General features: G+C 46.8%; 1 long non-coding RNA gene across 1 annotated transcript; it reads left to right on the top strand.

Moving 5' to 3' along the window:
• Positions 1 to 50,832: 50,832 nt before the first annotated feature.
• On the top strand, positions 50,833 to 90,745 carry LOC146199928 (uncharacterized). The gene is made up of 2 exons (XR_014705145.1): positions 50,833 to 50,899; positions 90,419 to 90,745. It is a non-coding gene; the product is annotated as an uncharacterized LOC146199928 (long non-coding RNA).
• The last annotated feature ends 53,434 nt before the right edge of the window (positions 90,746 to 144,179 follow it).

The following is a 144,179-nucleotide window of genomic DNA, read 5'->3' as shown; positions in this document are numbered from 1 at the left end:
ACCTCAACAGATTGGAAATGAGTAAAAATGCTCAGCTATGAGCGGTAATGACTGGGCATGACTCACCGTCAAGAGAAGTGGTCGAAGTTTGTAAGCCCCGCAGCCTGTAAACCAGACGCAGTCGAATTCCAGAAGAGGAAGCACATAAAGTTTATAGATCATAACAAGGAGATATCTTCTCATCCGTATCCCTTGCAGCTGATGCGAGGCAGTAGTCCCAAGGCACGCTCCCCTTTGTGCTTAATATGTTCAATCTGAGGTCTCCAGCTCCTTGAAGAATCATAGAAATCGCCCATGTACTTAAGGGTTGAAAACCTGAACTATAGGCTCTTGATGTTACGATATAAAAATAGAAACAGGTTGATTGACCGGAAAGACTAGAATGAAGCATTCATTGACATTTAGAGAAAAGAAAAGATTATCTAGCCAGGACTCAGGAGCATTTAGATAATTCTGTAAGATATGATATAAGGTATGTGTATCTGGGGATGAAGAAATGAAGACAATATCATCTGCGTAGACGTACAGGTGAACATCGTCTCGCAAAGGTATTGAAGAATGGAAAATATTGAATAGCAGAGGGGACAGGACCGAACCCTGAAGAATGCCTTTCGATTGAAACATGTACGACATGAAAGGCCACCCTGATAACAGTTAAAAATCTCAATGATAAAAATTTTTGAATCTAGACGAGTGTGTACTGCGAAACGTGACAATTTATCAAATGAGAAAATAGTAGTCTGTGTCAACACTTTATAAGCTTCGAAATATCCAAAGTTAAAGCAGATATTTCACAAAACCGACTAGCCAAATGAATTCGGCTCTCGAGGTCAATGTCAGCAGACCATATTGAGCTATCTAGACGGAAGCCAATTTGTCTGGGAGAAATCATTTTGATTTGAAATGAGTTGAGACAAACACGAATAGATTATTCGCGCTATTCTTTTCACCAGAATAGAAGTTAACGAAATCGGCCCGATATTGATACTGGACAGAAGGCTAGAACAGGAAACCACAGCAGGTGATGAGCAAATGTTCACAGCACAGCACAGCAGAGCACAGCAAGTGTTCAGGCAAGTCCCAACGGTTTCTTCAGCTTTGTCGTCTCTCACTCTATTTTCTATGTCGTCCTCTTCGGTGGCATATACGTAACAGTACCCCGCCCCGAAAAGCACCGTCCCGGTGCGTACTACGTCGAGTAACTACAGCTGGAGTGGTAGGGCTTCATGCGAGCGACATGAACGATTTGTGAATGTGTCATATTGAACAGTTGGCTTGGGTGCACAGGGCTGACTTCGTATTTCACAGAAGTGACTGACCGAAAAACACGGTAGGGGACTGTGTACCGCGGCAAGAGCTTCTCACAGAGCCCAATTCTACGAGCGGGAGTCCAGAGCAAGACGAGCGAGTCCGGAGAGTAGTGCACATCGCGTTTTCAAGAATCATGGCGCCGTTTTTGGGAGTTCTGGGAAGAAGTCAGTCGGCGGCGAGCAACAACACGGGCGGCGTCCGCTCGGGATATGGCGTAACGAACATAGGAGCTTGCATCAGTGGTATGAGGCAGTACGCTCTCAAACGGAAGAGAAAGGTCACGGCCGAACAGAAGATAGAAGGGCAAGTAGCCCATTGTATCGTGACGGGAGGAATTATATGCAAACGTAACAAACGGTAAAGTAATATCTCAGTCACGGTGATCAGCCGATAGGTAAAGTAATATCTCAGTCACGGTGATCAGCCGATACATACATTGACAGCATGTCCGTGGTCCGTGAGTGTGTGACTGAGGCGTTCGGTGAGGCCGTTCGTTTGTTGATGGTAAGCGGTGGTGAAGTAGGGCTTAATGGAGCAGTACCGAAGCATTTCTTCGACTACTCGAGCAATAAAGCAACGGCCACGGTCAGTGAGCAGCTGGCGTGGAGCATCGTGAAGCAAGATAACGTCGTGGAGGAGAAACGCAGCCACGTCAGTTGCACAGCTGGTGGGTATCGCTCGTGTAACGGCATAGCGCATAGTATAGCCCGTAGACACCACAATCCATTTATTCCCCAAAGCAGACAGAGGAAAATGCCCGAGGAGATCAAGGCCAACTCGGTAAAATGGGTCTATTGGGATGTCGATCGGCTGTAGAGATCCAGCAGGCATAACCGAGGGCTTCTTCCGCCGCGGGCACCTTTCACAAGACGTCACGTAACGACGAACAGAGCGGTAGCAGCCTGGTTAAAAGAAGCGCCGGCGGACGCTGTCGTAAGTACGAGATACGCCAAGATGACCCGCAGTGGGCGCGTCATGCAGCTGCTGAAGAACGGTGGCACACAGGCGTTCGGGTACTACGAGCAGAAGCTCGGCGCCATCTGGTCGCATATTCCGCCGATATAAAGTGCCGTTGTGCAGCACAAAACAAGAGTGGCGTCAGGGTGATCAGTGCTGAGGCGGTTGATAGTGGCGCAAAGCTTGGGATCTAAACGCTGCTCATAACGAATGTTTAAAAGGTCAGAGATGGACAGCACCAACGTGTCATCGTCACACTCGCTTTCAGGCGGCGGATATACAGGGTTGCGGGACAGGCAATCGGCATCAGTGTGTAGCCGGCCAGACTTATGAACGACAGAAAAAGTGTATTCCTGAAGACGCAGCGTCCAACTCCCCAGACGACCAGTAGGGTCCTTAAGCGTAGAAAGCCAACATAAGGCGTGGTGGTCGGTGATGACGGAGAACGGGTGGCCAAACAAGTAAGGGCGAAATTTTGTGATGGCCCAGACGAGGGCTAAACACCCACGTTCTGTGATTGAATAATTCCGCTCAGCCGCTGAAAGGAGCCGACTGGCATAAGCAATGATGCCAGTGCGGCCCGTCTTGGTGGAGGTGAATCATCTTGGTGGAGGTGAATCAAGGTCCCTGTACGCACCGAGTAGCCATTTACGTTGCAAAAATCTGGATTTGCGCAGCGGCCGCCACCTACCGAGGATCCCAAAAACGCCACAAACAACCACGATGACCTCTGAAGCAGCCCCTACTACCACGGGAACATCGCCTCAGTCAGTTGTACTCACACAAATTCGCCACCCTCCCATCTTTAATGGCGACGACCACCTAGACGTTGACGACTGGCTGGATGAGTATGAGCGCTGCAGCTGCAACAACCATTGGGACGCAACTATCATGCTCGCTAATATCTTCTATTTGGCGGGAACAGCTCGAACATGGTTCCAAAACCACGGACAAGAGCTCGTTATCTGAGACATCTGCAAGCATAAGCTTCAGGACTTGTTCGGGAAGCCAATTAGGCAGGCTCTTGCTGCAAAAACGGAACTTAAGTCTCGACTTGAATCCCCCACAGAGTCCTACCCCGCACCTCCACCAAGATAGTACGGGGCAGAAGGCTAGCACAGGGAACCACAGCAGGTGATAAGCAAGTGTTCACAGCACAGCAGAGAAAAACACAGCAAATGTTCAGGCAAGTCCCAACGGTTTCTTCAGCTTCGTCGTCTCTCACTCTATTTTCTATCGTCGTCCTCTTCGGTGCCATATACGTAACAATATTGTCAAGGACATAGCCAAGGCATTGATGTTTTAGTAGTAGAATCCCCTTGGCACGCTTCCAGAAGCTAGGAATCCAGGAGTACTTTAGTGAGCAGTTAACAATATTTAATAATTCCTGTGAAGAAATCTGGAATAGGATCTTTAACATACTAGCAGTAATATCATCGGGGCCTGTAGCTTAAGCTGTTGTTTTTAAATTAGTTTCAAATTTTGACATAGTCACCTCGGAAAAATCTTTCGCAGCGACCGGGAATGTGAGCGGCCTTGGCATGGCGTCGAAAAGCGAATTTCTGAACCGCGACCAAAACTATCCAATAAATCAGCCGCCTCACTCGTGATCAGCAGCACAGAGGAAGATCATATACTTGCTGCAAAGATTTATCACGGCACAAAAAATGAAATGGTTAACTCCGGTGCTTATAATCAGATAAAAAGAATGCGAATCAGTCATGTTTTTGCTTGGCTGATGACACAGTACATTAAAACGGCAGCATGATACTTATATTGTAGCCAATTAAAGGGGGACTGATTATGATGCACTCTTTCATGCAGCTTTTCGGCAATAGTAAGCAGCAGTGCAGTCAGCATTCAACAAAGATGCATTTGTGGGCTTACTAGATGAGGCAACAGAAAATTCAGGCGGTTCAATCCCATCGTCCAACCATGACACCATAGCCGCTGCCTGTGAATGAGCATCAGAAGGGGAAAAATACGAAGGTTAAATTCGAAGAGCGGTTTCGTTTTTAACATAATTTGCAAAGCGCCTCTGGTGAGCCCTGTAGAAAGATTTTGAAATAAATAAATTGTGGGTATTAGGAAGATCATCACTGCTGGTTCCGATATCTATGGTGGCCCACGATGATATAAAAAGACCTGCAGTTGAAAAAGAAAGGTCCAGCTAGCTGAGAAGAACTGTGATGGTGATGTCCTCAGAAGATGGTGATGTCCTCAGAATTGTGGCAATGGAGGCCATTGTCCTGAATCCAGTCCCACAACTTAGGCCCAAAAAAATCAGCTTTCAGCCGCCAAGAAATATGATGAGAATTAAAATCACCTGCTAATATACGGTTTTGAGAGCAACAAGTTAACAAAGCATCCAGCTGCGAAGTACAACCAACGACATTTGGGAAGTAAGCATTGGCCTAAGTGAAAGGGGTACTACCGGCAACAACCGGCAACAAACCAAGTATTTCACAATCTTGACAAATGACTGCATATGAAACTGAAACTTATGACACAATTTTGATGAAACTAAAACCCCTATCTCACCGCCCCTGCCTGGGCTATCTCATCTAAACGCCCAAAAGTAAAGAAAGAATCTGTTTTGAGAGGAAAGCCAGGACTCTTGAAGTAAAAAATGTCAGGATGAATTTTCAGTACTAAGCAGAAGAGATCATCAAAACCAGAATTAATTGATTAGCAGTTCTATTAAAACTTCTAAAAAACCAATGTTCAATCAAAGATGCACTGTACAGCAGACATCAGCACATCATGTGTCTGCTGGGGCTCACTATCAGGATTTATCTTGCGTCAAGATTTGCAGGGCTGATTGTGCGCTACTGCATTCGCCAGCGATTCTGGAACTAGAAGCAGTGGAATGTAGTAAGCCTTAGGATTGATTACATGGGTTGTAGCAGAGGTTTCTTTTTTGGGAGGCCCATTCATGTTGGAGACCACGGGCACAGCAGGCAATACAGAGGCACTGGTTATCAGAGTTTGGAAAAACATCTCCAGCCTTGTCACAAGCAAATGAGAAAGGGTCTCCGCAAAAGAAACAAAGAAGCGCTCGATCACAGATGGCATAAACGTTTCAATGGCTGAGGTAACAGAAGAAGAAATAGTAGATTCTAAGGAATCTGAGTGACGCATATCAGCAGCAAAACCCGAGTTGCTATCCTCTATTATTGCCGCAGCCTCTCGACGTGAACAACGACATTTTTCTATGATTTCAAGGAGCGCAATCTCATTATGGCGAGCAGGGCAACTAGAATCAGAAGCAGTGTGTGAGGCAGAGCACAAGCAGCAACTCAACACATCAGATGCACATTCTGTTGCGGAATGGGGAGCACTACATGAGCCACAGCGAATTGTGGACCTGCAGGTATTTGCACGGTGGGCAAAATGCCACCAATTGTGGCACTGCAGCAGACGTGGGGCTAAGAACTCCATTAGAAAGAGGTATGGACACGCTTTGACTTCAGACGGGCAGGTGAAGCCGGCGAAAGGTAAAATGGCACTCTTCTGGGTTTGCGAGATTCACCTGCGTGATACTGCACCGGTAAACGGATACCACGCCAGTAGGCACAAGAGGAGGAGGAGGAGGAGGAAGATGAGGAGGAAAGGCAGGCAGGTTAACCGGTAAAGGAACTGGTTTGCTACCCTGCACTGGGGGAGAGGGGTAGGAGGGTATAAAAGTTGTGGGTGAGAGAGGGATGGGTGATGACAGTACAGTTACATCACAGACATGTCACATCACATCACTTCACACTCATATCACGTAACATAAAAAATCATAGCTTTTCGATCAGTCCTGTGCTTTTCATAAAGCGGAGCAGTGCCTGGGAAGACTTCACCGCAGACGATCGCATTGGCCATTGACCTATGATCTTAATTTCAGTTAGTGGGCGTCCATCCAGACGCTCCTGCGCACGGCATCGTAGGCACAAGAATTTTCTAAAGTGCTTGCGAGGAGAGGATTGCAGGACCGCCACGGGCAAAGCCTTTCATGCAAGCGAAGTGCAGGGGGGCTGAGTTGCCGAACCTAACACACGTCAGAACGTCACTCAGGCAATCAACGTTTGATGATCTGCATAGGATGCCTGTCTTGCTTAATCGCTGTACTTTTAAAACGTAAAACAAAATGTGGAGTAATAGAGTGAAGCTACTCCTGGATAACTTCAGTCTCGTTTAATCGAATGGCGCCATCATCAACTGGCACAAAAGCAACCGGGACAGTAGTAACCCCATTTCTGAGGAATCAATCCAAAGGTACCGACTCCGTCGGACGATTAGCCGACCAGGGCGAAGAACCTCGATCGGGCGAAGAAACCGCCATAGGCGGAAGGAAAGGGCCAAGCCTATTGAGCTACACTAATTAAATAGTAACAATTCCCACTCACAGATTTCAGACAGTCAGCGTCATGCAGCCAGGGCTCTCTTCCTCAAATCTTTCTTTTCATTGCCGCCAAAAAGATCACACCTGGAACCCTTTGTTCGATTATACGTCATTCATTTTCAGACATAGCTACCAGATTGTAAGAGACGTGGTTAAGGCTTACTATATTGCTAATAGTGGCACTTTTTGCGTCAGCCAACCGTTTTTTACTTGACAGGCGTGGAGTTCTTGTGCGCTTTTGCTTGTGCGCAAACGCAGGCAGTAATCTGTGATGACAATCTAGGTCTTTTTATCTTTGTCTTGGCAGGAGGTTATAAATATATGCAAGTGTGTGTTGAAAGTCAGCGCTCGTGTAGACTCTTTTTTGTTGTGTCCTTATTTTTTGCGCTTCTTTATTATGGATCTTAACCGACTTTCCCCGCTTTCTGTCCTTCTAATCCTTTAAGGTCATCCAGCGACAGCGATAAGAGCTTCCGACTGCGCCTACCTTTGCGGTTCCTCTTTCAGGATTATGCATATTTCTACTACTTATGCTAAATGTCTACAGCCTTATCATATGCTTTGTTTACCTTACAAATATTATTTATCGTAGAGCGATAACATACCTAGGTAGATAGACCTCTTTGTTGAATCCAAAGGCAGAGATGTCCGCTGAAAAGCTCAATATCTTGCCAGCTTCTCTGTAAGGAAGAAAGGAAGAGGAAAAGAATGAAGAACGGAATGAGCGATCATATGATCAGAAAAGTTACGATAATATACCACGCCACGGCACCTTGTGTTCCAAACACGAATCGTTTTCAGTGTCCTTTAAGGAAAGGCAAAGAGCTAGCACTGAATGTAACAATTTTCATTTGACCCAACAGGCGCCTATAGTAGCAAATCGTCCGAGAGAGGCTTCTTGCTGAAACGCCTCACGAAAGCGGATAGCATTAATCCTTTCAAACGCGCACAATGTGCACATGCCTAATATGTAAATGCTCCACAGTCTCCATAACGGCGCAATATAAACTGCTTAATCATGAGTAAGAACAGATTCTGGTGTGCTCGATTCCTACCTGAAAAGAGCTGCCGTGCTTGCAGCTTTTCCCCTCTTGTCTAATTTCATGTCGCCTTTTATCCCACCAATTAATAAGTGCCTGGTCATGTCACCTGTCATCTACCATCTGCGGCATCGTGGTCATGATGTTTCGCTCGGTGCCTTAAACGTGATGAGAAAGACGTCACCGGATTTCCTTAGAGGTAGTCTTTTAACGTTATCGCCTTCACATTTATGACTGCAAGCGAGCTTATAGTGTGGCAAGAACCTAAGCTAGAGGGTGGCCATGCTTTACTGAACAGACAATAAGCTCTACATGAACTGTAGATCTCACTGCACATGCACGCAATATTAGTCATTATGCACTCAATAAGTAGTTGAAATTCACACAAGATGCGGGGTTTGGAAGCTGTAAACTGGTCAACAGATCTAATGCAAACACAAAACTTAAGAACTGGTAATGAATTTCACTTTCAAAACACACACCCACAATCGAAATTTACTGTATTGTCGGAATGGGTGCTTCCATCGACGATGGGTTTTTTCTTTGTTACGGAGTCTAAAGTCGGGCTCTTCACACCAGTGGCGCGAGGCCTTCTAACGATAACTGGTATCGTCATTCCCTGTTATTATGCATTTCTTGCGCTTTCCTTCTAGAGAGCTCGAGAAAAGCAGAAATGCAAGAGCACCTACTGCGCCGAATGGCGAACAACAGCCTGAGCCTGCCTCGCACAGTTTCGCGTATTCCCCTAAATGCTTATTGATTCAGGTTGCTGTTTGGTAGACGCAAACTGAACAATGTTAAAGCGCGGTGTCCTATGAAAAAGCAGGGTGCAATGTCAAAATACTCACAATGAAAAATAAATGTTTGCTGAGGCTAAGATTTCGTGCATAAAAGTTTAAAAATATAGACGATAAAAATGTAAAAGAAAAATTTGTTTGTGTCTGTGAACGCTCTCCCCAGTACTAATCACAGCTTGCTTAGAGAAAGCATTCAGGGACTTTGAATGAGAGCAGATAGGGATAAGGGTAGACAGAGAATACCTCAGTAATCTGTGATTTGCTGATGACATTGCCTTGCTAAGTAACCCGGGGGATGAACAGCAAATAATTATTGATGACTTAGCCAGGAAACGTAGAAACGTAGGCTTGAAAATGAATTTGCAGAAGACCAAGGTAATGTTCAACAGCCTCGGGAAGCTACAGCAGTTTACGTTAGGTAGCAAAGCACTGGAAGTAGTAGGCGAATATGTCTAATTAGGACAGGTAGTAACCGCAGATCCGGACCGTAAAAAGGAAATAACAAAAAGAATAAGATTGGAATGGAGCGCATTTTGCAAGCACTCGCAGATTATGACTACCAGCTTACCGGCATCGCTGAAGAGGAAAGTACACAACAGTTGCATCTTACCTGTACTCACCTATGGGGCTGAAACGTGGAGGCTAACCAAGAGAGTTCTACTTAAGTTGAGGACAACGCAGCGGGCTATGGAACGAAAAATGGTATAGGGGTAACAATAAGGAATAGGAAGCGTGCAGAGTGGGTCAGAGAAATAACTCAACACTATAGCCAAACGGGCCATAACTCCAAGTTACTGACATTCTAGTGGAAACCAAGAAGCAGAAATGGGCATTGGCAGGACATGTAGTGCGAAGAGAGCATAATCGATGGTCGCTTAGGGTAACAAACTGGATTCCAAGGGAAGTAAAGCGTAGCAGGGGGCGGCAGAAAGTTTGGTGGGCGGATGAGATTAATAAGTTCGCAGGGGTCAAGTGGATGCAGCTAGCACAGAACCGGCTTAATTGGAGAAATATGGGAGAGGTCTTCGCCCTGCAGTGGGTATAGTCAGGCTGATGATGATGATGATTATAACTCTCGAATTTCTTCACGTTGCCTCGAACGTGCACAGCGCGTTCGGCTGAACGCGCACTGCGACGCATCAAGTTTCAAGAAGCGGAGCCTGAGCTCACCAGTGACGTCATCGTCCGGCAGGCTATAGGATAACAAAATATTTTCTATCACGTCATAACCTTACTGGCGGAGCTTACGTGTCCCCCTAATTTTTTTTTCAGCTAATTTTCTGGAACGTTTTGTATGTCCAACTCACGCAATACTCCTATGCACAAGGAGCATGTGAATTATTTGAATAAATAAATAAATACCTACAAAGTAGCTTAGGATTAACTCCCCGAAAACCGAAAGGGCGCTAGAAATAGTTTTGCATTGTTTTGCTTGGCGGTCTAGCTTTTTTTTAACTGGCACACCGATGGCAGTGCATGTAAAGGTCCTTAGGGAGGTAAACAATATACCGTAGCTCTACACTACGATACACGTTTCTTTCTTTCACTCCCACATTCTCTCTTCCCATATGATGCTGTTGAGGTGTGTACCAGAGAAGTGCAAAATTGAAATTGTTTTTTACTACAAAGAATGTGCGGTATTTGTCACAATTCTCCGTCGACGGCTGAACCTGAAAAACACGGGAGGAAGGTGGCAATAAAAACGGTGAGAGAGAAATTATTAGGAGGGTTTCTACTAATGCTTAAAGGATTAGACGTGCGAAAGAACAGTTTAATTCGGTTTAGCTGTTTCTCGATATTTTTTTTTTTGCTGTAAGCTTCGATTTGGTTAAACTCTAGGATATACACACACTCCTACGTGTTTACGTTTACAGCGTCTTCTCTCGCGTACACACGCAGCCCGCCGGATACGGCGCTACTACAGCCGAGGCAGTAAAAGGACCCGACTCACTTTGTGGCTTGCTTGGACGTGCCTTATACTGCTGTCACACGGCCAGTTTCAATGCGCATTGATCGAAGGAGATCGAACTAAGGGGGATCGGCCACTGCAATACGGCGGTTTTCAATGACGATTGAACACCTTCGGCAATTTTCTCAATGAGGTCCGCGAATGGCTTTTGAAATGCCAAGGAACATTAACGGCAGATCGGCATCCCTCCTACACTGTGAAAAATGGCTGTTGGAAACTACAGAAATTTTCTGGCAGCTGTCGTGCCACACATTTTCTGTTCTGCTGTTTTCTGTTTTTTAATTTTTCTGTGGTTTTACAGTTTTTTCTGTTTACAACTGATAGAAATTGTTTGTAAATTAACAAAAATTTCTGTTACACCGCGTTTTCTGTTTTTTATTTCTGTCGCTGTGAAAATAATAATGTAAATATATCTTTTTTAGTTGTCTTTCATTTCACGTTTTCTACCTCTACCAACATAAAATTGCATTAGGTGCCAATTCCTTTATTGAGCACTATTTTAAGGCGAAATCCTTGACAACTACATCTCACGAATATCTCTAGGCGATGGCAATACTCGATGGCACCCATAGGGTTGGCCTCGCAACAGCCGTTGTCTAGCCTCCGAAAAGAGGCAAGTGGAATAAGGCGTAACAGGTACCACTGTAGCAGGGAGCCAACCAAAATGGACCTCAATTTGGCGCCACTAGTTATCTGCTTTCGGATCCAAATTGTTACGCAGCCAATCATCGAACAGCGTCTTCAGGGTTGTCATGCCATTTCGCTTTCTATTCAGAATTCACCTAATATTCAAGTAAAAATAAATTTGCGGTAGAAAATAGAACAGACGGCAAATATATATCTAATTGTTTGCCTTCCAATCAAGGTTCCGAGTGGAAAACAGAAAATTAGTTTTTTTCGTGAACGTATTTCTCTCAATGAAATATAACAGGTATTCTCTGTACTAGCACAGAACTTTTCTTTAAAATACCTGTAATTTCGTACACATTTTTTACAGTGTAAGTTGAAATAACGTTTATCACATTTCAAGGTGAAACGCAATAAAAGGTGAAACACAATATATCTGCGACTCGTTTAGCTGAAAACCTAATAACCTTGATTCGCATGCTTTTCACGGGGAAAAAGCAGCATTCGAATATAGCTCAAATTACCGTAGTTGGCATAGGAGTAATTGACACTCACGTTCTTGACACAGTGAACGCTTATGAGGCGAACACGGCAGATTACGGCAGCGCTCTGTTGAACGTCCGTGCATCCGACGCGGCCTCACACGAACCCAATAGCTCAGACGCCGAGGGATCTGGAGGCGATGCTCTATGTCTGTGGTGCATCGTTACAGCACAGCACTTGCCGCAGCTCACAAATGCTGCACTGTAAAAAAAATGGTCAAAATGACGGAAACTTCTTGGCAGCTCTATTTCCAAGCATTATCCGTCATTTCAACTTATGGTGCTTTTAGTCATTTTGATGTTTACTTGTCAAACTGGAATACATTTAAACCGTCAATATGACAATTGACCATCATTTCCAAATGACTGTGCATTTCTTCATTTCGATAGAATGTACTGAAGTTGTAAATATGACAGTTGATCGTCATTCTCAGATGACGGTTCATTTCATTATTTGGTATAATACACTTATGCCGTCAGTATGATGGCTGACTGTCATTCCCACATGATGGTGTTAATCATTTTGACGTACTGTTTGTGAACCAGGAATACAACGGAGTCATCAATGCGCCATTTTACAATGTGCCGTCATATTGACGGTTGCTGTGTCAGTTTGAAATACATTTAAAGCGTCAATATGACAACTTGACACGTTTTCACTTCACGGTCCAATGACATTAAGCACTTTTTTGTACAGTACAGCATCAGTTCAACATTTTTTATCGTTCAACATAAAGCATATTTAAACCATCAATATAAACCTATAAGAATCCATAAATATCATTTCAGCAATTTGAATCTAAAACACACTTATTTAGAATTTCCTATAGCCTAGTTTGTAAGAAGCTGAGCAAAATTTAAGTTAAACTTTGTGCCGCTCTGAATTCGAGTCTCAAGAGCAGAGTTCAACTGCTTCTCTTTGTCATTTGGATCTGTTCCTTTTTATTTTTGATCAAGGACTTCCACTGCTGCTACTGTCAAGCTGCAGACTGACTCGCAGAATATCTTTAAAGAAGACACAAAAATTAGCACTTTCAAAACAACCTTTATGTTATCAATGCGCTAAAATGTAATGTAAAAGTACACTTTGAACTTGCAGCTTGCTGCTCGCAGATTCTTCCCAAAATCATGCATGGTGTATCTAGAAAACAGAATATGACGTATACTCATATTAGATACATGATCATATTAAGGGTATTTAAATAAAACAATTAGGGGCCATAAGAAAAGCATCCAACATATGCTGAAACTAATTTCGGATATAAAAAACACAAACATTCAACACGTGGGAAACTTCTGTTACCATCATTGCATTCCAGTAATTTCTATAAAATGAGACAACAGAAATCTGTCCAATTCGTATTTATAAACTTTGAGTCATTTTGTCCAGCCTCTTCCCTGATTCTGCGAGAGATTGTGATTTTGTCAAGCTAGCCCGACATTCCTGTTTCCAAGTCCACTTATCCCAGCTGTTATTTCCCAAAGCCTTAGAAAATAAACAATTTGAACAGAGATGAACCACAAAAGTTGAGATGACAGTCAAATTCTTTATAGTACCGTAGTTCAGGTAAACATTTTGCACTGTCGGAAGGAATGGCTTCATTTTCTCACTTCATTACCATTTCATCTCTAAGCCATTGAGATTATATTCATGCAATTACTTTTATGTTTCCCATGTGACGGCAACTATATTGGTCAATTTTCTTCCTTTACCTGATTCTTTCAGTTAAAGAACACAAACGCTTAAAATTCCTCAAGGTCAAACTTTCACTTATGGGGCACTTCATATGCTGCAATTTAAGCACAGTCTTAGTTGAATGCATCAGTACCATCTCACTCAACTGGCCAGCTCCGAGAAACAAATTGTCCCTCCCGCAAGGCACATTTGCAACCGCCACAAGACCGACAACAAACTTTTCAGATTCACTAGGGCTGCAGGAAGGTTAGAAAAATCAAATTTTGTACAAAAACATGACTTTACATAAACTTCCAATTGCCAACATGGTGGAGCACGAGATTGGCAATTTTGTTTCCGTTCTGATGCTTGACTGTCTCAGCACATTGTTTACATAGATGACAAGCAGTAATCGATGACAATGGCTGTAGTGGTTCTGCGAGCCTAGGGCAAACATGGGCTTAGGCGAAGTTTAGACTCAAAATAAACCTGCCACTGTGAGTTCACTTAAGGGTAGATGCTTGGGCTTGTTGGTTCATGGTATAAAAGGAAAGAAGCATAGCAGAAAAAGACATAGACACGCGGTCAAGACACACAGTGCGAACTTCCAACAAATGTTTATTCTAGTACAGAAAGGTTTTTATACCTTCATATTAAAGTGGGCCATCAGGCATGCACTAGCAAAGTATTTCTGACAGATACAAAAGTTCCCTTGACAAAGTGCGACCAAAGGGCTGCTTGCATAATTTTCTTTGAAGGGACAATCACTGGGCTTCAATTAATTTACGTGTTAACCTGTTTTTATGCACTTTTAAAACCACAGGCTTTCTGAGATGGTAAATGCATTCACACACATGGCAGTGAGTCGACAAACTTTTCCCGCACATGCTCTTCTACATCCAGCCCATGGTCCCGATGCTTATCATTCAGGCATCTGCCCATTTCTCCTACATATTGTTTGCCACATGGGAGAGGAATTTGGTAGGGAACATTCTCGGAGCAATAAACAAAATTTTCCCCAAGCTTCCTTGTGCAGCAGCCATCAGGCTGATTGACCTCTTAAAAAGTATTTGTGCACAGACGACTCAACTTGTTAGGAGCCGAAAAACCCGCTCTGCTGTTAGATCACTGCGCTATTTTCTTTTGAGCCCAGCAACACAGTGGCAGAGTTCTATTTTTCGGCTCCTTATAAGTTGAGTCATCTGTGCACGAAAACGTTTTCAAAACTCAATAAAGCAGTTAGCTGCACAATGAGGCTTGAAGAAAAATCCATTTATTGCACTGAAAATGTCTATCCAATTTATCTCTCCTATGGGCTGTGGCAAACAAGTGGGCAGATGCTTGAGTGATAAGCTTTGGGACCATGGGCTGGGCATTAAGAGCATGTGCGGGAAAGGTTTTTCGACCCAGTTCCATGTGTGTGAATGCATTCCAAAATAACGGCTTGAGGCTCGTATCTTTTCCTGTGTTTGTGTTTGTTTGCGCCACATATCTGAATACGAGAATGCATTCCCCATCTCAGAAAACGTGTGATTTTAAAAGTGCACAAAAACAGGTTAGCACGTGAAATAATTGAAGCCCAGTGGATCGTCCCTTTCGAAAAAAAATTATGCAAGCAACCCTTCGGTCGCACTGTTGTCAAGGGAACTTGTGTATCTGTCAGATACACTTTGCTAGTGCATGCCTGATGGTCCACTGTGATATGAAGGTATAAAAACATTTCTTTACTAAAATAAACATTTGTTGCACTGCATGTCTCTCCTACTTGTGTCCATGTCTTTTTGCGCTACATATTTTTTCTTTGAGCTCACTGAACGACCACATTTTGTGGGACACTTCCCTGCATAGTCTTGTAGTTCATGTGGCTAACCACTTTCAAAACATGGCAGTTATAGCTGTGAAAAGCCACCACTGCTACTGCATTGCACTGCAGAAATGTGTGCGAAGGCACTCACAATTCTGAATCATTTCTTGAACATTTCCAAGAATGTGTGCAAAAGCAGAACACTAGATTAAATGGAAAAAATGGTCCTTGGCACATGGTTTTGAATAATATTCAGAGCGTTCATTAGGCAAAAGTACTGTGATGCTGTATGTTCTTGGCAGTTCTTGTCAGTTTCATAGGGTTATTCAAAAATTCTAAGCATTTACCTCATCTCTTAATGATGAATTAATCAAGATTGTTGTATTTGGGAAGAAAGCAAGCACATATGAGTTCTGCGAACTTTGAGCAGTGCAAGCTTTGGCAGCGGATGATATCTCAGAACAGTAATGAACCCACTGATGATAATAGACTTGCTTTTATTAGACTCCTTTCTGGATTGAATTTTCTGTCTGATCCCATTTTCGGCCCCCTTGAATTCTGAATTATTGACTTTCCACTCTGCATATTATATAGTGGTTCGGCTCTTTGCAGCAGCACTGCAGCGAATATAAAAGGTTTGAAAAACTTAGAACATTGGTTCTATGACTACTGCTGTGGTTCCATGAAAATGTCGAAATAATCGAGAGTCGGAAAACTCACAGGTCAGAAATTTCGCCTTTGACTGCTACACAGTTGGTCGTTTTGGACATTGTCTGCTTCAAATCTCAGCAACTACAGATATTCATTTTTTTGGAAATGCAAGAAATAATCACACTAAAGGGTTTTTGCCATTTACTTTAACTACCACAGCAAATACCAGCTGCCGCCGAATATTTCCCCGCCTTATTCTCAGAAGAATTTATAATACAAATGAATTCTATCTTAATGCACTGCACAATTCGCAACTTAGCCTTTCATGTCTAATGGTGCATCAATCAAGTCGCACTGAGCAACACTTTCTTTAAAAAGCCTTTCATGTAGGAATGAGGTTCCTTGAACTAAGAGGAGTGAAGGAAATCCTAATGCATTGTGTAGATGTGCATTAACTCTAGACACTGCTATAATCTATCACAGTAGCACAAGCCACATAACAGTGAGAGTGATCAATTCAAAAGTCAACTCACCAGTGTAAAAACACCAGTAGCAGGCTCAACGACCTCCGTGAAATACCGCTGGCTGGCCCTTTTCCTCGGCCCTTGAAAATGTTTATTTTTCCAAAGTACCTGTAAAATATGAATAGTAAAATAAATTAAATTGATTTGGTGAGCGACGCTGCTAACAATGGTTCATTAAAAAGCAGAGGGGTGGGAGAAACAAGAAAGTAAAGATATGCATGAAGTAGTTCCAGCGTATACTCAAAAATTTGTCTAAAAATGGCAAGGCCAGTGATGGTATGAAGTAGCACCGAACGAGGATAAAGAGGGCACGCCTCAGTTCGCAAGTCGAGCCAATGTTTCAATAAGTAGACTTGTCTTCGTCTGGCATGGCATGGAAATATGACATGGGAATGAATTTTGAGTATGTCAAGAAAAATTTTCTCTGCCTCCTCTTTTCTAATTACTTTGCTTCGTTAGTGTCGCAAAAATGAAATAATTGTTAAACCTAGCTTGACATTATTTTGCAGTTATATCATGGGCACATCTTCCATATATTCTTGTAAACTGAGGCAAATTCCCATATTTTTTTTTTTTTACCTTTCCCACGACTTTTTAGTAGCCTGTATCTATGCGTAATCGAACAATAAACACTATGCTGCTCAACAAAAATATTGATTTATTTATACCACGCATTACTTTTGATTAGGATAGCACATGTTGCCTCAAATATCTCCATCACTGGCCTTGGTAGAATGAGAGACAGAAGAGGGTTTAGAAGGTATGATGGAGAACTGAACAAGGGTAAATGGGGTACGCCTCAGTTTGGTGGTAGAGCCAACGTTGCCACAAGTGGACTCGTCTTCATCTAAGAACAAGGGTAAAGGGGGCAGAACTTAGTTCGCAGGTAGAGCCAACGTTTCAAAAAGTGGACTTGTCTTCGTCTAAGCTCAGACGAAGACAAGTCCACTTTTCGAAACGTTGGCTCTACCTGCGAACTAAGTTCTGCCCCCTTTACCCTTGTTCTTAGATGAAGACGAGTCCACTTGTGGCAACGTTGGCTCTACCACCGAACTGAGGCGTACCCCATTTACCCTTGTTCAGTTCTCCATCATACCTTCTAAACCCTCTTCTGTCTCTCATTCTACCAAGGCCAGTGATGGAGATATTTGAGGTAACATGTGCTATCCTAATCAAAAGTAATGCGTGGTATAAATAAATCAATATTTTTGTTGAGCAGCATAGTGTTTAATGTTTGATTACCCATAGATACAGGCCAGTAAAAATTCGTGGGAAAGGTGGAAAACAATTATGGGAATTTGTTTCAGTTTATAACAATATATGGAAGATGTGCCCTTGATATACCTGCAAAATAATGGCAAGTAGGTTTAACAATTATTTTGTTTTTGCAACACTAATCAAGCAAGAGTAATTAGAAAGGAGGGGGCAAGGAAAATCATTCTTGATATACTCAAAATTCATTTCTATGTCATATATAATGTGACTCATATATTTTGGCATATAGTTGTCTAGAATGCCTTGAATGTTTATAGTGCATAATCTTCTTTGAGGCTGAGTATGCTGAAGTGGTGAAGAGAAACATGTTTGGGACGTCCTGATGGCAGATATGTTCACACTCTTAATGTGCTCAACTATACAGAATCATTTCCTACTATACATGCTTCAAGAGGAAAAGAGGGTAATCTTCAATAGTGGGAGGTTGCAGTTAGGGCAAAAGACTTAACTTACTTCCAGATGCAGCTAAATAAATCGAAGCAGCCTCTACATATGACGATGAGCGACAGCAATGAAAGAACATTTTCACATTATTACCGTGAAAGCCTTAAATATCAGCCCAAAACACAGGACGCGAACTCAACACCTTCAGGTAGTTACATGGACATCACCTAGAGTTCAGTAAAGGAGGCTATTAGATCTCGTTAACAAATTGGTTGCTTCCTATTCAACAAAGTAAATAGAATGTACTGTCATGCTCAATACGAGTTGCAACGCATCACGAGTGAATCAATTCTGGCATCCATGCAACAATAAATTAGTGAGCATTTAGGGAGAGCATGCAACTTGTAAAAATAATAAATGAACTCTGTTATCCATTTCTTCAACTGAATGAATAAATTGTGAGCAAGGCTATAGTCAGTGTGTGCCAGGAACATAGCTCCTACTGCATCTTGTGCGTTGTAGTGCATATTAAGTGCGACAGTACATATTCAAAAATTTTTATGAAAGTCAGAAATGTATTAAGCACATATTGCCATGCTAAATACCTGCTAAGTAATTTTTTTTACGCATGATAGTCAGGCACAACTAAAGAATGAATCAGCAGTTGCTCTACAAGTCCCTTCAGCAGTTGCCATCAAACAGTTTCATGATGGCATGGTTGATCCAAGTGTAGAGTGTTTATTCACCTTTCCTTGTCATCAAAATAAAAAATATCAATTGTGCAAGTTGTTCTATGGAACCCAATATATACAAAGCCTCAGCAATGATTAAATTGCTCAAAAACTAGAGATCAAATTCCATTTATTTTCTAGCAACTGAAGGGCTTTATCCTTATAGTAACATAAATATGTAACCAGTACAGAAATTACAACACCAGATGAAAAGATTTTTTTCCATCATTTGAAACTCATTTACCTCTGCAAAAGCACCATAGTAAGAGGGCGCCAGGTGGATAGGAGATATTGAACACGAAGAACGCTCCAAGTAGTAGTGCCATTGCTTTCTCCATGCTTGCAATGCTAAAGCACTCTTCTTCATCTACTGCCAGCACAACTCGATGGATGTCCCCCATGTCTGAGCCTGCATGTGAAAACCACATTACTTCACATAAAACTTCATCACAGGTACACAAAACACTTATGATTTGCAACATACTTTGCATAAGTGCACAGACAAATATGAAATGAATCTCAAGAATAATAACATACAGGACTATTGTTTCTATATTAATATAAACTGTCCAGTTGTAAGATGAGCAAAAACTCTCAGCATGGTGCAACCCGCCTTTCTTTATTTAAAACAAGTTTTTCTAGCAAGAGCACTGCTTCTACAAAATGAGGCTATCTATTAACAAGAAAATATAAATATATATGTACACAAAATAGCCTCGATTGGAAAATGACTACTGACAGACCATAAGGATTACAGCTACAACTTTGCCCATTTAAATAAAAAAAAATGTTTACAATATCTTCTAATTCTAGAAACAAAATTATTTAAAAGTAATAGCACTGCGAACTCGTACTATATTTGACTTTGTTTTGGCTGAAGAGAAGGTGCCCCTGCGGCCGAAGAAAGACAAAATCTTGTTATCAAACACCTTTCTCTGCGCATGCGACCATGATGGCGGGGCTGCCACGCAGACGGCTCACTGGGAAAATGCAGCAGCGGGCTGCTCTACTGTGATGTTGACTGGAGTCGTGTAACGCTTGGCACACGCGGTTTTTTCGGCGCGTACGTTCGCCTACTTAAGTACAGAGAAGAGCTGGCTGAGGCTTTCAGCGAACATCGTCCCAGCAAAAAGCAAAAAGAGACATAAGGTATTGTTATCAAACACCTTTCTCTGCGGACTGCAGGTGGTCACGCGGTAGACGAAAGACAAGCTGGGGCACCATGGCCGCACTGTGGCCCGCAGCGACGAGTTATATGATAGCTCCCAAGAGCAGCGCCGAAGGACGCAGGTGTTCAGGCGGGCGCTAGGCCCCGCCGCTTGAGCAAATCGACTATGAGCGCCAGCAAGACGCCATCTTCCAAATTTTTCGCGCACGCCACATACCCTGCCCTGGCGGCTAGGCGTCAAAGAGAGATAAAACGATCTTCAAACAGACGGCAGCTCGCCAGGCATCGGATGTTAATCCTTTCAATGTCTGCAGTCATCAAAAGTAGCAAAACACTCAAAATTGATCCGTGCATTTTGATATAAAGAAAACAGCACATAAAAAACACAGCCAGCGTTGTCCTGTGCTTTTAATGGACGAATGCACACGTTGAAAATATGAGCCTCGTGACATCCCTCCGGTCAAAACCACAATATTTCAACCCGCTGCTGGGTTTCGTGTTTTTGAACACGCGAGAGGCCTCTCTGACTGCTGCTCTTCAATCACCGAGAACAACGTACCATTTAACTTATGCACCTGTATCACGCCCAATGTGCGGCCCATGCACGCTTTAAAAATTACTTGCACAATGCGCCGTGAGCACCCTGGCCGTGAGCCGCGCCATTATCACATATATTCAGCAACCCCATCTCCACAGCAACTCCTTCCTAATCACCTCTTATACGTAACCTTTGAATTTGTGACGTTAAGCCGCACAAACCAAACCATGGACACACTTTGCACAAATACCCGTGAAAAAATCACGTTCTCTATACAAATATATCGCGCCTACAACTTTCCCTTAACGAATGCTAGCGGACAGCCTTCTGTCGTTATGTGGAGCACAATACGGGCGCACGCCGGTTGCCTTCAGATGCATGTTTCGCATAAGCTCGGCGCAGGCGCTTGTATCCTACACCATAAGCTCCACAAAGTCTTCAAGTAAATAAAAACACGCAGTACACTTACCGTAATCAGGCGGACTTGGTCGGAGACTGCAGCTTCGTGTGCGGGGCTGACTCCGAACCACGCCGTCCTTTTGCAAAGTGCAATACAAAATGGCGCAACAAACACAAAGGAAGAAGGAACACGAGAAGCCGACGAAAACGGTGCAGGAGACGTCGACCTCGCACGCAGTCAACGCAACGGAAGGCTGGGTCTCGCCCGACGCCGAACAAAACATTGCGATAGGCCAAATGCGGATCACGGGTTGTGTGACGTAACCCAAACGGCGGCGAACGATCTGCGCGCATTGTGTTTGTTTTTTAGGACTCCTGGTCTCTTTACTCTCTTCCGCTATTTGACTCCTCGGCGGCAGTTTATTCTGTTGGCGCCAGCGCTCCATCAAAACTGAGTAGAGGGAGGCCGTCAAAGTGACGAATATTTTTTACAGTCAGCAGATAGCCAAAAGCGCCGCCTGGAAGCCCTTCTGCGTCTGCGCTGTGTGCTTCAATGAATAAACTTTCCTCAGAGCGGCCGTGCATCGCCGTGTTCACCTCAAGAGTGGGCAACTTCACTGGTTTGCTTTGGGATCGTTTAAAGTCCAGAAGCGATTCAGGCTGTGAGAGACGCCGTAGTGGAGGACTCCGGAAATTTCGACCACCTGGGGTTGTTTAACGTGCACTGACATCACACAGCACACCAGCGCCTTTCTTTTCGCCTGCATCGAAAAGCAGCCGCCGAGGCCGCGATTCGATCCCGCATCGTTGGAAACAGTAGTCAACTGCTGTAACCACTGCGCCGCCCCGGCGGTGTCTATGATTTACTCTCCTTTTTAGACAGAAGGACACGTTTAAGAAGGATAACACAACTGTAGGCTCATAGCAGGCCATAAAACGATACGCCGTACAGATGTTCCCCGCACCATGTGATATTGCACACAAAATGCCGAAGAAAGTGCTTCTTTCTACTGTGTTTTTGCTGTTGAACCCTTTGTAAATTGCAGTTGTCGTCATAAATCTGTTCACTATAGGTATTCGCTAATATTTTGACGTTTCTTGCAGTGTCTTTATATTGCAATAGAGCCTGTGAAATGTGGGTTCGAGATGGAAGCACGGATATTGCGCACGAAGAATGCAAAGAGGCCTACTATAAAACGTGCGGGCCTTATAATTTTTTCTTATACAACAGTAGCATTTGTGAACATCTGAATGACGTACATCCAAGACTTCCAATCAACTAAATATATACTGCTAGCCTGTTATCACGTGGAGCAGTTGCAGTATTGTTGTTGTAGTTTAGGCAGAATAAAACATTTTTGATATGCGTCTGCCTCTCGCATTCTTTCCAAGAGAAAGACAGGGGAGCGTCAAAGGATATCTATTGGCATGGCACACGCGAAAAAGGAAAAAAATTTTTCTGATATCTTCGCACTTAGCATGATGAAGTAGAAAACATAGAACGAGGAAGAGCGAAGCTTTATAATTTGTCACGCTAATAACTGGGCTGCCGGGATAACTGTCGTTCCTTGTGTTCTCAACTACATCAGAAATTGTGACCTATATATTTACAAATCTAACGGGATAAATTTCTACACAGCCATCATCATCATCATCAGCCTGATTATACCCACTGCAGGGCGAAGGCCTCTCCCATATTTCTCCACTTAACCCTGTTAAACCCAGCCATAATCTATCATTACTATCCTGTATATTGTTACAATGAAATAGCAAAGGGGTGTTTATTTACAGTGATATGGCAGTGGGATAAGGTGAAGCCTACTAGCCCCCAGGCACCAACGCTTTCTCCTCTTCTTCTCCCAGACCATCACAATCCTTCATCGTCGTCAGTGGTGTGACCTTTCCCCCCAACATATGGTCCGTCATAGTGGGCCAAGAGTTTTTGATGTAGGCCACGGCGCCGAATTGGACGCCACAGCCAGACTAAATCACCTACAGAGTACGTTACCCGCCGGTGACTGGCATGGTATCGCACTTTAGAACGTTCTTGTGAAGCACCAGACCGTAATCGGGCGATTCTCCGAGCTTCTTCGGCGAGACAGAGGGTCGCAGCCAGGCAGGGTTCTTCACGGTTTGTGAAGGGCAGGCTAGTGTCCAGGGGGTAGCGTGGCGGTCTGGCATAGAGCAAGAAAAATGTACTGTACCCAGTCGTCTCATGCGTGGCGGTATTAAACGCATACGTGATGAAGGGTAGTATGGTGTCCCAGTACTTATGCCCTGCGTCCACATACATGGCTAGCATGTTGATAAGCGTTCTGTTGACGCGCTCAGTCAAGTCATTTGTCTGGGGATGGTATGGCGTCGAGTGTCGGAAAGTTACGGAGCATAAACGCATGAGCTCTTAAATAACGTCAGCAGTGAATTGTCGGCCCCGATCAGTAATGACAATTCGTGGCGGCCCGTGTCGTGAGATGACTGAGTGCAGCAAGAAAAGCGACACCTGATGCGCCTTAGCAGATGTAAGAGTGGTGGTTTCACAGTAACGTGTGAGATAGTCCACGCAGATTACAATCCAGCGATTTTCATCGACGGACTTCGGAAACGGACCTACGAGGTCAATGCCTACTTGATTAAACGGAGCTGTTGGGGTCTTCACAGCAGCAAGCCAGATGTAGTTGCAGTTGGACGTTTGTCGCGCTGACATTGCTTGCAACTGGCAACTTATTGTTCAGTCGTCGAGCGCATTCTGGGCCAGTAAAATCTTACTTGAGCGCGGTGGAGTGTTCGAACCGATCCCAAATGCCCAGAAACTGGATCATCATGCATAACAAGCAATACGTGCGTGCACAGCATCTTGGGAACAACGAAGGTACGCTGGCTTGGGCGGCTGCAAAGAGAGGCTGCAGACTGCTATCATTTTGCTGTTCCGTTTTGAAAACATTCGTGTCGGGGAACGCTGGCTCGAGGGTCGATATATAATTGTCGAAATCATCACTGTCAGGTCCAGTCGTGGCCATTAACATCCTAGAAAGACAAACTGCGTCTGCATGACACCTCCCACTTTTTTACACCACGGCAAATTCATATTCCTGTAACCGGAGGGCCCAGCGTGCGAGGCGACCACATGGGTCATGAAGGTTCCACAGCCAACAGAGTGAATGATGGTCAGTTACGATAGTAAACCACCGTCCGTACAAATATGAAGGGAAACGCTGCACAGCGAAAACTACAGCCAGGCATTCCTGTTCGATGACTGTGTAGTTTCGTTCCGGCTTGCTCAGGGTACGACTTGCGTACACGATAACATGCTCTCTGCTCTCATTCATCGTGGCGTTGGACAAGGACTGCCCCGAGACCGATTCCACTAGCGTCCGTGTGAACTTCTGTCACTGCAGCAGGATCAAAGTGATGTAGGATGGGTTTCGATATTAAAAGAAACATCAGTTGACAAAATGACGCGTCGCAGTCTGGTTTCCAGTCAAAAGTGGAGTTTTTGTTGAAAGGCACGTGAATGGGTAAGCAACGTCAGCAAAGCGATGTATAATGCGTCTAAAATACCAACACAACCCTAGAAAACTGCGCAACTCCTTCACTGTCTGCGGGGGTTTAAAAGACTCAACAGCGGCATTTTTCTGGGAATCCGGCATTACACCATCACCATTGACAAGGTGTCCTAGCACCAGCGTTTGGCGCTCTCCAAAGCGGCCCTTTTTCGAGTTTAGAATTAGGGCGGCGTTGTGCAGACAATTCAAGACGCGTACTAGGCGGTCATTGTGTTCTTGGAAGGATTTCCCAAATATGACGACATCGTCCAGATAGCAAAGACAAATGTCCCATTTTAAGCCGCACAAACCTGTGTCCATAAAGCGTTCAAATGTGGCTGGCGCATTACACAGCCCGAATGGCATAACAAACTCATAAAGGCCATCTCGGGTTACGAAGGCTGTTTTTTTCTTATCCGCAGGGTTCATTGGAATTTGCCAGTAGCCAGATCTGAGATCAAGACAAGAAACATAGGACGCACCAGAGAGCCAGTCGAGGGCATTGTCTATGCGAGGAAGAGGATAGACGTCCTTTTTCGTATCAGAATTTAGACGCCGATAATCGACGCAGAATAGCCACGAACCGTCTTTCATGCGTACAAGGATAACAGGGGCAGTCCAGGGGCTAGAGACTCCTGTATCATCTTCTTCCGTAGCATCTCCTCCACTTGCTCATGAATGACTTTGCGCTCAGATGGGGACACGCGATATGGCTTTTGACGAATGGGACGAGCCGAACCAGTGTCGATAGTATGATGGGTCCGATGTGCAAGGCAAGAGGTCGGTCCATCTGTTTGAGAAAAGTCAAAGAGGCGAAAATGGTAGAAGAATATCCACAAGCGTACGGCGTTGAGGTGAGCTGAGATCGGCGCTGATCATGCGGAAGATCAAGGTTTCATCAGCAGGCAGAGGTACGGTGGCACTCGTAGCATCTGTGACCAAAGCAACGACGTGGGGCGCATCGGGTCCACAGGAGGCAAGCTTCAATCCCATTGGTAAAACTGTGGGCTCGAACGATGGATTGATTGTCCATAACGAGGCACTACCGTGATGCACGAAGATCAAACAGTGAGGGATAATAAAATTTTTCTTCAAGCATGCTGAGTGAACAGGGTGCACCACGGCCTGAAATGAAACCTGGTCAAGAAGTGGAGCGGACACGGGGACGAACATGGCAGACAAAGGTGGAACTACTGTGTCTTCGGTAATACTAAAAACTGTTTCTTCATTGCGGCCACTTTCAAAAAGAGTCGGCAGATGCGAGCCGTCAAAATGAGCCTCTTGACTTCGGCAGTCCACAGTACCGCCACAAAACTTCCAGAAGTCCATTCCTAAAATGTTGTCATGCGTAGAGTGGGGTAAGACTACGAATTCGCCTTGAAAAATTGCACCACCCACAGACACTTGCGCACTACACACACCCAGTGGCCGCAACGCCTCTCCACTGACACCATTTTGCCATTTTATTCGTCCCCTCGAACTGAGAAGAAAAAAAAACATAAAAAAATTGAGGGGGAGCCCAGACCTCTGACACCACAAAACGTTGAAGCACGGTCATATTCAAACATCACTTTGCGTCCCAACAAGTGCCGAAACTGATTACTCACCACACACACAGTCGCACCCGTATCCACCAAAGCTAATGTACACAAACCGTCAATGAACACACGAATTTTGTATTTTGAGCATTATAGTTGGAGGGATGTTGGCACACAGCACATTGCCAGCGGCCTTACCCCCATTGGTTGCGCTGGTTAGTTTTCCTGCTGAGGATGCTGAGGAGACATGCAGCGCCGTCGCGGTGATGGAGAACGACGAGCACAGAAGGCGGGTGGTGGAGTAATACTTCTATCTGATGCAGGGGAGTGGTCGCAGGGATTCTGGTTATGGATGTTGCGGTAATACCCATGCTGAGTATTTGATTGTTGAAAAACGGGACTGTATTGCCGATTGTTGGGTACTGTGGGAAGCGCCGGACGGTTATAGCGAGGTGGGAACTGACTGCGGCAGTATCTGGCGATGTGACCTTCGACGCCGCAGCGGTAGCATATCGGCGGGGAAGGTAGAAAATGCTGTTGTGGATAAGAGCAGGGAACAGCTGGGCGCGTCGTAGGTCTGGCTGAATGCTCATACTGCTCAGGAATCCTGGTAGATTGCATGGAAGATCTATGTGCACTTGAGGCGACGTCATACCTTGGGGCGTCAGGCATCGACGCATTCCGGTTGGCGAAATGCATAGGAGGATAGTCAATAGAAGCTGCAACTTCAGGAGCTTCTGGGAAAGGCTGCACTGTAATCGCTTGTGGTGGTGAAGCCGGCCGCCTATAGATACCCTCTGGACAGAGACCTCAGCAGATTCGTGCAGGGGAAGTGGGTTGAGCCGCAGGAGCTCTTCCCGCACGATTTGCCGGATCGTCGACGGAAGATCTAGTTGGGCGTGGTCATCAAGGCTGGCCACGGTAGGCACGTTGGCCAGCCGCCCAAATTTTGGCGCAATACAACGCGTTTTGAGAGCTTGAAAAGCGTGGATGTGTATAATAACATCGGAGACGGTTTCAAGGGTGTCTTTGGCGATTAAAATTTGTATATGTCAGCCGCGATGCCCTTCAAAATGTGGCCGACTCTATCTTCTTCGGGCATGTTGGAATTCACACATTTGGACGATCTGAGGATCTCTTCTGTATATGTGGTACAAGTTTCATCCAGCAAATGAGCTCTTTGAGCAAGTGTTTGCTCAGCTCGCTTTTTGCTCGGTACGGAGTCACCAAAACGCTGTTTGATCTCGGTGACAAACCGTTCCCAAGTTGTCAAATTGTCCTCGTTATTCTCGAACCAGGTCATAGCCGTGTGAGTTAGAAAGAAAACATTTGTGAGCATGGTGATAGGGTCCCACCGGTTGTACCGACTAACAGTTATAATGAAGTAGCCACTTCTCAACGTCCTCACCTTCTTCTCCTGCAAACGGTCGTGGTTCCCGGTAAGGCTGGCAGGGAATAGAGCTGGAGGGGGCAGGCCTGTCACCAGCCTGGCTTGCAGCGTCGCCGCTGGCACGGTTAGATTCGGTGTGGTCCATGATGGTTGCAAGCGGTGGCGGTCCAGCAAGGCGGCGACTACGTCGAAACTCCAGTTGGTCTTGCTGCGCCGTACTTAGGGGTCGAACGGAGCACCTTCCACCAAGTTGTTACGATGAAATTGCAAAGGGGTGTTTATTTATAGTGATATGGCAGTGGGATAAGGTGAAGCCTACTAGCCCCCAGGCACCAACGCTTTCTCCTCTTCTCCCAAACCATCACAATCCTTCATCGTCGTCAGTGGTGTGACAATATTACAAATTTGTACAACGAATGGAACGAGTCTACAGCGACGCCGTCGCTAATTCCCAGATCTGAGCGTGTGGTAACGCTTCATTACTACAACGTTAAAAATGTTCTAATCAGATGTACTTTCCTCTGCGGCAAAATACGAAAACACGCGTCTCCTAATAAGCTGTTTTTTGTTCATTTTACCACGTTTGATAAGTGCCGTGAGTTGCTGAGAATTTCGGTACCTGATCTGCAGAGGTGAAAAAAATATATACATGTACGACTGTGTACAGACGAATTCTTTCGGAAGCATAGCAGCAAAAATTAGTCCAAGGCAATATACAGTGTCTTGCTGGTCAGTGTGCTTGTTGTTAGGCTTATTTACGCATTGTTACTGCAAGTTGCTTTGCGCCAGAACCCACTGTTTAGCGGTAGTTACGTGCGCGTAAACGTAACATGACCAAATATCCAGTGCTGTGAAAATTGCGGGCACAGTGAGACCTGATATGTTAAAATAATTCACATGCATACCGTATTGCGCATAGATATCCGGAACGTCAGTGTTGTCTGAAAAGACAACAACAGGATTTATGCTGCTGCAGTTGTTCTTTATAGCGGTAACTCTTTCCTGCAATTCAAATCATAAGCTCGTGATCCTGGAATATATAGGCCAACCTAAAATTTAGCTATATAGGTTGATGAACTCTAAACGACTCGTTGAAATCACGTCGAAGCCAATGTTCTGCCTAATATCGATTTCTGAGTCTTTTTCAGCATTTTAACGCCGGAAGTGAGGTGCTTTCCACCTGCTATTAAGGCCTCTTTGCATGTGGCATAAAATTGAAATTTTACTTTGACGTTCTCTGCGAGGCGAATTGTTCATGTGATTCCGCAACGGGACGTTCTTCTCATTCTTCTCAGTGCCGGCCTTTTGAAGCCAAAACTTCACTACGTGGGTCGGAGCCGAGCTTCACGTGTGCCGTATGCCATGTGCCGTATGCCATATGCCGTATGCCATGACGTCGCAGCCAAGGCCAGCTGCGCAGCCCCCTCGCCAAGCTCTGCCGGCGTCGCCTAGCAACACTTAAGAGGTGTGCGACTCCTTCTCATTGAAAAAAATTACTCTCCATTTGGGAATCGAACATCCATCTCCTGGATCCCCAGCCGAGCGATTTATCACTGTGCCGCGCTCCGCGTTTTTTTTTTCTTTATTGTCGGTCAACAAAGTACATACAGGTATAGAAATCACTAGCCTATTTTTGACTTGAGCGATGTCTTAAAATGTTTTCATTGTGATCAATGCGCCAATCACATTCATTCACTGAGGCTGCTCAGGCTGACTGCTGAGAACATCTCTGAGAAATGTGACACTTTCAATGAAGTTGTCCCTGACCGATCGTTCATTTTTTTTCGGCGCGCCTAAATGCCATCAGCGTTATCCAAATGCTTTGGAGGCCCAGCACCATAATCATGTCGTATATGACCTCGTCATTTTGTAAGGGTAGAAACCGGATGCCGTAAGGTATAATGGGTAGTTCTTTTTTTTAAGTTCTTTGTAATTTATCCCAGTGAAAATCGGGATCTCAGCCGTCTATAAAAACGTGATCGATGGTCCCTGGTTCTTTAGATATTGTGCAGTTGAGGGTCCAAGGTACAAAATATACATTTATCATTGGGCCACGTTTTTACGGCAAGGGGTACCAGAATGAAGCTTAAAAAAAAACGATTTGACGGTCGGTTTTATCGCCATCTTCCTAACTCTCTTTAGAACATCTTGTCTTCGGCCTCCACAATATATAGATCGGTAAGAGGTACGGGTTAAACAGGTATAGTAAGTCGTTATAAAATTTTTTCTTGGATACAGTACTAAGATACTCATCCGAAAAATGGGCACAAAAAATTTGTAAAGCTGAAACAACTTCTCTTAAAAATCCAGTGACAGCGCGATTTCTGGCCGTGTAACTAAACACAACAAATTCCGGTGTCACGTTACCTAAGCAGATCTGCATCATTGTGCGCACCAAAGGGTCTGTTTGATTGCGCAAAAAAAAAAAGAAATCATGATACAACTTTAATCAGAAAAAAGTTCGAAATACCAAGGCCACCCCTTTTCATGGGAAGAAACAAATTAGTGCGGCTAGTTCGCTCCCAATTTGAGCTCCAAATAAAAATTGCAAATAATCTATGCAGTTTATGCACATTCAAGCGGTACATGCATAACAATTGCAGCAAATACCAAATTTGATAGTTAAAACAAATTGCAGACACATGCACGCGCGAACACTGAGAGATCGCGCCCTTTACACCCATGCGCATTTTGCTTTGTTTTTTTTTTTTTTTTTTTGCATTGTGTCCTGCCACAACTCTCTGCTGCTCTTATATTGTTCTACTGGTACACCCAAGTACTTCGCTGGAACAGTCGTCTACCGCATATTAGCAAGCATTGCCGGCTTATTATCTCATTCAAGGTGCCAACAACCAATGCTCTTCTCCCAATTCATTTCACACCCTGTCGTTTTCCTGTAGTCACACGAAACTCGAACGACGTCTTTAACGCTTTCCCAATCTGCTCGAAAAACTGCGATATCGTCCGCATAAGCCAGTACTTTTACCTTCATAGACTGGAGAGTAAACCCATATACACTTTCATTACGTATCAATGATAACTGAAACGGCTCAACCTAAATAGCAAAAAGCCGAAGTGAAAGCGGACAACCTTGCCGTACTAAAAAACAGACAGGCACACATTCTTATAACTGCTTATTCGTAATGTTACGTGTGACACAGTTTTCATACGCCATCCGCACACCTTGTGTTATCACCGAGTCAACATTGACATGTTATAGGACTGCGAAAAAAATTTCGTACGACACTCTATCGAAAGCCTGCGTAGGATCAAGCTGCATCATAGCAACTCGTTCTACAAAGGCTTCACAGCTTCAATAACAGTTCTTGCAATGTGAACATTTGTTCGGATGGTGCGGCATTTAATACCGCACGTTTGATGTGGCTCTACGAGATTTTTATATCATTTTGTACTCTCCTGGCAAGGATCTTCGTAATATTTTATATTCAACATTTGTGAGGCTTATCGGACGATAAACCACAACCGACTGCAATTTAGCCTCGCCTCACTCTTAGGTATTAAAACTCAATGGGCTGTTCAAAATGACGGGGGCATTTTTTTGTGGCAATAATTTTTGTAAAGACGCAATGAAGAACCTCAGTGATTCCTTTTTTGAAACGAGTATAAAAGTCGCCCCTAATCCGTCAGGACCAGGAGATCTTCCAGCGCTCAACTCTTCGATAGCTTTTTCAATTTATGTCATGTTGATAGGCCTCTTCAGCTTTTTTTAGTTTCGTCTTCTAGCTTCGGCATGCAGGACACGAAGATATTTCTAAACTTTTCTTCTTGAATGTGTCGTCGTCCAAACAATTCCCTGTACTGCTCAACAAAAGCAAACTGAATTATATCAGTGCCATTCGTTACCTCGTATTTGTACTTTATTTGTTTGATTTCATTCTGAGTCGCGTACTTTTCATCACTCAGCGAACACTTAGTGGGTACTTCGTCGAGCCAGAAGCGCTCGATACGCGCCCGTACCATAGCAGCTCTGTACTTGTCTTTATGGATAATCTCAATAAGAGCCACGCGCGCGTCGAGGTACGCTATTCATGATTCCGCTTGTCTACCGTGAGGATGACTGCGGGATTCCGCTAGTGACAAATACTGCGATTGGCGCGCAATTTAAAAGTACCAATGACTAAGTTGAGTCGCTCAATTAGGGTGACATCAAGGATGGGACGTCACCCATCTGCCGTCATCTGTGAGGACCAAGCAGGAACGAGCGCGCTCTAACGCCGCCGGGCGGAGCTTCTTGCCTGCCACGACTGCGCGATGCTGCGCTTATCTTTTCCTGTAAACGAATTATAGAATGCCACTGAACTTAGACGCGCTCGAATTGGAAGCGAAGAATAGTTTAGCTGCTGGAGAACGGCGCACAAGACTGCAGAAATTAACTTCTGCCAATCCCGTGGTAGTCACTGTTTTTCGCTACATATATCCAGGCATAGCAGAGCTAAGCACTCTTTATTTTTTTTTTTTTGCCTCGATGGACCACTGCCAAAAATTACAAAAGGTTTCAAACGCTTTTCAGACATCACACTCAGCCAATGCTTGTGCTTGTTTTCTTTCTTCCATCAGTTTCTGAACCACTGAATGTAGGTACATCTTGCTTTGGTGTGTCATATACTTTCCTGCTTCTGGTTAGGTGAACCAAATTTCTAATGCAGATAGTGTCCACAAAGCAGACCCAAAGTACTCAAATACAGCTATTTCTAAATTGAAACATCGCTGCCAGTTGCATAGCGATAGGAGCGTCTACTATAGGTGCACATAACGCAAACAGCTGTACAACCAAAGGATATGTTAGCTGCGCATTTTCTTTGTAAATTTCACTGCTTTTAGTTCGCCAGATTAAAAAAGAAACTTGCAAAGGGAGTTAAACATGGGAATGAATAATTAAAAAAAGGTAAATAAACTCCTCATTTTCAAAATTAGTATTATTAGCTTGTTGCTTTCAAAAGTAGCTACACGGGGATACAATATAGCTAGATTGGCAATCGAGAAACGCATCATGCAGACACGTGTGGGACTACTAAATATCATCTAAATCATTCAAGTTCTGGAAAAATAACTCGTTACTGTCTTTTTGTTTGTTTGTTTGTTTGTTTCAAATAAAGTTTTTGCCACCAGCATCTCCGCTCACAAGATCCGGTTGTCACATAAGAAAACAAAAAATATTGAAAGGGCAGCTGGTTGCAGCTCGCACGTGATGCTGGCTCTTTCTACGCAATCGATCATTCTGGTCGGGCGCACGATTGCAACACCTCCCAGCGGGGATGAGGTTCACTAGGTTAGGGTGTTTGTATTTGCGAGCATGTCGGAGCGGAAAATAAGTTTTTCTTACAGTATTCTGTTTTTGTAGAAATCTCAGGCTCGACTTTTTCGCTTTTCTTTCTGGGCAGCGGGAATGGTAATTGTATATTGTTCCAGGATGTCAGGCACAGTGTACGGCCTACGCCGGTCTAGTGCCCTGTGCCGACTAAAGGCTGTTTCACATGATGCTATGCGCGCGAAAAATTTCGGTCCAGTCGCAGTATCGTTGCGGTGCAAATCGCAACAGCCTTTTCACATGCTTGCGGCACCAGCAAATTCTGTCGGTGCGGCACGAGCGGCGGTACCATCGTATTTTACAAACAGTAAAGGTAAGACACGAGTAAACTTAAATGTAGTATTTAATTTATGTTTTTTATTACAATAAAACATTTTATGCAAAATAGACATTTTAAATTTTTTGTTTTGTACGCAACTACGTAAACAGTCACATCAGGCTGAATTCCATAAGCTGGCGGCCGTCTCGTTCGCAACGATCGCTGCGACGAGAGCGGCGTGCGACAAACATGCTGGAAGTCTGTCGCAGCCGATCTGCGACGGGAGCGGCGTGCCATTTTGTCGCATTGCGGCTGAAATCGCACACTGCTGCGGCGAGAATCGCATCATGTGAAACGGCCTTAAGGAGAGGCGTGGAGGAACCGCGGGGAGCAAGCGCGACAGATAAGGAAAAGAATCGCCGCTCTCCGTCGTGCGTCTCCGGGTCTCTTCCGCCCTTGTCTGGATTTCTCTGGGCCTTACCAGCACACTATCCTCTAGCGCTCTTCTAGTAGGCGTGCAGTTTAACTGCCTACGTGTGCCCCAGTTTAGATTTACAAGCGTCAGTTCAAAATTCGCATCATCAATGTCCTCGCATTAGCTATCTGCCACGTTAACGAGCGGCTGCTGATCGCAGGAGTTGTACAAGCGGACAAACGTAATGTAATCGCGTAGGGCACGATAGCGTTCATTTTCCCCCATGTTGCAAATAATTCCTTTGTGTGCACTAGCCTGGAGAGCTAGTATTCGCTCAGAGGGCTCAGAAGCATGCGTCAAAGCAAAGAGAAGAGTTAGCCCACATCTATTCGGCTAAAACAGATTGGGAAGGGGGGATTGGCCCTCCATCTTCCCCTAAGGTTGTTCTCGTGCACCCGCCCTCAAGTACCGCATTCATCCACTTGCGTCATAACCTCTTCCTTTCACAGTAGCCACTCTCTACTCTTTCGTGGCAGCCATCTTCCGACCTGTCCATCCTCTCCACTGATACTGCAGAGGGCAATACCTTCTACTCATTTCATTTGCAGTTGAATTTTGCTTATTGCTTACTCATAGATTCAATTTGTATGATTTGTTCATTTATCCACCTTTTTGTGTACCTAGGGACTCAAGGCGGACTCCGTTCATTTCTGGACAGAACACACAAAAGATATCAGAATAAATGCTGACAACATTTACGGACGTTTCGCAAATTTTACAACGTCATAACTAGCGATTTTTCTTACTGAGATGGCCTTCGTGTCTTTTGCAGTGTTTTTGGTTTGGAAGAAGGCTTTCAAAAGGAATGAATAAGATACTGGAAAATCTTTGAAAAAAAAAAATGTCGGTTGCCCCGAATACTCCAAAAGAGTGCGAAACAATATTTTTTTCTAAAAATAGCCAACTAGACAAGATAGTTGCGAACCTAGTTTATATTTTCACAACATACCTGAGGTTATAACGTGAACGGCACTGGGAAACAAAATCAAGGCCGAAACCCAAAAATAAAATAATTCAGCTACCATACTTGTGCCTTGTTTCCACCCCGACATTTTCTCCTGCAATCACGCAGTAATCAAAACGGCTAATATCGTCCTTGTTCGTGATGTAATTTTCACCGTGTTGTTAACCAATACTGCGTCTTTAAAGCATTAATAAGCCTCGGCGAGACAGAATGAGTGCCAGCGGCGCTGCCAGGCAACATAACCTCGTCTGCCGAAGACTCCTGCAGGCCCCCAGTAGCAGTCGTCGACTCGTCAAAGTTTGGTTTGGTAACGTCCCAAAGCGACTCAGACGCCGTAGTGGAGGACTCCGGAAATTTCGACCATCTGGGGTTCTTTAACGTGAGCTGACATCGCACAGCACACGAACGCCTCTTCGTTTCGCCTCCATCGAAAAGTGGCTTGTGAACAAATTAAAGATAAATGCCGAACTTCCGAGTAAGAGAATTTACTACTGAGTATACTGCTATGATCAGAGAAAGCAGATACGTTGGGTGAGAAACGCTTGTACTGCGATGTGTCAATTCCCCGGATACAAAGCGTTCCCCAGCCTAGCACTCGCATACATCTGTGCTTCATTTGCGCTGATGTATGCGATCTGCGATGTATGCGATCTGCGCAGATTTGTCTCGAAAACAAATTATTTCAAACACAGTGTAAAACATACTACATTTATGTTTAAACTTAATTAGAACTTAGCTTGCATTTCATGCCAAACGACCCCACTCGAAGTTGCTGCCTGCATGTACAGCTATGTAAAAACAAGAGAGCGACTCGATCTGTTCCTATAGTAACCAGCGCATTCTAGGAGAATTCTGTCTTCGGTTGGTAAACACTAATTCAAGCATATTATTTTGGAGCAACAATTTAATGAATATGGGGAAAGTTTGCTAAAAAGGTAGCAGAATGAAGCTAACAGCCGATATCAAAATCAACAGCCGGAGGTTGCGGCGTGCTTAAGCGCAGAGCTAAGTGGATGACGTTTACACTGTAACAAAATCACACCAATAAATGTGAATTACCGCGTATGTATATCACGCCCTCCAGAAAAGGTACATTTAAGTACAGGCGAACCACTTTAATGAGGGCAGTCCTGTTCGGGGCGCCGAATAAAAGATTATATCAGCACTCTCTTATGGGGCTAAAACCTATGAAGGGTAAAAAGAAAAATGCTTCTAGAGTTGAGGACAGTCCACCGATCTATGTAAAGGAAGATGAAACGTGTAACATTTAGATAATCTAAGAGAGGGGAGTGGGCCTTTAATAATGGCATGCTAATCGAAATCAAGAATAGGGAACAGGCAGGTCAAGAATACAATGCCACGACAATACCGTGTTTCTAGGCGGAACTGACTAGTATACAAGAGCAGTTAGATTAGCGGAAATTGCATAAATGTGCGCGGATACGAGCAGAAGTTTGTGGTCATTATTACGATGCAGCCAGCACTGGGTTGGCTACATTTAGAGGAATACGGCAGAGGCAGAGGAATACTGTTTTGAGCATATGTAGTCAAGATGATGATGATGTCGACAACGAATCTTCTCTTTAACTCCTTCAACTCCGGAGTGCCAGTGGAATTTAAACAAAGAAAATATCTAGATCTTGCCAATGACTGATCAAAACGAATGAGGTCTATCATTGAGCTTTATTCCTTGTCATCTTAAAGCTTGGTTTTATTTATTCTTTCTCCGTTGTTGCCTGAACTCAGGGCAGCTAGAAGCCGGCCATGCTGCATTGAAGGTGTAAAGTTTAGCTTGGCTAATTGGCATCGTCTTCCTAAATTCATTATTACCTGCGGAGCAGCAGTCGGAGAGGGAACACAACATATTCTGCAGTTCCTCTGCCGTGTCCGGACTACCGTCCTATCACATCGGTAATTTCGAATTAAGGAAGCAACATTGAGATGTAGTAAATTCTAGGTCAGAAAATTGCATACATTTAAGCTTTGCCTTTAATATATGTCACCATAACCTCCTGAGGTCCTCTTTTATGCTTTCACCATGAGGATTCAGAAGACGCTCGGTAAATACCACGCAAGACGCATGAGAACGGGAACCTTGGCATCGCCGCATGGCGGTGTCATTACGCTTCGTCAATCGTCAATACGCTAATGACACGCGCATAAATATGTATTCCGCAATTATTTCCTTGGTTATACACATTATCATGAGCATACACTCGTGCAATACTACTTTCTATCAAAAAGCAAAATACATGCAAATAATCCCTGCTTCTTGCCTTGCACAATCTTGCATTCTGCACCTTACTTGATAAAATGTCTGGCTAAACACAAAGGGCGTTGGTTGGAACTTCGCCTGGTATTCTTGAGTTGTCTCTAACGTAATCTTTTGAACGAAATCAATTGAGTCATGCGAAAACATTTATTTCACTTCTCATGTTTTAGCCACTAAAGTTCATTCTCCTTGTGAAGGCACTTCAAGTTCAAGATAACTTCATAGTCCCCGAAGTAGCGGCCCCTCCGCTCCGCCAGGATGACCCTTTCGGGCGTCCAAGCAAGAGGGAGCCCCGCTGAAGGACGTCTTTCGCAAAGCGTCTTGTGCTAGGCGGATTACTCGAGCTTGCAGCTCCGGAACGCGGCCCTGGTGGAGGGCATGCAGGGTTTCTTTCTCTCTGATTCCATCAATATGCCAGCGAGAATAGGGGCATTCCCAAACGAGATGATCCTGATTTGCTATTATCCCGCATTTCGTGCAAACTTTGGTGGTTCCCCTCCCTCCCCGTATAGATCAAGTGGAAAGAATCGTTTTGTTCGTCATTTTTTTCCAGTCTCTGCAATTAGGTGTGGGGACCGATCAGGAGGTGGCCGGTCCAGGCTTCCATTCCTGTGTTCAGCTGTGTTTTCCTTATACGCGATGAGTGGGTCCTTCGACCCGGGTAAGGATGATTCTACGGCCGCTCTGGTGTAGGTATTTAGGGCGGTACTTTTAGCCTCCTTGCTTAGAATCCCCTCGTGAACCGGAACCCACATGACGGAGAGCTCTCTATTCAATATCGATCATCCTAGTATCTTAGGAGCTTCTTTGGAAATGATCCCCTTATTGAAAATTTTTTATGCTATCTTGCTCTCGCAAAGTACGACTGTGGCTTTGGTGCTCCTGCAAGCTAACGCCAGAGCAGCATCTTCGGCCATGAGTGAGTTTCTAGAGTTAAGGGTTCTGGTGATCACTATCTCGTAGTTGCATCGATTAATGCCATTACCGACGCCCCTTCTTGGCCGCAGGCCACATCGCAATACGCAACTTCAGTAGACTCTACCTCTCGTAGTACTTTTATTATAGTTTTGACTCTATGTGCCCCGCGTTCCTTTTTGTGTGTCTGGTGCATATTCTTCGGAGTTGGAGCGATCTTCAGCCTATTTCGAATGGGATGATTTATTTCTGATGCCACCTATGACAGCTCCCTCTTGTTTATCCTTGTGCGGGCCAGGAGGTTTCTTCCTGCCTTCGTGGAACTCAGTCTCCAGTATTGCGTATCCCTCACCGCTATAGCGATTTCAAGCCAGGTAATATGTACCCCCATTTTCAGCAGCCGTCCAGTTCAGACACTGGTGGGAATGCCTAGTGCTTTTATATGCCCTCCTGATCATAATACACAGGTTTCGTTCCTCGCTCTGGCTGAGACTCAGGAACTGGTTTGCATAAGCAATCCTGCTAATAACAAACGCGTGTTTTAGGCGCAAGAGGCAGTGTTCCCGCAAACCATTATCTGATTGAGATTCTACGAATTATCCCAGTTGCTTAAGACACATAAAAGGCTAACTTATTTATGAGTATTGTTTTTCCATTCGCTTGGAGAAGGAAGATCTAAGAACTTTGATTACTGATGCAGCGACTCGCGTGGCGTGCGTCTGGCACGTGCCGAAGAGAAGGAAGCAGCGCCGGCACGAGAGCTTAGGATTGCTCGCAACCTTCGCCTCGGCGGATGCTGTCGTCGTCACCTCTTCAGCTTCTCCTCAAATAAATGCGACCGCGTTCGCCCCTGCCTGGCGATCTCTACATTTGTGGTGATCCGGAGAACCGTGCCTACACCCCCGTGGCGTCATAGGATGGCATATTGGCAAGGACCGGCTCTCGACCCACCGCTTCCGAAGTTCCGGTCTGCAGGCGTCTGTGGGTAGTCGCTCAACTGGAGGCTGCGATGTACCAGAACTGCATCACCATCCAGCAGTTCAAGCCCGCAGTCCTCTCCAAAATCTTACCACCTGATATCCTCTGCCGGCTTGCCTGCCCTGCCTCGAGTTGCCGGCCATACGATAAGTTGAGTGCTGCCGTCCTGACGTACTTCAGCGAAAGCTACTGCCCGCTGCCGCTCTACGACGCGGTAGACACGCTTTCGCCGCCGCCAGCATCTGCAACCTCACCAGCATCACTCTCGTCTACGGCTGCATCCTCTGGGCACAGCACGCCGTAGCTGTCTCCGGCCAGCTCCCTGCCACTTCTGCCTAGCGCATCCGGCCCGGCTACTCTCCGACACGTATCTATCGTCAACGACACAGTAAGTGCAGCCTCAGCTGTTCCGTCCTCCTGTGCCATCACTTACACTCCTATTATACAAGTGGCAAGCTTTGCCGTCATTCAAGGGCTGTCATGCGAGTCGTGTGATGCAGCAGCACCGGACTTCAGCACGTGCCTCGATTTCTCGCACCAAGCGTCCTGCTCATTGTCTGCTATCTCCCTCCAATGCTATGCGCATCAGTGGGCTCCGCAGCCATCTAGCTCGAACACCAGGCGCTATGCGACGCAACATCTCTGGTTCGTGTCACAGAGCCTATGGCCACTCATTTTGCATTTGTTGTGCACCTCCCGCTTTTCCAAGCCCCTATCAGGCATCAACAACATCTCAGCTTATGCCTACCGCAAGTGACCCGTGCGCACGTACATTTCAGCCCACAGCCGCTGTCTTCATTACGGTTAATTTTGCCCTCTCGTGCTGCAGGCTTAGGACGGTACATAGCTCTCGTCACGTTCCCTCCCCAAAACCTACTCGGGGCAGTGCTTTGCAGCATCCATTCGGCCAGTTGGTTGTGAGCCAAAGCCTGCTTTAAGTGCCATCGTATGCACCACCGATACCCTGGTGTACTTACCACAACTAGCCCGGCCAAAATCCGTCTTTGTCAGCCGACCTTCGCAGCAGGTGGAAGCGACTCAGCGTACCAAACTTCCATGAGAGACACAGCCTGCTCAATTGCATCAGATTTTGGATACGCGCGCAGCATCCTAACGTTTCCAGTCACAACTTCAGTTCTGACAAGCGGAGGATTCAATGTGCTGCCGCACGCCCTTCAATAGTCCCCAATAGTCCCGCTTCCTCTACCGCTACGTTTTACTCAGCCGCGACCACCTGAACAGGCATTGATGAAACCTGCCTGCTCCTTGGACAACGACGTGGACACGAACTTAGCATGTACTTATGTGTATAGCCTTCTTGATACTTTTTTAGAGCAGTGCCTTTTGCTTATACTGCGAGTTTCTTTTCCTTTTTGTTTCTTTTTCGACTAATCGTCTAGGGGAGAGGCACTGTAGCGACTCGCGTGGCATATGCGTCCGGCACGTGCTGAAGAGAAGGAAGCAGCGCCGGCACGAGAGCCTAGGAACGCTCGCAACCTTCGCTTCGGCTGTACGCTGTCGTTGCCAACTCTTCAGCTTCTCCTCAAATAAAGATGGCCGCGGTCACTCCTGCCTGGCGACCTCTACACTGGCAACATAAGCACCCTGCTGCCCATCACCAGTACCTCCACCGATGGGCGGAGATTTGGAAAGCATCTTTCTTTCCTTTTTTTTCCTTTGATGAAAGTATAAAAATTTAAGACTTACTTGGAGAACAGAACATTCCTCTGGCGAGAAAGTATTCTTCTACCGTCTGTGGCGCTATGTGAAGTCTATACTAGATATCGGCATTGGAGCCTTCACTCGTGTAAATAGTGATATCGTCAGGGTATATGCTATGTTGAATTCCCTCTATTTGTCTTAGGATAGGGTGTTTCCTCACACTGAACTTGAATGTCATAGGGAGTAACCTGATAATTGTTGGATGTTTGAAATTCCCTCTCAAGGGCATGTGTTTGGGACTACAAGAGCGTGTAGACAGATCAGGGTCTTGCTTACGGCTAACTGCCGAAACAACGGGTTTTCTGCAACAAGGACTTTGCGATCATCACGCGTATGCACTTTGGCTGGCTATCCTTCCCGCAGACCATTTGGCCACACAAAAAAGAGCCCCTCGAGCACTTGGAGACACAAACCTTCTCAATACAATAAACCAAAATATTTTCCAATCGTATATATATGATAATACTGCTGAGACAGAGGAGCTACTTGACACACTTCGTGATTTGCTTTTTTATTTTTTCACAACACATTTTAATAATCTAACTGTATATATGTATTTGGTATTTTCTAAAACAATATTTTGTGCTTCAAGTCCTATTTCCTTCGATGCTACATTAAGTTTGAGGCAAGTGCGTATTATTTTAAGATATTCTCAGTAACAAATGATGGAAATAACGGAATCTTTCGACTCATGCCAACATCTTGTTTTAAAACTTTTCCTCCACTTAATGATGCATTCAATATTACCATAAAAAATCTGTGCCCTGCGACTTCGACAAAGAATAGCACACACACAAAAACATCCGAGGTTGAACTACGGATATGTGGATCGCTATGTTGCTGCCTTAAGATATAAAAATGGCGGCCCATTATGTGCTACTTGTAATTTATTCCACTATAAGAATGCATGTGTACTTGGTCATGTTCTTTTTTCAATAAACAAAGTGCAGATTATGAGAAAAGCTTTTCTTCAGGTGTGTGTAGATGTGCTGTCCCGCGGATCGATGAGAAGCGGCATGTGATAACTGAAATAGCACACATAGATCATAATTCTTTAATCGACGTCTCCTGCAAAGATAATAAATACAAGTTATACTTCAGGTAGTGGCTTCAAGTGGGTTAATAACACTTGTGACCCAAAGTAGTTCGCGTAGTAGTTCTTAGCGTCGACATTAAAGCCGCCGCGTATAATGAGGGGAGCATCTGTCTTCTTTCGTGGTTAGCGTTCTTTCTTGTCGGTTCCGAAAGCAGTCACACTCTGATCGAAAGCTTTCTCGGCAGCCGCACTCGTGAAACGTTCCGCCTATGATAACGCAATTATGTGATCTCGTAGCGTCGGAGCAGGGTAATGGAACTTTACAGCTGGGATGCGCAAAAGGCAAAATTATCGTTCGTACACCAGTAAAGGCTTCTTTTTGGACAAACGGTGCCATCACGTGGCACTACGCGATACAAACAAAACTGCGCTGAGCATTAACCGTGTCAGGTGGTACCACTAAGCCACCAGGGTAATTTTTTAACATAACACAATCCTGTACTGTCGCAATGGATTATTTGAGATAGTAATCCACTATTCGAGGTAGCAATTTGAAGACTTCACACTTTTACACTTATCCACCCGCTATTATTTTGAGGTAACGCTTTCTACAATAACACACGACAGTTTCTAAATGTGCTCTGATTGTAACCGGTCGATATTGCGAGGACGATCTGCCTTGGTAGACAGGAGAGAAAATGTATCCTCTGAATGCATTTCTGCATTTAAAGACTGCCCGTCGACAATGCGAGCTTCAAGACCAACACACTGTGAGTTGGTCCCCGACCCTTCCTGCCGCGTTGTCCCACCTATTCTCCGGCACCGCGTCCCTGCCCTGGCTGCCCGAGTACCTGAGAGCGTCATGGAGTGCCAACGACCGGCACAGCGCCATCTCGAGGGGCTGTGCTTCCCGTACATCGTGCTCGAGCCAGTTCCGGTGGATATCCTCATCGGTACCATCGAGGAGGTTTTTGAAGTTGGGGAGGGGGGAGGGGCTGCAGCACTGGCAACACATTGGTGGTCTTCGGTTTCTGGCCTCGGTGTCTTCCATAGCGCAGACGACTAAGGTGGTGGCGAGAAGCATACTGATTCTAGTCGGAAAGGAGGTATCGCTGGAGCATATGGAAGCGCCTGTGGTCCATTAAAGGGTTTACTTCATCCGCCTCTGGGTCAAACCCCATTCAAACCAACCTTCTAGTTACGAGCCGAAACGGCTACGTGACACTAACTACCTAGCTACCTACCTACCTACCTACCTACCTGCCTGCCTGCCTGCCTGCCTGCCTGCATGCCTACCTGCCTGCCTACCTACCTACCTACCTATTTACCTACCTACCTACCTACCTACCTACCTACCTACCTACCTACCTACCTACCTACCTACCTACCTACCTACCTACCTACCTACCTACCTACCTACCTACCTACCTACCTACCTACCTACCTACCTACCTACCTACCTACCTACCTACCTACCTACCTACCTACCTACCTACCTACCTACCTACCTACCTACCTACCTACCAACCAACCAACCAACCAACCAACCAACCAACCAACCAACCAACCAACCAACCAACCAACCAACCAACCAACCAACCTACCTACCTACCTACCTACCTACCTACCTACCTACCTACCTACCTGCCTGCCTGCCTGCCTGCCTGCCTGCCTGCCTGCCTGCCTGCCTGCCTGCCTGCCTGCCTGCCTGCCTGCCTGCCTGCCTGCCTGCCTGCCTGCCTGCCTGCCTGCCTGCCTGCCTGCCTGCCTGCCTGCCTGCCTGCCTGCCTGCCTGCCTGCCTGCCTGCCTGCCTGCCTGCCTGCCTGCCTGCCTGCCTGCCTGCCTGCCTGCCTGCCTGCCTGCCTGCCTGCCTGCCTGCCTGCCTGCCTGCCTGCCTGCCTGCCTGCCTGCCTGCCTGCCTGCCTGCCTGCCTGCCTGCCTGCCTGCCTGCCTGCCTGCCTGCCTGCCTGCCTGCCTGCCTGCCTGCCTGCCTGCCTGCCTGCCTGCCTGCCTGCCTGCCTGCCTGCCTGCCTGCCTGCCTGCCTGCCTGCCTGCCTGCCTGCCTGCCTGCCTGCCTGCCTGCCTGCCTGCCTGCCTGCCTGCCTGCCTGCCTGCCTGCCTGCCTGCCTGCCTGCCTGCCTGCCTGCCTGCCTGCCTGCCTGCCTGCCTGCCTGCCTGCCTGCCTGCCTGCCTGCCTGCCTGCCTGCCTGCCTGCCTGCCTGCCTGCCTGCCTGCCTGCCTGCCTGCCTGCCTGCCTGCCTGCCTGCCTGCCTGCCTGCCTGCCTGCCTGCCTGCCTGCCTGCCTGCCTGCCTGCCTGCCTGCCTGCCTGCCTGCCTGCCTGCCTGCCTGCCTGCCTGCCTGCCTGCCTGCCTGCCTGCCTGCCTGCCTGCCTGCCTGCCTGCCTGCCTGCCTGCCTGCCTGCCTGCCTGCCTGCCTGCCTGCCTGCCTGCCTGCCTGCCTGCCTGCCTGCCTGCCTGCCTGCCTGCCTGCCTGCCTGCCTGCCTGCCTGCCTGCCTGCCTGCCTGCCTGCCTGCCTGCCTGCCTGCCTGCCTGCCTGCCTGCCTGCCTGCCTGCCTGCCTGCCTGCCTGCCTGCCTGCCTGCCTGCCTGCCTGCCTGCCTGCCTGCCTGCCTGCCTGCCCGCCCGCCCGCCCGCCCGCCCGCCCGCCCGCCCGCCCGCCCGCCCGCCCGCCCGCCCGCCTAGTTACCCATCCACTTGACCTAGCTGCTCGACTGTTGACGTACCTGCGACCAAATTATTGCTGCAAGTATTAGCCGAGGTATTCTGAAGTATCTATAACAGCAGCCGTCGCTTGAGGGGGCGTAATTGCTTATACAGGCCAAATTTATTTTGCCTCTTCTTTCGCATCTGCTTCCTTCGTGGACTTTCTAATTTCGCCTGTCAGTTTTTGCGATCTCATTCAGAAAGTTGTTTATTCATGGCGTGGGCGAATGGAGGTGCAAAAGAGGTTATAATGAACGAATAAATTCATTCAGGGAAGAAATATCGCTCTGGTTGTTAACCATTAAGGCTAGAAAATGATGTGCACACCCTATACTCCTAACGGAAGTGATTTTTGTTTGTCTGATATCGGATAACTTGATTCCATACACATTTGCAGGCATAAAACGGTCAAACTAAATTTACGAAGCATGCGTGAAAGTCATCATAAGAAAGGGCGTTTTCTCTTCTTCATGAAAACTTTGAAAGTAATAAACGAAACATTTCATATCATTTTACGAAAACTCCATTCGCTTTCATCTCAGCTGCTCTCAGGAGAAAATGTTGATGATATATTTCGGAGTATTTGACTCTGATAAAATACTTTTACAAAGAAGCTAAGCCATTTCAAAGAAATTGTGTGTCCTGTGACAACAGACATTTAAACCTCTGTTTGATGTATAGGGGGCCTTCATTCATGACGCAAGAGTCACATGGTATTCCTCGGTGCCGACGTGTTTCCGCAAATGCTTTATATAGCGTCAATGGCTACGTTGGCACCTGTATATAGATTCTTTAGTAATACAGTACTACACGTGTAAAAGTTGTCGCCCTTAAAGCAGAAGGTAGTTGAAATACAGAAGAATTTCCAGGTTGCTACTTACTTCGGGGCCGCTTTAAAATAACAATCCTTGCTCTGTGACAAATACCTACAAGGACGGCCACCACTACACTCATCGCTCATCGTTGCGATGCAGAAAAATCACTGAACACAAAGGGCATCGTGTAGTAGAAGTGCTACGCTTTTCCACGTTGTGCTTTCAACTGCAGCTGCTCGCCCGAAGTTCAAATGTCGACGCGTCAAAGAAAGGAGCGGCGAATTCTTGTAGTTGTATTAATCAGCCAACACTTTTCCCACATTTTTTTTTTCAGCACTTTTTCCGCAGTACCAATTTATAAAGAGTGCTAAGCTTCCGAGCTGTTGTGCGCTATTCGGACTCCCATCATAAAGGTAAGCTTGGAACGACTGGCAGAATTGTCGGCATCACTAGCCTTCATTGTAATTCGAGTTTTATGAAAAACAGTTTTCAAAGTGTGCTCATTGCTATCAGTAAATAATATTCGGAATATTTAGCCCGCAGTGTGGTAGTTACCACCAGATAGAGTCCTCTCTTGCTCTTGGAACAGCGGTAAGACAGAGGGACTTGTATATAAAACATCCTATAGCCGCATCCGTGATGTATATTCGACATGTCCCACGATATTTTGTGGTCATTTTCTACAACCAGAGGTATTCATAACTGCCCAGCAATGAGCACACAGCTACGCTGAGGCGCTGTTCAGTTAACGGTATATAGAAACATCATTTACGCTCTTGGCGTAGCACAAGTGTTCGGAGTAAAACTGAAATAACCATAGCCTATCCGAGCTTCTTGAAGAAATCCGTCCTCATCTTATACCTGGCTGTACGCCTTGGTTGAGAGAGCTGCTTTAAAACGAGGTCTCAATAAAAATTTCTGTAAATACCAGCTACATTTGGTTTCTTTCAGAATAGTACCTTAGATGTTGACATACAATCCGTAATCTGTTGGCACCATTTCTTGTCCTTCTCAATTCTATTATATACTCTAATTTTCACTACAGAGATCTCACATCTCTGTTAAAACCCACACATCTCCCCCCTTTAAATAAAATTAGGCATACGATTCCCTCTTGCATAGGTCTAGCTTAGCTGAGGATTACATGGCAGCCTTTTTGTTAAATTCATCAATTCTCTCCCAGTGGCTGATTTTGGTGAGATCCAACTGCTGTTTACATGATACGGTTTTGCCGCTATTCGTAACATCAATATTCCTACTAACAAAACTAGATCAATTTTTTTGGGTTTTCTCTCGTGATCCGGTTCAGCGTTCAGAAACACACAGAGGACATGCTTTCAAGACGTTGTCTGTGGGTTTCTTCTGTGTCATTAATTGCATTGCTGCAGTTAGCAATAAGGGCGTACAGCGTCATCTATATGGGCGCTGTAGCGTCCATATAGATGACGCTGTACAGCCTCATTGCTAACTGCAGCAGTACAATTAATGACACAGAAGAAAGCAACAGATAATGTCTAGGAAGCATAGTCCTGTGTGTGTTTCTTCTGTGTCATTGTTTCCGCTGCTGCGGCTAGTACCGTTGTTTAACAACTATCTCTGCAATCTACCTTGTAAAATATATACTGTCAATAGCCTACTCGTTGTATTGCAAGTTCTTTCCATCTAATTTTTATACCTCACTGTGGTTCTTGTATGCCATTTTGTAGCATTCTTGTTGAAGTCTGGTTCTCAAATCGCTCTGAACCGATACGTCTCACTGGTCGAGGCACCCCACAGGGTTCGGTGTTGTCGCCCACATTGTTCAACGTGGCGATGGCAGGACTTCCTCCGCTGCTGTCAAAAATTCCTGATCTGCATCATGCGCTCTATGCTGACGACATCACGTTATGGATCACCAAAGGCTCTGACGGCCACATCCAAGACAGCCTTCAAGAAACAATTGAGATGACACAGCAGTACGCAACTGAGCGCGGGCTTACATCCGCGCCTGAGAAATCAGAACTGCTTGTGATTCGTGCACGAGCGAGGACCCAAGTAGTCGACTGGGAAATCGACTTGCATCTCGAAGGAATTCCCATCCCTAGAGTAGATCGACTAAGGGCACTGGGCCTGTATCTGCAGAGCAACGGCAGAGCGACCTACACTATACAGCTGCTGAAGAAGCAATTCGCGCAGGTGGCGCACTTGATCCGCCGTATTTCCAACAGACGTGGGGGGCTCAAGGAAAGGGATACCATGCGAATCGTGCAGGCGCTATTAATCATCCGTATGACGTTTCACGCCACTTATCACAAGTTCAATCGAACTGAATTCAATCATCTGAACATCTTTCTCAGATCGGCCGTAAAGACAGCCCTCGGACTTCCCCCGTACACCTCGACGCATCGCCTGCTTCAGCTTGGCCTCCACAACACCGCAGAAGAGCTGATAGAAGCCCAAAGGAATGGCCAACTCACGCGCCTTCGAGACACTAGAGTGGGCAGGACTGTTCTCCGTAGACTAGGCTACCCGGAGCCGACAACACCGCTGCAACAGAGGTACCATGCCATCTCGCCCAAACTCGCAGCTAAGATCAGGGTCGCGCCAGTCCCAAAGAATATGGACCCGCAACTCCACACTGGTCGTAGGACCGCTAGAGTCAAGGCACTCCTGCGCCAGTACAGAGGTGTCCAAACTGTTTTATATGTCGACGCGGCGAGATATCCATCGGGCACAGACGCTATGGCACTAGCTGTTACGGACGCCAACGGCTCAATTAAGATTACGGGCTCCTTTCGTGGCAGGAACTCGAGCACGACGGCTGCGGAGACTGCCATAGCGGTAGCACTCACCTTCATAAACCACATGGACACATGTTACAAACATCCCACCAGTTCGACATACTCAATAATCACAGATTCAGAAGCTGCGTGTCGCGCCTTCGCGAAGAATGCATTATCTTTCGAGGCTTCACGCGTGCTCTCACCTATAAACTATGATACCTTTCCCATTGTTAAAATTGTTTGGACTCCTGGTCACTCCTCCCTTCCTGGCAACGAGAGTGCGCACGCGCTCGCCTGAGCAGCAACCTTCCGGGCGCTGTCGACGGAAGCGGAGGGGGAAGTAGACACAGAGGACGCCAGCACAGTTCCACCGTCTTACACCCACATTACACTATATTACCGTAAACAAAGAAAAAGTCTGCGACCGCCGCACCCAACGCTCACCAAGGCCGAAGCTGTGGCATGGCGACAACTGCAGACTCACACGTATACAAATTTGTACCACAAACATTTGTTCTTCCCCACCCGCTACCCAGATAAATGCCCCACCTGCCAACAACACCGACCTACACTATATCATTCTGTTTGGGCCTGCCCAAAGCCACCCGGCGGCATTCCACCTGTACCTCACCCCACCCTCTCACCTTGGGAAGATGCCTTGTCCCGCACGGAGCTGGCCGAACAACGCCGGCTAATCGAGCAGGCCGAGAGGATTGCCGTGGTCCATGGGCTTATGGACTGATTTGTATTTATTCTTTCTGAGACCGTTTTATTCGCAACAACCCGCAAGACCAGCGACAGCTGTTTTGGCGGGCCAGCAGGATTTAGGCAGCACATGGACCCTGGACTGAGGGCTCCACCCAGGAAGAAAAGGAAGTTTATATAATAAATGTTTTTCCTCCTCCTCCTCAAATCCCTCAATCGGAAGCGTTGACTCCTTCCTCGGGTTATTTTCATTCTACTTCAGCTCAGTCATTTTGTGCGATGTTCAGCTCACAAGAACAATCCTACAATACATTCCTTCCTTATCTGATCCAACCAACACAAGTTTGCTCTAATACACTTTTCTCATTTTATGTCGAGTCGTCTTCACAGACGTTTTTATGTTCCAGATAGAAACACTACGTTTAACGGAAGCAGGCGTGAAGAATATATTATGTGGCTGAATACGCGTCTCCCAGTTTATCTTGTTTTCGGACTGCACCCTATTTTTTTCTGCTGAGTACATTTTCGTTAAAGCATGGATGGATACTTAATTGGAATACTACACAGCACAGGCTTTGTGCATTCAATGCACCAAGTACTGCCCTCAGAAGCCGGAAATAATACGTACTGCTTCCTTTTATCAAGACACCATGCGCACAATACCTGTCGTTGACAGAAACTATTGTTACAAAACTGGTTCTGGCTGCAGATTTGTCATTTTTACAACGGGAAGCCTTTCTTGGCTCATGAGTGGCGTGGACAGAGCCTATCATCAGAGCGCGTGCTCACGCAGTGACACGAGAAAAGTTCTGTCACCAACAGAATTCGAACCAATATCCCTCCGTTCCTCTGCCGAGCGCACACTGTATTCCCAGGGAACGAAAGCGCGGCATAGGGCGGCAGGAAACAAGGCGGGTGGATCAGGTCAACAAGCTTTCGGTGCCCAAGGCAACGTAGCTAGCAGAGGACCGGGGTTATTGAAGCATCAGCTGGACTATGCGCCCTGCAGGACGTATATTACGGCTGATGATGCTTATGGGTTTATTTCAAGCAACTTTTTAGCGCACTCGATAAGGCTAAGATTTTGGTTCTAGTCTCATAGAGCCTCAGCCATTTTCAAGTTAGCCAATAGCTTTAACTTTCCACTTCTTTTCACTCAGCCCTACAATACAGAAGGATTTAGACGAAGTGATTTTTTATACTTCACTGGCTGCCTGCCGCAGATATATGTGTACTTCCAAAACTGGGAAGACATCTCTAGAGAGGTTGAAATGTCGGTCTCGGAGGTGGTAACCGCTTTATGACTTCTGGGAGGGAGGCTGAGAAGGCATGAATGAGGCGGTTGCACTGAGCGACGACGTGGACCAAAGAAATGTATGAACAGAGGCAGCGCTAAGCAGCCTTTTGGTCATAGACGTGTTTCGGCAACGAGGCGGCCCATGATTTAGCCGAGATCTCTACTTCCGGGCAAACGCGGAGCCGCCCGACTGTCAGGAGATGGATGGACGTTTCCAAACCTATAAAAAAATTATCGAAAATTTATAAATTAGCAAGACGTCTGATGCCACCACGGGATCCTAGCTTAAATAATAAAGAGGCCATAGCCTGGCGGCGATTACAAGCCGGAAATTTCACAAACCCTGTCTGGTTGTTTCACACAAAAATAGATGAGAGAAAAAGGATAAATGTAAAGTCTGCGAAGCGAGGGGGCCCTCGACAATATACTTTGGGCATGCCCTAAGTTGCCGGGTGCTAGGGACAACATTAAACGTACGGAAGCCTGGGTCACCCTACTGAGAAGCGACGTCCCCGTTGACCAGCAAAGAGCCGTCCGCTTGGCGGCAGAGGCCGCGAATAACCAATGTATATTCGCAAGTCCTTAATCCCGGAGGTTTCAGCCCCCGTTCCTAAGGCCTGCGTGCCAGGAGCGAGGAGTAGGGGTCTCCTAAATCAGTGGAAAATAGAGTTTTAATCAATCTATCAATACATATATGAAGCTGACCAAGAAGGGCGTCCGATTCAGGCGTCCGTGCCGCGCCTTTCATTTGCCCCTTCCCCGAACGTCGCAGCACACAGCAAACAGAAGCAAACCCAGATGTCTAGGAGGCATTAGTATAGCATGTATCGCCGGACACATGTATAACGCCGTAAAGGAAGGGAGGAATGTGGGAGTGAAAGAATAGAGGTAGCTATCCGTAGTGGAGGGCTTCTATCCATAGCACTAAAATGGCTTTCGCCTCATTGCAATTTATTGATCCAAAGTGCCCTGTGTAACTTTTTTTGCATTGTTTACGAGCTTAGTTCTACTTATATATAAATGCTTCTAGATACTTTAATCAATCTTACTGGAGGCATACCAATGTGCAAGTCAAGAGCGCTTATTTATGGGTCAGAGAGATTCGTATCTGAGTAGTAACGTGTTCGGATCACTAATCAAAAAGCGTACAATAGCTGCAGACTTTAAAAGAATGGGGGGCTGGTGAAATTTCTGCTGTTGCCGGCGAGTGGCTAAGATAACTTCCACTCTCCAGTTATAACTCTTTTCGATGACATTTTTTGCAGCTCCCATTCCAGTTTTTTCAGGTTCTATATAGCTTTCAAAATGTACAGTTTGATCCTTCGCTGTTTTCAGTGGTGCATCGTGTCCCAATCCACCATACAGAACAGAGAACTACCCAGAATGCGTTGGACAAGTATGTGATTTTCTATTTTTTACTGTCATTAAATCGCATGATATGCTTAATGCATTCTAATCATTATTAACCGGCTTACCATGCGGTGAAACAAAAAAGCGTCTTCAAAATATAGCCAGATATGTGCGCATTCGTCGAACCCCTGACGTTATTCAATAATTTCGTCCACCCATTGTCCTTAGTAAGCTCGCGCTCGACTTTTTGAAAAGATCTGTTTGCAATCAATACATTTTGCCGAAGAAAGCCAGTCCAATATATTATCTTCGTATTAGGAGTCATATGCCAAAATTATTTTTGCTTCTTCGTTACCGCTACTTTATTATGAAAATCTATTTAACCAACGCTGCGCAGCAAACGTTTTCTAGTCTAGCAAGGCAGTAATTCATAAATAGGCCTCTACTATTGATAATTTAAAGGGACACTAAAGAGAAAACTGAAGTGGGCTTGCATCGACAGAATCCCAATTCCTGATTACAAAAAATCCACTTATATTGAAAACAGAGCTCTTATAAGGTAGTAAAAAGGAAGAGCAGAAAAACAGGTATCGCCGCCACAGCCGAAACTTGCAACTACAAATCACGTGACGCGCGCGCTAGGGATCCCAGAGGCTGACAAATGCGAATGACGCTGCCCGTTTGAATGCGGTCGTAGGTTTTGTCTCGAATATGATAGCACGCGTTTATCGTGCGTAAACGATGGCGAAAAGAACACGTAAACGTTGCAAGGCAATTAAAAAAAAATATACTTGGTGGCGCACAGGCACCCACTTCAGTTTCGGCTATGTTCCGGCTCAGGCGCTTAGTGCGTGATCGAATAGTTTCAAGTTTGGACCTGCAACGCCTGAATTAAGAGGTTGGAGAAGCAGATGCGCCTGGCTCGTTCACATTTGAGCATTCTGAGGCGCGACCGAGCGAAATCCGCTGCTCGGCAATTGCTGCTCGACAATTGTATAATTTTTCTCAGCTGCAGTCATGGTGCGGCTGGCGAAGGCAAGCACTTTTTCAAGGGAAGTTGCGCCGCGCTGTAGAAGTACAGCCCCGAAACCGCGACCACTGGCATCAGTGTGCAGGATGGTTGGAGCGGTGTCACTACAGTGGCCAAGAACAGGATCTGATGTCAGGGCGCGCTTGAAGTTCCTAAATGCGGGTTCGCACTGTGCAGTCCACACAAAAGCGCTGCGCCCTTTAGAAAGTTCATGAAGGGGAGCAGCAATAGTTTCAAAATGTCTAATAAAACGGCGGAAATAGGATGCCAGGCCGAGAAGACTGCGCAAATCTGCAGTCCGTTGAGGACGAGCAAAATTTAGGACCACCATAATGTTTTCAGAGTCTGGACGAATGCCACCATGACTCACCAGATGTACCTATATTTTAATTTCATTCTGTGCAAAGTGGCACTTCTTGTTGTTGTATTGAAGGCCTGCTGAATCGAGACATGTGAGAACTTCATTCAGGCGCGTAAGATAGCCGCTAAAGTTGATGAAAAGATAACAATGTCGTCCAAGTAACATAAACAGGTTCTCCATTTTAGTCCACGAAGTACTGTATCAATCGTTCTTTCAAATGTTGCTGGTTCGTTACAAAGGCCGCTGAGCATAACGTTAAATTCGTAAAGGTCATCGGGTGTTGCGAAGGCGGTTTTTTCTTTGTCGTCCTCGTGCATAGGTATTTGCCAATAACCTGAGCGGAGGTCCAAGGTCGAGAAATATTCGGAGCCTTGGAAGGAGTCAAGGGCGTCATCAATTCGCGGCATCGGATATACATCTTTGCGGGTAATTTTGTTGAGTGCGCGGTAATCAACACAAAAGCGTACCGAGCCGTCTTTTTTTTTAACTAGCACTACTGGGGATGACCATGGGCTTGTTAAGGGACGAATTATATTGCGATGGAGCATGTCATTTACATTTTCTTCAATTACTTTTCGTTCAGAGAGGGAAACCCGATAAGGCCGTCGGCGAACGATAGAGTTACAAAAATGGGTTGGTGATCTCGAAGCAATGTCAGCAGTTCTTGGCGTTGGTTAGGCGTGAGGTTCGGATTAATAGTCTTTGAAAGAACAGGAAGAGAAACGTCTGTCAAAATCAGCGTGAATAACAGAAATTCCAGCCCCTGTATAATCAAAGCTTCGACCAATAATCCTTCAGCGAAAACAGAAATCAAATTGTACGATCAGGAGGACTTTTAGTAAGTTCGCAGAGTGCAGTTTGACCTCCGGCAACAGCATTACTTAGTTTTTCGAATGGCGGACAGAAAGAGTTGTTGCGGGACGGAGAGGAGAAATTGAGCGGCGGTATGGGAATGGAGAGCGGCGTCGAGAGACATGGGCTTCACTAGGCTCAGGCGAGGACACTAGAGGCGGAGAGGACCGACGAGGCGGGCTGGGAATAGACCGGCGTTGGTAATATGAAGTTGAAAGCAGATCAGTTTCGAAGGTGTCGTAACCACGGCGCTCGTTCTGAATGCAGAGGCGACAGAAGCGGATTATGTGTCCTCTAATGCCACAGTAGTAGCAGACAGGTCGGGAGGGGCGCCAAGGTGCTTAATAGGGGGATGCAGGTTGAGCCGTCGCCATTGCAATGATGTGATTGTAGGATGGTGCCAGTCGGGGCGGCGGAACAAAAGGAGGGTGGGATGCTTCGACGTATGCGTAAGTCGGTGCTGGGCAGGGTTCAAGAGGGTCGGACGCCATTGGTCGGGTGATTGTTGCCAGCTCATTTTTAATGATGATGCCGAGACCGGCGTCATTAGAAGATACGGTAGAAGGATCGCACCCGTGTCGAAGACAGGCTTGAAGGTTTAGAGCTCCTCCCGGATGATGGCTCGAATCAGTGCCCGTAGATCGAAGTCAGCAGAGCTCGGGCCAGTAGCGATGCCCGGCTGCAAGTGGGAGGACTGCAGCTGGTCGATGCGTTGGCAGGTCGTAATAATGGCGTCAACAGTAGAAGAATTCTGGGCAATTAGGGTGTTATAAGCCACAGAATTAATTCCTTTCAAGACGTGGTGTACGCGTTCAGGTCCCGGCATCGTGAAACTAATATGCCGGCAAAGTGCAAGTTTGGCCTCTATGTAAGACGCATAAGACTCATCAGGACCTTGGAGGCTGGAAGCGAGCTTGTTTTTCGCGATCTTACTCCGAACTGTTGGGTCCGCGAAGTATTGGCGAAACTGCTGCTTGAATGTGTTCCAGTTAGTGTTGAAGGGTTCGCGGTTAATAAACCACGTTCTGGCGAGGTAGAAAGAAACATTCAGAAATTTTAGAGCATCGTCCCACCGGTTGTAGTTACTGCAGCGTTCATAGGTGTCCAGCCAGTCATCGACGTCTTAATCGCGACGCCGGTTCGTGGGTACTCTCGGTGGAGATAACGATGGTGGCAGGCGGTAAACAGCGACCGGAACATAGCTCCAGTGAGTGGCAGGGCACAAAACAGCAAAGGGATCGAGTCTCACCTCCAACACTTGTGGAAGAAGGCCAGGTCGAGACGGCAAGGTCGAGACGGCAAGGCAAGGGATGCCGTGTCTGGCCTTTATTCCGATGGACAACTGAGGTGCGTGCCACCGGTGACACCGCGGGATGATGAAGAAGATGAAGGAATGTACACGTAAAAGAGCATCTTTGGAAGGCTTAGACATTGTAAAAGATCAATTTAAAAATTTGATATACGATTGTTTTTTAGTCGTGGAGCTGGCTTCGAAGTTGAAGACCTTTCATATTGTAGGCGGTGCCTGTAGTCAAGACGAATCAGAAAACCCAAGACTGATGATGTCGGAAACCCTCACGACCTCGAACTCGCTTGATACGGAAGAAGCCATCTTCGCATGCAGCGGCTGTAGTCTACACTAGAGCCATCATCACTGGAGTGACTCTAAGCATGTGGTATATAATTATGAAAGGAAGAATCTGCGGCATTTCTCGTAGTATTCTCCTCAACCTTGACCCAACTCAATAATTAAGGGAAATCGATCTAATTGGATGCAAGCGTATGCAGAGAACTCAAGCAAAAAAGCAGACCACACATACCCTCTAGAAGAAGCCGCCTGAGCCGTGGACGCCGCTTTAGAGCTGGAACCCTTCCAAAAGCCTCTGACCACATACCACAATTACACCACACACTGCGGACTAGGAACGACATACGCGCCACCACAGTAGTCAATCTCAGAGAACAGGTGGTGTAGAAAAACTTCCAACTGATGCATTCCCCAAACCCTAAATAAGAAATTTGCCCTACTTGAAGCTCCTGTGTTCAAATCGCATAATTAAACGATATAATTAGCCGTTACAAGGACATAGTGTATGCACTGTTGATACTTTTTGCACTGCACTGCCTGATAATATCCAATTATTAATTATCAGAGATGTGTTTCAGTTACGCTTTCTCACTTTTAAGGCAAGAGCCTTTTGAGGCTCCTGGAACAAACTCCCTTCGGCGAGAGCTGTGTGCCAGATGTGCGCGGGATGTGTGCATTGGATCTATGCCCTGATGTGTCAACTTTCAATCATCCTGATCACGTCATCAGAAAATAAAAGTCCTGTCTCCACCGCTAATCGAACCTCCATCCCTCGCATCCCTAGCCGAGCGCTTTACCCAACTGCGCCACATCCGGGAAAGCGAAACGTTCATCATAATTCTCATTGTCTACCATGAGGTTGATATTAGCAATGACGCTGGCGCTGGAGTTAATGATAATAAAAATGGCAACAGTAGCAATAACAATGCTGGTACGTTTAGTTGGTAATGATAACCGTATTTCGATTTTCGGCAGCGAAGACTCCACAGTCCTCTCGGTACTTTTTTATTTTGCTGACGAAACGCTACGTCCTTCCATGCGCATCGAGTTGCAAGCTTTTCTTCATCACTGATCTAAAGCGGCATCTCAAGATCGTAACAGCTGCAGCAGTTGCGCCTACATTACAAATTACCGGATTGTTCCTAGACTGTGATTCACGGATCCAAAGAACTCGCATGGCAGCTATGTTATGCGGGGCGTCATGGCTTCGATGTGTTCGCCGAAACACGGGCTCCGTCATATATACAGAAAAGTTCTATAGACTTCAAATGGTTTCATGCTTTTCAGCGCCTGGCATAGCTCTGAAACGAGCATAGTCTTCCCGGTTTAAGACCAATACAAGGCCGGACCATCAGGATTGAGTTCCGACCCAGACATGACCTGTTAAATTTGAAGCCTCATCCGCAGAATGTCATCTTGTTTGAGCGCCGATATTTGTTAAGGTCACTCCGGGTCGAGCCCCATACGGGACTTGTAATCTGGATTAATCGCTACACCAGACACGTATAAATCGAAGGTTTGCACAGGACGTGCAAGTAATTTAAAGGATATATACAAAATCAGCATGTACAGAAAAAAAACGGGTTTAAAAATGTACCGAATGTTTAAAAAAAGAGCCAAATGAATTTTTATTTTTCATATCGATACCTGCTTTTCTTTATCTAATCACCCCCAAAATGAGTCAGCAACACCTAACTCAGTGTTTTATACAAAACCATAACCCCATGCTCCTCTCATGATACTTATATTTTTGGTGACCATAGGAAATTCAGTAGACTGATCAACTCCTGATAATGCGCTTATATTTTGCTGGGACTTCAATTATACAAGATTTGTATTTCCAATCACAGCATATAGCCAAGTATTAGGGACAACGCCGAAAGCAGCAAATGAAGAGAATAGCGTTGAAATAGGTTAACTCCTGAATGCACTGACCGGGGCCGGCAAAAGAACAATTCAATACTGCGGCGGCGATAAGAGCAAGTGCGCTCTTGGCGTTCGAACTACGAAGGCCCGTTGCAATGGTCGGCACTGAATTAAGTCGGGGAACAAAATCTAGATAAAGCCCCAAGACGTGAATAGAACAAACTTTAACTTTGTATAAACAGACGTGGGTGGCGGGGACCATTCGAGACCTTTATTAAAAATTGTATACCTATCTCTTATGATTTTGCAGCTGCTGGCGATTCAAAGTAACAAAGTAACCAATTACCTATGTGAGACCATTCGGTATGTATAAAATACATGGAGGAGGAGCTCTTTGAAGAGGGCTCATGTCATCCAGGCAGGTGAGGCTACGCCACGTGATGAGGATCCCAGGTGTTCATAAGTCCTCCATGAACGGGAACAGTGCCTATCTGGAGTGGATGCGTGCAAATCAGGCAACCATTCGAAGCTGAACTCCTGGGAATCAGAAGCAGGCATTCCTTGGTTTCACTATGGCATCTGCAAAAAAAAAAAACACAAGCATTACTGAACCACGTAGAAATCAGGATTATTGTTAAAATTCACAAGCAGAAAAGGGCCAGCATACATATCATTTCGAGCAATGAGTCCCATTGTGCAAACAATATAAAGCAGTCATAGATAATTTTAAAATGTGACAAGGTTCTTTTATAAAAAGCTGCTATGAGCTATTGCCACAACTTCGTGGTTCTTGCGCTGGATGGTATGCTGTGTTTAATGATTTCGATATGACGTTGTAGGCGGCTGGAAATTTGCTGTAGCGCCTTGACAACAAATAGACTAGAATGGTAGCGGTACTCAAATCCGAATGAAGGACATCTGTTCTTCCACTTTGATCTGTTTCCAGTTCTAAAATCTCCATAATTAATTACAGAAAAGTCATATTTATCTTCTCACACAAAACTATCGAAGGGTTGTGAAAAATGAGACAGCAGGAAGAAAATTGCAGCAATACATGCGAAATGCAAAAAAATAAAAGTGAACATTTCGTTTTATTTTTGGAATGTATGTCTAAGCTAAACAACAAAATAGACTGTTGCCTGGTACCTTTTCGCTACGAAGAGAAAGAACGAGAGAAGAGGGAGAATGTTCTGCCTGTTTTGAACAAATGCTTTCTGTAATTTCCAGCAAATACCCTCGCAAAGGCGCCTAAATCCGCGAAACACGTGAATTTCAATGCAGCTTTGTTTCCCACAGCATAATTTAAAGAAACACAAATTATGTCGCTTCTCATGTTGTAGCGCAGGAGAAGACATCATAAATTCAAAAATCACATGCGACAACCCCCTGACAAAGCAATTATGGGTTTCTTAGGGAAAGAAAACTTCGCCAGAATAAGCTGTAAGTGTGAAATGTACTCCTGGAGCGATTCCTGTGCGTCTAAAATTGGGCATGGAAAAAAACAGTACGTAATTATTACGCACTTAAATAAAGAGATTAAATGCAAATGAAAATGATCGCTCCTTCTGCCGCTACGTTGCAAAAAAAATGTATTCCGAGCGGTAGTGGTGACTCAAACAGGAAGAACGAAAAGGTTCCAACAAGTTTGAAATATGTGGCTTCAATACCACGGCTTATGACGAAATTGACTATCATTTGAATGTGGACTTGCATTATTGGTCTGCTGCATTGCAAGAGCAAGCGCTTCCGATCTCCGGTGGATGACCGACGTGCTCCCCGACGCAAGCGAATGCAGGCGACACAACAGAGATGGTCCGTATTCGGAGGATCAGTGTTACCAAAGACAAATTGCAATTCTCACTATTCGTTCAGGGCTGCTTTGCGCACATGTTAGGCTTGATGGTTCTCAATAAGTTATCAAGAACTCATTCCACCATTCTCATTCTCTATTCCGGCCTAAAAGAATTAAAAGTGTCCCATATACTATGGTATTTTCCGAATGATGACGAGATCAACAGACGGGGGTCTTCTAGACAGGGCTTTTGAGGTGCGCTGGTATTCCCGCAACGTGTCTGATGAGGCTTTTTGATTCCACAGTCTGCGAACAGCTCCAAATATTCTGAGTTGAATCGTTCGATGGCGAACCTTGTGTAGGGTGCAGTGACGACACGGAGGCGTGTTCATTACCACGAACAACAAAAGCTTTTTAACATATAACTTAAAAAGGGGCCGTCGGCCAGAGGCACTGCACGAACGTCTTTCCCATCCAAAAGGCAAGTGTAAATGAAGGATTCAGGTAGTCAAGAGCGAGCGCCTTTGTGTATAGATCGGATGGGACGAGAGAGAAAGGGAAATGTACTTATAAGTACATTTCCCTTTCTCTCTCGTCCTGCAGCCACTGACAAAGAAACCGGATCTTTGGTTTGTAGCAGCGACCACCGTCGAGTAGACACGCATCCCGACGCAACGGACAGCTTCCCGATAGCTCCCTGCCACACACACGTTTCAAGAATAACCATCAACGCAACAGGTGGGGAGAGGGGGAGAAGGCAAAAGGCGAAGCCAGACAAACCAGCACCGAGACCTCACAAAGCCCTACTCTCCCTCCCAACGCTAAGATAGACGGATGGTGACTGCAGCTGCGTTGTATAGTCAGGCGAGAGAGAAAGCAGGTTTGATGGGGTCAGCATGTAAAACCACAAAGAACAAATGGCGCCTCACGACGTAGAGGATAGAAAGCTATAGGGAAATTGGTCGACCGGGAAGGAAGTGTTGGAGATGGCATTTGAGTGATTGTTCAATCAGTGGCAAAACAGCCTGCGAGGAGTGCGCCCCCCCCACCCTTCTTCCGAGCCGAAAGCTCACTGGCTAAACACATCGGGTGCGCGGGTCGTGAGCTCATGTACTTTATTATAAACTTAACTATGCCTTTAAGCTGCCATTTCGCCCTACCACTGCTCTCTTTTATTTCCTCTTAGCGTCCACTCGTTGTCTAATTCATTCGGCCAGCCACGGATCCCATGCTCTTGCACAAATATTTTCCTTCATTTTTGTTTTGTTTATATTTATATAACCTCTTGCTCTTACTACTTTACAGCGAACCCAGTTACTTATTGCTCCTGCGGCATGCCATCCTCGTCTCGGCGGAGAAGAAGACAGTCTCAGCACGCGTGCTTGGCAGGCGTGCTGAGGCTGTCGTCTTCTTCGCCGAGACGACGATGGCATGCCACAAATTGTTGCCACGGAGGGGGAACCGGCGCCCATGATCTTATCTGCCAGCGCAGCGAGGGATTCTAGTGTCTGAGATGAAGACACGCTCAGGAGCATGGGCGCCTGTGGTGGTAGACGCTGCAGACGAGTCCCCGCAGGAGTGCGCTGTCGTGTGAAGCAGCGGAGTATCCAGCCAGAGCGGTCATGCGACGCAACAGCTTGGTAGGCTTGCGATCTCCGAGCTCTTCTAATGCAAGGAGCTGCTGCAGACGACGCAGCTCCGTTTCAGAAGTCCGCTGGACCAAACAATACCACTTTTACTAGCCAGAACAGGCTACAAAAGATGCGAAAGCCTGTTCCAGTCCAGATAGGTAAAAACTGTGCAAAAGTGGGGTTAATTACGCAGAAAACAAAAATTCGTTACACAACATCGGCAGCCAAGGCCTAATTACCTCGTCGAAGAACGCAGGAATATGCGTTGTTACATGGCGCGACATGTGCAATTTTATCGTGTGCACGCGGCGACTGCCATTTCGTGACGTATATGCGTGTCCCATAAATGGCTGCGGCGAAACTCCATGTGCAACTTGGGCAAACTAGAAGCGCTACCTTCAAGCGCTTTCAATTCCCTGTGTGTTGATATGTATAGCTTTAACAGTACGATGTTGCAAACGTCAATTCGTTTATTCGCTCTAGGAAATTCAGTTGCATATGGATCACCAGCCCCGTCAGCTTGCAGCCCATTTCATATTTCATGAAGTCTGAGGGAATAGGCTTCTATATACAAAAATTGCCATTCAACCTCACTGGCCAGCACTGTGCAAGAAACACACCTTAATCGTACCCTGTTTTTTTTTTTAACATTATTCCTTAGCTATTCGGCGTAACGACGACTCAAGCGCTGTGCTCAGCAACCCAAGTCTTTATAAACGTTTCATGTGATAACAGCTGTACAGCAAACGAGCGCGCAGGCAAAAGCAAAATGCGGCTTCTGCCCCGAGCTGTGAATGCGTTTAAATGCCATTTGACTAAATGCTTTCACTAGAAATTCCATGCAATGGCTTCTAGCATGCGTGCCATAATATTGTTCAATATTGTCTAATGCATGCAATAATAATGTCGTGCGACTATATAGAAATACGAAACCATGATTTCATTTTTAACTATAAATAACTTCTTTCTGCTACTACTTTCCAGCGAAAATCATGAAAATCAATCATCTCTTTCTCCAAAACATCTCGAAATATTCGGTTAATATATATTATAACGCCGTGCGCTGTGGCCGGCGGTTCATGGAATAAAAAAAGTGTATAGAATAAAACATACCCTAAAAATAGCTAAAATGTTTCCTCAGAAATTTCATTAAATTGCTTCTAGTATGCGTGTATTAAAATACACGAGTATCGATGCCTGTTTTGATTTCAATAGTAAAAGAAAATATTATTTTCAAATTAAATATAGCCAGGCCTCTGCATGGCGCACATTATCGGGATGTCGCGGGACAACGTGGTTCATTTTCGGCAGTATTTAAGAATGGCTTGGCAGATATAGAAATAAGAAGGGAGAAAGTAGTCAGTAATCAGATACTCGTAGACAGCTTTTAAAATCGGCGCCACCCCATAATAGGATAACTCAGTACAAACTAGTCCCATGTAGCCAACTCTTAGAGGTGACACGTCCGATATTGCGTGGACGGAAGCCAAAAGGGGCCAATGTAGCCAGTTTCTAAAGACGGTTGATCCAATATCGGGAAAATATGGGATAAGCAGGACCAACATCGACAACGTTTTGAACGGTAGCACCAACATTGGTGCAACACGTAAACACTGGTCCGTCATTGCACGAACTGGCTTAATTTATGTTGGGCAAACAACGACAAGTTCGGCCTCTGTGGGGCCACCATTTGCCAGTACATTACGAATATTGGACCACTGTCGTGTGCTGCCTGGGTATCTATCTATCTATCTATCTATCTATCTATCTATCTATCTATCTATCTATCTATCTATCTATCTATCTATCTATCTATCTATCTATCTATCTATCTATCTATCTATCTATCTATCTATCTATCTATCTATCTATCTATCTATCTATCTATCTATCTATCTATCTATCTATCTATCTATCTATCTATCTATCTATCTATCTATCTATCTATCTATCTATCTATCTATCTATCTATCTATCTATCTACCTATCTATCTATCTATCTATCTATCTATCTATCTATCTATCTATCTATCTATCTATCTATCTATCTATCTATCTATCTATCTATCTATCTATCTATCTATCTATCTATCTATCTATCTATCTATCTATCTATCTATCTATCTATCTATCTATCTATCTATCTATCTATCTATCTATCTATCTATCTATCTATCTATCTATCTATCTATCTATCTATCTATCTATCTATCTATCTATCTATCTATCTATCTATCTATCTATCTATCTATCTATCTATCTATCTATCTATCTGTCTGTCTGTCTGTCTGTCTGTCTGTCTGTCTGTCTGTCTGTCTGTCTGTCTGTCTGTCTGTCTGTCTGTCTGTCTGTCTGTCTGTCTGTCTGTCTGTCTGTCTGTCTGTCTGTCTGTCTGTCTGTCTGTCTGTCTGTCTCTCTGTCTGTCTGTCTCTCTGTCTGTCTGTCTGTCTGTCTGTCTGTCTGTCTGTCTGTCTGTCTGTCTGTCTGTCTGTCTGTCTGTCTGTCTGTCTGTCTGTCTGTCTGTCTGTCTGTCTGTCTGTCTGTCTGTCTGTCTGTCTGTCTGTCTGTCTGTCTGTCCAACTCATCACAGAAATCACTCAAATTTTACGAGATGAGATTGCGGCTGGAATCGGTTAATTATTTTCTGTAACGTTTACAATGCTGATTCTTCGTGTCACGGCTGGACATGCGTCTGTGGCTCCGGCTTTCGGAACATGTGTGCGTTCGGTCTAGGCGCTTTCTCGACTGTGTATCCGGACGACTGGGCATGCGTCTGTGGCTCCAACTTTCAGAACATATGCGCGTTTGGACAAGGTTCTTCCTCGATCGTATCTCCGACAATTTTCCCGGGCGCGTTGGTACGAATGTTGCTAGAGTAATCGCCATCTAAGGACCACTAGAGTTCATCTCAAAGCATGAGGTGGTTATAAGACCCTCACTTACCAATAGCTACCTCCTACCACGCGTAGCCGCTTGCCTCTATGAAATCTCTTTTGAGAGCTACTTGTGCCTCCCTCCTGCGCCTTATTTCATTGCCGTCCGTTAGGACGCGCGCTCGCATGACGCTGACAAATATTCAGAAGCATCTACGACTCCAAGTAGTCTGTTATGGGTTATTCATGAAGATTAGTGTACTCGTAATTTTTAAGGTTGTATATTTCATTCTTCGCTTTCGCGCTCGTGCTTACAGGAGTAATAGTAAGCCTCTGTTATCGGACTGCCGCTTTTAATTTCGCATTAAATGCAAGATAATCATAGAAGACGAAGCACAACTTTTTGAACCCCCAACCATTGCAGCGCGACCGGTGTCAGCTTGAAAACTGGGTCAGCCGCTTGACTGTTGTCGTTACTGCGACCAAATTATTGCTGCAAATATTATCCGAGGTATTCAGAAGTATATACAGGAGCAGCATTCGCTTGAGCGGACGTAATTGCTTATACAGGCCTATTTTATTCAGTCCCTTCTTTCGCATATACTTCCTTCATGGCCTTTCTAACTTCGCCTGCCAGTGTTTGCCACTTAATTCAGGAAATCACATCGCTACGGCGTGGATTAATGGAGTTACAAAAAAGTATATAACGTACGAATAAAGCAATTCTGGGAATAAATATCGCTCTGGTGGACGACCATTAAAATTAGAAAATAATGTTGGCACCATGTACTCTCAATTGAATTTGTTTTCATTTGTCTCATATCAGAGAACCTGATCGATACACATTTTCACTTATGAAACAGTCACACCAAATTTACGAAGCATGCATGGAAGCCATCGTAAGAAACTGCGTCTTCACTTCGTGTAGAAGATTTTAAAATCAATTGTCACAGACCCCCGCCTTTACGGTCATAGAGGTACGACGGGTAACTGTAACGGGGATCCCACGCCTCTGTTGACAGTAAAGAAGGGGGTTTGTGACCCCAATCTATAAAACATTACATACCACTTTAAGAACAATCATTTTACTTTGATCCCATCCTACTCATAGAATAAACCGGTGCTCATATTTTTCAGAGTATTTGACTCTGATAAAACATTTTTTCATTGAAGCTACGCTATCCTAAGAATATTTTGTGCCCTTCTGTTTGATACATGGTGCGCCTCAGTCATGACGCAAGGGTCACATGCTATTCCTCGGAGCCGACCTGTTGCTGCAAAGGCTTTATATAGCGTCAATTACGACGTTGGCGCCTGTATATGGAGTTTTTAGTAATACATTACCAAGCCTCTAAAGGATGTCGGCCTTAAATCCAGAAGGTACGCCAAATACAGGAGATTTTCCAAGTTGCAATTTATTTCGGGGCCGCTGTAAACAGCAATCCTTGCTCTCTGACAAATACGTACCAGAACAACCACCTTAACAAACATCGCTGTTGCTATGCAGAAGAATCACTGAACACAAAGGGCATCGTGTAGAAGAAATGCTGCGCTCTTCCACATCATGCTTTCAAATCTAGCTGCCTACCTGAAGTTCAAATGTCGCCGTCTCAAAGGAAGGAGTGGCGAATTCTTGCCGTTATAGTAATCAATCAACATTTTTCGACATTACCACGTCTATTTAGGGGGTATCAAGTACCATTTTATAGAGTGATGAACTTCCAAGCTGTTGTGAGCTATACGAACTCGCATCATAAAGGTAAGAATGCAGCCTTCTTTGTATTTGGTGTTATGTGAAAAAAAGCTTTCAAACTGTTTTCATTCCAATCAGTAAAATATATTCACAATACTTCGCCCACTGTGCTGTACTTACCATCTGATAAAGTCGTCTCCTGCTCTTGGAACAGTGGGAAGACAAAGGGACTTGTATATTTATCCAGCAATAACCGAACACTTCATGTATACTGTTACGGGGAGGATCATATTCATAAAAATATGTACTGGTATGGCGGGCCCACCCAGAGAAATCAACACAAGAGCGCAAGAGACCCAGAGAACAACAACCGACAGCGGTGATTTTTCTTCTTGATCGCTCGCTCCCCGTGATTTCTCCGCGATTCTTCATCGCTGACGCAGAGCACTAGACCGCAGCAGGCCGCGCGCTGTGCCTAAATTCCGGATGCAGGTTCGCGGTAGGCATCATCAAGCGGTGATGACGTTGAGGTCCTGTTTGATACCAAACCGTCCCGGTAAATCGCGGAGCTGCTTGTATGCGGCTCTTCCGCGTATGGCAATGCTGACTGTTTTGGCATGAGTTGAGACGGAGGATCCGGGGTACCGTTGAAGTCTTCTTTGCACTTCTTCGCGTGAGCACACCCCTGCGCATGGCTTGCGCTGTCGATAGACCGTGTTCTAGCACAACTGATCCCATACACAAAACTCCCACACAAAAGACAAAAAATCGCGGTCTTAGCAAACTCAAATCCCAATCTAGGTCACACGTCCAATGGCGTGGAGTTTGCGGCGAACAAGGACCAGCTCGCCGTGTAGAAAAGAGGGAACAGGTCGTGCCGCCGCACAGGACGCCTGCGGCCGCGCATGAGCTTGTCGGAGGTTGCGCCGAGCGTCCAGGCGAGCGAGATATAAGCTACGGGCAGATTCTGTTTAAGAGGTAGCAGGGCGGAACAGGCTGAACTGCGTGTCGAGGGGAACGACGGGCATTCGGCCGTAGACAACAGAGGACGGCATCAGCCCTGTTGTGTCGTGCGATTCGATGTTGACGACGACCGCGGAGGCAGGAACAAAGCAGTCCCAGTTGGTGTGGGAAGGAGCTGCGTAGGCCACCGGTATGTCAGTCACGCTAGGGTAGACCCGTTCCACGAGTCTGCTGCACTGTGTGTGGCTGACGGATATGGTCGAGTGCCGCATGCAGAGAGAGCGGAGAGCAGTCTCAAATTCTCTCGACATGAAGCAGGTCGGACTGTCCGTGATGAGGTGACCCGGAACGCCATTGTGGAAAACGAGCTGCCGCTGCACAAACAGGGCGGCGTGGCGGAAGGAGGAGTCGGGGACCGGCAGGGCTTAAACCCACTTAGAGAAGTACTCTTGAGCAACCACGACATGCAGCCAGGTCACTAGGCGAACCGAGGGGCGGGACGGCCTGCAGCGGCGCCCTTGGATTGACTATATGGGACTTCCGGTTTTGGCATGTCCGGCACGACGCTGTGTTGGCGGACGTCAGTACACATATTGGGCCCCCAAAAGCGATCCAAGACGCGTGCGAAAGTCTTGTCTAGAACAAGGTGGCCTGCCGTGGAAGCGTCGTACAGACCGCTCATGACATGCGGTTGCAGTGCAGCCAAGACCACAACCAACCACTGGACAGCCGATCACGGAGCCGCTTTACGCGGTACAGGATAATGTCTGTGTGTCGATAGGCGTTGCGCAGCTGGCGGGTGCACGTCCCGACACCGGCTCTGAGGGTGCGGATTATCACAGTCAGGTCAGGATAACGGTCGTGTGCGGTCCGCAGATCCATCAAAGACGCCACCGGTATAGAATGGCGAGAAAGGAAATCGGCGTCCTCATGGGCGGAGCCACCCCGACGCATGATGATGTAATACTATTCCTGCAGTTGGAGAGACAAGAGCGCGAGCTTCGTATTCAAATGGATGGATCAATTCAACTAAGTCAACGTGTTGTTGTCTGTGAGTACTGTGAAGTTGCGGCCGTATAGATATGGACGGAACTTCGCGACCGCCCAGACAATGGCGAGACATTCGAGGGTCCATGAGTGATGGCGTCGCTTAATATCCGAGAGTTACCGGCTCGCATAAGCCAAGACACGCTGGTCTCCGGACTCCTCTTCCTGCAAAAGGACCGCTCCCTGTCCGTCTGTCTTGGCTGGCGTCCATCTGCAAGATGGTCGGAGCACACCCATCATAACGGGCCAAAGTAGGAGGATCGCATGCTTGGTGTCTACAAACGCTAGTTGTTGGACCGGATTTCAAGTCCACGCTGCGTTCATTTTCAGCAGGGCGCCTGAAGGCATGCTCCGTTTAGCAAAGTCCTGAATAAAGCGGCGGAAGTAGGATGCAAACGCAAGAAACTTCCGTTTCTTGAGCTTGACTGGAGCTTCGTAAGCCACTAGGGTCTGTAGTTTATCTGGGTCGGAACAAATGCCATGCCGGTCGACGACTTGACCCAAGTACGTTATCTTAGAAAACCCGAAGCACTTTTTCAATTTCAAGCGAAGCCCCGTCGTGGTAAGAGCCTAAAGAATACGATGCAGGCGTCCCTGATGCCCTTGAAAGGTGGCACCATAGACAATGACGTCGATTAAATAGACAAGCGCATGGTCGACTTCATATGGCCCAACACGTGGTTCATAAGGCGCTGAAATGTAGCTGGGGCGATGGAGAGGCCAAAAGACATTCGATTAAACTGGTAGATACCGTCGAGGGTCGCAAAACGACCTTTTCCGCGTCTTCCGGATGCAGTGGTATCTGCCAGTAGCCAGAAAGATCCAAGGTGGTGAAGTATTGAGATCCTTTCAGTCGGTAGAAGGCATCAAGGCGAGGTACCGGATAGATGTCGACACGGGTGACAGCGGTAAGTTTGCGTTAATCAACGCAGAAGCGGATCGTCCCATTTTTCTTCCACACAAGGACAACAGGTGAGGACCACGGGCTACACAAAGGGTAGATGAGGCCCTGGTCGAGCATGAAGGTCACGCGCTGCTGAACCCGCCGTTCGGCTCGTGCGACACGAGGTATAGTGGTGGACGGACCCATGAAGTTCTTCGGCACGAAGAGCGAGACAACTGTGATGCTGCTGCAGTAAGGCTTCAGTGCAGTGAGCTCCGCAGGGTTGAGGTTGGGGCCAAAGTGGAAGGACGCCCATGGTAGGGCTCCAGATGTTGGTGGGGCCGGCGTCGAAGCTGTAGGATGTAGAGAGGCGACCGGTGTGCCTGGGCCTAAAATGAACGCCGCGAACAGGGTTGAACAGTGACGAAGCACAAGAGGTTGACCACAGTGGTTACGCACCAGCATGTCAGCCTTTCTAACCATCACCGACAGAAGGCTCCGAGGCGAGGTCAACTCGCGGTCTGGAGCTGCGCAGCGGATGTGTTTGAAGAGCAAGTCGGTGGTTACTGGTCGCTAAGCTAACGCCGTACACAAGTTGCCGCTCCTGGGGGTAGGATCACGGCAGAGCCGCTGAAACTGCGAAGACGTCGGACAGCGTCACGTGTCGTCGAAGCTGCGGGGCACGCCGCGCAAGAACGCAGAGACACATGTGGCAGCCATCACCACGAAGAGGCAGAGGTCGCTACTGAAGTGAAACAAAACTGACGAACCAGGCCCTGGCGACGGGGCGGTTGGTATGCTTGTTGTTGCTGTGTAGCGAATTCGAGAACAAGCCCCACTTGCTGGCACCAGCCGCACTTATGCACAACCGGCCAAATTTGGCTGTCAGCGACCACAAACTCCGCGAAGAATGTCGTGCCGAAAGCACGCACATCACCGATGATACGTCCGAGTTGGTTGACCAAGGCGCCGTTGAAAATTTAAAGCTGGGTTTCAGAGGCCCGACCAATAATCGTCGGCGAGGAGCCCCGCGATGCCGCCGTACCTGCCAAGATCCTCGCGGGGCACGTTCGAGAGGAGCTCAGCAGCGCTGCTCCGCAGCTTGGCGACGAGCATCACTACTTTCGTCCTGGCGTCCCATGCCTGCGCCTCCGCGTTGGTCTCTAGCTGCTGGGACAATATTACCAGGAAGCACTGAACTCTAGCGTCCAGCTGCTAGGAAGGGCCTAGCCCAACCGAGTGCCTAGGGCTAGCGGTGCCGGCCGCAGCACCTTCGGGTAAACGCCGGTCATTCACCCTATCGGGAACTTGGCTCTGGGAGCGGTGCGCGGCATTATCCCGCCGCTGCCACTAACATGTTAGCGGGTGGGATCAATATCAGGAGGCAGACGCAGTGACAGAGACAGTCACTCTCACACCACTGACTCCATCGTTCTCTTCTCCACGCTCTCTTCCATGCGCTTTCCCCGTGCTTCCACTTCGCGCCGTAACAATATTCACATGTCCAGATATTTTCTGGTCATTTTTCTCAAATAGAGGTATTCAACATCTGCACATCAATGAGCACGCAGTTATGTTAAGGCGCTGTTCAAATAATGGTATATGGAAAAATATTCCCGCTGTTCGCGTATCATACGCGTTTGGAGTAATACTGAAAGAACCATAGCGAACCGGAGCTTCTTGAAGAAATTTGTCCTCCTCTCCTCCAGGCTGTATACCTTGGTTAACAGAGGCTTTCAAACCAGGTCTCAATAAACACTGTCCTTTGCATGTTGCTTTCACTATACCGTCACATGGTGGTGGCAAGGTCGATGACATAAATGAAGTCTGGGAGCGCACTAAAAGAACTCTTTATTGGGCTGACTTGCACCCCCGAAAGAACTAAGCGATTCAGCGGCGACGAAAATAGCAAAGGTGTTCGGCGGCGAGGAAACATCTCGATAAAGCTGCAAACAGTGACTAGCACAACCTAGAACATTGCAGAAGCACACACATAAGGTAGGAATCTTCGAGACTCATCTCGGGGCATCATGCGAGACATAAAATCTGGTACCGCTGCAGGAACAAAAAATACAGAATTGACCTGGCGCATTCCGCCCCTCTTTAAAAAGGCGTCGCCTCGATGCTTACGAAATAGACATATATAGATAAACAAAATACGAGAAATTAAAATAACTAGGGCTTTTAGAGCACGTAATAAGGCTTTAGGCGCATAGCATGGACGTTATGTGGGTGCGTCCTGCGCCGCTGCGATGTGGTCTTGCCGTCGGGGATTAATTCAAATTAAGCAGTCTGATGAGCCGAAGGACTTTCTATGGGCCGAAGAATCGCCGCAAGAGCTTTCCACGGCGGCGTATCAGCGTCCAAACCAACAATTGGTCTCCCGTCCTGTATTCTGCGTCGCGTCGTCGCAAGTTGTACCATCGGGCGTCGGGGTGTTGCTGGTCTTTAACGCGCAATCGGGCGAGTCGTCAGACTTCCTCTGCACGCTGCAGGCAGGCGGCGACGTCGGGTTTGTCTTCTGTCACATCCGACAGCATCGCGGTGACCATCGTCGTGGGTTCACTGCCGTACACAAGCTTCAACGGCGTCGCTCTGGTTGTCTCCTAGATGGCCGTGTTATCGCGAAGACTACGTGCGGCAGGATGACGACCCAGGTCTTTTGTTCGGCGTCGACGTACATAACAAGCATGTCCGCAATAGTTTTATTCAGGCGGTCTGCAAGCCCGTTTGTCTGCGGGTGGTAGGCAGTCGTCCTCCGGTGGCTTGTCTGGCTGAACATCAGGGTGGCTTGGGTGAGCCCCACCATAAATTCTGTTCTCCTGTACGTGATGAGCACTTCTGGGACGCCATGTCCAAGGAAAATTTGGCCGACAAAATACTTGGAAAGTCCACTGCTGAACCGTTAGGCAGGGATTCTGCTTCCGCATAGCGGGTCAAGTAATCGGTGGTCACGATGATCCACTTGTTTCCCGTCGATGAAGTTGGGAAAAGTCCGAGGAGCTCCATCCCTATTTGTTGAAAGGGCTTCGTTGGGGTGATATCGAGTTCAATAGACCAACAGGTTTAGTCGGAGGTGTCTTGCATCGCTGGAACTCACGGCACGTTCTGACGTAATGAGCGATATCAGCAGCTAACCGTGGCCAATAATACTTCTCCCGAATGCGGTGCAACGTGCGTGCAAGGGCGAGATGTCCGGCCCTTGGCTCATCGTGACACGCCTGTAGAATCTCCTCTCCAAGGTTGATAGGCACATCAAGGAGGTGGGCGGTGTTGGATGCAACGTTTTTCACAAAGATGTCATTTTGTAACGCGAAGAACGCCAGCTGTCGCTTGAACACAGCGGCAGGGGAAGCGGTCTTTCCTTCTAAGTAATCGGCTAGCGCTTTCAGCTGAGGATCTGATCGCTGTTCTGCGAAACCGCTGGCGCTTACAGGTTGCCAAAAGGAATCTTCGTCGCCTTCTTTCAGCGGCGTACCAACGGGGGCTCGTGACAAGCAGTGTACATCGGAGTGCTTGCGGCCTAACTTGTAGACGACTGTGATTTCGAATACTTGAAGATTTAGCCTCCAACGGGCATGGCGGCCGAAAGGGTCTTTCAAATTTGCCTGCCAGCAGAGCGCGTAGTGACGCTTACCGTAAGTCCGGATGGAACTTTGAAATTGCCCAGATGATCGCGAGGCACTCTTTCTCGGTAGTCGAGGAATCCGCTTCGGCTTTCGTCCGTGAACGGTTGGCATACGCTATAACTTTTTATTGTCCCTAAGCTCTCTGAACGAGGGCTGCGCCTATGCCAAAGCTGCTTGCGTTTGTATGTATTCTGTTTCTGCGTTTTCGTTGTTCCCGAAGACAGGAGGGATCTGTAGGCGGCGCTTAATTTCCTTCAGCGCTTGCACCAATTTCGCGTCCGATTTGAAAGGCACATCATCCTTTGTAAGTTGCGTCAACCATTCGGCGATGCGCGAAAAGGTCCAGGTAAATCGGTTGTATTAAGCGTGCAGCCCAAGGAATATGCGCACGGCTTTCATGTCTGAAGGCTGCGGAAACTGTGCGATCGCAGCAGTTTTTTGTGGGTCTGGGCGAACGCCATCCTAGCTTACGATATAGGGAATAGCAGCTCCTCGTAAGCGAAGTGGCATTTTATAATTTCAGTGTCAGCCCTGATGACTTGACGGCATCCAGCATTGTCCGCCGCCTTTTCAGGTGTCTTCAAAGTTTGACGAGAACACAACGACATCATCCAAGAATACCAAACACGCCTGCCACTTTAAGCCAGCCAGGACAGTGTCCATTAGCCTCTGAAACGTGGCTTCAATGGAGCACAGGCGAAATGGCGTTACCTTGAATTCGAAGGGGCTGTAAGGCGTTATGAACGCATCTTTTTGCGGTCTATTTCGCAGACTTAATTTGCCAGTGCTAGGTCTTCAAGTGCATGGACGTGAAATACCTAGCGTTGCAGAGACGGTCTAGAGTATCGTCGATGCGTGGGATCGGTAGACATCCTTCTTTGTGACGTTGCTCCAACGGCTGCAATCAACGCAGGAGCGAAGTGCGCCGTTTTGCTTCTTCACCAGAACTACTGGTGCCGCCAGGGCCTTGTTAGTGGCTGATTGACGTTTCCGCGAAGCATTTACTCAACTTCTTCGCTGATGGCTTGGCATTCGCGTGGCAGTACACGGTAGGGGCTCTGACGAAGAGGCTGGGCGTGTTGGTCTGTGATAGTGAGGTGTTTTGTCAACAGAGTCTGTCACACCTTTGATGCTGAAGAAAAGCACTCGCTATAACTTTCAAGAAGACGGCAAATCCGGTTTTGCAATTTTCTCGGTAGTGCTGTGCTTATGTCAAGCGTGGGCTCCTTAGATAGGTTCAGCGTATCAGCTTCGGGTTGGCCGGGAAAGGCGCAGACGCCTTGGCCGTCTTCTATCTCGTCAAGGAAAGCGATGGCCATGACCTTGATAAGATGCCGGTACTCTTTGGGGAAGTTCGTCCCCAAAATCTGAATCTGTCATCCTTGTATATGGGTTGCACCTCTTGCTATGCCGAGCCCTCTTTTCAAATGCAACTTTGTGCTTCCTTCGACGACGCCTTAGCAGACGCCTCTATGTCTCCCTTGCCCACGCAGGCGACGACGCTTGATTGGGGTGGCACAGTTAAATCTTCATCGAGGGTGTTAAGAGCGAAATGATGTGTTGACGTCATTGTACAAGGTATGGCGTTGTACGTCGAGAACTTGAAGAGGTTTGAGCGAAGGTCGATTATTGGCCGATGCTCGTTCAGAAAATCCAGAATCGATCAGAAATTCCACAATCACGGCGTGGGAACACTGCTGCAGGACCGCAAAGCTATTAGGATATGTCCGCTCATTCAGCGTTATTCTTGCTGTGCATCATCCTGACCGCAGGTTTCCCCCAGTGGTGTGGATCAACGGGCTATCCCAAGCGGTCGTTAGTTTCCTGAGCTGAGAGGGAAACGCTTTACTGATGAATAAATAGTCAACTCCGGTGTCTACTAGGACAGTAACTCTGCGACCGTCGACAGCAACCTCAAGGTCGTTTGTTCGCGTTCTCGTATTGCACGTTGATTTCGGTCTTCGATCTCTGCTTCGTCTTGTGCTGAGGTCCTGGCCGGTGCACACGGTTGTCACTTCGCTGGACGGTGGTATAAACTTGATGTCTGGTCATGTTCTCGTCGGCATTGCCGTCGTGGGGAGAGGCGATTTAATGGCTGCGTCTTTGTTACTCATCGTCGGCGATGTAGTTTCTTCGTGTTTTCACGTCCAGCAACCTCACCTCCAAATTTTGCTCTATTTAGTTTCCCCTGCGCAGGGCTAGGGGACCTTCCTCGTAACTAGATGTGTCCCGGCGACGCAAAGCTGGACCAAAACGGCGATGGGGAGCGTAACAGATGGCATGGTGACGTGTGCTCTCTCCTCCTCTGGAAGTCGTCGATTTCCGGCGGTTTCTCGCCAGGATGGGGTCCTGGGGCATCAATAGCGAAGCAACGCAGGCCGATGCTTCCGTACGGGCAATGCCCAAGGATATGGACAACCTCATTGCAATGAAAGCATAGTGGGCGGTTGTTAGAAGTCCTGTAGGCGCCGCATTTCCTGAGGCTTTGGCGTTGGTCGTATGCATTGCGGGCAGGGGCCAAAATGCGGCGTTCGAAAACAGGATGGACGCTACTGGGGCTTGGCATCGCACGTGTGGAGGAGAGCTACATAGCGCGCTGGCGTAGTTCACGGCTCGTGGTTGCTCAGTAGCTGCCATCTTAGTTGGCGTACCAAGAGCCTGCTGTACATCTTCTCGGACGATGTCCTTGAGAGCTGCAACTTGGGGCTTTGTGGTGGTGGTAGCAGCTGGCGAAGCTCTTCCCGGATGACTTCGCGTATAAGTTCCAGAAGGCTGTCGCCGCTCGCGGATGCACTGCTGCATGGCTTGCGCAGGCCAGTTGTAGCGATCGATCATAGCGGCGCATTCGGCCATGCATCGTCGTCTCTATGGTGGACGCTTCCCGTCATTGGATGGTTTCTCACAAGTCCTGATAAAAGCAACACTTTTACGCCTCGCATAAAAAATCTCACCTTCTCCCCTTCTGTCACGTTAGGGTAGGTACGGCGAGAGGCGGTTCATGTCCTTAATGTAAGCCAGGACTAGCTCATTTCGGAGTTGAAGTCTTGAATAAAGTAGGGCCTGGGCTCGTTCTTTGCGGATTACACTTAGGCCACCAAAAACTCAGTCTTGAAAGTCTCCCAATCCTTCAAAGACGTCTCAAAATTTTCGAACCGAACTTTGGCAGATCCTTCAAGAGAAAAGTAGACTTGTTTTAGTTTCGCAGCGTCCTTCCAGCCTTGAACCCTGCCATGCGGTTGAAGAGATCCATTCAGTCTTCTGCATCTTCAGTGGCACTCCTTGGAAGATGGGGGCTCCCGGGCCTCTACGTAGATCATGGGTGGTTTCGGCTCGTTCGGAATGGTATTCCACGTTGAAGGAACACAGCACCTCCACCAGATGTCACATTTTGGCGACAAGGTCGGTGACACAAATGAACAGTCGGGGAGTGCACTGAAGAAACACTTTATTGGGCTGACTAGCCCCCGCAAAGAACTAAACGATTCGGCGGCGGCGATAAGAGAAAACGTGCTCGACAGCCGTCGAACAAAGAATGCCGTCACACCGTCCGTGTTGTCTTCTCGGCGCCTGATAAGCTTTCCAAGCTTTGCCGCAGAGTCAATGCCCCGGCTGTGCGAAAGCCAGCCTGCCCTGTTAGGCACCAGGCACCTTTCGTTCCCTGCCAAGCTGGTGTCGTCTATAAGATTGCCCTGAGCTGTGGCAAGGCCTACGTGGGGCAAACCGGGCGTTGCCTAAACGAACGACTAATGGAACACTCAAACAGTGTTTACAATACTACGAAGAGAAACCTTGGTGTTCACTGCCTAAAGTGTCCTCCTCAGCCCTGTGAGCCATCCCTTCATAATTGCACTGTCATTGCGAGAAATGCACATCAGTATACACGCGAAATCATAGAAGCCGCTCACATTCTAAACTTAGGTCAAAATTGTGTTAGCACACCCTCAATAGCCCTGACTAAACGCGAGTTAGAATATCTGAATCAGACTCACAGTAGTTTTAATGTTTAGATTCCGGGTACACTCCTCAGCCTCTAGCGGCCTGGCCTTGGTTGTTTTAGGTATTCTGTTTTTAATGCCCTTTTTGTCTTGTAATGCTCTTAATTGTCCTTTTGACTCTTTTATCGCTCTTGATGCCCCTTTTGTGTTTTTTATCGCTCTTAATGCCCCTATTGGTTTTTTATCGCTCTTAATGCCCCTTTTGGCCTTTTTTCGATTTTAGTTTATGTATCTTCGGATCGTGCCTTCTTTACTGTTTTTACCTACATGCCTCCCCGTTTTTCGCTTCTTTATTTTTTATAGCCCTGCCGTTCTGCCTTGCTTTGACCTATATTGTTATCGTGCGTCTTTTAACTTTGCGTTCGGTGTTTTACGCCACGTGCAAACTCAGCAGTTATCAATTATTTCACGCCCACTTTTCGTACATATATATATTGGGTCACTCTCTAATAAAAACCAGTTGAAGTCAGCGCTGTGTTGTCGTTCTCTCCCTGTGTCTTTGTTTTGAAGTGCGCTAGTTTGATTTCCAAGATTTCGTTTCTTTCAGAATCAAGACTGCGAAATTCACATGGCGTCTGTTGGCACTATTCTTTGTTCTTTTCAGTTCTGTTCACTACACTTAGTATCACTACAAACAGAGAACTCATGTCTGAGTCCTAACCCACAGATTTCCCTCCTTTAATTAAAATTAAGTATATGTTCTCCCTTGCATAGCTCATTCTTAGCTGATTATTACATGACAGATTTTGTTATTCTAAATACTTCTCTACCAGGGCTGATTTTAGAGATCCAACTGCTATTTACATTATACTGCTTTTCTTCTATTCATAGCATCGAAATTCCTTACAAAATTCGACCCTTTATTCTTAATTTTCTCTCAGTGTCCAGTCCAGCGTTATTTACATGGCCGCTATAGCTGTACAACCTCATTGCTAACTGCAGCAGTGTAATCAATTACCCAGAAGAAACACACTGATAAGGATTATGCTATAGTCCTTGTCTGTGTGTTTTTATGTGTCGTTATTTCTTGCTGCTGCCAGTAACATTGTTTAGCCAACTAGCTGTACCATCTACCTTGTTATAGCTGCAGACTCCTAGGACTGTCAATAACCCACACCTTGTCATGCAAGTTCCTTTCATCTCGTTCTGTTAAGCCTCACTCTATTAATGAGAAAGCATTACTTCGCTATGTTCACAGATTGTCCGCAGACCACGTCTGCAAAATCGTGTCCGAAGCAGTTGTGACTTATGAGCAACTGAAAAGTGCTAGAGGTTACCGAGTGGTGTCAATCAATATAGGGTGACATAAAGTTGTGCCCAAACAATAATTGGGCCGATACGTTAATTAGGTAATTATTAGAAGCAAAAAATGTAAAAGTTGCCCGGAGCAGTTGTGAGTAATTGAGAAGCGGCAGAGGTTAATTAGTGATGTAAATCGATAGAGGGTAATGTAATGTTGGGCCAAAAAAAATATAGGCAAATAATTTAATTAGATAATTAATTAGAGGCAAACTTAAAAAAGGGAATTGCGCTAAAAAAGACACGGAGTATGACCGACTAGCCCAACAAAGTGTTCTCCTAAATTAGAGGCAAAATATATAAACGTATTGCGTAGCGGTTGCATTTGAGAAGCGGTAGAGGTTAATGAGTGGTGTCAATCTATAGAAGATAACGTAATGTTGTGTCCGAGAAAATATCAGGTGATTGGTTGATTGGAAAATTAATTAGAGGCAAAAGATGTAAACGTATAGGCGAAATTGACATCATTAGCCAATGGCTTGGAGCCACATTTGAATGTATCAAATACTAAAATAGTTAATTAAGTCAGTCAATTAGCGTGACGTAAAAATGTTGCAAATTTTAAATAGTTAATTAAATAAGTCAATTAGGATGACGTCAATGATGTGACGTCACGCAACCGGATCTCGAGCCAAAAAAAGGCATAGTAAGGAATTGGCGCGCAATTTGAAAGCACCAATGTGTAAAATAGTTAATTAAGTCAGTCAGTTAGGGTGACCTCAAGGATGTGACGTCACGAAATTGGAAGTGAAAACGAAAAAGGGCATATGAAGGGTATGACGAGCAATTTTAAAGTACCAAAGGCCAAAATGGATAAAAAAGAAGTGAATAATTGTGACGTAGAGGATGTGACGTCACGCAGCCAGAAGAAGAGCCAAAAAAGAGCACACGAACGGATTGGCGCGCAATTAAAAGTACCAAAGACTAAAAATGGTAATCAAGAAGTGAATTAAGCAACTGGAAGCAACCAGAAGCAACCAACAGCAGCATCCGCCCTTTCGTGTTATTCTGATACAGATCTTTTGCCATGTTGAGTTTTTAGCATTCTCTTTGACGTCTGGTTCTCAAGGCCCTAATTATTTGGAAACCTCGACTCCTCCCTCGGGTTTTTTTCATTCTTCTTCAACTCAGTCATTTTAATGGACGTTTATCTGAAAAGAACAATCTCACAATAGATTGCTTCCTTATTTCGGTCACAATCCAAAGAGTTGACCTTCTGTAATCTCCCAACTGATTTTGCCTCAATGCCCTTTCCCTCATTGCATGTCATGTCGTATTACATATTTTTGTAAGTTCCAGATGAAAGCAGTACGTTTCACGAAAGCAGAATTCAAGAATATAAAATGCGGCTCCATAAGGGTCTTACGGTTTACTTTATTTTTGGACTGCACATTACTTTTCCCTAGTGTGTAATCTGCGGTCACGCATAGAGGGATACTTGACTGGAATACTATACATAATGGGCGTTTCTATATTCAACACATCAAGTACTGCCCTCAGAAGCTGTAAATAATACGTACTACTTGCTTTTATCAGACACCATGCGCACTAAAGCTGTCAATGATAGGAACTATTTTTAAAAAACTAGTTCCGGCTACAGATTTGTCATTTTTATAATACGAAGCCTTTCCTGGTTCATGAGCGACGTGGATAGAGCCGGTTATCAGGGCTCGTCCGGACGGAATGGCATTTGAGAAAAAAAAAGTATATCACCACCAAGATTCGAATCAACATCCCTCCGCTCCCAGCCATACGCTAATCGGTACTCAAAGCCGTCCGCATGAGAACGATTTTGCAGTTCTTTTTCTCCAACGTAAGGACATAGGCTGGCATTAGGGTAAGGATAACAGTGCCCATTAAAACGAAAAACGATTAAAATGAAGAAATTTTGAAACACCTATTCCGCAGTATAAGTTATGGAGAGCAACTAAACATTTTCGCAATTTGTGCTTGTAAAATTTAGTAAAATGTCTCCCATCAGACGTTACGTACAAAACACCACAGCTACGCAGCCTCGTGCGGCTCTAGCTATGCAGCCGTACCCTGAAGCATGAATTTACTTTTGATTGACTGCGCTAAGCTGGAGCCAGGAACGGCAAAGGTGCAAAGAAGCGATTATGTAGCCACATAATCCAATACAAAAAAGAATTTCTCTCGCATTACTTCTTCAAAGCACAATTAATGGCACCCTTGCCATTTTTACACTCTTTTTCCACGTCAGAGAGACGCTAGAAAGCGAATGATTGCATAGAATGTTTTCATTTAAACTTCTCGTACAAGCTACATCGGACATTATAAACCTTGGGCAATCTCCAATGAACCAGACCTCTGATATTCAGAGCGAACGAGTATATTCTTCTTTATTATGCCATAGTTCCTCCCTTTGAGGGCAACACAGAACGCTACCCAACAAAGAATGGTAGGTATAGCGTTCAAAGATAGGACGTGTGCAGTGTGTGTGCGAGTTATAGCTCTAATTGATGACATTATAGTGCATATGAAGAAAGAAGAGGCATGGGCTGGAGAGGTAGTGTGAAAAGAGGACAGCCGATGATCGCTCAGGACGACGAAATAGATTCCAAGGGAAGAAAAGCGCAGCAGAGGGCGGTAGAAACAAGGCGGGTAGATCAGGTTAAGAAATTTGCGGTGCCTAAGCCGGGTTAAGCCTCAATTGGAAAATACGCCCTGCTAGATTATACGCCCTGCAGGGTGTATAGTCTGGCTGATAATGCTGATGAGTTTCTTCCAAGCAACGTTTCCGTGCACTTGATTAGCTTAAGGTTTGTCGTCTAGTCTCGACAACCTCGGCCATTTTCGAGTAAGAAAGTAGCTTTTACCTTACCATTATTTTTTCACTCAGCCCGAGATAAAGAAGGGTTTAAACAAAGAAATTTTTTTTTACTTTTCAGGCTACCTGCTTCAGATTTTATACATGTACTTCCGAAATAAAGAAGACATTTTTAGAGAGGCTGAGATGGCGGTCACGGATGTCATAACCTCGCCAGCTGTTTCTGACTTCTGGAAGAAAGGCTGAGAAGGCATGAATGAGGAGGTTATACTGGGCGGTGACGAGGGCCTAGCAAATGTACGCAGAGAGGCTGAGATAAACAGCCTTGTGGTCATAGCCTAGAGAAAAGGTGTGCCTTGATTCCGAACCGATCCAACTTTAGGTTACAGAAGGAAGTATTTTAGAGCCGTATACTCCAGCGACCACAATAGATTTCGGTAGCAACCTTTTGTCACCTCTGTCAAATAGAAAAATGGAGCGGCAAACGCCCGCGCCCCCCCCCCCCCCACCCCCCCCCCCCGAAATAAAAAGAAATTGCAGGCCGGAGGTCAGACTTAGGCCAATCGCATGGCACTTGTCATATAAACGCGTATTCTCTACGGCATTGAGTATTTAACCTTAAAATTGTACCGCACAGCAAAACAGGCATTCGCGAACTTTCTCGCTCATGAGCGAAGTCACATTAAACTAAAGGATTTCTGAAGAGCTCTAATGAATATATTTCTTAGCCTACGAAATATACCAAGTGGGCAAAACTGCATCCATCTGAGCGTAAAAAAAAGACACATTTAAAGGTCCATCTCTACAGAAATTGCGGCACGGGAGCTGCAAATGTGAGTGACAAAATAAGAGCACAATTCAGCCTCGCCTTTAAACCCGCTTGGGTGCACGGAGATATAAGAAAGCCAGTTTTCACACTCTGCTAGTGAATATTGGAGGCATATAGGGTGTTGCACAATTAGAGGCGCGATGTAGAATGCTTCTCCCAGCTAAACCGCGGAATCCTTGCAGTTCAAATTTAGCACAGAAATCACATTTTGTCGCTAGTATTTTTTAATACTAAATTTGTTTGGGGTACTTGCCTGATTCGATCAAAAGAAATCAGATGTTCCCATCGCCTGCGGCGGCGGCGACGCCAGACGAACCGCTGCCCCAGCGATGGGACTGGTGGCGCCACCTCATGCTGCTTACAACAACTCAAACCTTCTGCCAGAAACGTTCGCCCCCTCTTTTCCTGCTACAGAGTTGTTGTAAGCAGCATGAGGTGGCGCCACCAGTCCTATCGCTGGGGCAGCGGTTCGTCTGGCGTCGCCGCCGCCGCAGGCGATGGGAACATCTGACTTCTTTTGATCGAATCAGGCAAGTACCCCAAACAAATTTAGTATTAAAAAATACTAGCGACTAAATGTGATTTCTGTGCGAAATTTGAACTGCAAGAATTCCGCGGTTTAGCTGGGAGAAGCATTCTAGATCGCGCCTCTAATTCTGCAACGCGCTGTAGATAGAGGTCCGCAAATAATGCCCTGTTGAGTCCCTAGCCACTCACTATTGATTACATAAAAATGAAGAATCCGAAGAGGCGGCAAAGTCTGCATCGGAACATTTGGGACCTATGGTTGGTTAGTTGGTTTGTGCGGTTTAACGTCCCAAAGCGACTCAGGCTATGAGAGACGCCGTAGTGGAGGACTCCGGAAATTACGACCACCTGGGGTTCTTTAACGTGCACTGACATCGCACAGCACACGGGCGCCTTGCTTTTCGCCTCCATCGAAAAGCTGCCACCGAGGCCGGGATTTGATCCCGCGCCTTTGGGAACAGTAGTCGAGCGCCGTAACCACTGTTCCACCCCGGCGATATATCCGGCTTTCTTTACCAACACTGCCGACTTTCCATGAAGCACGGAGTAGTGCAGATGTAGCAGATTGAATGGGAAAAAGAAAGCGACTACAACCTTGATGCTATCAAGTCGCATATAGCAGACTGGAAGACACAAGTGGAAAGCCGCTTCGTCGAAGTGGCGTTCACAATTTTGAGGATAGTCCGCACACACGAACGCACACGTATATAATCAAGTATACCCCTCGATCTGTTATGAATGCGGGCAGCATGACTCTGCATGCTGTGCATGCGCTCATAGAGTGCATCCACTGTTAGAAGATATTAAGGACTTTTTCTCCCAGAAGCGTACAAGCTCTTCCTTGCAGCTTCGTTCTTTAGGAGAGAACTTAACTTTTGAAAGAAAATTCATTTTCTACAATGCGGCTCCTTAAGGGATCTGATGATAGCCCGTGATTTTATGCTATCTGCACTATTCGGTATCATAAGGTTTACACAATACAGGCACATTATAGACAGGCCTAGGTAATAGCCAACTGGAATACGTGTACGTTAGGTTAAATGGTTCCTTGGCATAGACAAGAGAGCGCCGCAACCATGCATGGCGAGAATTAGTCCGCCCTCTCGCTTATAGTAACCCTACAGCTTTCTGCAAATTTCTGGACAATCACGTAGTTGTTTGTCTGTCCCATTCATATTTCCGCATATACTTTCACCGATTTTCCTTGGAATTCTTCCTTTTTACATGCGCATCATTAAATGAAATTTCGACATTTTTATGTGCTCTTAGGCCTTAGATATCTTTGCACTAATAAACATTACTGATCATCGTAATTATCAAAAGGATATGGCACTCCAGAATTAATGATTCCCTTGTACCGATTCCGGTCGCTTTTCTTCGCGCACGTACGTGCAGCTTGATATTAGCTTATTCAGTAATACTTTCATCTCTGCCTCTATTATCCCGCTTATCTCATAAGCATAGGGATGAGAGAGGCAAAAGTATCTAAATACCATCGAACATATATAAAGTCGCCATTTTGACTAGCAGCTTGAGTGTGTCTGCTCGGTTTAGAGGCAGCATTTTAACTATGGACCCAATAATCTTTAAGAGCTGCATGGCATTCTCACCATACCATCGCATTAGAGACGACCCTGTTGGTAGCGCCTGAAAAGCATAGTGGTGTCCTTGCGGCAGCCAATTCGACGACCACTCACTGCACGGCCATGTGAGTTGCCTGTTGCTACCTCCAGAGCAAAGTCCGCGATTTTTCGCTTACAACAGATTACGTGATGATCAGCGAATATAAAGCTGTCCCATTAAAATTCCAAATAATGTCATTGCTAGGTGTCTATTGGGTGGCTGATTACATTTACGAGCAAAACTTAGTCCGCGGTTTCTCCAACATCATGGGATCAGTTGACATGGCAAACACGGCACTAGTTTTCAACATGGGTAGCTGTTGGGAGACGAGAATTTGAACTTAGAATCAAAAGCACCGACACCCACGGAGCCCACATCATACATGCTCCATTTAGGCCATGCTGACACGTTTGTACGACTTCAATAAAGCGAGGCTTTATTTCTAAGTTGGTTGGTGTTTCACATAATGAGGCCACTTACAACTCGATAGTAATGTGTTTGTGTTAAATAATAAAGGCACGTTGGGAGATTAAGAGACTGAGCGAGGAGCAGAGTGCATGCGCATGAATGAGGATCGCCAACAGAACACGGAGATGGAAGCCGTCATCTGTATTGTCACATGCTTAAATATGAAAGTCTTATTATCTCTCACGTTTTCAGACGACTGGAGTGAATTGCAAGGGAACCAAACCTGCTGCACTCCAGGACTATCTTCGACGAAATGGGATCGTTAGCATGCGAACGTGCTGTCGTTTTGATGATGGCGTTTGAGGTGTACATATTTCAAATACTTTCTCCGTACATGCATCCGAGTCATTTATCTTAGTTTTCACCTAGCGTATGTCTGGTTTTGTGAAGCTGTAAAACCCTGGGAACAAAGTTATTTGCTCTGTAACTGACATATATGTTCCTTCGTTTTGTCTTGTCTTATTTGCCTAAGAGCGTACTTTATCCGGTATTAGCGCTCCTGGAATGCTCGCTTGAAGCTGCGCAGGGCATTGTGAAGCTCTAACAGTCCCTTGTTCCGCGAAAATGAGAAGGCGAGCTTTATAACAGGCAAATTTTATGCTGTCTCACCCCAAGTGTCTTAAGCAGTTTGTCTTAATTCCATCTCTCATGAGCAAAAGACACAGTCGAACGTTTCTGCGATTCATCTCTATTACTATGGGTTCTAAGAGCAGCCGCATCAAGTATCAAATTCCTGTTTACTACATTCACAGCACATAGACAAGCAGGAAAACAGGTCTAGTACTCCTTAAGTGCTCCAGCATATACCCTGTACTTCTGGGTAAAATTAAGCTTCACCAACGTTTGATCACTTTGGCGCATCCTCTAATAGAGGGAAATAAAATTTTGCTAATACTGGTGTCCACATTCATGTGTTTGCCATCGGTTGTGAGCATAGTTCTACTTATATATCACTTATTCTAAATACTCTGCTCTTGCTGGAAACAAGAATGACCATGTCAAGGGTGCTTATTTATGAGTCCAAGAGACTCGTATCCGAGTAGGAAGTTGTTCGGATCAATAATCGAAAAACAAACAATTGCAGCAGACTTTGAGAGAAATGAGAGGGCTAGTGAAATTTCTGTAATGATGCCGGCGAGTGCCTAAGACAGCGTCAACTTTTGAGTTATAACAGTGCTTCGATGGCGTTTTGTGCTGCTCCAATTACAGATTTTCTAAGTTCCACAGCTTCCAAAAAAACAGAATTCGATCATTTGTTGTTTGCAATGGGGCATCGTGTCCCGATCGACCATACAGAGCAAACTGCTACCCAGCATGCGTTGCGCAAGTACGTGATTTTCTTTATTTCGCACTGTCATTAAAGCGCATAATATTGTCACGTCTCGGTACAACGCCAAGGAGGGCCTAGCGATAGATATTTTGAATGATCCACCAGAACGAGTCTTGCGTTCAAGCTTATTTCTTTTTCCAGGCTCGCGCTTGTCGTCTCAGATGTCATCTTTTGCGTCGTCTTCTATATGCGTAATTTGCCCCCCCCCCCCTCCTCAGGAAGCATCGCCTCGATGAGGTCAGTCCGAGTTGTACGGCTTCATACGCACAACGTGAACGACGTCTGCTTGTTGCTGGCGTCGCTTTGATGTCGACCCCTCGTCTGGCACCACCTCATAAGTGACGTCGGTTAAACGTCGCTGAACAACATAGGGCCCGAAGTATCGCCGCAATAGTTCTTCGGAGAGTCCACGGCAGCGAAAAGGCGTCCAGACCCACACTTTGTCGCCAGGTTCGTACATGACATGTCGGTGTCTATGATTGTAGCGTCGTGCATCACCCTCTTGCTGATTTTTGATCCGCACACGCGCTAGTTGTCGAGCTTCCTCTTCACGCTGAGCGAATTCCTCGGTGTCCTGATCGACATCATCGGTGTCGGCATTCGGGAGCAACAATGCATCCAGCATAGTTGTTACTGGTCGCCCGTGAAGGAGGCTGAATGGTGTCATACGAGTGGTGTCTTGGCGTGCCGTATTGTAGGCGAACGTGACGTAGGGAAGAATTTTGTCCCAATTCTTGTGGTTCACGTCGACGTACATGCAAAGCATGTCTGCGATGGTCTTATTGAAGCGTTCCGTCAAACCATTGTTTTGGAGGTGATAGGCTGTAGTTTTACGATGACTGGTGCCACTAAGGCGGAGAACGGTCTCCAAAAGTTCGGCCGTAAATGCAGTTCCTCGGTCTGTTATAATGAGTGCCGGAGCGCCATGCCTGAGGACATGTTCTCAACGAAGAACCGAGCTGCTTCTGCGGTGGTACACCTTGGCAGAGCCTTGGTCTCTGCGTAGCGGGTTAGATAATCGGTGACGACCATTATCCATTTATTCCCGGCTGTGGACGTCGGAAATGGTCCCAGGAGGTCCATGCTGATTGTGTTAAAAGGTGTCGTTGACACTTGAAGAGAGTGGAGTAGGCCAGCTGGTTTTCCAGGGGGTGATTTACAGCGCTGGCAGTCTATGCACGTACGCACATAGTGTTTCACTTTTGCCGGCACTTTTGGCCAGTAATATCCATGCTGTACTCTAGCCAAAGTGCGGGTGGAGCCTAGGTGACCGGCGGTTGGCTCGTCGTGACACGCTTGCAAAACTTCACTGCGGAGAGCTGATGGGACGACGAGTAAATGACTGTTTCCCCCAGGGCGAAAGTTCTTGTAAAGTACGTTGTTGCGAATAAAGAATGAAGGCATTACTCGGGCGAAAATCTTAGGCACAACCGTAGTTCGCCTTTCCAAGAAATCAATAAGAGGAAGCAATTGCTGGTCCTCTCGCTGCTGTTGGGAAAACGTTCCATCATCTATGACACCTAAAAACGCAGTGCCTTCATCGGTCATAGTGGAAGGTTCGACCGGCGCTCTGGAAAGGCCAACAGCATCCGTGTGCTTCCTTCCAGATTTGTAAATAATGGCCATGTCAAATTCTTGTAATCTAAAGCTCCAACGCGCGAGTCTCCCTGAAGGGTCCTTTAGGTTCGTCAGCCAACAGAGTGATGGTCGCTAACGACTTCAAAGGGGCGAGCGTACAAATAAGGGCGGAACTTCATAACCACCCATACCACTGCAAGGAATTCTTTTTCGGTTGTCGAGTAGTTCGCTTCTGCTTTAGATAGGGTCCTGCTGGCGTGAGCAAATACTTTTTCCACACCATCCTGGCGCTGCACCAGCACAGCACCTAAGCCCACGTTGCTGGCATCCGTATGAAGCAGTGTAGGGGCGTCGTTTTCAAAGTGTGCCAGGACAGGTGGTGTCTGTAAACGCCTCCGCAGCTCATTAAAAGCTTGTTGCTGTTCTTCACCTCAGCTAAAGACAGCGTTGTTACGCGTCAATGAAGTTAATGGCCAGGCAATTCGTGAGAAGCCAGCAATAAACCGACGGTAATAGGCGCAAAGACCCAGGAAGCGCCGCAATGTCTTTTTGTCCTTAGGTGTTGGGAATTTGGCGATTGCGGAGAGCTTTTCAGGATCAGGCCGGACACCTTCTTGGCTAACGACGTGGCCTAAGAACTGCGACTCCTCGTAACCGAAGTGGCACTTCTCGGGTTTAAGGGCGAGGCCCGCAGATCGTATGGCCTGAAACACAGCTAACCGACGGCGTAGATGCTCTCCAAATGTGGCCGAAAACACAATCACGTCGTCAAGATACACTAGGCATGTTTGCCACTTACGTCCCGAGGGCACAGTGTCCATCAGCCGCTGAAGTGTTGCTGGTGCCGAGCTTAAACCGAGCGGAAGCACCTTAAACTCACGCAATCCGTCGGGAGTGACGAATGCTGTTTTTTCCCGATCCCTCTCATCTACTTCTATCTGCCAATATCCCCTTTTCAAGTCCATTGATGAGAAGTAACGTGCATTTCGCAGGCGATCAAGGGAATCGTCGATGCGAGGAAGAGGGTACACGTCTTTTTTAGTCACTTTGTTGAGCTTGCGGCAGTCTATGCAAAATCGTAAGCTGCCGTCCTTCTTTTTAACAAGCACCACGGGGGAAGCCCAGGGGCTCTGTGACGGCTGGATAACGTCGTCTCTAAGCATTTCGGCCACCTGGCGCTGAATGGCTTCACGTTCTTTTGGAGCCCCACGGTAAAGATTCTGTCGAATCGGGCGAATCGAGTCATCCGTAATGATTCGATGCGCAATCGATGCGAGTCAAGTCATCGATGCGCAATCGATGCGATGCGAGTCAAGGGCGTTTGGCCGACCCGCGATTCGGAAGCAAAGCAGTGTCGAAATTGGTCTATGAGATCCAAAAGGCGGTCCCGTTCTGAAGAAGACAAATTTGGACTCACATTGACGATGGTTACGGGCGTCTTGCATATTGGCCCTTCCTGTTGCAGTGAGAAGCAGTGCTGCACATTTGGGAGGCAATCGAAAAAGGCCACAGTTGTGCCTTTCGGAATTTGCTGACGCTCGTCGCTAAAGTTCGTCAGCAGCACTTCGGTCGGTCAATCGGTAAAGTTGACTAGCCCCCGAGCTACAGAAACACCTCGGCTTAGTACCAGGGTGACTGCCCTTTCGGCGATTCCATCGCCGGTATGCGCCACGTAGCACTTCACTTGAACAAGAGAGCATGATCGCGGAGGTGATGTCACCGTCTCCTTAGAATCAATGGTACTTCGGCATAACCAAGGTCTCCGTGATTCTTGGTGAAGGCAACGACGCTGTCTCGAATGCTGATAGCAGCCTCATGAAGGCGCAGAAAGTCCATGCCCAAGATGAGGTCTTTGCAACAGTCAGGGCGAATAACGAAACTGCCAACAAGCACCGCATTTCCTATTCCTATCCGGGCAGTGCACTTCCCTGTCAATGCCAGTAACTGACCACCAGCACTTCCAATTACTAGCCCAGTCCATTCGGTTCTTACTTTACGCAGCGTAATAGCCAGTTTCTGGCTATTAATTGAAAAATTCGCTCCGGTATCCACTAGAGCATGTACTTCCAGCCCGTCAATAGAAACGGCGAGGTCAGCACTAACAACTTCATCCAGGTTGCTCGTCTCTTTCGGTATTTGCGGCGGAAGTGCGGCGTTGTCGGCGTTGTCAGCTTCGTCGTCCGGGCTGCTCATCTGGTGCGGCATTTTTGGCTGAAATGTAGGCGGCATTTCAGCCGGTAGTGCGGCAATGTCAATGTTAATGTTAACAGCGGCGTCCGAAGCACAGGTTGTCGGCGCTTGCGGCGGTGGTGAGGGGTTTGGCACTTTTCGACTGGTTGCAACTTTCCCTCGCGAGGCTGTGGCTGTTAGTTTCCCCGGTGAGGGCTCGGGGACCGCTGTCCGCTAACGTCAGAAATGCTACAACGCATCGGCGAAAGATAACCTTTGGTGATGGGGAGGAGCGGCGGCGGAAGCCCGGAGATTTGGTTTCCCTGCTGACCGGAGGGTCGTCCTCGATTTGGGCAGAGTCGACGTTGAAGTGTTGGCGAGCAGAAGCCGGCGGAAAGGCTTGCCCCTCTTTGCGGTAGCGGCAGTACCGATACACGTGGCCAGGTTGTCCGCAGTAGAAACAGGGTGGTCGGCTATCATAACTGCGCCACCTGTGAGTTCGGCGTGGTTGAAAGCGCCTGGAAGGCGCCCACTGGGGTCCATGGAAGAATCGCGTCTCCTGACGGCTCGATGAGCTCGGTGGCGCGTAGTCTGGAGGCGGGCGATGAAGGGCTGCGGCATAGCTCTCGTGTTGCGACTCGTAGTAAGGTGCAGGAACGTCGGCCGTGAAGCTGACCGGTTGTGGAGCGTGGTATGGCTCCGAAATAACTGCCGCGTTGTCGACGGGGTGAGACTGGTTACATGGCGCAGACGGTGCAGACGGTGATAAGGCATACCGAATTTCATTCCTGACGGCTTCCACGAGGGCCTGTGATGACTGAGTCTTCGTAGCCGTAATTCGCTGGAGCTTCTCAAGAACAATTTCTCTTATAAGGTCTCGAAGGGTGGTCCTATCGGTTTCATTCAGCGCCGCCGCAGTCGTCGAAGCACAGTTAACAGGTCGGTTGTACTGGCGGCACCGGTCTTGTAGGGCTCGCTCTATAGCCGTAGCGTCCTTAACGAACTCTCTCACAGTTTTAGGTGGGTTTCGTGCCAAGCGGCAAACACCTGTTCTTTGACACCATGCATGAGATGCCGTAACTTCCTTGGCTCACTCATATCAGGGTCGGCACGGCGAAAAAGGCGAGCCATGTCCTCCGCAAACATAGCCACGCTCTCATTCGGGTTCTGGATGCGCACTCAAGCAGGCGCAGCGCATTCTCTCGTCGGTCAGTTCTCACGAAAGTGTCTACCAGCTGGCAGCGGAAGTCATCCCATGTGGATAAGCTGGCCTCGTGGTTTTTCAAACCACGTTCTAGCATTTTCCTGAAGGGCAAAATAAACTTTACAAAGCTTCTGGTCTGCGCTCCACTGGTTGATCTTTGCCACTCGCTCAAACTGGTCGAGCCAGTCCTCCACATCTTCAAACGCTTCCCCGCGAAAGCACTCTGGCACCTTGGTGTTCTGTAGAGTTACCGGCGCAGGGTTGTTATGTGCCATGGCGTGGAAGGTCTGAGGAACTTGGGCGTTTGAGGAGTCGTTCGGCAGATGGCTGGACTCCGGCGTTAGGCCTAGAAGGCGGCGGCTAGCACGATGGACAGGCGTGTCGATGTTTGGGATCCGCTGTGCACTGCCGGAAGGAGTCTTATGCATACCCCAGCGCGCTCCACCAGTGTCACGTCTCGGTACAACGCCAAGGAGGGCCTAGCGATAGATTGTTTGAATGGTAGACCAGAACGAGTCTTGCGTTCAAGCTTCTTTCTTTTTCCAGGCTCGCGCTTGTCATCTCAGATGTCATCTTTTGCGCCGTCTTCTATATGCGTCAATATGCTTAAAAAATTCGCATCATTATTAACCTGTTTACATGTAGTGAAATAAAAAACGCACTCAAAATATAGCCAGATATGTGCGCGGTCATCCAAACGCTGACGTTAATAAACCAATTCCTCGACCTGTACTCCCTAGTAATCTCGCGCTCAATTCCCTACAACATATCTATTTGCGATACATGTTGCCGAACAAAGCCAGTCTCATATATTATCCTCGTATTATGACTCATCCCAAAGTTTTTTTTTTTTATTCTCTGCTATCGCTACTGTATTACTGCAATATGTTAACCCTAATTTGCGCAGCCACCATATCCTTGTCTTGCAAAACAGGTATTCACACATAGACCCCTACTATTTGGAATATAAGAAGCGGACGGGTAGTACTCACTGACTGTAATGGCTTTTCAGAACGTGTTGTCGAACACAACAACTGGACACGTGAAAAAGCAAAGTTATGAAAAAAAAAAAACATGGTCCGACAAGACCTAACTTTCCTAGTAAGAATAAGCATTGCCTTAGCCAGAACTTGCACATCATAGTTTTTAAAAACTGCATCTTCAAAAACGACCACAAATGGTTAAAATCTTCTACAGATAAGATCTTCCTGCCAGGATAAGCTCTTCTTGCCATGGCGGCCTGAAGTGAGAGTATTGAGGAGAGGGTGAATGGCTTTTCTCCTAACGGACATTAGGCGCCCATAACACTCCTTTTAAAAGACAAGAAATAATTTTCTAAAAATGTAACGTAATTTATTCTGAGAAGGAAATTTACTGGAGTCATCGCCTAAATAATCCAGAGGCTTAGCGCTAGAGGCTACTCAAGATCGTCTATTACAAAAAAAAACTCATGCTGGCTGCATTTGTGCACCTATATGTAGTCCATTACGTGCCACGCCATGCGGTGCGATTTTACAATGTTGTCCTTTTTTTTTTTCATTTCCAGAGCTGCGGTCTAAGACCCTGCGAGAAACCCTGTACATGTTCCCAAGCACCGACATATTGCACTCGTTACTGCGTTCTCTCCGAGGGCGTGGAGGCAGAGCGACGCTAACTACTGGAGATGTCCTCGTCTCGAATATGCATGTTGTCTATGGGACCCTTACACAGCCAAGAATATTTTGAAATCAGAAAGAGTGCAAAGGATACCAGCGGATAAGGATAACTCCCTAGATTTCTTATCCCTTCAGGCAAGGCGCACTGAAGCTAGGTTGAAATTTTTGTACCTAATATACACCGCTCTGAATAAAATTAACTCCCTTGATTATATTAATCCCGTTTCGAGCAAATATGCGTTTTAATCATGGAAAAATGCTAGAGAATTGCGAGCATACTCCAGTAAAGTTAAGCATTCATTTTTTGTCAAAACAATTGCAGAGTGGAATGATCTGCTGATGTGTGCAGTGAACAGCCCGATTGCAGAAATATTTATTGATAACTTGAGAGCCTCTCGCATGTGAAGCCTTTGTTTTATGCATCATCTGTTTTTTTCTTACATGGGGCTCGTATAACTTTAGCGTACCCTTTTTTAAGTGTATCTTTGCTCACCCCTGCATGGAGTCAAACGACTCCGCAGTATTACTAAATAAATAAATAACAAAATATCAACTTTCTTTCGCCATCATAGCGTCGTGCCTTATATGCTTCACCAGATCTGCGCTATTAATGATTGTTGATACGGCCAGCTTGTAGCATTGTTCAAAGGATCACTGATAATATAGAGGAGGAATGGCGATGAATGAAGCTGTTTTCCAAAATTGGTCATGTATAATATCGCATCCGCGCTTTACACTATATCGTGCTCAGTATTGAAGATCTCGTGCTTCCGTCGTGAAAAGTATAAATCATGTTGGCGTTTTGTACGAACACTTTGTCACTTTACGTAGCCGAATGTCATCCAACCAAGCGTTCAAGCTACATCATTGCAAAAAGGAAGAGTAAACTAAACCGTCATCTTGCGATTCGCGAGCTGCCATTTAACAGTGTGATGTTTTCCGGAAATCAGTGCGTGGGCGGTAGCACCAAACCTATATCCTGGGCAGGCCTTCGCAGTATTTAGAGCAATGAATAGTATAAGGTGAGCATTCATGCACCAGGAGCTTCTAGGCGTTATATTATTTGCTCGTTATCAACGCTTGTGCCGCCATCGACGGTGTCAGTTTCCAGAGTGCTGCATGAGTGGAAAGCGGACAACCTCCTTCTATAATAATACAGGAGAAGATGGAGGAAGCATAGAAATCCAAGGCGATGAGAGGCCTGTAGCTTCAGCGTCCACATTAGATGCGGTCGACAGATGGTTTGTAGAAAACGAGTAGTAAAGAAGGCGCTCTCCATTCCATGCACAGTGTCTGTTTTTTTTTTGTTTTTTTAGTATGTGTGTTTGGAGAGGCGGAGCCGTTTTCCCGGAAAACCTTTCTTAGTGCAGCTAATTTGACAAACTTGGTTCGTCCAGCTTTTACGTGGGGAGGTTCCCGTTCATACGATCCGTACCTCTCGGCACCGGATATTTATTGACATTTATTTATCTTTTTCTTTCGCGGTATATTCATCAGTAGAGGTAAATAAATCGGGCCGTAAAATCTAGAGTTGCAGTGGAAACATTAATGAACTTAAAAGCATCGCGTGAAAATTGGACATCTGCGATTAGTGCACATTTCAAATGCGAAAGGGGCCGCTTTGGTTGTTTAGAATGCATCAGAAGAAATTATTGAAACTATGTTGAATTTTGCTACGTTCAGGACTCGTAGCAATTTATGTACTTTGTTGTCTGTGGTTTGTTATTTTTATCTATTTCTCAGTTTTACAGAGACAAGTAATTCCATTTCATTCATAACCCAACGCAGTGCCGCTATTTCATTGGCCAAAAAGAAGAGACAACGCGTTCATGAGCCCCCTGTATTCGCGTTGTAAAAAGAAGCTAATCACGCTGTATTTTACTAGCTTCGGATGCGCGGACACGCGCTGCCCGTGCGGTGGTATGCTAACTGGTGTCCACGTTCCATACTAGCTTCCTGCGCTCCTCAGTGGTGTCCAACGGAATAAGAAAGCGGTAAAACATTTTCGATACAAGGCCATGTTAAAGGTGTTAATCTATTTCTCGTTTTCTTCGGCTGCTGTTCATTAATATCACCACCATCAATGTAGTGCTCGATTCTAAAATTTGTGATGTGTGAAAGAAAGAATATGAAGTTTTCAATTCTTCAAATGGCAACTGTACACTTTTCTGATTACCATAACTAATTGCTGATGTCAGCAGCCAAACATCCTGATAAATATCGTTACATCTCCATGAAAAGCAAGCGGAAGCCCCTCTAAAAATTTTCCCTGTCCTCACTCAGTGGCCCCCACCGACAACCGTTGATCCCTGATGGTGTCAAAAACGGTGGTGGTGGTAAAACTTTAATCTCCAGCAGATACAGGATAGGCATCAACCTAACCGCCAAGACGGCGGCCTGGAGTCATTGGACCCGGGCGACGTATTCGGCCAGTCAGATTGCGCTTACCTAAGTTCACGGTGTGAGACAAACAGTTGAGTAACCCAAAATTGCTTTACCTCTTAATTTATATTTTTGATTTCTGGACATGAGCTAGCGTAGTCTATACATGGTGAATTATATATAAAGGTCGATAGAAGCTTAGAAAGGTATTTAGCAAAATATTAAAAGATACTAGTCTACAAGATCAATTTACAAGATTGTACGGTTTCTTCTGTAGTCGTGGAGATTGCTTAAAAGTTTGCAAAAGCTCGAAGACGTCTTATATTGTAGACTCTGACTGCAGTCAAGACGGACCCACAGTTTCAGCATTTGCGGGGCACAAAACCGAAGGTAGAAGTACCGGCAAGGATGACGATGTCTGAAAAAATCACGGCCTCGAACTCGCTTTACACAAAAGAAGCCGGCATGGCATGCAGCGGCTGTAGTCTACACCAGAGCCACCACCATTGAAGCGAATCTAAGCATGCGGTATAAAGTTATATCAAGAAAGAATCTCCTGCATTTCTCGTGATAATATCTTCAACTTTTTTACTTAAGATTTCAGAGAACTCGACCTACTTTGGGTGCGGTCATACGCGGGGAACTCAGGAGAGGAGACAACCCACACATACCCTCTGGTAGAATCCAGCCGAGCTTTGGACGTCGGCCTGGGGCTGTAGCCCTGCGTTGAGCCGCTCACCTTAAAGTACGATTACACCACACACTACAGACTCGGGGGGGGGGGGGGGGGGTGGACATACCCACCACAACAGAGCTCACTCTCCAGAGAGCATGTGGTGTAGAGAAAAGTTCAAATTGATACATTCCCTAACCCATATATTTTCCCCAAGTCCTTAATTCATGAATCCGCCCGACCTGTAGCTTCTATGGTGAAATCGCATCACTAAACCATAAAAGTGGTCGTTACAAAGACATAGTGTATACATCATTGCTACTCTTTGCATAATGCTGCTTGATATCCAGTTATCAATCATCAGTGATGTGCTTCAGACACGCTTGCTCACTTGTAAGGCGAAAGCCTCCCTTGGCTCATGGAACCAAATCGCATGGACTAGAATGGTGCGTGAGATGTGCTTCAGGATCTGAGGGTCGGATCTGTGTGCTGATATGTCACTTGTGAATCATTCTGATTACGTCAGAAGAAAAATATAACTCCTTTCTGTATTGGAGAAAGGACTCGCCTCCAGGCATTGGACCCCGAAGTGCGCCTGCGTATTCCCCACCACGCAATACGTCGTGAAACTCTGCCGCTATGGCTTGGCGTTGCTTTCGGAAACAAATACGCCTTCCTGATAGGGATGGCTGACAGCCCTGCTTGATAACGATGTGGCGTTGACGAAACGATTGAACACCTCTTTTGTGAGTGCCCTGTTTTTGTAACTAAAAAGCTTACGCTGCGTACTGCACTGGATCATCTGGACGCTCAACTTTAACGAAAGGGAAGATCTTGTGACCATGGTCACAAACGTCATCTGCGCTCAAAGCCAGCAAGGCACTTTTTCGCTTTTTAAGAGAGACTAGCCTGATTTAAAGACTGTAATTTTCTCACCTCCTTTCGACTTCTACCCTCCACCTTTATTCTGCCCATTTCCCTTCTACAGTGCAGGGTAGCCAACCGGAATAATTTCTGGTTAACATCCCTGCCTTCCGCCCTCCTTTTCTCCTCCTCCTACTTTCTCCATCGGGAATCGAAATTCCATCCCTCGGATCCACAGCCGAGCGCTTCAAACAACTGCGCCACGCCCGGGGAAGCAAAACGCACACCAAATTTCTCCTTGCTAACCGTAAGGTTGATAGTAGCGATTACACTGACGCTGCAAATAATCATGAAAATGATAACAGTGGCAATAATAATATTTAGTTGATAATGACAATGAGAGCAAATGTGATACAACATTGGCAGCAGCAAAGCTCCGGCTTTTAAATGTATACACCGTAAGGTCGACAGTGCTGTCGATACTTTTTCAATTTGCTGGCGAAATGCTAAGTTCCTTCATGCGCATAGCGTTGCAAACTTTTCTTCATTCACTGATCTGAAGGTGTACCTCAAGGTCCGACGAGCTGCAGCGGTTGCGCCTAGATTACAAATTAACGGATTGTACCTAGACTGCCAATTAAGAGATCCAAAAACTTGCATGGAAGCTATATTACACATAGATGGCGTTATGACTTCGATGTGTTCGCAGAAACACTCGTGTACGCGACATATACTGGGAAGTTCCAAGAAAACTGCAAATGGTTTCATGCTTATCAGCGCCTGGCATAGCTCCGAAATAGTATAGTCCTCTCGGGTTAAGGTCAATGCAGGACTGGACCACAGGGTTTGAGCTTCAGGCCATACATGACCTGTCCACTTTGAAGCCTAATCCGGAGAAGGCCATCTTGTTTCAGCGCGGTTACTGGTAAACGGTCACTCCGGGTCGCGGCATACTGGACTGATTGGTCTAGTCTAATTTCTATACCAGACAATTCCAAATCTGGCCGAGCTTTATACAGGACGGGCCATACTGTTACAGGATAGATACAAAACCACTATGTTCCGATATAAACAGGTTTGGAAAGGTAGCTGATTTTTCAAAAGGGTCCTAGCTGAAAAACGTCATTTATATGAATATTTTCTTTTGTTTACCTAATCGCTTCCAAAACGAGGCAGCTACCAGCTAATTACCCGGTGCTTTATACAAAGCCGCAACTCCTTGATTGTCTCGTGATACCTATATTTTCGGTGACCCTATGAAATTGAGTGGACTAATCAACTCCTAGATAGTCCACGCGTATTTGGCCAGGGTCACAATTATCCAGAATTTATATTTCCCCTCACAACATATAGCCACCTGTTAGAAACAATGCCAAAAACAGCATACGAAGAGTCTGGCTTTGAATTAAAGGAACTCTTGAACGCGCTGACCGGGGCCGGCAAAACAAAAATATCCAATACCACGGAGGAGATATCGCAAATGCGTTCATGATGATCGAACCGTGAAGGCCCTTTGAAATTGCCAGCGCTGTAATTCTAGTCGGTGAACAAAATGTAGATAATGCGTGTCTAGAACAAACTAGAACTCTTTAGAAGCAGACATGAGTGGAAGGAATCATTAAAAATTAAAAATAATTATCGCGTCTTGTTAGAGGGTGACAGAGCACGAACAAAAAAATAACGCAAGGCCTTTTTGTTCGGTGCAAGCATAATGATAAGGTAACACGCCAGCGGCTACCTGCAGCAACAAATAAAAGTGACTGGGTTGGCGGTAATACTCCCTTCTTAAGGCCCTTCGCTTCGGAGTTCCAAAAAAAGTGAGCTATGAACATAAAAAAAGTAATCATGAGCCTTTATCACACGTAATATTGCTTAAGGTGCACAACAAAAAAAAGTGAACTGTGAACGTAAAACTTTTAAACATCATAGGCCTTTACTGCACGTAATATCGCTTAAGGCGCACAAGATGCACATTTTTGAGTAAACCCGGCACCGCTGGGATGGTGTTGCACGGCAGAAACCGGCCTCGTTGTCCGACAATTCGAATCTCCGAAAGGCTTTATACGGGCGTAAAGTATCGGCGCAGTAGTTGTTCAGAGTCTGCGACGGTGAATCGGCGTCTAAGCCCACATTTGGCTTCGAGGCTTGTACTCTGCGCCGCATCGGTTTATTTTTTATCGTTGAAGGGTACGTTCGTTGCTGGTCTTTATTAAGCAACCGGGTTAGTGGTCGGGCTTTTTGTGCGCGGTGAAGGTATACGCGGCGACGCCGACGTTGAGACCTGGAGAGATTCATACATTTCAAATTATATATTTCAATGCAACCATGCAGAAATTCATTTCAACAAACGCTCGTATCAGCCAAAGGAGTCGCGCCTTTTAGAGCGCTAGTTTGTCGATTTACAACACACGGGCGTCGCCCGACGTTACTAAATTTTCTTGTTTTTTCTACACACTGGATGAAGCCGACGGCGATACTTCCTCGTCTTTGACATTCTGAACCACTGCATCTATCGCAATCGTTAGGTTCCTGGCGTACACAAGTAGGAATGTGGTGAACTTGGTAATCTTCTGGCTAGTGTTATAGAGAAAGACGATGTCAGGCCGGAGGGTGTTCAATCTTAAATTCGGCAGTGACATATATAGCAATAATACCCTCAACTGTCCTTTTCTACACGCTCCACGAGTTCGTTGGTCTGCGGATGGTAAGCTGTTTATGCCTGGCTTGTAGGCAGCAGTCTAGGATCGCTCGGAGGATGTCAGCAGTACAAGCTTTACGTCAGTCCGTGAACAAAACTTCAACTGTGCCGTGACAAACTTTTTCGGCGACAAATTTTGTTACTTCCGCGTCAGTGCCTGATGAAAGGGCTTTTGCTTCATCATAGCCGGTAAGATGGTGGTCACGATGGTTCATTTTTTTCCCGTTTATGAAGTTGGGAATAGGTCGAGGAGATCAGTCCCTATTTGCTTAGTCGGGGGTGTTATGGGGTTCAGGAGCCCACTGGTATAAGCGGGATATCTTGCGTCGCTCAGGGTACGCCTTCACGTTGTGCACAATGTCGGTGGACGTAGACGCCGTTTAGGCCCATACTTCGCGGTTGTGGCAGCTGGCTAGAGAAAGCTGAATGGAGATTTTGCATTTCTGGGGAGGTCGAGTACACAACTTCAGATTTGGACGGGGAGTACTGAAGACCACAGTGCGCGGAATAGTGGTGTGCTATGGTCGCCGCTACTTGCAGTTATTCTTACGTCTCTCCTCAGTTTCCTGCAGTGGCTCAGATGGTAAAGTCGTTGGCGCATAGGGCATGTTGAACACGTCCAACATCCGTCGCGATATGCGTGATACCAATTTCAAAGGGAAAGGGAGGCAACACAGCGTTGTGCGGAGTACCTCACGTTCTCATCTCAGCCTGGCCGTACTTCGTCCCTTGTGTGCGTAATAATCCAAACGGACATTACCACAGTTAGTCTCGCTATGATGTTTCAATATGACACCTTGCTTAACACTGTCAAAGGCACCCATGAGTTTATGCGCCAGGACTATTTGGCGGTCTCTTCGTTAATCAACATAGCAAGGTAGACCCAACTGTTTCCAAAACGCTAGTTCGGTGAAAATGTAGGCTGGATGGTTCACCGCGTTTGATTAAATTGAGTTGGGTTTGCGAAGTAAGGATGCGGGGCGTCTCGCACCTCAGTAGTCGAATACTTTATTCGACCTCCTACATCCCCTTACCCAAAAAGGAAAGAAATTGTTAGGAGGGTGTAGTCCACAAAATGCTCGAGAGCGCGCGTCCTCCACATCTCTCTTTGTAACATGCGCCTCCTCGCATTGTGGGTGGTGAACCAATACCGGGAACTTCGAGAGGTGCATCCCGTTAACGTGCACGCGTCTCGCCTAGACCGCGTCCTGTCGCCACCTATTGGAACAGGGACATCAAACGGGACTATCATACAATGGAAAGCGTTCGAGATCAAGAACATCTGAATTGTCGAGACGCCCCTATATATTCGACCCCGTCCAACAGAGATGAACAAGGAGGAAAATAATAGCCGTTGCCATACACGGGTGGATACCCTGCATCCGCACTGTCGATACAAAAAATACATCTTATACATCGACATTACAGGCCGAACCCCGCCAGGAGGATGGTGCACCGCTGCAGTTATGCACGAGGGAAAACATGTGGACTGCTTCTGGCTCAGAGCTCAGGTTCAACGAATTCGCAAGAGGTGGCGATCGGCCTTGCCGCTGTTCATTTCGACTCCAAATTTATTGTCACAGAATATGGAGGAATATGCTGTAACTTTCAGATCGGTTTGAATCACTACGCTCGGCAGCATATTCTTTACCAAAGTACTCATGATTACGATCCAACTGATTGGTTAATCATATGGGTCTCCGGCAACCAAGGCGTTCGAAATAACGAAGCCACTCATAAGACAGCCCGCGCACTCCCGTACCGATCAGCAGGCGTTACTTGGAGGAACGTGACCCAGATCATAGCCCTCTCTTATCATTCAAATATTTCACTGAGTACTATCGTTCCGAGCACCACCATTAGCCGCTTTCTATGAAGAGGCTGAGCAAAGTTGCGAACACTTATGCTCTTTGCAAACATCCTGCCGTGCACGGCGGCTCTCAAGCACTTTATTCTTTGTTTATATGGCCACTGCTACTCTGTGGGGAGTGGCCGACGCCTTCCATGTGGATTGAGAGCGCAGACTAAATCCTTCTTTCTCCTCCTACCACACTCAGTTTTTCATCCATGGTGTTTCGAGCTACATGAAAGGCTCTTCGCCCGCGAAGCGATGATCATCTGCTAACCGAAGCTTCTTCGCGTGGTGTTTGATGATTGATGAAACGAGCGCATCCCGGAATACAGGCAAAACTAAAACTTCGAGCCTGCCAGTGAATTGCTCATATGTCGCTGGCACGTTGCGAAGCATAAGCTAAATAGCATGCCCTTGAAATTGAAGAGGCCGTCTGGTGTGATGAACGCAGTCTTCTCGTGATTTCGGTTGTCGCGCTCAATTTTCCAATAGCCGCTATTTTTTCTATAGATGAGAAATCCACAGCACTGTAGAGCTGGTCCAGTTTGTTGATATGCGAGAGAGAAGGTAAACATCCTTCGTTACGCTATTCAAGCCACTGTAATCGACGCACAAGCGCATTGTGCTGCCTGTCTTCGTCATCTGCGTACTGGTGCCATTTGATCCCATATGGTCACGGCGATATACGGTCGGGAATTGGCTCATAGGACGGGTGTGCATCCGTGTCTCACGCACCTGACTGACGTACAAACCTAGCGGAATCTGACGCACCTTCGACATTGGCAATAAGGGTTTGCTGTAGCTTTGAAGAAAGGTGCTCATCTCGTCTTGTCTGTTTCGGGTTAGTGCTTCGTTAGCGTCGATAGTGGGCTAGGATGATTGGTTAGGTGCACCTTTTCAGGTTGTTCGTAGAGTGCGAAGTCATCGAAGTCGGCTATATAAAAAGGGAAAGCGATCGTCGTGCCCTTGTTGCTTAACAGTATTCTTAGATGGTGTTTGTCGACATTACTCGAGATTGTGCGTTGCGGAAATGGGCGATGCTAATTGCGATACCGAGTCCACGATGCTAGTTGAGAAGATGGCTTTGGGCAGTTTTGATGTATCCGGCACAAATGCGAACGATGCTGCTTGGTCAGGGCTGTGTGCTAAATTCTTCTTCTAGGATATTTACGACGACATGAGGCATCAAAATTGTAGCTGGTATTATTCTGCACATCGATACTATATGAGCGGCGGGAGATCGATGACTGTGCGATGTTGTCTGAGAACATGTATACTCATTAACATATCGCGGGAGCACTGCTGCGCTACCAGGAACAAGATTTAAGCGCAAGGGCTTGGCGTCTCCCGTTTCAGAGGCGAACTAAGAAGCACAGTAGCGTAATTCGCGGCCTCTTCTTGCGTAGTAACCGCGAAGGGCAGCTGCCATCGACCACCTGCAGTTCATAGCGGATGATGGCCGCTTGTGGCTTTTCCAAGGGTTGTTTGGATGTAGGTAGCAGCCGGCAGAAACATTCTCTAAAGATTTTTTGAATATTATCCCTCAAGGTTTCGGCGCTCAGAGACGCTGCATAGCCTGCATAGTTGAGAGTTGACCTGGGCCGTTGTAATAGTGTGCTGGGGAACCGAGGCTTCTTGAGGTAGTGGCCGCGTTTTTAACGAATTCTGCCGTACTTTTCAGCGGGTTTCCAAGGAAGTCGACAAAAACCATCTCTTTGACATCTTAAATTAGATATTGCCCATTTTTGGTCATGCCAGGGTAGGCGAGAATACAAAGTTATTCCAATTCGTTCATGTAAGCGAAGACGAACTCGTTGGGGAGCTGGAACTTGGTCTAAAAAGAGAGTTTGGTTTGTTCCTTCCTCGACACTGGTAATTACCCTAAATAGTTTCTTCTTGAATGATTCCCACATCGTATAGAGTTATGGTTTTCACATCATCTACAAGCGGTGCCATAGGCACAAAGATGTTCAGCGCTTTAAAGTTTGGTTAGGTTGTTGAAGGCTGTCATTCGCTCGTATATAGCCAAACACTTTGCTGCACCTTCTCCAAGGGTCCTTGAAAAAGAAACGGCGTTGGGGTCTGCTGCACAGCAATAAGAACCAAACCATTAGCTCGACCATCGCAGATGTCTCAGCTTCTTTTTAAAGTGGAGTAAGGACCGGTAATAGCCCACGCTAAGGGACTTGGAATTTTCAGCTAGTTCTGTGTACTGTAGAAAGTCCTTCGTAGCAATAAGTTCAGAGCTGCCGTCACGTGTAGTAGAAGATAGCCTGGCCATTAATGGTTGCACTATCATTGGATCTCACTCTGCTGAGAATAGTGTAGGCAAGAAACAAAGAGTGCCTCGCGGAAAGGAACTCTTTAATAGACTTAAATGCACTTGCAAAACAATTAGGTAACAACGGTCGTGATAGCAGGAAGCGTGCTCCTCGATCGCCGAATTATGTAACCTAATGGCAATCGTCAGCCGTTCATTTAAATTCCGAGAAGATACATATAAATGATCCTACCAAATTTGAAAAGAACAATCTGCCAATATGGAAGCCGACGCGAGTAGCTGCCATAAATCGAGATATATCCGGATGTACCTTGCGCGACGTATTAAATGATAAAGCTGCATCCGGCAGCTTTGAGGGTGAGAGAATATACACCAAGATATTGCTCACGACTTTGTCTAAATCACTGCGTGAGTTATGAGGAGTCAAAGCTGCATACATGCGGCTGCTAGCACTATAAAATAAAGTTTACCTTAGTACACAGCAACACCCCGCTTCGCATTTACCAAGTAGCAATAACGTGCCTCGCTGACCTATGACCAACATCTCGTCCTCAGCACAGGTATCTCGGTGAGTCGGACTCCCACCTCAAAAGTTCGTTGGTAGATGTTCCGGGTCGGCTGTCGTACATGCTGTCATAACTTCACAAAAACAGGCGAGAAAACACTGCGCAGCCTCTGGGAGTCGCACAAATAAATAATATAAACTAGGCTAGGCTCAGATGTAACTTTTACAGGATTTATTTTGCTGATCGGTCGGTTGGTTTCCTTATGGGGTTTCTGAGACATTTTTTTAAAATGCCTTTGTTAATACCTATTTCACTCAAGAACATCCCTCCTAAGCTGCCAAATGTAATGGGAGCCTGCATCTCTGTCAAGCTGTCATCAATGATTTGTTATACTGGAGGCGCCTGTATCATACATGTATGTGATCCAAATAAAGGTAATATTATTATTGCAATAAATCTGACCGACAGGTATACATATGCGGCCTGGTCGTCACTTAAGAGCTGGTTCGAGCCACATGATACTCATTCATCGCCTGCCATCCTGAAATCTCAAAAACCACCTTGTACTTGGTGGAGGTGTGTCGGTAATCGTCCCGGTCCTCATAAAGATTCTCGCCCTGGAAGTTCGAAACCCCATGCTACGCTCTTCGGCTGCCATACAAGAAGCTTCGAGCCAACTATCGGCGCCCATCTCTGGCACCTTCCTTTATTTCAGGGCACAACGCCAACGTGAGTTGCCTTACTCCAATAATACCGACCGCCATGACTATGACGATTGACTAGCTTCCTTCGACGCGTCTTACCATCGATGGAATGATTCCGTTAAACTAATCAACGTCTTCTTCTATCTCACGGGTTTCAAATCTATGCTTTCGCAAGAACGAAGCCTACATTCGGACGTGGCTCCATATTCAAGAAGAGCTTCGCGGCTTCCTCAGCCATCCCGCTGTACGTAAAATCCGCGTCGAACATCTTCTCAGTGCTAAGGCTCAGCTTCCCGCTGAAATATGTACCAGGTATATTTAGGGCGGTGTTGACCCCTGCAAGCCTATCAATTCGTCCGAGCCCTAAGAAGAAACAGTGAATCTTATTTTCAAAGAGATCGCTGATGATGCATTTCAAATGATCCTGGCCGGAAATATCTATTTGTCACCGACATCATACCTCTCTGCCAGAGCCTTTATCAGCTACCAAAGTAACGCGCTTATACGCGGCAGGCTGGCGCATCTGCCGAAGATCTTGCTTTCTTGACACTTGCTCCATCATCTACGGAGCAACCACAATTTATTCAAAGCATCCACGACTTCATTCCCGAAGACGTTGCAAAGAAGCTTTCCCTCCTACAACCTTTTAAACCTAACATCTGTACTTCCCACTTCGCGCCTTCCATCGCGCCGACTATCCGACAAGTCATTGTAGAGAAAGCCACCGAAGTCCGGCCACTGAATGCTCGGCTTCCCCCTATGCAATCAGCACTGACTTACGCCAGAGAACCTGCTAGGACGCGGAGCCCACTTCCCACTTAGTCTTATCAGAGCAGTCCTACATTTTATGATCCACCCCTTCCATGCCGCCGCAGTCGCCTTCAATTACTAGACCGCGACGGCACATTAAAACCCATGGAGAGCCTCGGACTCTTGGTCTCCCTGCTAATCTTTCGGACTTACGGGCCAGGTCGCCCGTATTTGCCGCCAGCGTCCGCCTAATCCTGTGAATTATGCGCGCCGGTACCAATACGATCCCGGGCCCCCATGCCGAATGTCCATTCTGGATCATCTCCACCTCGCGCTCAATACCTCACGCGCCTTCACCTCGCCGACGTTTTGTTTCACCGATACTCCGGCGACAGGTCCCTATCAAAGGCGAAACCTGCGTGCCGCAGTGGCGGAGTCAAGAACTGCGCATCTGACTAACTCGCTAGGCCCTCCCCCTTCTCCTTCCGATGTGAGTGTAGTATTCATTGAAGGCGTTTCTTATTTTTGCACTGGTGGATACGGGTGCTACTATGTCTGTCATTAGTGTTGGTCTTAGCCGCATAATTTGCAATGTCAGGACGCCGCATTCTGCCTTTTCGCTTCGGACAGCCACAGTGCATCAAGCCTGTGGCAGTGCGCACGACGCGAGTTTGTATACAAGGCGCGTATATCAACAAGATGGTAGTGCTGTTTGATTGCTCTTGCGATATCATCTTCGGCTACGACTTCCTCTTAATTCACAGTGCTATGATTGATTGTGCCCGTACTGAAGTTAGGCTTTGCCTAGATTGTGAATATTTCTGAGAGACCTGCCTGCGCGTCCTGCTAAGCTCTTTGTAGCTGAAGACACTGACATTTTTCCCTTTTATTCTACCTTCGTTTCTCTTAATTCGACCACTGCTCTCCTTAACTGGTCCTCTTTACGGCCAAAGCCAGCTCAATTCATCATCACCGCCTCTTCCTTCCATTCGCCGTTCTCACCATTTTCTATGACAACTGCGCCAACTATGACACCAACCCATTTCCAGCGTGACGGCCGTTGTTTGCGACTCATACCAGGGACCCTGATCTCGCTTATATGTTCTCTGCACCTCATGATTTTCACCACGTCGCTGCCTGATGTCTTCTGCGACTGCGACTGATAAGCTTTCTCTCGACACCCTCCATCGAGCTATCGCTACTGACCTTTTTTCAACCCAACGTGACCAAATAGTGGCCCTGCTTCTATGCTTCCTTTGACGTGTGCGAGCCATCGTTGGGCACGACTGGCTATCTCTGACGAAATTAACACTGGTACGCAGGCTACCTTGGGTCAGCGAGAATACCGCATAACTGCCACTAGCGCCACAACTTCCGTGAATAAGCTGACGATATGCTTCATCGGGTAATCATACAAACCCTTCACAGCTCCTGCCCCCCCCACCCCCACCCGCTGTCTTGTGGATGAAAAAGGATGGCATAATCCGTTTCAGTGTGGACTACCGCCGTCTGAAGAAGATAGCCCGCAAGGATGTTTATCCCCGCCAGGAATTAACGACGCACGTGCGGAGTAGTTTTCGTTGCTAGAGTTACGCTCCGGCTATTGCCAGGTGCCGATGGTCTCCGCTGACAGCCAGAGAACAGCCTTCATTATCCATATGCAATGCCCCGCCGCCTTCGAGATGATAGATAATATTCTGATTAAGCTCAAAAGGAAAATATATCTTTGTAATCTTGATGACGTTCTCCTGTCGTTCTATCGAGCGATTTCCCTTCCTACCTCCTGCACCTTCAGCTTGTACTCAATGCCTTACTGAAGCCGGCCTACAGCTCAACTTGAAAAACAAAATGTTACTTTGCTGCTACCAATGCTACAATACTTGATCACGTCATCTCTAAGGATGGCGTTCTACCGGACCATATCAACGTTTGTGCCATCGCAGACTTCGCCATACCGACCGCCTTCAAAAATCTGCAGTTTTAACAGTATGGGCCAATATGCCCAGCGTTTCATCCGCAACTTCGCCTGTATGATCAGCCATTCAACCCAGCTTCTCGCCGGCACCCCAATCTCTCCTCTTGGTCGCCAGCCTGTGATGCTGCATTAGAAACGTTACGCCGCCTACAGGTCTCTCCAGCTGTACTACGCAATTTTCACCCTGCCTGGCCTCCCGAAATATACTCTGAAGCGGCTAGGTCTGGCCACTGTTCTAGCCCAACAAAGATCTCGATTTTTCGAGTATGTTGTCGCATACGCTAGTCGCACCATCCCGAAAGTGGAATCGAACTACTCTGTGACCGAAAATGATCATTTCGCCATCATCTGGTCAATTCCCAAGTTTCACCCTTACAACAACGGGCGCCCGCTCTACATTGTTACAGATCACCACGCCCTCTGTTGGTTGTCCTTCCTCAAACGTCCCTCTCGCCGACTCACCTGCTCCGATTTACACTTCAAGAGTACGCGATCCTAGTCACATATTAATCTGGACGTGAGCACACCGACGCTGATGTATTTTATCTTTCGCCGCTTCCAAGCGACTCGATGGCTGGCTCCCTCTGCGCTTACGATGTCTCGACGTTTAACATGACCGACGTTCTATCTGAGCAGCTGAAGGATTCATGATTTTCTCTCTTACTATCCTTTCCTACAGCGACTTTTCTGTTCCGTGCATTTCGTCGTCAAGCCCACCACTTCACCATTCGTGAGCATTTATAATGCTTCAATTACCATCCTGAGAAGCTGCTCTTGGTTCTCCGTCATTACTGTGCTGTCATGTGCGCCTCTTTTCCCCAGATTCCCAATGAGGCTACGCAGGTGTAGTGAAAACATAAGCTCGATCGCATCTGCGATAATACTAGCGTGGCATATACCGCTTTATTCATCAATACATTAGATCGTTTACCGTCCGCTAACGTCAGAAGAGCCCACCCTACTACACAGCTGCTCCGTGGCATCGATTGCATTTCCCCAGACGCCTTTTTCATCGCGTCGACATCGATCTATATGGCCCGCTTCCGACCACTTTGGCTAACAACGACTGGATCATTGCTGCAGTTGGCCAACTCACACGTTACTCAAACATCGGCCTTGCAGTCTGCCACCACACGGGAGTTGGCACCTAATTTTAACTTTTATTAAAGCCCTGCAGACATTTTTGAAGCATTGCTGGACAACCTGCGAGGATACAATTTTCCTAAGCATTAAAAGTATGGCAAAATCATGTTTTTCTGCTCACTTTTTACCAGAACATTGAGGGGATCAGGGCTATAGGGATATTCTCGGAAGAGATGAAAGCTAATTTGTGCTGTCAGTTCGCCTCTTGAAAAAAGAACAGTGCCGCATGGTGTGCGCTTTCTGCTGCAATCTATTGCTCTCTTAGGTGACACTATACATCGGCCACACCGGATAATCACAAGCGTTTTAGCACAGTCACTTTGAGGCGCCGCCAGAAGGCCAGGACAGAACTTTCTATGAAGCTAATATTACACAAAGCAATCCATTAAATATAAAAACAAAAGTCGCAATATGCTTCCACCTGAAATTCTCAGTGGTTTAGGCTTTCATTTTCAGTTTTTGAGAGGCTGATAACTACCTGGCCGCTTTCATGAAAGAAACAACCACCCCTGCGTTTACAAACTGTGCTTGGCTCAGATTTTGTGAATAACATTTATCTGCACCATGGGCGCCGTCATTGTGCGGCTGAAAAAAAGAAAAGTCGTATCGTGAACAACACTTGCCCACCTCCTGGCAGCTCCTGAGAAGCCAGGGTGGTTAATTAGAGATGTACACTCATGACCAAAAGTGGACCGACTATGCTAACAGCTACTATTGCTTTTTTGCTCTATAAAACGTTGGCTCTGGTTTAGCTCTCGTTAACACTAGTTTAATTACGAAAACACCGGCGGAAGCTTCTTTTTCCTGCTACGTTATTCCCCTATCATGCCCTATCAGTGTAAGGTGTTGCATTATTGCGGATACCTAAACTCATCCTTTAAGGGTGTAACGCGAGAGCATAAGCTACCAGCCCACATATAGTCACGCTTACACCAAACCGCATATACGTGCCTCTATGTCATTAGGGGTAACGAGAAAGCAAACGGTTCTGGGAGGCTGATTCTGATATGACACTCCCATTTGAAAGTGGCGACCAGAGTTGGCAGGCTGATTCTAACGTCACACTCTCGCATGAAAGGAGAGGTCCGAGTGAGTGCTTTTGCTGTAGGCAACAAAGCTTTCTGGCTAAGGCATGCGAGCACACGCGACGAGCCGAGCTGGCCGGCGTAGTGTTGCTTTCGCAACAAAATATACTCCAGTAAAAAACTACTTGGCCAAGATGGTAAGTATATTAAGCAAGGCACTTTATTTATATCTAAGAAATAACTGCTTCACTATCAGAGAAAGCTGGCGGATAGTTTTCTCAAAGAGCATAGTATGTACGTTTGTTCACGACTGTACGTTTCATTGCCCTTCATGAGGATTGGTCATAAAAGAAAGAAAATATTGAAGAGGAATTTTCCTCCGTTCTTTGAGTCATTAGTACTATGATGTCCATTTTTGTGCGCAAAAGCAAGGCAGGTTTGCATTTTGCGCTTTGCAAGCGGTATAGTTCAAATTTCTATGATATTTAAAAAGCGTCGTAATCGCATCTCATGCTGACAAATAATCAGAACGAGAGGTTGACATTTCTTAGCTAGTGGGGCCGTGAAATTCGCAGAATATTTCCGGGGGCATATTTTCATATGATATATAGTCCATCACAGAAATGAAAAACAATAAGTAAATCCTCAGCTGCTGCGCGGTATCAACTTTCATATGAACTGGCTTTGTTTGCTAATGAGAGAGACCATATAAACATATTTTGGATTCAGGGCTCCTCATCGCTATTGCCAAATTATCACACAAACCACTGATGATCGACTCAGTGAAAGCTCGAATTGTCAGGACAGCAATTTTTGGTGCCCACCAAGTCCTTATTACGCGCAAGTGAAACGCGTATCTGTCGTGGGTAGCGTGTATTCGAAAGTTTGTTAAAGTAAATAGGGCAGTTTGAAACACGCGCGCAAAGCTTCCGTCTGCGGGCTTTGAAAATTATGCAAGCACAATGCCATAATTATTCAAAGCCATGTTCAGCTGCGTCAGACGAATACCATTAAGAGTGTCCAGTAGAGCTATAATGAGGAGAAACGAAATGCGCCTTTCAAATGCAAGAGAAGACATTTCATGTCAAACGACATTAACTGTGGATCCTAACAAGATTTTTAGTTGTTATTGCGCTCTTTTCTCCTGAAACTTGGAAATTGCGCTAAGTAACAGGGACACACAGATGAAAACAGAGACAAGAATAGAGCCAGATAGTGATTGATTAATTTTGAATATCTGACCCCAAAATGAGAAATGTCGGAGCATTTGATGAAGTACAATGACAACTTGTTCTGACACACGTCCCACACGTAACACCCAAAAATAGCGATTTCAATAATGTTAATTAGCCTCCGCAAAGTCTCACTGACAGAAACGAAGTAGCGTTTTGAAATCTCTTTTTTAGGTTTTGCTGTGCAGGCATCTGTTTCTAAATCTGTGATGATGTAAGTAATTTTGCGCTCATGCGCCGAGCATTTTATATATAGGAATCCACCGAGTGACGTAAACCACGGAGAGCGCCGTTTCTCTATGTATCTTCCGAGAAAACGCGCAGACGGGGACAAGAGCCTGAGATAAAAGAAAAGACGAACACAGCTCTAAGAACTGAAGCTTATTTCCTTCTTTTTCTCCCTCGGTCTCAAGTATCCTAATAACACTCGCAAAAAAATCGCGAGAGTAACAACTCCTTTAAGATGCGCTGTACCTCTCAAGATACACCACCCCTATTCACCCACGTAGGATGGTACTCTTCATTAGAAAAAAAAGAATTCATTATTCACTACGACCACTGACGTGCACTCCTTTTTTCGGATTAAATCGCCCGTACGACGTACCTCTGCATCCTTCGAAACATAGGCCTCAGTACGACTATTTACTCCGGCCTGGTTTGTTCTTTCCTGCATCACACATTTTCTAGCATGCGTGCATTGTCCTGACCATATGCTAATTTAGAAACCTGCATTTTTTCCCTCGGTTTTGCAAATCAGCCAACTCAATTTCCACACTCTCTACCTCGCCGCGGCGGGCTTGAGTAGCATCGGACCAGCAGGCGGGCCAGATGGCCTCTGTTACTCTTAATCAGGACATTTCTAGGGCTTGATACTGTGTTTCAATAAAAGTTTTGTTCTCCTACTCGCAAACTAACCTTCTAGAACCTTTTGACGCTGTTTTGCGTATATATCTGCAATAAAGACACTTCTACTCTGCCGGTAGGAACTGCTCTATTTGTGTATTAATTAGTTGTTTATATTTAAGAATGCACTAAGGACAAACTATAACGCCACGAAGAGCGCCATCAAGAGTAAGGCTCAACTAATCTTCAAAGACGCTAGTTCGATCAAGTTCAGTTCAGTTCAGTCGTGTCCGACTCTTCGTGACTCTATGGACCATATCACGCCATGCTTTCCGGTCCCTCACTATCTTCCTAACATCGCATAACTTCATCTGCAGTGCCTCGAGGATGCCATCTAACCATCGCGTTCGCTGCCTACACCTTCTTTGGCGACCCTCAACCTTTCCCAACATCAAATCTTTCTCCAGCGACTCCTCTATTCTCATCAGATGACCAAAGTAGCTGAGTTTTAACTTTACAGTTTAACCCCCCAATGATCGATCAGGGTTTGTGGTCGACAATATTGACTGATTTGATCTTCAGGCAGTCCAAGGAACTCTCAAGAGTCTTCGCCAGCACCACAATTCAAACGCGTCAATTCTTCGGCGGTCAGCCTTCTTCACAGTCCAACTCTCGCATCCATACTTCACAACCCATAGCACGAGTTATACGGATCTTGGTTGGCAGACTAATGTCTTTGCTCTTTACTAGGCGGTCAAAGCTAGCCATGGATCTCTTTCCCAGAAGCAGGCGTATCCTTATTTCATGACTGCAAACTCCTTCCGGAGTAACATTGGAGCCCATGAAGATTAAATCTGTTACAACTTCCACTTCTTGTCCCTTGATGCTCCAGGACTTGATCAAAGCTAGCATTATTTAGGTTTCTGACTCCGGGAGGTATAGATTACCTTCCAGTAAGCAACACTCTCAATTAAACGCTCCATAACTGAGTGGCGGTGACATGGACGTATAACATCCGCCTCACGTGCGAGAGAACCATGGCTTGAGTGTCGGTGCCGCTAAAATCTCGACCAAATAAAAACATTCGCGTACCGATGGAATTATATGAAACGATTTTGCGCCGATGCCGGTGAAAATTCATTCACGTGATATGGGCGTGTACACGACACAATGCAGACAATTCAACTGCAGTGGATGCGTGGGGGTTCCTCGTGCGTACCACCGAGCTCGCCCAACAGCGCCAGCTCATTTTGCGCGCATTGGAGACTGCAGAGTCCCAAGGGATCCCTACTGATATTCTCTAAGAAAATGATTCGGCCACCAATAAATCCATGACCGCCCCAGTGGTTGTGGAGAAACTGAGCATGGTTGCAGTCAGAGATGTGGCATGACTGAAGATCCTAAAAGTTCTGACTCCGGACAGGCCGCCATTGGAAACTGGCAATGTTCAACGCTAGGACCATAGCTTGTAGGGCTAGTTTAGCAAAGCTCTTAAAAGCACTAGCCTGCACAAAATGAGCTGTATATAGGGCGTAATGAGAGTAAATGGCCAAATGAGGCATATACCTCAGGTGTTATTGGCCAACAGCCGACCATCGGCAGCTGGTCGGCAGCCGATGTGGCCTGCTAAGGAGACTCGGCCGAATGACAGCTCATGTTTTACCACGAATAAGGTTTGGCGAATGTTGGCCATTGACCAAAGCCCAAGTTCGCGCACCCGACTGAAAGGCGAACAATTGGCTGCGCTTTCTAGACCATTGGGTGGCCCAAGGCCGGCCATGTACTAGGTTGGGCAGACGTTGGCCAGCACCGATGGCCCCAGCTCGTTACCCGCACTTAATACTACGTGTTTGGCAGCGGTTTCTCAGGCAATTGGCGGCCCATGGTAGGGCACGTACAAAGTTGGGCAGCAGCCACCCACCATCCACAACATGCCCTTACTAGATGCTGATTAAAACCACAAAAAAGCGCAGGAAGGCTTTAAACACAAGTTCAACTGAAAGGCGATTTGAACTAAGACGCAAAAGAAATTTAAACGCAGGCTAAGTAGCCACTATCATTCACTGTTAAGTGCATTTCATTTATTTTTACGCCGGAATGCCTTAATTTGTACATTTTATTGCTTGCACAAACCTGCGTAAAGAGTAATATTCAGTTTACCATACCAAGAGGAGTGAATAATACACTAGTATTTAGTAAAGTTTGCCTTTATAATATAAAGCATATAATATGGAACAATAACACGTGGCCGGAAAAAACATTGACATATGTGGTTATAAATCGCTGTTCTCTATACTGGCAGAATTAAGCCACATCAGCGGTCATTTCGTGGCAGCGAGGACATTCTTGTGGTCATTTTCGACGTGACCATGATTCAAAATATCTAGATGCATTTTTGAAGCATCATGCAGTAATGCTACAAAAAGGTGCGAAGAGTGGATGGGTGCCTTGCACACATTATACGGGAGCGTTCTGTAAAGCAGCCTGTAGATTATATAATCGCATGCGGGTCAGAGCTGTAAACGAGCACCACACTAAGCCAATAACAACAAACTAGCACTTCTGTCGCTGGCACAAACGCACAAAGTAAACGATAAATTTTTAAATGCAGCACGCACAAAGCACGCAAGATAGGGTAGACACACAAGTCAATGTTGAATTAACAACAACAAGAGTCATGCAGGCAGAGGTAAATTTGGAGCAGTAGGCTGGCTTATAGACACTGTGATGTCGATGCACGATCTGTATGTGATTATTTTGTCGAACAAGTGTATAAACTAAAAGAAATTTTGAAGCAGCAAGACGCTGTGGAGGAGGTCTTGAGTCTGATAGGCGAACTTGTGGTAATGAAAGTCCATTAGACACGGTTCTCAGCCATGGGGCATGGCAAGCACGATCTTTTACTGATGTATTTTTACCAATTCATGCAATAAAGAAAAAAATGCGGTGGCGTAGCGGTAGAACATCCGCCTCGCATGCAAGAGGACCGAGGTTCAAATCCAGGTGCAGCGCAATACTCCACCGGATTTAAAACAAAAAAAAAAATCCGCGTGTCGATGGAATTGCATAAACAGGTTTGGAGTGCGACCTGATGCCGGTGAGCACCTACGGCAATGCACTCCCTCACCAGAACAGGAGTTGCCCACCCTGGTGCAGTAATTGGCCGCAACCTCTAATGATAACCTCCATATTACTAAGGTAATCGCTAACAGAATCAGGACAACCTTAGACAATAAATATGATGTTGGCCAAATGTTTTGCTACCTTTCGTGCCTTCCTATCTCATTTCAAGTTGTCCATCCTAGATTGCATCCTTACGTAGAACATTAGCGCCGTTTACAAGTTTAGGGCAAGGGGTACTGCTAAGCTAGTGTGCTATTCTGCGAAGACCAAATGTGGGTGGGGCATCTGCGGTGTCACAGGTTTCATGCTACCTATTCAATATCCAATAGGTAACTTCTGTTTTCTTGAAGTATTAATATGTGCGCAGGAGAATGCTGCACTGTTAGAGGAAGAATTAGAGTGTTTAATGGTGGCCGGAGATGCAAGGAAAATATTGAGGGTGCCCTAACACTTGCGGAAAGTTATTCTTATAGACGCGTGTGTATAGAAGTGAAGTAATTTTGTGTATGCGGAGGCGTACACCGTGACCGTCACTTTAACGGTCACGAACAGCGCGAAACGTATCGTAGTACTTTTACGTGACAGGTAATGACATTTACTAGTTTTAAGGTGTTTCATCCAATATCACAATACAATATATTTGAGACTATGTTTCCTGTGACTCACGCAGCTATGTAATACGTTCTGAGTATAGCACTAGTGGAAATGTTTTAACAGCAACGCAGTACTTTGTACTCGGGAAGTACGCTGATTTTCTTTTCAGAAAGAATTGTCTTTCTTGATTACACATCTAACAGCAAAAGTTTGCAGCATCAGTAAATACTGTACCTATAATGCGTTTTCCTGCTCAACCTAGCGTTCTGACTGCGTGCTTGTGATTATGTAATGCTTATGGCCGGGACTCATGTCTTTACATAGGATGTACAGATATTACAGCAACGATTGGACATGTTCATAAACCTTGTGCCCTTTCATACGCTTCGAGGCAAACACCAAATCTTCATCTTTCCTGTCACCCTGCTTATCACCCTGTGTGTCCCCCTAATATGCGGTGGGGCAAATCACCAAACATTCGTTTAAAAGATGTGTGTAAAAAATAATTTTTCGAAAAAGCATTGAAATACCTGCAACAATTGCGATATCGTAAATGAAAAAATACTTATTAATCCACACAGCCATACCTAGAAGATGGCTTTGCGCAGCAGTGAGCCCCCAGATCATCAAGCACCCACGAGAAACTATGAGTAGAAGCTTTGTGTCTAATGACAGGGTCCTGATGGACGAGTTAACGAAAAATATTTGACCCTTTAGAGGCCCTCAGCAGAGGCAACACGTCCCTCATGCCCCGACGTCCTGCATTAGATGGCAACAGGATGCAATTATTGCTGGCATTTATTTTTGTCCTCTTCTAGATATCTTGCTTCGCATCCTGCTTGATACCTTTTTCTGTCTTTTCTCTTCTTGATCCTATCTTGCTTCCAGGGGGTGAGCATTAACATGGTGTGGCTAATCTTTCTGAATTAGGCCGTACTGCCTCGCACATATGAGTTATAGCTGGCATGGGCAAGGCTTTGCTCTAAATTCCTGTCCTGGCCCTTTGTTGAGTTCCATGCTAGCCACTGGAACCAGGGCTTAAGTTGAGAGTAGCCAGAGTAGCCGCGCCAATTTATCTTAATACTAAATGGGTAATGATTTAGAAGAGCTGTGATATGGTCGATATAGTCTTTATATGAACACTAAACATACTCGTCTTAAACCAACAGAAGACCCCGGATAAATACGCCAAGGTTTGTCTGTTTTCCAAACTCTCCAAGCAACGACTATGCTCAAAACAAATAGTGGAATATTTAATGCGCGTGTAGATAGATTGCCTAGAGCGACAGTGTTTTTGCTTTTAGTAACACTAGTGAACCCTAAAAATTTAGTCATTTTCAACGTTAAACATTAAATCAGTGTCTTCAATACCAAAAATTGAATTTGATTCATGCAACTGCCACAAAAAAGTACAGATTCCTTTTATAGCGCATGACTGTTCTTATCAAAATCCCGTAAACGTGCACGCGCTCATAGATTAGTAATAAAAAGTGCTGGTTGAGAAAACTTTCTCCATTCGTGTTGCAACAGGTATTGAAACTGGTATCATAGCAAGAGTTCGTGTATAACGTCGCTGCAGGCCACTAACAGAAAGACGTTTATCAACGGACCGTGGCTTAAAAGCCATGCTGCATTTGGAAAAATAACTCTTCATACATAGTGGGAGCACAGTGTGGCGGTTCATCTTCCACACGGCTGAACGTGCTGCTTCATCTTCATCCTCCTCCCTCTTGTAGATACACATCGTTATCGCGAAGTGTGGTTGGCTGCAGTGTGCGACCAAGGCTTCAGGTCTGCGACAAAACCTGATCCCACAAGTCCGACCTTCGCGTTACATTACAAGTGCTGGAGGTTCGCCTTGATTTCCTCGCTGCTTCGTCACCTGCATCCACCTGAAGCTCCGTTCTGGCCGCCTTTTCACCCCGACAGCCATCGTCATGACCCAAAAGGGCCACTCCGCTGTTCTGGCTTCTACCAACTCGTCCCCAGCTCCCCTTGCTACTTGGACTGTCAGTAGCCGTCAACGCGACCCATAGATGTTCGCCGGTCTCGACGGCGACGACGCAGATGACTGGCTCGACAGCTACGACCGAGTCAGTGCTTTCAACCGGTGGGACGATTCCCTTAAACTAATTATTGCGTCCTTTTATTTGACGGATGTGGCCAAAATGTGGTTCCTGAATCATGAATCGACAATTCCGGACTGGGCTACCTTTAAACAAAAGTTACGCAAGATTATCTGCGCTCCTACTATTCGCACGGAGTCCGCCAAGAAGAAACAAGAAGCCCGACTTCAGCGGTCCAATGAGACCTATACCTCTTATATAGAAGATGTTCTATTATATAGAAGATAGAGAGAAGAGCGCGTTCGGCACGTCCTTAAAGATATTGGGCCACTCGCCTATAACGCCCTGGCCGTGCAAAACCCTACCATGATCGACGCCATCATATCGACTTGTCAGCGCCTTGACGAACTACATTCAATACGCCTGCAGCCTTATCCCACTTCAATTAGTTTCACTGCCGACGCTGACCTCCGCGCGCTTATTCACGGATTAATTCGTGAAGAGCTCTCTGCTCAAGGTAATTTGTGCCGCCCTGCATCTGAGCCACATCCTTCAAGTGCCGGCCTGCGTAACATTGTCAAAAAAGAGCTGGCCTCAATGAGCTTTTCCCCCCAACTCCAGTCGCTCCTACCATCTGTCAGGTGCCAACGTACGCCCTGGTCACCTCCCTGCCGCCTGCAGTTGGAGCGCCTACGCCACCGGTGCCTACCACTGCTCATGTCGCCCCATTGGCACCACCTACCGCTGCGCCAACATACTACCCCACCTGGCGCCCAGCCCGCCCTGTGTGTTATTACTGCGGTTACCGAGGCCATATTTCCCGCTTCTGTCGTCGCAGGCTCCAGAATGAACGCCGCGACTACGACTCATTCGAAGCAGACTACCCTCCTCACTTCTCCGGCTCTAACCACCGTTCATTCCCTGATTATTCCCGACGCTCATCACCCCCGCCAGAAAGCCCTGTTCCGCCTGCTGCTTACAGGCCTTCAAGACGCCGTTCTCCTTCGCCTTTTCGCCGCTCAACCTCGCCTCTCCGCCAAGCTTCTCTGACGACCCCCCGCCTATCGGAAAACTGACCACTGCAGTTTTAGGAGGGGAAACTGCATTCTTCTGCGATCCCAAAAATCCTCCGGAACGTCCCTTGAATATTATTTTAGTTTGGGTTGAAGGTTTATCTGTTGAGGCTTTGGTTGACACGGGCGCCGCTGTTTCTGTGATAAACACTGACTTGTGGTCCCGCTTGCGAAAAGTGAAAACGCTTTACGATGGACCTGAACTCCGTGGAACTAATGGAGCAATAATTCGAGCTTTTGATAAGTGTAGTGTGCGAGTTTTTGTTGGCGGTGTCCGCCACCATGTACAATTTGCCGTGATGTCACCGTGCCTTACCCAATTATTTTAGGCTGGGATTTTCTGTCTGCCGCATCAGCCAGCATTTCGTGTCGTGACAGGGTCATTCACATGAACGAGAGCGATCCGTCTTCTAAACCTCCCGAGCCCCGTCATCGCCTGCTTGCCGCTATTGACTCAGTGTTGCCCCCTGGATGCGAACACCTTGTCGCGATTCCTTTACTGACATTGATAACGGAGATCGTGCCTTCTGATCGCCACCTAACCCGTGGGATTGCGCTACCACCAAGTATTCAGAAATGTGGCGCAACACACACAACATTTCTGAATACTATGCAGCACCAACTAGCCCCTCAAGCCGTTATTTTGAGATAACACCAAGTCTTGTTCCGGTTGAGCATGGCACATCACTTGTAACTGCTTCCAACACTTCCCCAGAGCCCATTGTGCTGACTAAACGGACATGTTTTTCTTGTGCCTTGGACATTCACCCGGTGTCCTTCACCACCCTTACCGCCCCCTCTTCCTCACCAGCAGCTTCTTCCGATGCTTCTCTCTGTGTTCTCTTTGACACCATATATCCTGAGCTTCCTGCGACTCACCGCCAAGCTTTGCAGGAATTACTTCGAAAACACCAAGCCTCCTTTGATGTCACTTCTCCGACCTTGGGCCGAAATTATTCTGCACAGCACCGCATTATTACAGAAAGATATTTACCCTATGCCTAATATTGACGACTCCCTCGACTGTCTTCAGGGCACCGAATATTTCTCCACGTTGGATCTGCGTTCTGGTTACTGGCAGATTCCGATGCACGAAGCCGACAACGAAAATCCGCATTCGCTACTCCCGATGGGCTTTCCGAATTCAATGTCATGCCTTTTGGACCTTGTAATGCCACCGGAAAGTCCGATGTTGCAAGGAGATATATCACATAGCAACATGGAATGTAAGATCTATAACGCAAGGTAAACTGGATGTCGTCAAACGAGAAATGGACAGAATGAACATTGATATCTTGGATATCAGCGAGCTCAAGTGGACCGGAATGGGAGAATTTAACTCCGGCGACCATTATGTCTTTTCTTGAGGGCACGAATCAAAGAGAAGGAATGGGGTCGCTCTCATAGTAAACAGAAGAATGGGCAAAGCAGTGCCAGGGTACAACCCCAAAAACGACCGAATGATTTCACTTCGGATCCAAGGTCACCCTTTCAACACAAGAGTTATAAAATTTTATGCGGACCAACAATGCCTTTTAGACCGCACCCCATCATCAGATGTCGTTTTTCTCATAGGAGACTGGAATGCTAAGGTCAGGAGTGAAGAAATATCCGGAATTATAGGCAAGTCCGGTCATGGCGAGTCAAATGAAGCTGGGCAGAGGCTAGTGGAGTTTTGTCAAGAAAACAACCTGACAATAGCGAATACTCATTTCAACAGCACAAGAGGAGCCTGTACACATAGACTTCACCGGACGGTCTGTACAGGAATCAGATCGATTATATTCTTTGCCGGCAGAGATAGAGAAGCGCTATACAAGCAGTAATAACAAGGCCTGGGGCCGATTGTGGCACTGATCATCAGCTTCTTGTTGCCAAAATTAAGCTTCGATTGAGGAAAGCGTGGAAAACTAGAAGGCCTTTCAGGTATGATCTGGATCAAATTTCATTAGAATATGCTGTGGAAGTGAGGAATCGATTTCAAGAGTTAGATCTAGAAGACAGAGAGCCCGAAGAGATGTGGACTGATGTTCGTGGTATAACACAAGAAGTTGCTACTAAGGTAGTTCCAAAGCAAAAGAAATGCAAGAAAGCAAACTGGTTATCTGAAGAGGCTTTGCAAATAGCTGAGGAAAGGAGGATGGCAAAAGTTATGGGGGAAAGAGAAAGATACAAGGTTCTCAATGCGGATTTTCAGAAAATAGCAAGGAGAGATAAGAATGCCTTCCTGAACATACAGTCTCAAGCAGTTGAGGACAACAGACAATTAAGGAACACAAGAGCTCTGTATAAGACAATCAAAGATATCAAAGGAAGCTTCTGTGCTAAGCTGGGCGTGATAAAGGACAAACAAACGAGGCAAGGACCTCACTGAAGCCTCACAGATAAAGAAGAGGTGTCAGGAATACACAGAAGAACTGTACAAGAAGGACCCGAATGTGCAAACCCAACATAAGACGGTTGTAATTACTGATCTCGAGCCGGGCATCCTGAAGAGTGAAGTTGAATGGGCCTTAGCCAGCCTTGCTAAGAACAAACCTAGCGGAATTGATGGCATTCCAGCTGAATTGCTTCAAAACCTCAACCATGACGCTGTTAACATTTTACATACATTATATCAGAAGATTTAGACAACCCTGCAGTGGCCACAGGATTGAAGAAGGTCAGTTTACATCCCCATTCCCAAGAAAGGCAGTGCCAAATATTGATCCAACTACCGCACGATCGTGCTTATTTCGCATGCTAGCAAGGTGATGTTGAAAATCCTCCAAGGTAGCCTACATCAGTATGTGGATCGGGAGCTTCCGGACGTGCAAGCTAGGTTTCGCAAGGGCAGAGGAACTAGATACCAAATTGCCAACCTTCGCTGTATCATGGAAAAAGCAAGAGAGTTCCAGAAACCCATCTACTTCTGCTTTATTGATTATGCGAAAGCGTTTGACTGCGTAGATCACAGCAGATTGTGGCAAGCTCTCCAAGAGATGGGAGTTCCAATTCACCTCATCTGTCTCCTCAGGAACCTGTATGAAGGACACGAGGCCACAGTCAGAGCTGGGCATGGCCTGACTGATTGGTTTTCGATTGAGAATGGAGTGAGGCAAGGCTGCATACTTTCGCCCTGCCTATTTAACCTATAAGCAGAGTGCATCATGAGGAAGGCCGGTCCGGACGAGTCTTCAGCTGGAGTGAAGATTGCTGGAAAACATAACAACCTTAGATATGCGGATGATACCACTTTAATGGCAGAAAGTGAAGTGGAACTCAAGAGACTTCTGATGCGCGTACAAGAAGAAAGTCAGAAGTTTGGGCTTAAACTGAACATTAAAAAGACAAAGATCATGGCGTCTTTCCCTATCAAGTCCTGTAGCGTCAATGGACAAGAAGTGGAAGCTGTGACAGATTTTCTCTTCTTGGGCTCCAAGATTATCTCGGAAGGAGACTGCAGCCATGAAATTAGGAGACGCCTGCTTCTGGGAAAGAGAGCAATGGTTAGCCTGGACCGTCTAGTAAAGGGCAGAAACATTAGTCTGCGAACCAAGACCTGTATAACTCGTGCTATGGTCTTTCCAGTTGGGATGTGTGGATGCGAGAGTTGGACTGTGAAAAAGGCTGACCGCCGAAGAATTGACGCGTTTGAGTTGTGGTGCTGGTGAAGACTCTTGAGAGTTCCTTGGACTGCCAGAGATCAAATCAGTCGATATTGTCGACCATAAACCCTGACTGCTCATTGGAGGGTCAAATTCTAAAGTTAAAGCTCAGCTACTTTGGTCATCTGATGAGAAGAGAGGAGTCGCTGGAGAAAGATTTGATGTTGGGAAAGGTTGAGGGTCGCCGGAGAAGGGGTAGATAGCGAACGCGATGGTTAGATGGCATCCTCGAGGCACTGCAGATGAAGTTATGTGATGTTAGGAAGATAGTGAGAGACCGGAAAGCGTGGCGTGACATGGTCTATAGGGTCACGAAGAGTCGGACACGACTGAACGACTGAACTGAACTGACCTGAATGCCACCGCTGCGTTTAAGCGCATGATTGACAATGTTGTTAGGGGACTTAAGTGGGAAACATGATTGTGCTACTTGGACGACATAGGTATTTGCTCTGCAACGTTTTCTCAATATTCATGCCGCCTTGATCAAGTATTAACGTGCCTGGCATCCGCCGGTCTCCAGCTGAACACAAAAAAGTGTAATTTCGCCAAGAAATCAAGATCCTGGGCCACCTCTTCAGACGCGATGGCATTCGACCCGAACCTGACAAGCTTGCTGCAGTTTTGAACTTTGCACGTCCTCAGCGGAACAAGGATCTACGCAGTTTCCTTGGCCTATCTTCATACTTTCGCCGTTTCATTCGCAATTTCGCTACCATTGCTGCACCGCTCCACCACCTGCTTACGACCGTACTACTTTAGATTTGTCCGAAGAATGCGAAAAAGCTTTTCAAACCCTGAAGAATGCCCTCACTTCAGACCCTGTTCTCGCTCACTTCAACGACACTGCTGCCGCCATTCTCCACACCGATGCCAACAGCCTCGGTATCGGCGCCGTACTTCTGCAACGTGATACCGCTTTTAGGGCAAAAGTAATTGCGTTTGCCAGTCGACCTATAACACCAGCACAACGCAACTACGCCATCACTGAGCAACTGTGCCTTGCCGTCGTTTGGGAAGTTGAAAATTCTGCCTCTACCTCTACGGCCGCCATTTCACGATCGTTACCGATCACCGCGCTCTGTGTTGGTTATCAACCCTCAAAACTTTGACTGGACGCCTGGGCCGTTGGATTCTGCGTTAGCAGGAGTAGCACTTCGATGTCGCATACAAATCGGGTCGCAAACATCGGGATGCCAATGCTCCTTCCCGTTGCCTGCTCCCAGAATCACCACCTAGTGCTTCTTCGCGCCTTGCTGCGTGCACCCTCGACGTCCCATGCCGTCCAGAGCTCCAAAGATCCCCAGTGCTCCTCCTGCCACTGCTCCAAATCGCTACGCCATTATTTCACACCGGCGAGCTGATGCCTACTGCTGTTCCCTAATCCAAATTCTTACCGGTGCTATTCACCCTCCTACCGCTAGGATGCGCAGGCAACTCCAAAAGTTCAAACTTGACAACGGCGTGCTCTCCCGTTATATTTATTGCTCTGAAGGCACCCATTGGGTCCCCGTTATTCCGAGAGCGCTTCACACCCGTATCCTGACGGCTTTCTACGATGATGCTAAAGCCGGTCAGTTAGGCTTTCATAAAACTTACCACCGCGTGAAAACCCGTTTCTTCTGGCCGGGCCTCGCCTCAAGCGTGGCAAAATACGTCGCATCTTGTCTGCCATGCCAGCGCCGCAAACGGCCGACTTCTCTTCTGGCCTACCACAGCCGATACCTTGCCCTGGTACTCCTTTCGTCGTTGTTGGCATAGACTTATACGGGCCACTTCCATTGTCCATACGAGGTAATCGCTGGATCGCCACCGCCGTCGACCACCTAACATGCTACGCTAAGACCACTGCCCTGCCTAATGGCTGAGCACATGAGGTCGCGACCTTATTTTTGGAATCGCTCGTACTGCGCCATGGGGCCCCTCAAGTGCTTCTTAGCGATCGTGGTCGGACATTTCTGTGAGACGATTGTAGCCGAAGTTCTTGAGGCCTCAACCACACATCACAAATTGACCTCAAGCTATCACCCGCAGACCAATGGGTTGACTGAGCGGTTCCACCGCACGCTTTCTGACATGTTGCCTATGTACGTCGACCAGGACCACCGAAACTGGGACGCAATACCTCCTTTTGTTACGCCTACAATACAGCTGTACAGCGGACCACAGGTTACACCCCGTTTTTCCTCGTTTACGGCCATTCTTCCTCTACCCTTCCTGATGCCTCTTTCCTTTCTACACATGCCAGTTCATCATTCTCTCTTCCTGACCAGTTCCTTTCCCGAGTGGCCAAATCTAGCCTTCTTGCTCGCTTCAACACGGAAGCTAGCCAGGAAGACCGCAAGTGCCGCTATGATGCAACCCATCACCAAGCTTTGTTCCGTCCCGGCGACGAGGTGTTGCTTTGAACCCCATTAGGCACTCCTGGCCTTTGCAACAAGTTCCAGTACCGTTACATTGGTCCTTACACAGTTCCTGCAAAACCCTCCCCGGTCATCTATCGCGTCTCCCCTGTTTACCCTCCTCCGGACAGTCGTTACCATGCCACTGAAGTTGTCCATGTTTCACGCATGAAGCCTTTTATTCGGCGCAATCCTGCGGACTAATTGCGGCCAGGCTGGCCGCTTCAACTGGGCGGGCGCAATAGTTTGATCACTGTGTGGAGCTTAATCGTCTACACGGCTGAACGTGTTGCTTCATCTTCATCCGGCTCCCTCTTGTAGATACCCATCGTCATCGCGGAGTGTGGTTCGCTGCAGTGTGCATCCAAGGCTTCAGGTCTGCGATCAATCCTGATCCCCCAAGTCCGACCTTCGCGTTACCTTACAATATTTATATGCTGCAAGGTTAGTCCAAGAGACACAGCAGATGATGACATCGGTGAATGTTCCTGCACTGCTCAGCACTTACCGCAGCTACCACTTAGTCTTGAGTCTCTGCTGTCAATCGTCGTCTTCGGCCTTCTGCAATGGCATATATTTAGCCTAACCCCCCTTCCCCCAGCCAAAAGCACAGTCCCGGTGCGTACTATGTCGGTGAACTACAGGAACTAGTTGGAGTAGCACGGCTTCATTCGGGCGACATGAGCGATGTCAGTACGTGACTAGACGGAGATTGTGGCGGATGCACAGGGATGATCTCATATGTGACGGACCAGACTGGCCGTAAAACACGGTAGGGGACAGTGTAGCGCGGCAAGAGCTTCTCAAACCGCCCATCTCGGCAAGAGAAAGTTAGAGCAAGGCGAGAGAGCCCGGAGAGCTGTGGCATCCCGATGACGAGTATCGTGGCGGTGTTTTTGAGTGCTTTGGGAGGACGGCAGCTGGCAGCGAGGAATAATACTGGCGGCGTCTACTCGGGAGATAGAGTCATGAACATATATGAACTGGCATTAGAGATGCAGGTAAGACGCTGTCAAATGGAAGTGAAGGGTTGCGGCCAAATAGAAGATAGAAGGGCGAGTAGCCCGTTGTAGCGTGACGGAACGAATTATTACGAACGTCACGAACGACAAAGTAATATCCCAGTCGTATAGGTCCTCCGATACATAGACTGACAGCAAGGTTGTAAGCGTATGGTTGAGGCGTTCGGTAAGGCCGTTAGTCTGTGGATGGTAAGCGGTGGTGAATTAGTGCCTAATGGAACAGTACCGGAGGGCTTCGTCGACTACTCGAGCAACAAAGTAATAGCCACGGTCAGTGAGCAGCTGGCGTGGAGCACCATGGAGCAAGATGACGTTATGGAGAAAGACCTCAGCCACGACAGTTGCAGAGCTGGTGGGTATAATGACAGTGTAGTACGTGGTATTTGGTCGTTTCAGCGAAGGTGGCAGCTCTGTGTGGCCTGGTTTGAAGCAGTTAGCCGGTGGTCACTCTTGGGGGCGCAGGCGACTGCTTTGATTTGGAGCGTGGAGATGCGAGCAGGAAACGAATATATTTGCGATTCCGAGATGTTCAAACCAATGCAATGTTTGACAAAGTAAATATATTGTTCCTGCCACGGAGAAAATATGTAAAAAGCAGTGTTTTTGTTCGCTGGGCCAGTTCTAACACGTTTTGACTTGACCACCCAACGTTGGTTCTGAGCGACGTATTTTGTTGTGACAAAACGCCGCGTTGACAGTGTATTTATGTTCGCAAATCGCATTAAATTTGAGCTTAATATCATGTTATCGCAGCTGCACGAAAACGCTGCAGTATTTAAACACCAAGCTGATATGTTAAGACGGACGTGCAAAAGAGAGAGGCCTTACTCTTACTAATAACCGCCTATATGTCTACTGCGTATATCTGTTCACTACGGCTGTTGTTCAGCTTCAGCATATGCTGATTCATCACAACGGCGTTAATTAAAAAAAATAACGAAGAATACGATTTCTCAACGTAGCTTCCTGACCATACCGCGTCGACATAACAATATGACATGCGCACCTTCTTCCGATGTTTTTATTTTTCGACTGGGTGAGCAATGGGAGCGATATATTTGAAATGCGCTAACTTTTCAGTTGTACTTGAATTTTTCGGTCGAGGCGAGCAATGGGCTTGAGCAAACGCTCCCATTTCCTTACAAATGTCTTCTTCCTTCTTGATCACCCGTGTTTCCTCTGGTAGTGCAAAGAAAACATCTCGAGTGTCAATTTCGGGGGTTCCATTAAGCTCTAATGGCCGTTTCGCTACTGTTTCGAACATCAGTATACCTTTGCCTCAGACTGCTTCATGATATACGCTGAAGACTAACAAGCTGTTACATACTCGGTATATGAGCCCGTGAACAATATATACACTCAATGGCTGCGCTGGAACATGCCATAAAATAAGATGTAAATATCTGAAAAACTGCCGCTTAAAGAGTTTTTCGCCGTTTAATGCGGCATGTTTGATACTGGCGGCAGTGCTGAAGGAGTTTTCACTTGGGAGTTAATGATTCCATGCCCACTCGTATCAAATAAATTTACTTTATTTGAAACTATTTTAACCAAAATTATACATAGCTTCGTATTTATCACTGATATGACTTACTGCTGCTTATCTAACCGCCAAATCTCCCTCGTACGATGCCGCAACATCAGGAAGCAGGCCCGCTTGTAAAAATATGCGCTATACGGCAGCGGCGCTCTCAGCCACTCAGCCACCATGACGTGCTGCCGCCGCGCCACCTATAGGACCTGGAAAGACCTAATAGTCCGTGGCCACCGCGATCAATCTATTCCTCGAAGCAGATAGAGGGAAAAGCCCGAGGAGATCAAGACCAACTCTGGAAAACGGGTCTATTCGGATATCGATAGGCTGCAGGTATCCAGCAGGCACAAACGAAGGCATTTGCCGTCGCTGACACCGGTCACAGTCATGTACGTAACGCCGAACAGAGCGGTAGAGGCATGGTGAAAAGAAGCACCTGCGTATGCTGTCGTACGTACGAGATACACCAAGATGGCCCACAGTGGGCGTGTCGTACAGCTGTTGAAGAAGGGTGGCAAGCAGGTGTTTGGGGACTACACGCAGATGCTCGGCCTCGCCCTATTGCAAAAACCAGTGCCACTGGGAGCCAGCGCCCGAGCGCCATACCTGATTATGGTCCCAGTATGACGCTGGACACTGGGCGCACGGGACGCGGCATACTGGGACGCTCCGCGCTGGCGGCACTGTTCGCCCGAAAAAAAAGGCGTGGGATAAAAATTAAAAAGTAAAAAGTAAGAAAACAAGTTAGGTACATAAAAAAAAGTAAAAAAAGGAAAAAAAATTAGTGCACCAAGCGCGCCTCGAACTAAGTCCCTAGGTACATATCACTCACTAGCTCAGCACTCGGCCACGCCGAGAACTGGTTTTTTTATAAACATTTTTGCATATTATGTCATGACCCGCATTTATAAGGTTGGGACTTCATGTTTCGCAGTCTACAGGCCATTGCTACCGCTCTAACAATTGCAACTTCTTGATCATTTTAGCTTGCTGTCTGCTCTCACGACTTGAAACTAATGTTCTGGGTGCCTATGCGCGCTATTTTGTGCACTGGAATCATTTTAACATGTGGAGTTTGACATTGCTGGCAAATTTGCCAACACCGGCTCTTGGGTGGTGCTCTGCTACCGTGGGCGTAATTTTCACTGAACATGGAGCTTTAGTAGAAGCCTTCAAGGAAAAAGGTGCGACCAAGCTTCAATACCGGCAAGCGCCGCAGCGATGACCCTAATTGCGTGTAACAAAACCTTATTTGTATGTAAACACTGCGGGAAGCGTTGCGATGACCGAGGGCTCGGCTGCTTAATACGCAGAGTAAGAAGGAGCGCAAAAGCTTGAGAAACACGCCAAATATTATGTATTACAAGCGCTGTATGTTGTTGCTTTTTCTCTCATGGACCCATCGCTCGGTAAACTACTCTCTTCCTCGTTTTAGTTTTTCTTTCTGCTGTTTATACTGGGCCGTGGTGCAGGCTACGCTCGCCTGCGATTGAGCCCGCATTGAACATTTTGGCAGTAATCATTGTGTTAGAGTGCCCTTAAGATCAGCTGTGAAGTTGGTTATGCATGGTAGCTCACATTATTCAATTCCAGCTTTAGTAGTGCGTTAATCGTCAGTCTGTCATGAGATCGAGGCGCGGCGATCGTTGTCGCTCTCGAAACGCTCGAAACGACCTATCGAAACATGAAACTCTAGAAAAAAGATATTGACTTTGTTTTCTTACAAATGCGCAACGACTTCGCAGCAAAAAGCGCTTGCTTGAACCATATTTTTCATATGCCCCCCGATGGTCGATTGAAAGTACGCTGTTGCCCTGTTTACCCCTGAGGGATGCTATTCCGGCTGACGCCGTAGGCCGCACCGGCTATACTGGGGCACTGGGACCAGTGCGGCCCCAGCGCACATACGGCACTTCTCCCAGTGCATCGCGGATGCTAGCGACACACCCAGCGTCAAAAGTCTAATCCCAGCGTTTTTCTCCCATCGCACCAGTGCAGCCAGTGTCTTCCCGTTACTGCTCCAGTGAATATCGCAGACCTCCAGCTTGCCCAGCAGATCCAGTGCAAAACCAGCGCGAAAATCTTACTGGTTTCGCACTGGAGACGCTGGTTTTCTAATAGGATCATCTGCCCTGCCCCAATATAAATTACCATTGTGGAACACAAACAAAGCAAAGATAGCATTAGGGTGATCAGTGCTGACGTGATTGATAATGGTGCAAAAATTGGGATCTAAGCGTTGCTCAATGCGAATGTTGAAAAGGTCAGAAATAGAGAACACAAAGATGTCATCGTCACACTTGCTTTCTGGGGATGGATCTACCGGGTTGCGGGCAGCAAATCGCTATCAGTGTGCAGCCGGCCGTACTAGTGGACGACATGAAAAGTGTATTCCTTAATGGGCAGGGCCCAACACCCCAGGCGGCCAGCACGGCCCTTCAGCATAGAAAGCATACACAAGGCGTGCTGGTCGGTGATGACGGAGAACTGGAAGCCAAACAAGTAGGCCGAAACTTTGTAATGACCCATACGACGGCTAAACACTGACTTTCTGTGGACGAATAGCTCCCCTCAGCAGTAGAAAGGTGGCGACTGGCATAAGCAATGACGCGAGTGCTACCCGTCTGCTGGTGGCCGAGAATAGAACCAATACCGTGACCACTGGCGTAGCTACGTACCTCCTTTGGGGCTGAGGGGTCAAAGTGTACCAGGACGGGTGGGTAAATGAGGGCTGCAATGAGCGCAGAAGAGGCTTGATATTGGCCTTGGCCCCGAGAAAATGGATTGTCGCACTCCAGAATACTAGCGAGTAGGCGAGAGGTTTCCGCAAAGTGTGCGACAAAAATAAGAACAAAGGCCAAAAAAACTACGCACCTCACTGGTATAGGGTGGGGTGGGAAATAACCTCAGAGCACAAATTTTGTCGGGGTCGGACTTAAGGCCTCGGTCGTCGACCAAGTTTCCGAGTACCTTGAGTTCACGTTGGCCGAAGCTACACATCTTCGAGTTCAGCGGAAGGCCAGCTCTTCGGAGAATTCCAAGAATGGCATCAAGGCGATGAAGATGGCTATTGAAGGTCAAAGAAAATACAATGGCATCATTCAGATAGCATAAGCATGTCGTCTATTTCAAGCAGCGCAGAAGTGAGCCCATTATGCGCTCGAATGTTGCGGGCGCATTGCACAGGCAAACGTCATCACATTGAATTGGTACAGGCTGGAATGAATAACTGGAATGAAGATAAATCGAAGAAGAATAGCTGGGACTTTGCAAGCTGTTCAGGTCATCACCTATTTTGAGCAGTTGGTAATGTCCTTCTTTGTGGTCATATTAAGACGTCAGTAATCAACACAGAATCTTCAGGTATTGCCCTTCTTTTTAACAAGCCTGAAAGGTGAAGCCCAGGGGCTGCTAGAAGTTTCTATAACGTCTCTTGCCAACTGCCTGCCTACTTCATCTTGTATAACGCGACGTTCAGAAAGAGGGATTTGGTAAGGTTTCCACTGAATTAGGCTAACGTCTCCGGTATCGATGCGATGAGAAATTATGGACGTTTTACCCAACCGATGTCAGCAAAATAAAAAATATCACTGTATGAAGTCAAAATGCCCGTAAGTGCTTACGCATGATCACGACGTAAGTCAGGAGCAACCATTCCTGATATGCTGGCCTCTAGAGGTGAAGCCGATGCAGGACGTGGTGGTACTTCAGCATTAGGGTCAGGTAAAGGAGCAGCTACATTAAACTCAGACAATGGGTTCAATTTAGCGAAAGAAACGCCCTCAGGAAGTACTTGCACAAAAAAGCTAATGGTCAAGACCGATATATAAGTGTGGTTCTTCGCTACGTGCACGATATTGTAAGCGAGAGCGCTCTTACGTTGAAAAGCCACGTCTGATATGGGGAAACAACGAAGTCGCCATCAGGAATGAAGGAAAAAGGCGATATGAGCACATATACAGAGACTTTTGCTTGCAGGCGAGTAAATGTAGCGGAGCGGAGACGGAGCGTTGAAGTTGGGAGAGCTTGTTCGTCGGGACAGAGCTGCACATCTAGATGAAGCAGTCCACAGAACAGTCAATGAAAGCGGAGTGTGCAGTTAAAATGTCGAGGCCTAATATAACGTCTTGAGGGCAACTGGTGAGGAGCGTAAATTACACAGGGATGTTTCAGTATGCAATGCTATTTTCTCGCAGTAGACATACCAATCACAGTAGCTGTGTTACCATCAGAAATGCGAACAGTTGATAAGGTAACGGGTATGAGAATTTTCTTCAGTCGCCGACGGGGCATGGAACTGAATACAGAAATGTGGGCGCCAGCGTCAATAAGGGCAAGCACTGGGACTTCGTCAACTTGTATATCAATGAGATTCCGTCTTGGTGCTCGGGTGAGTACTTAGTTCGCAGTCCGGGTCGATAATGCAGCGTAACTCCAGGGCGGTGCACTAGCTCGTTTCCCGGGTAGGTACTGGCATATGATGGGGAGGAGCTGCGATGAGGTACCGGTGAATGCGATCGACGAGGCCGTGGAGAGGGAGATCGGCTGGAGTGACGGACACTTGGGACGGCTTCAGCACGAGGCTCATCTGGTTGAGGAGGAGTGTCCAGGCCCATCATATGCGGGGCGGAGCTCCTCAGGTTAGGTAGGGAAGCGTCGAGGTCCCTAGAAGTGCTGATGGTCAGCGTTGTAAGAGGAGCGATTGGTGGTGAAGGTACGGCTATAGCAATAGCGCGAAGTGTGGCCGGCTCGACAACAAATGAAACAAATTGGCCTGTCGTCTGAGGTGCGCCACTCTGCAGGATTGCGACTAAAGTAGTAATGGGGAGGGAGGGGGGCTTCGGTGGCGGTTGCAGCAGCCACATGAGGCGGAGTGCGATGATGCCAGGGGCGGAACGGACCTGGAGGAAAGGCCGACGTTGGAAAGTTCCTGGCGGACATCGGCCTGTATATCATGGCCGCGGTGGTGGCCAGTGGAGACGTGAGGGGTGCAGGAGCTAAGACCTCGAGTTCGCGCCTTATGATCGAAGTCATTTGCGGGATGAGAAGGCTGTTGGAAAGGGGACAGGTCATCATGGGATAATGAATCCGCCATGTTCAAAGTGCTCAAAGCGATATACGAGACGTCGTTGTTTAGCCTGGTCGACTTTTTTTGGCAAACTTGAAGCACCGACTAAACAGTAGAACAATCCATGCAGAAGAGGATGTTCGCGTCATCTGTGATACCCTTGAGGATATTCCCTACCTTTTTACTTTCCTACATGGAGCTGTTCGCCTTGCGACACAACGTGAGCACGTCTGGAATGCAAGAAAGGTAGGACTCCGTGGGAGATTGGGCGCAAGACGAAAGTTCGGTTTAGGCGGCAAGGGCCCACAATGGGCCTCTCGAACAAGTCTCGAAGCAACGACAGGACGAGCGCAAACTAACCTTAATGGCATTGCATGATTCAAGTCAACTAGCCAGACAACAACTCTTCTTGAAGTCCCGAAGCTTTTGCCTCCAAATTTTCCAGGTCACCAGCTCATTTTTGTGATTTTAGAACCACGTGGGAGCTGTTCCCGCCTAATAGAATATTAGGTTAGCCAGCATGATGATTGCGTCCCAGTGTTTGTTCCTGCTACAGCACTCGTACTTATCCAGCCAATCGTCAACGTCTGGCTTTTCTTCGTCGTTAAAGATGAGAGAGTGGCAGATTTTCGTAAGTACGACTGTCTAAGCCGATGTTGTGGTGGTTAGGGTTGCCTCGGAGGTTATAGTGGCCGTTGTTGACGTTGTGATTCAGGTAGTTGGCGGCCACTGCGCAAACTCAGCTTTTGCCAGCATAAATGCGCTTGTCTGTGCACACGGGGATGTTTCGTCACCTCTGCTAAGGTGGTACGTGGCAAGGCTAGTCAAAGAGAGACAGCGGATGATGACTTGCGTGAAAATAGCTGCACCCCTCAGCACCAACCGCAACTACCACTTTGTTTACAGTCTCTGTTGTCGATCGTCGTCATTTTCCTTCTGCAATGGCATATATGTAGCAATATAGATGAAGCTAATGCAGTGGGTAAAGCTTCATTTATTCCCGATGGGCAAATGAGGGCTGCATCATGATATGAAATTTCCCCGTCGTCAGTGTTCATACAATCCACCCAGAATATAGCCGTACTACCTCATGTTTCCAAGGTTTTTAAACTCCGTTGAGTACCTGAAACCGGTCGGTAAAAATAGACAAATGTAAATTGATATATAGTATTCAAAGGAACAGTTATTTGAACATTACTCGGCGGGTACCTAAACTGCACCGAAAGAGATCAATCAATGATGAATTCCTAAATAATGAAATACTTAATTACCAATTGATGACTAATTGATTGTTCTATAATTACCGGTAAAGGTTCAATAAATGTTTACGTAACTAATTATTAACTACCTAATTACTAATCAGTGAAATCAACCTAATTATTTACTAATTAGTGCCATTTGTGTAGCAGAATGCGGCGCTCAGGCTTTCGCCTCTATCTACTTTAGTCACTAAAATCCCTCGTAATTTTTTACAACCTTTATTTAGCCTTCAGTTCTGCGCCTTCGGCTGTTCCCTTCATTCACCAGAGCCCTACGCGTGGGGAAGTATATTATCCTAACATATTGGCACGATCCAGTGGCTTTTAGCTAGCCGTCTGAATAATATTATTTTATGTGTTAGAGGGTTCTCCAAGTAGCAGCTTAACAGTACATCTAATGCAATATTCTATACAAATCTGGAGCAAACGAACATTGCCACTTACAATTAGAATGGTGATGACTAATATGAGAATAATTTGGCGCATTCAAAGTGAGTTGCAGTTAAGATTGGCCATGTAGAAACAGCCTGATCAGGCAACTGACACCCCTTTTTATTTCCTTGACATGAATGTTTATTACAGCTACACTATTTGCTCCCGTTCATTCGTTTCGCGGCGTCGCAGTTGACATTGACACTTGTAACCAGGTTCCGCATAGCGCAAGCGCGCGCCACTTGTGGAGCGCTGACAAGGCGCCGATATGACTCGTATTTCTTGGATCGGTTGATGGGCAGGTGTATCGTCAATGCACTTCTATTGGCACGAAGCTAGCTGAAAGCAAAAAGTATTCCTAACTCTTCAATGTTTACGTGCTGAAAAAGGTAAACCTAAAACAACAATCACCAATGCATTAACCCAAACGTTATAAAGTGAGGTGGCGCGTGGAACTAACCTGTCCGGATCAGTTCTTGATGTTTTTGATAATGCAAATGAAAACTTTAGAGTGATTGATCTAATAATTATTTGAAATAATTAAAAAGAGGGACATGAAAATATGGCTTCAAAAGTGTGAAAGTAGAAAGAAAGCGAAAGCTTGTTGATGTCAGTTAAAAAACAAAGAGCGTTTAATTAATCATATAATTATTTTAATAATTGACTCAATGAAGAACTTAAGGATAGGAGTTCAAACGTGCCAAATGCAATGAGAATATAATCAATGAGTGTTGATACAAAGTAAGGAAATATTCAGCGGTTAATTGATTAACTATCTAAAACAATCGAAAAAAAATTAGTAATGCGTTTGCAGGCGTGAACCTTCCGAGGAATGCAAGGCCAATTATACTGATATCCGTGTAATAAAATGAAAAATAAAGAAATTTAGAAGCAAGAAACCATCATGCGTATGTGAGATGCTATCACGTCATATATTTAATGGCGGAGCTTAAGTGACCCACAAATTTTTTTAGTAAGCACGACAATAATGTCAAAATTATTGCAATCATTTAGGCAAAATTCTGTAAGATAATATAGGCGAAAGATTAATCACAGAATAATTTTAGATAGGACTGTTTAGATATGACTGGAGCGTATGTGCATCTTCGGCATTAGATATTGTTTTATAGATTACGCAGTCGTCTGTAAAAAGGCGAATTGATGAGTTGATGTTACTTGCTATGTCATTTATATAAATTAAATAGAGCAAAGGTCCGAGAACTGTCCCTTGTGGGACACCTGATTTTACACGTGCAGGGTTAGAGATGCAATCATTTATCTTAACTGATTGGAAACGATTAGTCAAGAATTCAGCGATCCATCTGGCCGTGTTATCATCAAGCTGCAGATTTTTAGTTTTTAACAGTAAACGTTTGTGAGGAACACGATCAAAGGCTTTTGAAAAATCGACAAAAATTGCGTCTGTGTCAAGGGACATATGTAGTGCATGATGTAGGCCAGTAAGTAATTCAAATAACTGAGTTTGACATGATCGTTTGTACGGGAAACCATGCTGGTTTTCTAGAAGCAGATTATTTAAGTTTAAATGGTTCATAATGTAAGAAAACAAGATGTGTTCTAATAGTTTGGAGCATATTGATGTTAGGGAAATGGGTCTGTAGTTAGTAGGATCAGAACGAGCCCCCGCTTTATGTATAGGAATGATGTGAGCGATCTTCCAGTCGTCCGGGACGCATCCTGAGTCAAGTGACTGCTGAAATAGCAGCGACAAAAGAAATGCTGATTTGTGGCACGTTAGTTTGAGAACTTTAGAGATGATGCCATCGGGGCCAGGACTGGTGGAAAACGGAAGTCTGTCAATCGCCTTCGCTACACCGTTCTCAGATATTACAATTGGGGGGAACTTAAACTGTGTACACGAAGGAGTGAGTACATGGGAACTGGTAAGTGGCATCTCGTCTGTGAACACTTGACGAAAGAGTTCACTAAACGTTTCAACGATAAATGGAGATGAATAGGCACAACCATTCTCGTCCGTTAGGATAGGCGCAGTCTGGTCGAACTTGGGATTAACTGAGCGCCAGAATGTTTTAGGGTTGGTTTTAGAGTCCGGCTAAAATAGTTTTCCTTAGCTTCCAGGATTGCAGCTGTAGTTAAATTCGAAAGGTTATGGTATCTTTCCCAGTCAAGCTGTGAATTGGTTCGACTAGCTTTCTTATAAGCCCTCTTTTTTCTGCTCAGGCTTCTCTTCATATGGGCTGTGAACCAGGGGTCATTGGATCCTGCTCTGATTGTGAATTGTGGAATACAAGTAGATTCAATTTCTCTGAGCTTATCACGCAATAGGCGCCAATTCTCGTTCGCGGATCGCATTTCAAGGGTGTCTGCAAACCAGGGGGAAAAGGTAGAAAATATATGATTAATTTTCTGCATATCGGCATGAGCGTAGTCACGCAATCTTTTATTTTATTTTATTTTGTTAGTCCGAGGCATCATTAGGGAGCAGTGAACCAGCCTATGGTAGCTAATCTCCTCCAGGACACGCGTTGTAGCTTGTTCGGGATGATTAGTTAAGAGTAAGTCTAAGATACAACTGCCGCGCGTGGGTTGCTGTACCAGCTGTGAAAGGTGATGCAGCTGAAGCAAGTGGAAAAAGCGAACGCATTCAGAGCGATTATTCTGAGTACAGGTAAAAGAAGACAACCAATCGATATAGGGATAATTGAAATCGCCACCTAAGACAATAATACACTTTGGAAACTTTGTTGTAATGTTTTCTAGAGCGTCGTTCAGGAGTTCAGAAAAATCAGATCTGCTATCGGGGGGACGATAGCAAGCCCCAAAAATACATTTGATGTGCTGAAAGCAAGCAGATACCCAAATCAACTCGAGAGGTGTGTCAATCTGCACAAGAGAAGGTTGGTAATCATCTTTAGCTGCGATCATAACTCAGCCACCTCGGTGGTTATCTCTGTCTTTGCGGAAGAGCACCAAAGAACTCGGAAGCGCAAGCTCGCTGTTGGAAACTTCGTCAGATAACCACGTTTCTGTGTCGACAATTATGTCAGCGGAGCATGTGTGCAAAAAAGATTTTAAAAAATCAATCTTTAGAAGAATGCTGCCTAAGTTAGCTAGAAGAATCGAAATTGCTGATACATTGGTGGCTTGAGGTTGACGCGAAGAAGGCAGTCAGTGCTCGGAGAGAGTCGTACGTGTGATCAGCTCTACTCTGCCTGCGGATGAATTGTGCTCGTAGATACAGCCGCGTAGGTGAAGCTTGTTGAATCGAACACTGAAGCCCTCCTTCTCGTAACGGTTCGCTTTAGCGTTGTCACGCAGCATCTTTCGGGCATATTGTACCCTGGGAGAGAAATCCTCCTCCAGCCAAACCTTAGGAGTATCGAGGTCTTTAAGTTTGTAAGCGCTACGTAGTGTCTCAGCCATTGATTTAAAGTTTAGAAATTTGACAGTCAAGGGGCGGTGAACGTTGTCTCGGCGCTGCCCTACTCGATGGGCGCGCTCAATGTCACCAGCATTTATCTGAAGCAGATCGGAGAAGAATTCCCTCAGAATTTTTTCCGATTCCTCATAGTCCTTGTTTTCTTTTTCTGGGAGGCCTTTTATTAGGAGATTGATTCTTCTCATTCGGTTGTTGATATCGTCCACAACATCCACGATTTCTTCATTCGTTTTTGATATACCGAACTTCACCTGTTGTAGCGATTCATTGACTGCACCGACATTGCTTTTCACATCAGACATGCTACCAATGCTTTGTTTCAAGGAACTACGTCTTGACTATGTCCACGATATCTTTTTTAATGTCAGCTAGGGCAGAAGTAGTCTTTTCATGGTATTCCTTCACTAGCGCGAGAATGTCATCAATCTTAGGGCCAGGATTTCATTCAATATCACCTGAGCATAGCAGAAGGAGAGCAAAGCATGACGACAAACATATGAGATAGTCTTGGGCAAGGAACACAGATGAATCCCAAAATTAGGCGAAAACTATCGGCATTGCTATTTCCCGTCCCTCGGCACGCAAAAAATGTGCCAGATCGCAAACGGTAGGTGCAGAGGTCGATACCCATCTTGTTCACGAAAATCGCATAAAACACTCAGAACGGGGATAAGCAGCCACAGGTGAATGAAGTAAAACAAATAAAAAATAAATTACTACCTAGAACAGGAAAAAGCACAACTTAGCGTCGACAATTCGTGGCCGCAAATCCCAAGAACACAGTGGCAGATGATCCTTTAAGTAGTGCACGGTGGCGCTGTTTCCCAGAGTGACGACACGGGCCGCGTCGCAGTGTTTGTCATCACGATGTAGGTGCCTGATAAGATGAAGGCCACGATGTACTCTCTGCGATGAACAGCTGATGGTGGTCGGTCCAGCAGGAAGGGCAGGGGGCACGAACGATCTTGAAGCGCTAGAACAGGAATGGCACAACTTAGCGTCGGCAATTCGTGGCCGCAAATCCGAAGAATACAGTGACAGGAGATCCTTTAAGTAGTGCACGGTGGCGCTGTTTCCCAGAGTGACGACACGGGCTGCGTCGCAGTGTTTGTCAGCACGCTGTAGATGCCTGATAAGTTGCAGGCCACGATTGCAGTTGCAGTTGCAGCACGCTTGTACCCATTTTTACCGGTGGGTGTCCGGCGGTGGGTTTCGAACTAACCACCTCCCGCAGCCGAGACGGGCGCTCTAACCACTAGGCCACGCAGCCAGATATCCACATAGCGTTGGTCATTGAAGTAATCCCGGTTCGTGCAGAACGCGGAGATGGCCTGCTCCAGCAGCTGCCTTAGGTTCACCTCATGGCCGCCTGCTGGGAAGTGCTGCTCCACCCAGACCACATACCTGTGATACACATCCAATAGGTCGACTCCTGAGGTAGTACGAAGCAGCTCTTCAAACTCCCGACGCTTTCGCTTCAGGTCGTCCTGGCACTGGGGGGCCAGTGCTGCGTGCAGAGAAGACATGGTACGACCCTGCCTCAGGGGCTGAATGTTTTCCTTAGACTGTTCCCAGTCGTCGGAGTCGCGTATGGTGGTCGGTAAAGCAGGAAGTGCAGGGGGCACGAACGATCTTGGATTGCTAGAACAGGAATGGCACAACTTAGCGTCGGCAATTCGTGGCCGCAAAACTGGGTACTCATTCTTCTCACTTTTAATTAATTCTTCTTCCTTAAAGGTTTCCATGAATTCCTTCATTGCAGTGCAGTCATGTCTTTCTGGCGATTTCAGTTCCTTATCTGCTCTGTCATTCCCAACGGTTGGAAATATTTCGTCCTCCTCAATGAGTAAATCCTCCTCATCAATCGAACCGTTCCTTGAACCCGGTTCTTGCATTCGTGTAAGATTGCTGTCTTAAGTTTCAGCTCCATCTGAGCTTTCGGGATCGCTGTTATTCGACAGCTCTTCCTTTCCGTCAGTCATGCAACCAGATGTGGAACTAGAATCCTGCCCTTTCTCTTGAGGCGAAGAGCACATGCATGAGCCTTCTGGCTCGACAACTGTGGTAGCAGCTTCTGTGCAACCTGTCATCTCGGAAGGCAGAATCTCATTTTCGTGAGAAATTTTAGTTCCAGTAAAGTCTTCTGAAATTTCTGTTGCATGAACACGCTGCTCCACAGCCTCATTCTGGCTGCTGGAGCTAGTGTCTACAGCACCTGTGGCTGTCAATGAATCACACGTTTCACTGTATTTTCTAATATAAGGAAAGGCAACCTCCGGAGGCTCGGTGATACCTTTCAATTGCCAAACTTCAGCCAGCCTTTTGAAAAGGAAATTTCTCTCTTTTAAGTATTCTTTTTCTTTCTCAAGCCTACGCTTGTTCCATTCTCTCTCTTTTTTGGCCTGCTTCCGGACCCATTCTTTTTCTCGTTCTTCTCTTTGCCTCTCTCTTTCTTTCTCAGCCTCTTCTCTTTCCTTCTTAGCCTGTTCTAGAACCTTCTCTTCTTTTCGGTCCACCCATTCCCGCAGTTCAGCTCCTTTAATACCTTTTTCTAGGCCCAATGCAATAATCTCCTTGAGATTCACCTGCAATCTTCAACTTCCTAATGCTAATTCATAGCACTCTCAATAGACCTTACCCAAGAGCTTCAGCGCGTACCTCTCGCTATCGCTCTGCTACTACACTGTTTACGACCTCTTCGTAAACTCTCCCAACTCGTTCTCCGTCCTCTGAGCTTGATTGCACCAAATGTCCTGTCGCGGACGCCAGAATAATTGTCACCGTTAATAATTAGGAGGGATTACTAACGATGCGCACACTTCCAGACACCCTTAGAGTGAGGGGGTAGCTGTTCCAGTCGCAAAGGATATGCCCTCGACCTGCGTAGCAAGCTCTGCCGGAATTCAACTACCTTGTAGTGACAGACGTGGTGGCCGTTTGGTGTCCAGCTGTCGCCGGTTCAAGTCAGAGCAAGGATCGGAGTCAGAAGTAAGAAACAAAACAAACTTTATACACAGCAAGAGACGTTACAGAGGAATACACAAACACTAAAATTTCACAGACGAGAGGTTCACAGAAAAACAAACGCTAAGCATGCAACTACAGAGGTGTTAAATAACACAGAGGCTTTACAACACAGATCAAACACGAGAGAGTCACAAAAACAAGCCCCAAATTGTTCACTGGGAGCTGTTGCAGTCAGACGCCTCGAGAGTCACGATGTGGCCGCCATGCAAGACGAGCGCCACTCTTTCGCAGGTCCGTGGGCTTGCCAGCAGCGGGTGATCCCCGGGAGTCCAGTCGAAGTACCAGCGAACACGTTGCACTGACTGACTGACTGACTGACTGACACTACACAAGCGACGCGGTCTCTTTAAATAGGGCGCGCCGCGTCTGTTAACATGCGCCAAAGCTAGCGCGCACACACACTTAGCTTCGCTGGTTAGAGCGGCCTCTCTTCTTCCCGTCGAGCCGCGCGTCGTCACTGGCTAGGTGCCGTAGAATGTTTTAGAGACGTCTGGTTGGTTGGTTGGTTGGTTGGTTCATAGGAAGGGAAAGGCGCAGTATCTGTCACACTTGCTTTGTGGACACCTGAACCGCGCCGTAAGGGAAGGGATGAAGGTGGGAGTGAAAGTGGATAGAGAGAAAGGGGGGACGTAGTGGAGGGCTACGGAGTAATTTCGACCACCTGGGGATCTTTAACGTGCGCTGACATCGCACAGCACACGGACGCCACTTCGCTTCGCCTCCATCGAAACGCAGCCGCCGTGGCGTTTTGCAAACTGGTGAGTCACCTTCATCACCCGGTGTTGAGAAAGAGGGCGGCGGCGACGCGTACAATGCCACGCGCTCTGTCGCGCGGGAAAGAAGGTTTTTCTTGAATCTTGTGGAAGGTACCATGCGGCGACGCGCGGGCCTCGCGCTGCTCTGGCTTAGTAAAAATGTGCGCCGAATTCTTGACAAGCTTCCCCCCACTCTCATACCACTGCTCCCTCACCCTTCCAACAAAACTGCCTCATAAATAAAATTGGTTCACAGGAAGGGAAAGGCGCAGTAACTGTCACACTTGCTCTGTGGACACCCGAACCGCGCCGTAAGGGAAGGGAGGAAGGTGGGAATGAAAGTGGAAAGAGAGAAAGAGGAGCCGTAGTGGAGGGCTACGGAGTAATTTCGACCACCTGGGGCACGTTAAAGATCCCCAGGTGGTCGAAATTACTCCGTAGCCCTCCACTACGGCTCCTCTTTCTCTCTTTCCACTTTCATTCCCACCTTCCTCCCTTCCCTTACGGCGCGGTTCGGGTGTCCACAGAGCAAGTGTGACAGTTACTGCGCCTTTCCCTTCCTGTGAACCAATTTTATTTATGAGGCAGTTTTGTTGGAAGGGTGAGGGAGCAGTGGTATGAGAGTGGGGGGAAGGGTTGAGGAGATGAGGCAGTTTGTGTGTGAAACGGTGGGGAAGCAGCGGTATGAGAAGGTGCTGGGATCAGGGATCAGAGGCGGCTTACCTCCATCCTTAAGGCCCATAGCTCCTCCTCTCTGGGATCCGCACGGGATTCGCTGGGTTTCTTGCCTACAGCTTGGTCGGCCCATAAGCGTTCGTGGGACGCAGTAGATGGCTTTGAATAATAATATAATAAAAATAACAATTGGCTCACAGGAAGGGGAAAGGCGCAGTATCTATCACACTTGTTTCTGTGGACATCTGAACCGCGCCGTAAGGGAAGGGATAAAGGTGGGAGTGAAAGTGGATAGAGAGAAGGAGGAGCCGTATTGGAGGGCTACGGAGGAATTTCGACCACCTGGAGATCTTTAACGTGCGCTGACATCGCACAGCACACGGACGCCTCTTCGTTTCGCCTCCATCGAAACGCAGCCGCCGAGGTCGGGTTCGAACCCGGGTACTCCGGCACAGTAGTCGGGCGTCTTACCACTGCATCACCCCGGCGGGGCTAGATGGCTATGAAGAGTCCTTTTACAGGTGTGATCGTGATCTTGAGGCACTGGAGCGATCTCTGGCATGGGTTTTCTCGCGTTGCTGTGGAGTGGGGCTTCCGCTTTAGCTCGGAACGCGTGCGAACGTACCTCGCATGGGATCCGTATTTTTCAGTGCGTGGATTTCATATTTCGCCTCGGATACTCACCCGTTTTTTTGAGCAAGCCCGTCAAGGTGTAGGGATTCACTTGACACCTTATTTGCCTTCATCCGACCGACCGCCGGTTGACTAGAACCTCATCTTTGACCCGCCACGAAGCAGCCGAGCTAAGCCTAACGCTCGGCGTGGCACCGCTTTGTCCGCAGCGCAGAGCTGCGTCTCACGCCACCCCTGCGGCCGCTGAGCCATCGCCGCAGCTGCTGTAGCCTCAAAGACGTCGACATGGAGAACCAAGTCGACGGTACGCCCATCACTCCAGAAGAATTTGATGACGACCCCCGCTGGACCCGAATTGTTAAGGCCCAGCGTTCGGCCTACCCTAGAGGAGATGCTACTTCTCAAAGCGACCCCCTCAAGTCCGCAATAGCGTCCCCGCCATCACTGAAGACTCCCAGATTATGTCACCATGTCCCTCTACCTCGACTTCCACAAGAAGACTACAAGATCGTGTTCCGCCCCGGCGGCGGCCTCGACCTCCGCACCACTACCAATGGGGCCCTCCTGACCTAACTTTGTGCCATCGCCAAAGTTGACTATGCCACCGCCCGTGCCAAGGATCGCGTACGTATCAACCCTACTACTACGTATCACTGTTAGTTCACCCTCAGACCAATGCACCCAGTTATATGTCCAAACCTCTGAGCTGCGTCTCGCAACCAATTCGTACCCCCTGCGCGTTTACGTTGCCGCTCCTGACAACACTCTCCGCGGTGTAATCTACAACGCCGTGGACCAACAGAGCCAAGAGGAGATCATAGCAGACCTTCAAGCTATGAACCCCAGCAATACCTACGCCATTGCCGATGCAAGACAGATGGGGCGTACGCGGTCCATCCTGATCACCTTCGTCGGCACAAAAGAACTACCCCGCGCCGTGATATTCAACTGCGGCCTTTTTATCTGCCACCCTTTCCCCCGCAAGGCCGAAGCCTGCACCAATTGTTGGAGCTACGGCCATTGCTCCGACGTATGCACCCAGCCCAGATCCGGACGCTGCACTCGCTGCGGAGCCGTGCACGAGATTCGGGAGCCCCCCGACTGCACACCTAAATGCATCTTGTGCCAAGGCACACATGTCACGGGATCCCGCCCGTGTGGACTACGCTACGCGCGGACCGGTCCCTCTCCAACCAACTCCAGCCTTAAGTCAACATCATCCACCCCACCGCAATTAAAACCATCCACCGAAGACTCCCGCCCATCTAGACCCAGCCAGCGGTCCAACTCCCGGACCCGCCAAGAACGCAGCCCCCGCCGCCGCTCCGTCTCTTTTCCGCCACTGCCGAGTCAAGACACCTCATCGACTCCTTCCCAGGTGAGCCGGCCTTTGCAGCCTCCCACCCCAGACCCCGAAAAAGAAGAGCTCAAAGCTCAAGTCGCTGCCCAAAACAGGGAGATTACCCTGCTAAAACAACAGCTGCAGGCGTTGTTGGGGCACCCCCAACTCCCCAGCCCTTCTCCACAATGCCCCCCACCACCTGTCACTCAAAAGCCCCAGCCGCCCCCATGTCCATCTCCTCCAATGCTTCCGCCCGCGCCACCTCCGATTCCCGCACCCCTCCACAAAAGAGGCGATCCACCAACCAGCCCACATCCATCCCGGAGGTGGAGGCCGTCATCCACCACACAGCCTCGTTTCTTGATGCCCATGAGCAACGCCTCATGGCCGCAATTTCTACGCTGCGTACCGGCACGCAGAAATGGATGGAACAAATTAACGAACGCGTAGCCAGAATTGAGGCCCGCCAGAGTGCCCACGAAGCCGAACTTGCCCAGATGACCCTAAAGGTGTCATCCCTCCTCCCCTCCTCCTCATCTCCCAATCCCCCTGCACCAGCAGGGGCACCCAGGCCTCGTGATGGCCAGACACCCCTCACGCCTTAATTTCTGGCAGTGGAACTGCCGTGGTTTCCGCGGAAAGCGGAACGCGCTGCAGCTCCACCTCCAGAACATCTCTCCCTCCGAGCTCCCCGCTTTAATCGCCCTACAAGAAACTTTCTCCCCAGTTAAGCTGCGCGACTTCACTGCTTTCTATCCTTCTTCCTCATCCCCCCCGAACATTGCCACTCTGGTTCACCGCAACTACATGGCGATAGAGCATCCTCTCGGCGTTCCAGAGTGCACGCACCTTTTCCTAGAACTCCTCCCCCGGCGGTGACAGGATGCCAGTCTCTTTGTTCTTAATGTCTACAGCCCTTCTCGCACACCTTCAGCTCCTCTCCTCCTCCTTCTACGCAAAGCCCTTTCTCGCGCACATCGCAACGCGCTCCTCATTCTTGGGGATTTCAATGCACATGACGTCAGCTGGGGTTATCCCGGGAACAGAAGGAAAGGTCTCGCGCTGTGGACATTCATCCAGAACGAACAGTTATCCGTCCTTAATGATTTTTCTGACCCAACCTGCATCGGCTCCAGCATCCAACGCAACACTAATCCGGACCTTTCCATCTGTAAAAACGTAGTGGATGCAGCGTGGACGAACACCTGGGTCTTTCTCGGCAGCGAACACTATATCCTGTCCATCTCTTTCTCTCTTCCTAGCCTATCCTCCCGCCAGCGTCTGAGCCAGGTAGTCGATTGGGATCGGTTCCGCCACTCACGGCAACATGCCCCCACCTCCATCTCAGACCTTTCTAAATGGACTGCCACCTTGCTCAAAGATGTTTCATCCGCCACCTCTACCGTCACTACCCCTCCTCACTCCTCCACGGCTGACAGCCGCCTCCTTCACCTATGGGAGGCGCATCATTCCCTGCACCGCCGCTGGCTTTCACAAAAACACAATCGCTCACTACGCCTCCGCCTTGCCCGCCTGGGTATGGAAATTGAGGAGCACTGCTCATACCTCACCAGGCAGCAGTGGGGCCAGACATGCGACCGCATGGCCGGTAACCTCGGGCTGAGGGATACGTGGGCGCTCCTACGTGCCCTCCTTGACCCGTCGCATGTCAAGACCACGCAACGCAGGGATGTGACGCGCCTCCTGCAATCCTCTCCGCTATCCGATTCCGATTTCCTTCTTGCACTCCGAGATCGCTATCTCTGCACTTCCCCTCCGTCCCCCCTCCCTTCTTACATCGGCACCATTAATTCTGCGCTTGACACAGATATCACTTTGGGGGAGGTTTGTGCGGCGCTACATAAGCCCCGCACCGCTTCCGCACCAGGAACAGACCAAATTTCTAATAAGGCCCTCCGTAACCTGGACACATCATCCCTAGAGGCCATTACGGACCTCTTTAACAAACATTGGCACGAAGGCACCCTGCCTTCTGAGTGGACCCACGCTAAGGTGACCTTCATCCCCAAGCCCGACAAACCCATAGACATTCAAAATCTCCGTCCTATTTCCCTCACCTCTTGTCTCGGTAAGCTCTTTGAGCACGTCATTCTAGACCGCTTACAGAGCTTCCTCGAGGACAACCATCTCTTCCCCGATTCGATGTTCGGCTTTTGTCCATCCCTCTCTACACAGGATGTCATGCTCCAGCTCTCCGAAGAGGTCCTTCATCCTCTTCATGCCAAGCGCACTCGCGCGATCATGGCACTGGACTTGACAAAAGCATTTGATAATGTCTTCCATACCGCCATCCTAGACGCCCTTTCTACCCTTAACGTGGGCTCCCGAATCCATAGTTACATCAAGGCTTTTCTTGCCCATCGCACGGCTGAGATCTCATTCGGCACCCTCTCCTCTCCTACTTTCCCTCTTGGAAATTGAGGTACCCCCCAGGGTTCTGTTCTCTCTCCCCTTCTCTTTAACATCACCCTTTTTCCGATGGCACGTGCTCTAGCTAGCATTCCTAACCTCTCCCATGCTTTCTACACTGATGATATCACCCTCTGGGTGACTACCGGCAATCTTGGTGAGATGGAAGCCGCTCTCCAGGCAGGCGCTAAAACGGTCGCCGATTATGCTCGCACGGTCGG

The sequence above is a fragment of the Amblyomma maculatum genome, chromosome 2 (genome assembly GCF_055883805.1).
Source record: "Amblyomma maculatum isolate TAMU_Amacu chromosome 2, ASM5588380v1, whole genome shotgun sequence".
Lineage (NCBI taxonomy): Eukaryota > Metazoa > Arthropoda > Arachnida > Ixodida > Ixodidae > Amblyomma > Amblyomma maculatum.
This window is presented reverse-complemented; position numbering and strand designations above follow the sequence as displayed.